At 43.3% G+C, this 144,179-nt stretch overlaps 2 protein-coding genes across 7 annotated transcripts; one reads left to right on the top strand and one right to left on the bottom strand.

Annotated features, from left to right (window-relative positions):
• Window positions 1–30,472: 30,472 nt before the first annotated feature.
• HNRNPA3 (heterogeneous nuclear ribonucleoprotein A3) lies at window positions 30,473–72,722 on the top strand. 4 transcript variants are annotated; one of them, XM_007524693.3, is made up of 11 exons: window positions 30,473–30,585; window positions 32,791–32,913; window positions 32,997–33,143; window positions 33,387–33,597; window positions 33,849–33,938; window positions 34,029–34,124; window positions 34,216–34,293; window positions 35,677–35,823; window positions 37,523–37,642; window positions 37,998–38,065; window positions 38,161–40,044. In XM_007524693.3, the coding sequence occupies exons 1-10, from the start codon at window positions 30,580–30,582 to the stop codon at window positions 38,048–38,050; spliced, it is 1,071 nt and encodes a 356-aa protein (XP_007524755.1). In that variant the 5' UTR covers window positions 30,473–30,579; the 3' UTR covers window positions 38,051–38,065; window positions 38,161–40,044. The 4 variants fall into 4 exon arrangements, with proteins under 4 accessions (XP_007524755.1, XP_060033646.1, XP_007524753.1 ...); XM_060177663.1 differs by lacking the exon at window positions 38,161–40,044 and adding an exon at window positions 72,320–72,722 and having other exon boundaries at window positions 30,494–30,651; XM_007524691.3 differs by lacking the exon at window positions 38,161–40,044 and adding an exon at window positions 40,776–42,078 and having other exon boundaries at window positions 30,494–30,651.
• On the bottom strand, window positions 53,702–95,632 carry NFE2L2 (NFE2 like bZIP transcription factor 2). Of its 3 annotated transcripts, none has more exons than XM_016188865.2 (5): window positions 94,694–95,632; window positions 59,795–60,061; window positions 57,830–57,919; window positions 55,852–56,043; window positions 53,702–55,433 (listed from the first exon to the last, which is right to left on the bottom strand). In XM_016188865.2, exons 2-5 carry the CDS (start codon window positions 60,056–60,058, stop codon window positions 54,210–54,212), a joined length of 1,770 nt encoding a protein of 589 aa, XP_016044351.1. In that variant the 5' UTR covers window positions 60,059–60,061; window positions 94,694–95,632; the 3' UTR covers window positions 53,702–54,209. The 3 variants fall into 3 exon arrangements, with proteins under 3 accessions (XP_016044351.1, XP_016044349.1, XP_016044353.1); XM_016188863.2 differs by having other exon boundaries at window positions 95,162–95,632; XM_016188867.2 differs by lacking the exon at window positions 57,830–57,919 and having other exon boundaries at window positions 95,162–95,632.
• Window positions 95,633–144,179: the final 48,547 nt, after the last annotated feature.

The following is a 144,179-nucleotide window of genomic DNA, read 5'->3' as shown; positions in this document are numbered from 1 at the left end:
AAGCGCTCAAGGACGCAGGTTCAAGCTCCTGGTTCCAGTCTGTCTATAGGAGGAAATGTCACAAGGTGTGGAGGGAGCATTGTGCAGGTGTCTCCTTTTTTTCCCTCCATCTCTTTGTCTCTCACTTTCTATGTCTCTATCATCAAAGAAAAAAGAAAACCACTAGGAACAGTGGAGTTCATTGTGCATAATGGTTATTCAAAGAGACTGTAATACCTGAGGCTTCAAAGATCCAGGTTCAACCCCCCACACCACCATATGCAGAGCTGAGCAGTGCTCTGTTAGAAAGAAAGAAAGAAGTTAAAATTTATTGTTTTAAATTGGACTTCCATGCTACACCCTAGAACTTGTTTGAATGGATCTAGAATTTCCATCAGCATCTGATCCAAGGTGAGCATTTTTGAGAGACCTTCCTTGCTTATATCAAAACACAATCCCTTTTGCCCCTGTGTCTTGGACCTGACATTCTGGATTAGTTCTGTTCTTCTTGTGGCTAGATGTAACCTGTGTACAACAAATTACCTCTTCTGCTACTTTAGCTGAAGGGATAAAATAAATAAATAAATAAATAAACAAACAAACAAACAAACAAATAGAAAAGCCCTGTTACCATCAAGGATATATCCTATGTTGGTGACCCACTAAACTAACACGCTATTTCACATTTTTCTCACTACAGGGAGACTGCTCATTTTTTTTTCTTCCAGAGTTATCACTGGGGCTTGATGCCGGCCGGCACTACAAATCCACTACTCCTGAATGCCATTTTTTCCCTTTTTTGGATAGGACAGAGAAATTGAATGGAAAGGGGAAGATAGAAAGGGACAGAGAAAAACACCTCCTTCACGGCTTGTGAAGTGACCCCCCACACACCGCAGGTGGATAGCCGGGGGCTCAAATAGGGATCATGGAGCGGGTCCTTGCGCTTCATCCTATGAGCGGATCCTTGTGCTTCATACTATGTGCGCTTAACCCAGTGGGCCACACACTTGCACCCGGAGGCTCTATTTCTCAGCCCCCACATCCTCAGGAGGTACAGTCTCCCCTCTACTTCGGCCACGGGTTCCAAGGACTTTGTGAGCACAGAGGACTCATATACCCAAACCACAACTTTTGATCCTTGTCTCATCCTGTTTATTAGCACACTTCTTAAAATCAACATCTGATTTCTTAATTGCTCAATTCCCTTCAGTTCATGTTAGTCTTTATTCCTTTAATCCTTAAGATCCTTAACTTCTAGTAAGCTCTTGGCAGTGCTGTCAACTGCTATTCTCCCTGAGGCCTTCTATCCCACCCCCACCCCCGCCCCCATTCTTGACCACACAGGCTGCCTGACCTCTTTGTTCCTATCTCCCAGACCTGCTGGGGGAAAAATAATCCAGTTACAGAGATCCAAGTCACCCCAGTTTTCAATTTCCAGCCCTCAAATTTGTTTCTCAGCAGATGCCAACCAGCTCTTTCATAACACCTACTGAAAAACTCACCCCCCCCCCCACTTTGGATCTGGGCGGTGGCAGACCTGGGTAAGAGCACTTAGTACCAAGCACAAAGATCCGCATAAGAATCCAGGTGACACCACCATCACGACCACCTCCACCTGCTGGGAGTCGCTTTACAAAAGCAGTAAAGCAGGTCTGCAGGTGTCTGTCTTTCTCCCTCTCTACCTCCCCCTCCTCTCTGTATTTCTCTCTGTATTATCCAATAAAATGGGATTCATCTTACTGGCACCAAGCCCCACTGATAACCCTGGAGGCAAAAAAAAAAAAATCACCCCCTCCATATCCTTTAATTAGATATTTCTCTTTTTCTCTAAGATTTTACTTATTTATTAATGAGAAAGGAGGAGAGAGAGAACCAGACATCACTCTGGTAAATATGCTGCCAGGAACTGAACTCAGAACCTCATACTTGACAGTCCAGTGCTTTGTTAACTGCACCACCTCCTGGACCACCATGCCTCTAATCTCTCAGCAGATAACGGTATCCTATTCATAAGCAAGAACAAGGGAGTCGGGCTGTAGCGCAGCGGGTTAAGCGCAGGTGGCGCAAAGCACAAGGACCGGCATAAGGATCCTGGTTCAAACCCCCAGCTCCCCATCTGTAGGGGAGTCGCTTCACAGGCGATGAAGCAGGTCTGCAGGTGTCTATCTTTCTCTCCCCCCTTCTGTTTTCCCATCCTCTCTCTATTTCTCTCTGTCCTATCCAACAATGACGACATCAATTACAACAATGACAAAACAAGGGCAAAAAAAAGAAAAAACAAGGGCAACAAAAGGGAAAGTATACTTAAAAAATACATAAGAGAGAACAAAAGAGTAGGCCTTACAGGGTCTGCCCTTTTCTTTCCTTCTTCATCTTTTTTCCCCTCCCCCTTTAACCTGAGAGAGAGAGAAACAGGGCGGGGGGGGGGGGGGGGCGGCTTTCAGCCAGTAGGAAAGGTAGCAAAGCACTGCTCAAGATGCAATGAATGGCGCGCCCATGTGGTGGCCAGGGGCTCCAGCCCACATCCTCAAGCACTTAGCCAAGTGTGCAGTCTACTGAATGAACCGTCTCCTGGCTCAGCTGTTTTGAAGGTTTGCTGGTTTGGATTGGTTGACTTTTTGTTTGTTTGCTTGTTTTTTTGTTTTTGCTTTTTAAATAGGGACAGAGAGGCAGAAAGAGAGAAAGAAGCCGCAGCACTGATTCTCCCTTCAGTGCAATGTGGGACCAGGCTCAAGCCTGGGAGGCACAAGTGGCAAAGCAGCATGTTATCTAAGTGAACTATTTTGCTGGCTCACCCTTTTTTAAATTAACTAATGAATTTATTACTGGATGGAGATAGAGAGAAAACTGAGAAGGGAAGGGGAGGGGAGATAAGAGAAGAAAAAACAAAGTGAAAAACATCTGCAGCTCTCCTTCCCCACTCATGAAGCTTTCCCCCTGCAGGCAGGGACCAGGAGCTCGAACCCAGGTCCTTGAGCGCTGTAATGTGTGTGCTTCACCAGGTGTGCCACTGCCTGGCCCCTTCATGCTTTTGTTTTCAGTGTATTTCAGTACTTGGAGTATTGTTTTTTCTCCCTACCAGAAGGCTTATATCCTTGCTCTGTTCCAGGAGTATACTAATTTGGGCTATTTTGCTACAAGTAACAGAAGACAAATAGAATTAACTTATATGGGAAGAAAACAAGCCCGTGTAACTGAAATGAGCAGAAGTAGATCCTGGGATTCGACTTCCGGAGGCGGAGCTACGAGCAGCAGATCGCTTTCTCTCCTCTCCTCTCCTCTCCTCTCCCGGATCAACTAGGAATACCAAAGGAGAACACCCGGACCGAAGCAGGACAGGACTAGAATGACCACGGGAACCCAGTAAATCACCCGTGAGTACAAACACGCGTGGCTGGTGACAGAGAGGAGAGAGGGGCCTAAGGAGAGATTAAGTGACTGCTAACAGTTCGACAGTTTGTCAGTGGAGACACCACCTCCAGTCTGCTCCACCAACAAGGGGACAGCTGAAGGGAGGAAAGGACTCCCCAGAGACTCACCAAGTACAACTCTGAGTATCCATTGCTACTACCCTCAGAATCTGGAGCAGCAACAGGGAGGGCACAGAGATCTAACCGGGAAACTCAGGAGAAGATCTATACCTCGGTGGCATAGCTGAAGGGCTGTGAAAGTCTCTTTGCATAACCACTGGATTATCTCTGCCACACCCTGCTTTATCACTTGGTCAGGAGTCATTGATTAAACCAAGAAGCCTATTGATAGTTTAAAAGCCCTCAGGCTACCGTAGCCTACAGGGGGAAAAAAAAAGGCTTTTACACCACTGAACTCCAACTCAGGGATTGAAAAAACTGTTAACTTATATAAAATGGTTAAAACAACAAGAAAAAATAATGGAGACTCGAACCAGGACAAGAGTCCAGCTAAAAGTCCTCCAGAGGGTGAAGCACAAAACAACGAGTTCAACATCCAAACATTAGCTAAGGAAATAATAACAGGAGTGAGTAAAGAATTTGAAAAAATTGTAATCAGAACTGCAGGAACAACAAATGAGAATATGGAAGAAAATTCTAATAATCTCATGGTTATTAGAGAGCTGAAAGCTGAAATTGCTGAGCTAAGAAGGCAACTAGCTGAACAAGCTAAAACAGTATCAGAGCAGGGCAACAAAATAGATGAACTCCAGAAAGCAGTAGAGGGCAGAGAGAATAGAATCAATGAGGCTGAAGACAGAATTAGCAAGATTGAGGATGAATTAGAGACAACTAAAAAAGAAGTAAGAGACCTCAAAAAGAGATTAAGAGATGCTGAAAACAACAACAGAGTCCTATGGGATGACTTCAAAAGAAACAATATACGCATTATTGGCTTACCAGAGGAAGAAAGAGAAGGAGAGGAAGAAAGCGTTCTCCAGGCCATAATAGCTGAAAATTTCTCTAGTCTAGACAACACCAAAGACATAAAGATTCAAGAAGCCCAGAGGGTCCCAAACAGAATTAACCCAGACCTAAAGACACCAAGACATGTCATACTTAGATTGGAAAGGAATAAGGATAAAGAAAGGATCCTCAAGGCTGCAAGAGAAAAACAAAGAGTCACCTACAAAGGAAAACCCATAAGATTAGCAGCAGACTTCTCCATACAAACACTACAGGCCAGAAGAGAATGGCAAGATATCTATCGAGTGCTCAATGAGAAAGGCTTTCAGCCAAGAATACTATATCCTGCTAGACTGTCATTCAGACTAGATGGAAGCATCAAAACCTTCTCAGACAAGCAACAGTTGAAGGAAGCAACCATCACCAAGCCTGCCTTGAAAGAAGTTCTGAAAGGTTTCCTATAAACAACCAGACCACCACAAATAGAACATATATCAAAACACTCTAAAACTCTACAAGAATGGCGTTAAAATATCTTCAATCTTTGATATCAATAAATGTCAATGGCCTGAATTCACCTATTAAAAGACACAGAGTAGGAAGATGGATCAGAAAACACAACCCAACAATATGTTGTCTACAGGAAACTCACCTAACGCAACAAGACAAACACAGACTTAAAGTGAAAGGATGGAAAACTATCATACAAAAATGGGGGGAGGACATGGACAGAATATTCACCACAGAAGAGATCCAAAAGGCCGAGAAACACATGAAAAATTGCTCCAAGTCTCTGATTGTCAGAGAAATGCAAATCAAGACAACAATGAGATACCACTTCACTCCTGTGAGAATGTCATACATCAGAAAAGGTAACAGCATCAAATGCTGGAGAGGGTGTGGGGTCAAAGGAACCCTCCTGCACTGCTGGTGGGAATGTCAATTGGTCCAACCTCTGTGGAGAACAGTCTGGAGAACTCTCAGAAGCCTAGAAATGGACCTACCCTATGACCCTGCAATTCCTCTCCTGGGGATATATCTTAAGGTACCCAACACATCCATCCAAAAAGATCTGTGTACACATATGTTCTTGGCAGCACAATTTGTAATAGCCAAAACCTGGAAGCAACCCAGGTGTCCAACAACAGATGAGTGGCTGAGCAAGTTGTGGTATATATACAGAATGGAATACTACTCAGCTGTAAAAAATGGTGACTTCACCATTTTCAGACGATCTTGGATGGACCTTGAAAAAATCATGTTGAGTGAAATAAGTCAGAAACAGAAGGATGAATATGGGATGATCTCACTCTCAGGCCGAAGTTGAAAGACAAGATCAGAAAAGAAAACACAAGTAGAACCTGAACTGGAATTGGCATATTGCACCAAAGTAAAAGACTCTGGGGTGGGTGGGTGGGGAGAATACAGGTCCATGAAGGATGATAAATGACATAGTGGGGGTTCTATTGTTAAATGGGAAACTGGGAAATGTTATGCATGTACAAACTATTGTATTTGCTGTTGAATGTAAAACATTAAAAAAAAAGGAAAAATGAAAAAAAAAAAAAGAAGTAGATCCTTACTTCAACTCAAATGGATCAGGCTGTGGTCTTGTGCTTGTGGCCAGTGGCTGCCTCTGCTTCCCACTGGGCCGGCTCCATTCTTGGACTGGCCTTTTCCTCAGCATGGCAGGAGGCAATAAGAGGCTGCAGTTTTCCTTCATTTCAGCAACCACATCAAAAGGGTCATTGGCCAGCAGAATGGCTGAGTCGGATAATGTACCGCATTGACATGTGCATGACTCAGGTTTGAAGCCAGCCCCCAGGCACACTGAAAAAAAGTTTCGGGGCTGTGGTTCCTTTCCTGCTCTGCCTCTCTATCTTGCTCTTCGCTCTTTCGAGCTGGAAAAGTCAAAAAGAGAAGGGTCCTAGTTGGATTATCCAGCCCCATGTAATGAAGTAGGACTTTGGCTTCTCTCTCCACTATGTGTGAAATTCTCTCTCACTGGGGGGTTGGGGGAGGGAGGAAAGATAACATATGGTTATGCAAAAGACTTGCGTGCCTGAGGCTCTGAAGGTTAGGGTTCAACCCCACCACCACTGCCACCATCATAAACCAGAGCTGTGCAGTGTCTTGATTGGAAACAAACAAAATCCTCTTTCATTTAGGTAATAAAATAAATTTTTAAAAAAGAAAGACAATTGGGATAACCTGCTTCTTCTACTGAGCTACTGAGCACTCCCTCAAGACAGGAACAGAGAAATGGCTAATCTAGTGCCCAGAAAGCAATACATAAGGTCACACTGCTACTTAACTCACTTTATTGATCAGTACTCCAGATGTGGTACTGTTTCTGGGTCTCTGTACTTGTCACTTTCTCTTATAGACTGCCCCCCCCTTTTTTTTTCAGTATTTAATTTATTTATTAATGAGAGGTATAGGAGGGGAGAGTGAAAGAACCAGATATCACTCTGGCCCATGTGCTAGCAGGGGTTGAACTGGGGATCTCATGCTTGAAAGTCTAATACTTTAACCAGTGTGCTAGTTCCTGGACCATTTCTTATATATTCCTTACTCCCCCAACATTACTAAGGTTCAGTCCCTCATCTCTTACAAATCTGTATCCAAATGTTAACTTTTAGGGGTGGGGGCTGATAGCATAATGGTTATGCAGAAACTCATGACTGAGGCTCCAAAGTCCTAGGTTCAGTCCCTCCCACCATAAGCCAAAGCTGAGCAGTGCTCTGGTAAAGAAAAAAGTTAACTCTCAGAATTAAGCCACCTGGGATCACTCAAGTGCACTTTCTCTAGTATTCCCTACCAGTTCTTATTTTAATTGTATTCCACATGTATTACTTTGTAATAACTAATATAATTATATTTTTTATTGTCTAACTCCTAATTTGAATATAAGTTCCACAAAGGCAAGACCTTTTGACTTTTTTTTTTTTTTGGATAGAGAAAAATTGAGTTATTGAGTTATGGAACAATTAGTAGAGTGTGAGACTTGCATGTGTGAGGCTCTTACTTCACTCTCGAGGACTGCATTACCACAGTGGCACTCTGGCGTCTGTCTCTTTCTCTGTTAAACTCTTTATCATAGGAAATAAACAAACCATGTCGTCAGTGGGGGAAGATAGCTCACCAGGAGTGATGCATGCCCAGGTTGGAGTTCAGCTTCCTATAGAAAGTGTTAGGCTAAACCTATGGGACTACATCAAATTAAAAAGCTTCTTCACAGCAAAAGAAACCACTACCCAAACCAAGAGACGCCTCACAGAATGGGAGAAGATCTTTACATGCCATACATCAGATAAGAGTTTAATAACCAACATATATAAAGAGCTTGTCAGACTCAACAACAAGACAACAAATAACCCCATCCAAAAATGGGGGGAGGACTTGGACAGAATATTCACCACAGAAGAGATCCAAAAGGCCGAGAAACACATGAAAAAATGCTCCAAGTCTCTGATTGTCAGAGAAATGCAAATCAAGACAACAATGAGATATCACTTCACTCCTGTGAGAATGTCATACATCAGAAAAGGTAACAACAGCAAATGCTGGAGAGGGTGTGGGGTCAAAGGAACCCTCCTACACTGCTGGTGGGAATGCAAATTGGTCCAACCTCTGTGGAGAACAGTCTGGAGAACTCTCAGAAGGCTAGAAATGGACCTACCCTATGACCCTGCAATTCCTCTCCTGGGGATATATCCTAAGGAACACAACACATCCATCCAAAAAGATCTGTGTATACATATGTTTTTGGCAGCACAATTTGTAGTAGCCAAAACCTGGAAGCAACCTAGGTGTCCAACAACAGATGAGTGGCTGAGCAAGTTGTGGTCTATATACACAATGGAATACTACTCAGCTGTAAAAAATGGTGACTTCACCGTTTTCAGCCGATCTTGGATGGACCTTGAAAAATTCATGTTAAGTGAAATAAGTCAGAAACAGAAGGAAGAATATGGGATGATCTCACTCTCAGGCAGAAGTTGAAAAACAAGATCAGAAAAGAAAACACAAGTAGAACCTGAAATGGAATTGGCTTATTGCACCAAAGTAAAAGAGTCTGGGGTGGGTGGGTGGGTGGGGAGAATACAGGTCCATGAAGGATGATAAATGACATAGTGGGGGTTGTATTGTTAAATGGGAAACTGGGGGATGTTATGCATGTACAAACTATTGTATTTACTGTTGAATGTAAAACATTAATTCCCCAATAAAGAAATAAATTTTTAAAAAAAGTGTTAGGGCATCGGGGACATTTCTGGTGCTGTGGTTCCTGTCCCCCTGACCATACTCTTGCAAAATAAAGAAAAGAAAATGATACTACATGTCCAATTACTATAGGAATTTTGGGGGCCGGCTGGTGATGCACCTGGTTGAGCACATGTTACAATGCATAAGGACCCAGGTTCGAGCCCCTAGTCCCCACCTGCAAAGGGAAAGCTTTGCAAGTGGTGAAGCAGTGCTACAGATGTCTCTCTCTCTCTCTCTCTCTTTCACCCCTTCCTTCTTGATTTCTGACTATCTCTATCCAATTAATAAATAAAGATAAAATTTTTAAAAATAAAAACTTTTTTTCCCCCCACACCGGTTGAGTGCACACATTATCATGCACAAGGACCCAGGCCTCTGATCACCACCTACAGGGGGAAAGTTTCATGAGCAGCGAAGCAGTGCTGCCAGTGTTTCTCCTCTATTTCTCTCTCTCTTTTCTTCCTCCAGGGTTATCACTGGGGCTGAATGTCAGCACTAGGAATCCACTCCTCCTGGCAACCTTTTTTTTTTTTTTCTTCCCTATTTTATGGTATAGGACAGAGAGAAATTGAGAGAGGAGGGGGAGATAGAGAGGGAGAGAGATGGGGTGGGGGTAGATAGCATAATGGTTATGCAAAGAGAGTCTCATGCTTGAGGCTCCGAAGTACCAGGTTCAATTTCCCACACCACAATAAGCCAGAGCTAAGCAGTGCTCTGGAAGAGAGAGAGAGAGAGAGAGACCTACAGACCTGTTTTGCAGCTTGTGAAGTGTCCCCTCTGCAGGTGGGGAGCAGGGGCTCAAACCCAGATCGTTGCAATTTTCAGTATGTGTGCTTAAGCAGAAGCACCACTACCTGACCCCCCCCTTTACTTATCTATTTATTTACTTATTTGTTTATATATATTTATTATTGGATAGAGACAAAGAGAAATTGAGAGGGGAGGGGATATACAGGGAGAGAGAAACAGAGAGACACCTGCAGTCCTGCTTCACTATTCGTGAAACTTTCCCCCTGCAGATGGGGACCAGAGGCTTGAACCTGGACCCTTGCCTACTGTAATGTGTATGCTTAACCAGGTACACCACCACCTGGCCCCGCTTTTCTCTATATATATTTTTTCAATTTTTCTTTTTGTCTACCTTTTAAAATTTTATTATGGGCAGTAGCGCAGCTGGTTAAGCACACATGGCACAAAGCACAAGGACCGATGTAAGGATCCCAGTTCAAGCTCCTGGCTCCCCACCTGCAGGGGAGTCACTTCACAGGTGGTGAAGCAGGTCTGCAGGTGTCTATCTTTCCCCGTCTCTGTCTTCCCCTCCTCTCTCCATTTCTCTCTGTCCTATCCAACAACGACAACAACAACAATAACTACAATAATAACTACAACAATAAAACAACAAGGGCAACAAAAGGGAATAATTTTTAAAAATTTTGTTTATGCTATCAACCCCCACCCCTCTCTCCCTTTCTGTCCCTTTTCCCTCTCAATTTCTCTCTGTTCTACCAAACAAAATAAATAAATTTTTAATTTTATTTTTATAAGCTTATTTTTTAAAAGATTTTATTTTTTTAGGTTGGAGGGTAGATAGCATAGTGGCTATGCAAACAACTCTCATGCCTGTCACTCTGCTGCCAGGGATTGAACTAGGGACCTCACGTTTGAGAGTCCAGTGTTTTATCCACTGCTCTACCTCCCAGACCACATAAAGTGATTGAACATCAGATGTTCAATCCGGGGTCGGGCAGTGGCGCAGTGGGTTAAGCGCACGTGGTGCAAAGCGCAAGGACCGGTGTAAGGAACCCGGTTCGAGCCCCCGGCTCCCCACCTGCAGGGGAGTCGCTTCACAGGCGGTGAAGGAGGTCTGCAGGTGTTTATCTTTCTCTCCCCCTCTCTGTCTTCCCCTCCTCTCTCCATTTCTCTCTGTCCTATCCAACAACGAACAACATCAACAATGGTAATAATAATAACCACAATGAGGCTACAACAGCAAGGGCAACAAAAGGGGGAAAAAATGGCCTCCAGGAGCGGTGGATTCATGGTGCAGGCACCAAGCCCAGCAATAACCCTGGAGGGAGAAAAAAAAAAAAAAAGATGTTCAATCTTGAGGAAATGAGTGTTCTCATTGGTGAGGTGTATGTTAAATATTGCTCCTGTGGTCAGAGATGTGATCAATACCCCTTGCACTAAGAGTTTAAAAATGAGAATGTGATTCCATAAGAATATCAGAGTGGGTGAGGGAGACAGCATAATGGTTATGCAATAGACTTTTGTGCCTGAGGCTCTGAAGTCCCAGGTTCAATCCCCGGCACCACCATAAACCAGAGCTGTGCAATGCTCTGGGGGAAAAAAAAAGGATGAAAGAAGGAAGAAGAGGAGAGGGGAGGAAGGAAGGTAAAAGTCAGTGTTACTATTAGAAAGAAACTGAAGGTGGGGCTGAGCGCTGGAGCACCGTGTAAGCGCACACATTACCGAGCATGAGTGCCCAGGCTCAAACTGCCCGCCTGCAGGGACCGCTTTACCAGTGGTGAAGCAAGTCTGCAAGTGTCTTTCTTTTTTTAAATTTGATTCCCCCTTTTGTCGCCCTTGTTATCGTCGTCGTTATTATTGTTAATTAATTGTTGTTATTGCTGCTGCTGTTGTTGGATAGGAGAGAAATGGAGAGAGGAGGGGAAGACTTGAGAGGGGGCGAGAAAGACAGACTCCTGCAGACCTGCTTCACCGCCTGTGAAGCGACTCCCCTGCAGGTGGGGAGCGGGGGGCTCGAACCGGGATCCTTACGCCGGCCTTTGCGCTTCACGCTATGTGTGCTTAACCCTCTGCGCCACCACCTGGCTCCCTGCAGGTGTCTTTCTATCCCTCTCTATTCCCCGTCCTCTCTCAATTTTTCTCTATCCTATCTAGTAATAATAATTAGAGGGTGGGGGTAGATAGCATAATGGTTATGCAAAAAGACTCTCATGAGGCTCCAAAGACCCAGGTTCAATCCCCTGTACCACCATAAGCCAGAGCTGATCAGTGCTCTGATTAAAAAAAAAAAAGTGTTGGGAATTGTGCAAAGTTGTACCCCTGCTCTCCTATGGTTTTGTCAATGTTTCCTTTTTATAAATAAATTTTTTTAAAAAAACTGGTGGGAGGGGGGTGGGGGGCAGGAGGTGGTGCACCTGGTTAAGCACACACATTACAGTAAGCAAAGACCCGGGTTCAAGTCCCTGGGGGAAACTTCATAACTGGTGCATCTCTGTCTCTCCCCCCCTCCCCTCTCAATTTCTCTGTCTCTAACCAATAATTAATTAATTTAATTTAATTTAAAATTAATCAAATTAAATTAAATATTTAAAAAGAAAGTAGATGTTAAAAAAAAAAAAAAAAAGGAAAAAGTGGCCACTGGGAGCAGTGGATTTGTAGTGCCAGCACTGAGCCAGGAAGGAACTGACCGCTAGGCAGCCAACATCACAAATATTTTAGCCACTCTAAAAGATGTGACTAGGGAACTTGTTTACAAAAAAACCTCCTTTCAAATTTACAGTCAGAACCTAAGGGAAATCAGCCCTCCTCCATGACTCCTCAGCACATCTAGTGTCCAGTTACTTCCTCCCTTTGAAAACCACCTCCCAGCGTGTGTGTGGGAGGGAGAGTGCAGTCCATCACACCATCAGGTCTCAGTACTGTTTTCTCCTTCCCAGAAACAAAATCAGATTCCCTGAGAATTCCCCAAGGGTTCCTCTGGTAAGTACACCACACACATCTTTCCTGTGGAAAGTAACCAGTCGACAAGGGCCCCTTAGGTAGCGCAGTGGGTCAGTCGTTGGTCTTGCAAGCATGTGGTCCTGAGTTTGAACCTCAGCACTGCCAGTGCCAGAGGGCTGCTCTGGTTCTCTTTCTCTCACTCATTAGTAAGAAAATTTAGAAAAGGAAGGAAGGAGGGAAAGAGGTAAGGAAAAAAAGGAACAGAGAAAGGAAGAAGTAAAGAAAGAAATAGAAAGGGGGGAATCAGGCGGTAGTGTGGCAGGTTAAGCGCACGTGGCACAAAGCACAAGGACCGGTAGAAGGATTCTGGTTCAAGCCCCCGGCTCCCCACCTGCAGGGGGGTCGCTCCACAGGCGGTGAAGCAGGTCTGCAGGTGTCTGTCTTTCTCTCCCCCTCTCTGTCTTCCCTTCCTCTCTCCATTTCTCTCTGTCCTACCTAACAACGACGACATCAATAACAACAATAACTACAACAACAATAAAAAGACAAGGGCAACAAAAGAGAAAATAAACAAAATTAAAAAAAAAAAAAAAAGGAAGGAAAAATAAGAGAGAAGGGAGGGATGTGTGGCGCCCCCTAGCACCACCTAACTGAACAAGTTACCATGCCTAGGGGAGGAAGCTTCTCAAGCAGGGCATAGGCTGCAGCTGTCTCTCTCTGTCCCTCTCTCCCCCTCTCTCAATTTATTTCTCACTTCATGAAAACTGAACTCCCCTCAATGCCCCCACCAACACCACATAAACCAGAGCGGATCAGTGCTCTGGTAAAAAGAAGAGGGAGTCGGGGAGTAGTAGCGCAGCGGGTTAAGCACAGGCGGCGGCGCAAAGCACAAGGACCTGCGTAAGGATCCTGGTTCAAGCCCTCAGCTCCCCACCTGCAAAGGAGTCACCTTTACAGGCGGTGAAGCAGGTCTGTAGGTATCTTTCTCTCCCCCTCTGCCCCCTCTGTCTTCCCCTCCTCTCTTCATTTCTCTCTGTCCTAGCCAACAACGATGACAACAATAATAACAGTAAAAAAAAAAAAAAAGGTAAACAAAAGAGAATAAATTAATATATATTAAAAAGGAAAAAGAGAGAGGGAAAAGGAGGGGAGGAAGGAAGGAAAGAAGGAAGGGAGGAAGGGAGAAAATCTGTTTGCATAGTCATTATGATATCTCCCTGGCACAAGAGACGGTGTTTTTAAAGAAGTGTTTAGGGGAGCCTGACCGCAGTGCTGCCGGTTAAGCGAAGGATCCCGATAGGAACCGCCCCTGGGGAGTCGCTGCAGGGGAGTCGCTTCACAGGCGGTGAAGCAAGTCTGCAGGTGTGCAGGTGTCTGTCTTTCTCTCCCCCTCTCTGTCTTCCCCTCTCTCTCCATTTCTCTCTGTCCTATCCAACAACGACATCAATAACAACAACAGTAATAATTACAATGAAAAACAACAAGGGCAGCAAAAGGGAAAATAAATAAGTAAAATAAAATAATAATAATAAAATAGAGAAGTAGTTAGGGGCTGAGGTGTGTAAGAAATAAATGTACTTGTTCACCCCAAGAACAGACGAGAAAGACAGAAAATGGGAGAGTTTATTGGCTTTTGCAGTATTGAGGGCTGGCCCAACCTGGTCCACCATGTTGGTGCCTGACAGCCAGAGATCACAGTCAAGTATTTATTCTCTCTCTCCCCCTCTTTTTTAAATACCTATATCTTTTTAAATTATCTTTGTTTATTTATTGGATAGAGACACCCAGAAAGCAAGGGGGGGGGGGTGATAGAGAGGGAAAGAGATATCTACAGCCCTGCTTCAGCTCTCATGAAGTTTTCCCCCTGCAGGTGGGAACCAGGGGCTCCAACCGGGGTTCTTGCACACTGTAACATGTGCACTCAACCAGGTGAGCCACACCTGGCCCCCTAAGTATTTATTTATTTATTTATTTATTGCCTCCATGGTTATCGTTGGGACTTGGTGCCTGCACTATGAATTCACTGCTCCTGGAGGCCATTTTTCCCATTTTTTTGCCCTTGTTATTGTTATTGCTATTGTTGTTGTTGGGTAGGACAGAGTGAAATTGAGAGAGGAGGGGAAGACAGAGGCGGGGAGAAAGATCTGCTTCATTGCCTGTGAAGAGGCCGCTCCTGCAGGTGGGAAGCTGGGGGCTCGATTTTTTTTTTTTAGGATTTTATTTAATGGGAAAGACTAGAGGAGAGAAAGGACCAGACATCACTCTAGTAACTCTAGTATATGTGCAATCAGGGATCGAACTCAGGACCTCAAGCTTGAGAGTCCACTGCTCTATCCACCTGCGGGACCACCCAGGTATTTATTCTCTAAGCCAAGTTTGAAATTTCTGCGTTCTCCATGGAACAGATTCACAGTCTTATCACGATTGGCTAGAAAGGGGCAGTGGGGGAGGGTGGCATCCTCTTTCTCTTCTAGGTTAGGTTAGGGGCGTGGTTTAGGCTGAGACCTTATCCGCATAGTCGTGTGAGATTCTTTAGCAGAGGGGGTCTTAGATAAGCAATCCAGTTGTTTCTACAATGATTGCCAGTAGGTTCACAGGGCAGGAAGTCTCGGTACTGGACGGGAAGGGGAGGAAACGCTAAGATAACACATCCTATTTTGACTATATATGTACACATACATACATATACATATATATTTTTAAATTTTTATTATTTTTATTTATTGGATAAAGACAGCCAGAAACCGAGAGGAAGGCAGATAGAGAGGGAAAGAGATAGACATCTGCAGCCGTTGGCCTGCTTCATCACTTGCAAAGCTTTCTCCTTGCAGGTGGGGACTGGGGGCTTGAACCCAGGTCTTGTGCACTGTAACATGTGCGCTCAACCAGGTGTGCCACCACCCGGTCCAATCTTGTGGTCCAGGAGGTGGCGCAGTGGCTAAGGCACTAGTCTCTGAAGCATGAGGCCTTGAGTTCAATCCCCGGCAGCCATGTACCAGAGTGATGGCTGGTTCTTTCTCTCCTCCTATCTTTCTCATGCATAAATAAATAAATTCAGAGAGAAAGAGAGAGAGAGAGAAACAACAATCTTACTTCACTTTTTTTTTTGTCTCCAGGGTTATTGCTGGGGCTCAGTGCCTGCACCATGAATCCACTGACCCTGGAGGCCATTTTTTCCCCCTTTTGTTGCCCGTGTTGTTGTAGCCTTGTTGTGGTCATTATTGTTGTTGATGTAGTTCGTTGTTGGATAGGAGAGAGAGAGGTGGAGAGAGGAGGGCAAGACAGAGGGGGAAAGAAATACACCCGCATACCTGCTTCACCGCCTGTGAAGCGACTCGCCTGTAGGTGGGGAGCCCGGGGCTCAAACCGGGATCCCCACGCCGGTCGCCGGTCGCTGCGCCTCGCGCCACGTGCGCCTAACCCCTGCCGCTAACCACGGGACCTCCATTTCTCCACTTCTTACAAGGAGAGAGCATAATGGTTATGCAAAAGACTTTCATGCCTGAGGCACTAAAGTCTCAGGTTCTAACTCAAGAAGCACCACAATAAGCCAGAGGTGAGCAGTGCTCTGGCGGCTCTCTTTAAAAATAAATGTTTTTTTAAACTACAACAATGAAACAACAGGGGCAACAAAAGGGAATAAATAAATAAAATAAATATTTTAAAAAATGGTTTTTTAAGAATATCTTTATTATCTTTATTTATTTGTCGGATTGAGACAGCCAGAAAACAAGAAGGAAGGGGGTGACAGAGAGACACCTGCAGCCCTGCTTCACCACTCGCAAAGCTTCCCCCTGGAGGTGGAGACTGGGGGCTTGAACCTGGGTCCTTGAGCATTGTAATATGTTCACTCAACCAGGTACACCACCACCCAGCCCCGATATGTTTTATTTTTAAGAAGTAGGTTATAAACTGTGAGCCCCCATGTTGGGATTAGTCTGTTTATAAAGGAGTGGGGACTAGCATAAGGGTTATGCAAAATAGTTTAATGCCTCAGGCTCTAAAATCCTAGGTTGAATCCCCAGGACTGACATAAACCAGAGCTGAGCAGTGCTCAAGTCTCTCTGCATCTCCCTCTCACTAAAATAAATAAAGCAAGCAAACAAACAGGAATGGGGAAGCTCTCTTTTCCTGTCATGCAAGAACATATCAAGAAGTCAGACATCTGGAAACCAGGAAGAAGATTCTTACCAGAAATCAACCATGCTGACATCCCTGACGGAGTTCCCAGTTTTAAGATTTATGAGAAATAAATGTCTTAAAATTCACCCAGTCTGTGACATTTGGTTAAAGCAGTCAGAACTAAGGAGGATTAACATTGAAAGTAGGAAAATCAGTTTGACGGATAATCATTGGTGACTGGGAGAAAAAAAAATTCTGTAGCCTAGGGCAGAGCCAGATTATAAATGATTAAGAAATGAGTTGTTGCTAAGGAAGCGGACATAAATCACAAATGACAAATGAATAAATGAATAAATGCTGAGAAGATCTTGAGAGCTTTCTCAAGACAGCAGCACTACACTAGACACCAGGGCCAGCTTTCTGGATATCTTTGCATGAGCACAGTGAACTAAGAAGCATCCTCAGGAGGCCAGGTGGTGGCGCACCTGGCTAAGCACTCACATCACAGTGTGTAAGGATCCAGGTTCAAGTCCCTGGTCCCCACCTGCAGAGGGAAAGCTTCATGAGTGGTGAAGCAGGGCTGCAGGTGTCTCTCTGTCTCTCTTCCTCTCTATCTCCCTCTTCTCTCTCAATTTCTGTCTCTATGCAATAATAAAAACAAAAAACCGGGAGTCGGGCGGTTGCACAGCGGGTTAAGCACAGGTGGCACAAAGTGCAAGGACCAGCGTAAGGATCCGGATTTGAGCCCCAAATCCCCCACCTGCAGGGGGGTCGTTTCTCAAGTGATGAAGCAGGTCTGCAGGTGTCTCTCTTTCTCTCCCCCTCTCTGTCTTTCCCTCCTCTCTCTATTTCTCTCTCTCCTATCCAACAATGACAACAACAATAATAACTACAACAAAACAAGGGCAGCAAAAGGGAATAAATAAATATTTTTTTTAAATAAGGAAGTTTTAAAAAAGAAAAAAAAAGTATCATCAATTTGCTTAATCACTGGTGCCATTATGCAGAGATTCTTAATAATACTTTATTATATATAGTTTTGATAAAACAGAGAAATTGTAAGGGAGAGTGGAGATAGAAAAAGATAAAGCATTATTTCATCGCTTGTGAAGCCCTCTGCTCACCCCCCAGTCCCACAGGTAAGGACCAGGAACTTGAACCTGGGTCCAAGTGCATGCTAGCATGGCACTCAATCACATGCACCACTGCCCAATCCCTTAATTTTTTAAATAAGGGGCTCTCCATTTTCCTTAGATTCACACATTATATAGTAAACCCTAAAGGGCAATGAATGAAACTCAAGTTATTTCATTCTTTGTGCATTCACTTATTCAACATCAAATAAACAGATTACCTACTATGAGAGACAATCTAGAAGTCTCTGAAGACAAATGCCTTGAAGATAAGGTTATTACTATTAAGAATAGTAAAGTGTTCGTATTGCACCAAAGTAAAAGACTCTGGGGTGGGTGGGGAGAATACAGGTCCATGAAGGATGATAAATAGACATAGTGGGGGTTGTATTGTTAAATGGGAAACTGGGGAATGTTATGCATGTACAAACTATTGTATTTACTGTTGAATGTAAAACATTAATTCCCCAATAGAGAAATAAATTTAAAAAAAACATTAATTCCCCAATAAAGAAATAAATTAAAAAAAAAGAATAGTAAAGTGTAAATGCAGCTATGACATGGCATTTAACTGTAACTTTTTAGTCCAAGGGGCCTCTATTCAATTATTTTAACTGCCTTAGACCCTAATTTACCCATATAAAAAAAAGAATTTAGGGCTGGGGAGACTGCACAATGGTTATGCAAAAGATTCTCATGTCTGAGGCTCTGAGACTCCAGGGTCAACCCCCAGCACTACCATAAGCCAGAGATGAGAAGTGCTCTGGTAAAAATAAAATAGAGTTGTCTAGGAGACGGCTCAGTGGATAAAGCACTGAACTCATAAGCATGAGGTCCTGAGTTCAAGCCCCAGAAGCACATGTACCAGGGTGATATCTGGTTCTTTCTCTCTCCTCCTATCTTTCTCATTAATGAAATCTTTAAAAATAAATAAATAAAATAGATTAAAATGTAAATTAAAAAATAATATGGGGGGGGTAGATAGCATAATGGTTATGCAAAGAGACTCTGTTGCCTGAAGCTCTGAAATCCCAAGTTCAACTGCCCACACCACCAAAAGCCAGAGCTGAGTAGTGCTCTGGTGTTAAAAAAATAAATAAGATGGTTAAAATAAAATCAACATTGGAAGTCGGGCGGTAGTGCAGCAGGTTAAGCGCAGGTGGCGCAAAGCCCAAGAACCAGCCTAAGGAACCCAGTTCGAGCCCCCGGCTCCCCACCTGCAGGGGAGTCACTTCACAGGTGGTGAAGCAGGTCTGCAGGTGTCTATCTTTCTCTCCCCCTCTCTGTCTTCCCCTCCTCTCTCCCTTTCTCTCTGTCCTATCCAACAACAACGACATCAATAACAACAACAAAAAAAAGGGCAACAAAAGGGAATAAATAAATAAAATCAACATTAAACAAAAATTATACTCCTGTAAGCTAAAGTTACCATACAATCAACTTGGAAAGAGAGAAGGAAGAAAAGGATAAGACAGTTCAGAAAAGGAAACATGTAGTCTCACTCACTTTGCTTCTCTCTTTAAAAAAAAAAAAAAAGAGTCTGGGCCAAGGGAGATAGCGCAGTGGTTATGCAAAAATATTTTTATTATTTTATTATTATCATTATTTCTTGCCTCCCTGGGACTCGGTGCCTGCACTATGAATCCACTGCTCCGGGAGACCATTTTTCCCATTTTGCTCTTCTTGTAGTTGTTATTGTTGTTATAGCTGTTGTTGGATAGGAAAGAGAAATAGAGAGAGGAGGGGAAGACGGAGAGGAGGAAAGACAGACACTACTACTCAGCCCCCATGCAAAAAGTTTTTTTTAAATATTTATTTATTCCCTTTTGTTGCCCTTGCTGTTTTATTGTTGTTGTTGGGTAGGACAGAGAGAAATGGAGAGAGGGGGAGAAGACAGAGAGGAGGAGAGAAAGACAGATACCTGCAGACCTGCTTCATGGCCTGTGAAGCAACGTCCCTGGTCCCTGCAGGTGGGGAGCCAGGGGCTCGAACCCGGATCCTTACAGGTCCTTGCGCTTTGTGCCACCTGGGCTTTACCCACTACGCTACCTCCCGACTCCCACAAAAAGATTTTTATCCCAGCGGCTCTGAAGTCCCAGGTTCAATGTCCTGCATCACCATAAGCCAGAGCTGAGCAGTGCTCTGCTAAATCAATCAATCCTAGATCAGAAATTGGATATAGCTATTTCAACAATAGAATCTAATATATAACATTTACAGAGTGAGGAGATAGTGCCATAGGTAAAACAACAGAGATTCATTCAAGTATGAAGCCCCAGATGTCACGGATTTAGTCCCCAGCATCACCTTAAGCAGTGGTCTAGTTAAAAAAAAAAGAAGTCTGGCGGTAGCGCAGCGGGTTAAGCACAGGTGGCACAAAGCTCAAAGACCAGCACCGGCGTAAGAAACCCAGTTCGAGCCCCTGGCTCCCCACCTGTAGGAGAGTCGCTTCACAGGTGGTAAAGCAGGTCTGCAGGTGTCTTTCTCTCCTCCTCTCTGTCTTCCCCTCCTCTCTCCATTTCTATCTGTGTATCCAACAACAACATTAATGACAACAATAACAATAATGGCAACAACAAAGGCAACAAAATGAAAACAAAAAAATGGCCTCCAGGAGCAGTGGATTTGTAGTGCAGGCACCCAGCCCCAGCAATAACCCTTGAGGCAAAAAAAAAAAAAAAATCCACAGGAACAGATTGGATTGAGATATTTGTTTTAATAATTGATGTATTAATGGGAGAGACTTAGAAGAGCAGTATCATAAGGATATGCAATTTGGGTATCAAATTCATGACCTTATTCTTAAGAGTCCAACATTTAATTTTTTTAATTTTTATTTATTTATTTTACCAGAGTACTGCTCAGCTCTGGTTTATGGGTGCAGGGGATTGAACCTGGGACTTCAGAGCCTCAGGCATGAGTCTCTTTGTGTAACCATTATGCTATCCACCCTCTACCCAAGTTCAACATTTTATCCAGTGTGCCACCTCAGCAGTCATTGATTTTGCAGAGAGAGATAGAGAGAGGGAGAGGCAGAGGGAGAGAGAGAGAGATTACAAATCAGAGCAACCTATGTCAGGGCTCAAAAATCAGGACCTAATGCTTTCACGGTCAGCATTCTACCCACTGCACCAACTCCCAGGCTGCAAAGTTGATATTTATTTACTTATTGTTTTATTGTTTACTTATTTTTGGGATAACCAGGGTTTTATGTATGTGCAATTTCACAACAATGGCCACTTTTTCATTCCCATAGGGAGAAAAGAGAGGGAGAGACAGCTCTGAAACATTCCTTGTTGTCATAGCCCCTCCTATGTCCTATGTGGTCCCAGTGGCCTTGAGCCTGGGTTGATGATGCACCATACCTAGTGACCTGTCTCTCAGGTCTCAAAGTTGATCTTCAAAAAACAGTAACAATTTATTTTTAAATTATCATTGCTGTTATTTTAATTATTTTTTAATTTCTTTTTTAATTTTATTTATTTTATTGGTTAGGACAGACAGAATTTGAGAGGGGAGGAGGAAGGAGAGAGATAGAGACACCTGAAGACCTACTTCACCCCTTGTGAAGCTTTCCCCCTGCAAGTGGGGACCGGGGGCTTGAACCCATGTCCTTGTACACTGTGATGTGTGCACTTAACCAAGGGTGTCACCTCCCAGCCCCTTAATTATTTTTTTTACAGCTCTAGCTTATGGTAATGCTAGAGATTGAATCTGGTACCTTCAGTGCCTCATGTAAGAAAGGCTTTTTGCATAAACATGCTATTTCACCAACCCTAATAACTTTTACTTTGAAAGTTCTATAGGGTGGGGGAGATAGCATTATGATTATACAAACAGACTCTATTGCCCAAGATTCCAAAGTCCCAAGTTCAATCCCCCATACCACCATAAGCCATTATTACATATACTAGAATATATTAGACATTTTTATGTGAGGGGTGGGGTAGATAGCATAATGATTATGCAAAGAGACTCTCATGCCTAAGGCTCCAAAGTCCTAGGTTCAGTCCCCCACCCTCCCCCGCCTCGCACCACCATAAGCCAGAGCAGAACAATGCTCTGGTCAAACAACAACAAAAATTTTAATGTAAATCTCATGTCTAACAACTTCCCAAACACTGCATATTATTTTGTTATAATTTAAAGTATTTTTAAAAACCAATCATAATTTATATGCATCTAAATCTTATTTTTAAAATATGATCCCGCTTTTGACCTGCAGTCTCTTCTTTTTTGTTTAAGATTTTATTTATTTATTAATGAGAAAGATAGGAGTAGAGAGAGAAAGAACCAGACATCACTCTGGTACATGTGCTGCTGGGGATTGAATTTAGGACCTCATGCTTGAGAGGCAAATGCTTTATCCACTGTGCCATCTCCTGGACTACCATCTAAATCTCTTAATTTAAATTAATTAATATATAAAAACTAATCATTTCCTTGGCCCTGGAAGTGGTGCAGTAGATAACATGGTAGACTCTCAAGCATGAGGGCCAACTTCAACTCCTGGCATCACACATGCTAGAATGAGCTCTGATTCTCTCATAAATTAACATATATCATTTTTATTTATTGGCTAGAGATAGACAGAAATTGAGAAAGTAAGAAGAGATAGAGAGGGAGAGAGACAGAGACACCTGCAACACTACTCACAAAGCTTTCCCCCTGCAAGTGGGGACAGGAGGCTCAAACTGAGGCCCTTGCACATTGTAACATGTGCACTCAACCAGGTGTGCCACCACCTGGCCCCAAAATTAATAAGTATTTTCTGAGAAATTTCATTTCCTTTATGTGTTGTGATATGAAAGAGGCTGAACTACCCTTATACAGATAATAACATAAAATCTTGCCACCACCCCATCCTAAGCTTTGTTGTTTTTTCTTTCATTTATTTATTTATTTATTTATTTATTTATTTATTTATTTCTTAACCAGAGCAGCTCTGGTTTATGGTGGTGTGGGGGATTGAACCTGGGGCTTTGGAGCCTCAGGCATGAGAGTCTGTTTGCATAACCATTATACTATCTACCCTCCACCCTGTTTTTTCTTTAAGACTTTGGTTTTTATTTATTTTTGGATAGAGACAGAGAGAAATGGCGAGGGAAGGGAAAGACAGGGAGAGAGCTCGAGAAAGGCACATCTGCAGCACTGCTTCACAGCGTGTGACGCTCCCCCTGCAGATGGGGACTGGGATCCTTGTGCACTGTAATGTGAGCTTAACCAGAGGCACCACCATCCAGTCCCTGCTTTTTGCTTGGTTGTTTTTATATGTTATATATTTATTGGCTACAGACAGAGAGGAATCAAGAGGGAAGGGATACAGAGAGAGAGAGAAACACCTGCACTCTGTGAAGCTTCCCCTGGCAGGTGGGGACCAGGGTGTGTTGAAACTAGGTCTGGGAGTCAGGCGGTAGCACAGCGGGTTAAGCGCAGGTGGTGCAAAGCGCAAGGATCTGGTTCGAGCCCCCGGTTCCCCATCTGCAGGGGAGTCGCTTCACAAGTGGTGAAGCAGGTCTGCAGGTGTCTATCTTTCTCCCCCCCCCCCGTCTTTCCCTCCTCTCTCCATTTCTCTTGTCCTATCCAACAACAACGACATCAATAACAATAGCAATAATAACTACAACAATAAAACAAGGGCAACAAAAGGGAATAAATTTTAAAAAATTAAAAAAGAAGTAAAAGAAACTAGGTCTGTGTGTACTATGCCATGCGTGCTCTTAAGACCCTTGTTAGTTCTCCCCTCCTCAATCCATACTCTTGTCATTTCAAAACCAGCCAGGACCAAAGCATATACAATAGTCAAGGTTCAAGTCTGTGTCCCACAGAGGCAGAAGTCTGGGGATGACTGGTTTTGCTTCTCACCTGAGCATTTTTCAGCTCCAGTTTTTTTTATTGAATCTGGCACCTTGGAGCCTCATGCATGAACCTTTCACACAGCCATTATGCTATCTCCCCTGCCCTGGGTAACTATCTGAGATACTGTGGCCCCAGACCTGGAGGATATATTTAGACAAAAACATAAGACTAGCTGATACCTAAAAATTCCACATGCCATTGGAATGAACAAATCAGCAAAGATTCGAAGGGAGTGATCTACATTTTTTAATATATATTTTAAATTTTTTTATCTTTATTTATTTGCTGGATAGAGTCTGTCAGAAATTGAGAGGGAAGGGGGTGATAGAGAAGGAGAGAGACAGACACCTGCAGCCCTGCTTCACCACTTGTGAAGCTTTCCCCCTGCAGGTGGGGGCCAGGAACTTGAACCTGGGTCCTTGCACACTGTAACATGTGCGCTCAACCAGGTGCGCCACCACCTGGTCCCTGGGAGTGATGTACATTTTTTTCCCACTTTTTTTAATTGGGTAATTAATGTTTTACATTCAACAGTAAGTACAATAGTTTGTACATGCATAACATTCCCCAGTTTCCCATATAACAATAGTGGTCTACATTTTAATGAAGGACAAAACCTGAAAAACAGGCATACCATGTTCCTGAATCAAAGTATCTCATTTTTTCTCCAACTAATAACAGTATTGAGAATTTAGTATAAATCATCAAAGAAAAAAACTGGTCAGAAGTAAGTTGGTTTGAAATTATCCAAGTATGCTCTAAAGTGAAGTCAGGTGTCCAGTTTTATTTTATTTTTTTAATTGAAGAGAGGTGAAGAGTGAAAGATATATTGGCTTGTCAGAAAAGTCATGATGCTTTTTTTTTCATAGAAAAACATAGGATGGGGACTGGGTGGTGGCACACCTGGTTGAGTGCACATGTTACAATGCACAAGGACCAGGGTTCAAGTCCCTGGTCCCCACCTGCAGGGGGAAAGCTTTTCAAGTGGTAAAGTAGTGTTGCAGAAGTCTGTCTCTCTCCCTCTCTAGCATCCTCTTTCTTCTCGATTTCTGTTTGTATCCAATAAAGATAATACAAAAAAAGAGAAAGAAAGAAAGTAATAAAAGAAGAGAAAAAAAAAAGACAAAGAAAAACTAGGAATATGTGGTCTGGGAGGTGGCACAGTGGATAAAGCATTGGACTCTCAAATATGAGGACCTGAGTTCAGTCCCCAATAGCACATGTACCAGAGTGATGTCTGGTTCTTTATCTTTTTCATAAATAAATAAAATCTTTAATATATATGAAAATGTGTCATGACTTTTCATTCTTTCCTTTTTTCCAGAAAATCTGGTTTTTCCGAGCAGGGCAGCGGGGAGGGGGGGGTCAGTCTTTCTTGGCCTCCGCCTTCCACGTGGCAGCAGGGACGTTGCTCAGCTCCTCTGCTTCCCTTGTGTCATGCATTTTCCCACAGCCCAATATGGAGAGAGAGATCAGAGTTCTGGTTTATGGTGAAGCTGCGGACTGACCCTGCCCTCAGGCACGAAAGTCTCGCATAACTACTGTGCTGTCTCCCCACCCTGATCAGTACTCTGGACAATCTGTATTGTCTCATAGAGTATTTTGGTACATGTGCTGCCGGGGATTGAACTCAGGACCTCATGCTTGAGAGTTCAATTTTTCTATGTACTCAGAATTGGTCAAGATATCCATGACAAATGTATAATTAGACTACATAAATAAGCCTTGATATATTAGCTAATCACTAAGGATGTAATTTTTTCTTTTTAATGTTTTAAATTATTTGTATTTATTGGATAATAGAGACAGCCAGAAATTAAGAGGGAAGGGGAAGAGAAACAGAGACACCTACAGCCCTGCTTCACCACTTGTGAAGCTTTCCCCCCTGCAGGTGGGGACCAGGGACTTGAACCCAGGGCCTTGCACACTATAATGTGTGCGTTTATCCAGGTGTGCCACCACCCAGCCCCAGGATATAATTTTTTCCAGTGTCTCAAATAATGTCACCAACTACTGAGATACCTGGTAAGTGGAATACATAATAGCTTGCAAGTAATGGAGTAAAAGAACGGGTGGGCCTAAGGCTCCAAAGTCCCAATTCAATCCCCACCCCTCTCACCACCATAAGCCAGAGCTGAGCAGTGCTCTGGTAAAACAACAACAACAACAGGTGGAGGCTATTTCACCCTCCAACAGTTTGCAAATTATGTCATCCAATTAACATTAATACCTATTGACTGTCCTGAACGGAATACTTTTTATTGATTTCTCCAAATAGAACACCTTTTCTGCTTGGGCAATGTGAAATCAACATCAACAAATTCTTTGCCTTAAATTCCAAGTTGACCACTCCCCATTTATTAATACATTATGATATATAGTTGTCTTAGGGAAGCAGGGCAGGGGTAGATACCATAATTGTTAAGAGACTGTCTTCCTGAGATGCCAAAGTTGCAAATTCAATCCCCTCCTCCACCACCATATGCTACAGATGATCAGTGCTCCAGGTTAAAGAGAGGGAGAGGGAGAGAGAGAAAGAGGAGAGAGGAGAGAGAGAGAAGTGGAGAGTGAAAGATACCACAGCTGAAGCTTCTTCATTGTGGCAGAGGCCCAGTTTGAGACTGGGATGCCACGTGGCAAAGCGGCACCCTATCAAAGTGAGCAATTTTCACAGTCTCCCACTTGTTAACAAAAACTGTTTTTTTCAGACACTTCGCAATGAAATGTTTAGATTTCTGATCTCTACAAGGGAGGGCTTAGATGATTTTTAATTAATTTTTTAAGTATTTATATTTATTTATTATTGGATAGAGACAGAGAAATTGAGAGGGGAGGGGGAAATAGAGAACAGAGAGCCACCTGCAGCACTCCTTCCCCATTTGTGAAGCTTTCCCCCGCAGGTGTGGACAAGTGGCTTGAACCTGCGTCCTTGGTGCGCTGTTATGTGTGCACTTAACCAGGTGCGCCACCACCTGGCCCCATTTTTTTTTTATAGTCATCAGACTTATTAGTAGGGCTCAGTACTTGGTCAACTACTTCACTGCCTGCAGCAGCCACTTTTGATAGCTGGTGAGAGACAGAGAGAGGGAGAAAGAGGAGAGTATTGCTCCACTGCTAGTGAGCCTTCCCTCTGCAATAAAAGGGAGGGACCCTTGAGCCCCCGTGGTGGATAATGTGTGCACTCTACTGGGAAAGCCATTACTCAGTCCCTAATTCTTTCTTTCCTTTATTTGCCTCAAGGTCTAGTCACTCTTGCCACCTCCCAGGTCTTGCAATTCTATTAAAAAAAAAAGGGGGGGGGGGAGTCCGGCGGTAGCGCACAGGGTTTAAGCGCAGGTGGCAAAAAGCACAAGGACCGGCGTAAGGATCCCGGTTTGAGCCCCCGGCTCCCCACCTGCAGGGGAGTCGCTTCACAGGCGGTGAAGCAGGTCTGCAGGTGTCTGTCTTTCTCTCCCCGTCTTCCCCTCCTCTCTCCCATTTCTCTCTGTCCTATCCAACAACGACGACATCAATAACAACAATAAAACAACAAGGGCAACAAAAGGAAATAAATATTTTTTAAAAGGGGGGGTTGTGTGTATGTGGAAAAGAAAAAAGGGGGGGCAAGGAAACAACATAGTGGTTATTCAAAAAGACTCAGGCCTGAGGCTCTGAGGTCCCAGGTTCAGTCCCCAGCACTACCATAATCCAGAGCTGAGCAGTGCTCTGGTCTCTCTCTCTCTGCGGCTCTCTCATTAAAATAAATAAAATATTAATATTTTATTTACTTATTTTTATTCCCACAGCCTTATTATCATTATTATTATTTTACCAGAGCACTGATCAGCTCTGGTTTATGGTGGTGGGAGTTGATGGCTAGAACCTGGGATTTTGGAGCCTCAGGCATGAGAGTCTCTTTGCATAACCATTATGCTGTCTACCCCCACCGTCCTCAGCCATTTTAGAAGTGGGAGGGTAGGGAGGAGGTCAGAGCTGTGAAGGTAGAGAAAGTGGGGACAGGGCCAGAATGAAGCAGAAAAAACAGGGGAAAATAGTTTACACCTTTTCCATCTTAGGAGCAAGATCAAACCTTGCAAATCGAGGTGGCCTTGCTCTGGCCAACTGGTAAAGTGCACAAGTTACCAAGTTAAAGAGCCGGAGTTTGAGCCTCTGGTCTCCACCTACAGAGAGAAGCCTCAGAACCGGGTGGGGGAAACAGGCTGCAGGTTTCTCTCAACTTGCTTCTTTGTCACTATCATAATAAATAAACAAGGGGATGTGGATAGCATCATGGTTATGCTCAAGGCTCCAAAGTCCCAGGTTCAATCCCCCACACCACCATAAGCCAGAGCTGAGCAGCACTCTGGTAAAATAATAATAATAATAATAATAATAAATTAAATAAGAAAATACGGCCTCCAGGAGCAGTGAACTCGTCAATATACTAACATGTCTATGAGGATGGCATTTTAATGAAATCAACTGAGGGTTTCATCCACATGGGCTGGGCTGCTAAGAAATGTTGCCTGAAACTTAGGTTCCAGAAGAGCTGGTGAGTTCTTGTTCACATCAAAAACAAACTCTTAAGACGCACCTCCCCTCAGCAGTTTTGTTGCTGTTGTTCTAGACACAGAGAGAAAGTTGAGCAAGTGGAAGAGAACACAGCCTGGAAGCTTCCCTTTGATGCGCTGTGGTGTGTGTGTTGGGGGGGCGCTGAGCTTGAACCCAAGTCATTCAGCATTTGGGTTTTGATTTCTTTTTTTACACTAGAGCACTGCTCAGCTCTGAGTTTACGGTGGTGCTGGGGATTGATCCTGAGACCTTTGTCGCCTTAGACGTGGACATCTTTTTGCATAATCACTATATAATCTCCCAGACTCTACTCAGCAGTTTAAAAGTAACTTATCAGGTGGATACAGGGGGAAAACAGCGACTTAAAAAGAAGAGTAAGCCTACGTACACCCCAAAAGACCAGGGTAGGGGGCAAGCTGGGGATAAAAGTGCATATGCATATATTTTTAATTTTTTAATTTATTTTTATTATTTTAATATTTATTTATTCCCTTTTGTTGCCCTTGTTGTTATTGATGTCATTGTTGGATAGGGCAGAGAGGGGGAGAGAAAGACAGACACCTGCAGGCCTGCTTCACCGCCTGTGAAGCGACTCCCCAACAGGTGGGGAGCCGGGGGCTCGAACCCGGATCTTTGAGCCGGTCTTTGTGCTTTGCGCCACGTGTGCTTAACCCGCTGCGCTACCCCGACTCATTATTATTATTTTTAAAGTTTATTTATCTATTTATGAGAAAGATAGGAGGAGAGAGAAAAAGAACCAGGCATCACTCTGGCACATGTGCTGCCGGGCATTGAACATGGGACCGACCTCATGCTTTAGAGTTCGATGCTTTATCCACTGCGCCACCTCCCGGACCACTCTATTATTATTATTATTTCTATTATTATTATTTTTAAGGAGAGCATTGTCCCCCGTCAGAGGACTTGTATCTCACCGCAGGAGCTTAAGGCACAGAACCCCGTACCACATGGGAGACGCTACGGCCTTGGAGGAGGCTGCGGTACCTTGGTCTTCCTCCTCCCATCTCTGTCTTGGCAAGCGGTTCCAGCTTAAAAAATTATAATAGGGGGTCGGGCGGTGGCGCAGCGGGTTAAGCGCACGTGGGGCAAAGCGCAGGGACCGGCGTCAGGATCCCGGTTCGAACCCCGGCTCCCCACCTGCAGGGGAGTCGCTTCACGGGCGGTGAAGCAGGTCTGCAGGTGTCTGTCTTTCTCTCCTCCTCTCTGTCTTCCCCTCCTCTCTCCGCTTCTCTCTGTCCTATCCAACAACGACGACAGCAATAATAATAACTACAACAATAAAACAAGGGCAACAAAAGGGAATACATATTAAAAAATAATAATAAAACAATTTTCTGACTAATTTCAGGGCATCCAAACTAATGCTAAAGAAGCTGCTTATACTGATGATAATACAGAAATCCACACTATCCAGCACATCTTAGCTGAGGAGGGAAGACGGGCCACTACAGTGAATTTTATCAGTGCTTCGGTTTATTTGCGGATTCATGTATTACTTGCAGCTGTCGTGGATACTGGAAATTCCCTCGTTCCTTATCAATTTCATTAAAAACCTAAAAAGAAAAAAAAAAAAACCCAACAACAATGAGGTCAAATGACTTTAAAAAACAAAACAAAAAAACCACTTGACTAGGCCCGGAATTCTCTCTCTAGTCTTTAGTTCTTTAATGAGCTTCCTTTGCTATGTTGTCACAACACGACACACTGAAAGGACAAAGATCAGCGTTTGCGATGGGACAGAGGGTGACGACCCTCCTTTTAAGAAACCTTGGCAATGGCTCCACACCGCTCGCTCGCAGCCCTTCCCACAGTCGCCGCAAGTGTCGGCAAACAGCGGCCGGCACAGGCGTCCGCGAGCCGCGAGCCGCGAGCCGCGAGCAGCTCAGGGGCCGAGCTCGGGGGCCCAGCCCCATGTCGCCAACGGCTGACGGCCGCCGGCGGCACTTTGAGGCCTAGGGAGCCCGCCATCGAGTGCGAGCTGCGGCGGGGCTTCGGCGCGGTCCCTCCCTCACGGAAACTGTGTCTCGGGCTGACAGAAACGCCTCGGCGAAGGGCCTAAAGCAGCGAGCGTTTTTTTTTTTTTTCCAGTAACCTTCCATTTGCGGGAGATAATAAAAGGGTCGCTTTATTCAGGCTTGGGAATGAAAAGAATTTAAAACTGGAGACCGACGGATGTGTGAGGGGGAAGGGAGGGGAGCGCGAGAAGAAAGGGAAAGGCCTTTCTCTCTCCCCGTGACGCGCGGTCCTGAGGCCTTCTCCCGACGTGGGCGCTCACCATTGGTCGAGCCGCAGCTGACGTCACCGCAGTTACCCGCGCGCGAACGGCGGCAAGGGCGGCGCCGCGGTGGAAGTTGGCCGGGCGCGCGCGCTCCCGCTACCCCACACGCCATCACCTCCGGTCGACCAATCCGCTGGTCGAATCGCTCTTCGCGCCCAGTTGGCCACGCCCTCCCCCACCCGGCCCTTCCCCCATTAAGCCGGCGCGCGCGGACGGCGCGTCACGTGACGACTGGCCCCACCTCTTCCTCTCGGTCCCATATTGAACTCGAGTTGGAAGAGGCGAGTCCGGTCTCAAAATGGAGGTAAAACCGCCGCCCGGTCGCCCCCAGCCAGACTCCGGCCGTCGTCGCCGCCGCCGGGGGGAGGAGGTATTAGGGAGCCGGAGGGAGGTTGATGGGTAGTGGCCGGCGCGGGGGGCTCGTTTCGGTGGGAGCGGGGAGGCGGTCCCGCGCTCTGCGTTGAGACGGGTGTGTGTGGGGGAAGCTCACAGGCCGCTCGGAGCCCTTCGCTCGCCGCGCCGCCGCCTCCGGCCGCTCTGGCGGCCCCGCGGGGACGCGGCGGCGTCGGGGAGGCCTCGCAGCCGGGGAGGCTTCGGGAGAGAAAGGCGTCGTCCCGTTCTGCCCGGCCGCGAGGCCTCGGATCCGGGGCCTGGGGCGGCATGGCGGGCGGACGGGCCCGGGCGGGAGCGGTTGGGAGGAGGCGGTGGGGGAGGGGAGGGGGGGGACATCCGGGCGGGCGGCGGCCACATTGACATGGATCCGCCGCGCCGCGCCGCGAAATGGCGCATTGGCGCGCAATGGCCGCCGCCGCGCGGCCGGCGGGAAAGCGCGCGGGGCGGGGCGGGGGCGGGGGCGGCTGGGCCCGAAAAGGCCACAAAGGGCCGCCGAGCCGGAGGCCTAGGCTTTCCGCCCGACTCGTGCCGCAAGCGGCGTTTTCTTTGCTTACTCATTTATCATTATTATTATTTTGATTTCCGAAAGCTGCGAGGATTCTCGGTCCTGGCGTTTGCAGCGCAGCACCTAGTTGACAATGTGAAAACGTTACACTCGACCCCCCCACCCCCCAAAAAAAAGAAGAAAAAAAAAAAGCCTCCCCCCGAAGATGGCTGGGTGTGCGCGTTTCCTCGCCGGCCGGAGGCCTTTTGTCCGCGGGGCAGGTTGCACTGCGGGAACAATGCTCGTCGCTGCCGCGGGCGGCAAGTGTGCGGCGGCCTGCGCCCGGGGGAGGGACGAGGCCGCCCCTACCCCCCCCCAAGAAGGGAAGCAACCGGGAAACATTTATTTTCTCTCTTCCTTCCTTTTTTTTTTTTTTTTAGATTGCTTTCTTGAGAGGCCCGACCCGGGCTCAGCTCTGGCACGTGGTGTCTCTCGGGGATTGAACCTGGGATGTTGGGCCCTCGCAAACTTTTGATGTTTTCTGATGGATGGTTTTATATACGTGATGATTTTATTCATTTCGGTTTTTGAGAACAGCAACCACAGTTGAGTTTCTGGTGTGATTGTTAGGCTTTGGTTGACTTTGTATTGTCCCGCTTGATCAGACCTTTGAGAGAGTTAAGTGGATAATGTTTCAGGCTGCTAATCATTTGACGCTTTTTTCCTTCTTTTTTTTTTTTTTTTAATTTCCTCGTATGCTTTAACCGCCCTTAGCTGGAGGGGGAAGGGTAGCAGTGCACGTGAGCCCAGCTCTAGGGTTTGGTTGGAGTGGCAGCTCATTTTAGCTAGTTGTGCTGTAAAAGTTCACATTTATTGAAAAATCTCGACTTGTATCTTACTAGGTTCTGCTTTAAGTATATATAGGACCATGGTGTGGTGTTTTTTGGTGTTTGAGCTTGTGGGTGTTTTTTTGTTTTTTTTTTTGGCCTTGTGATATGAGGAAGTATTTTTTGCAGCATATGACCTCTAATAAAAATGTTTACAAAAAACCTGGTGAGTGTTTTTCATAGGTTTTGTGGGGAGGTAAATGCTTATTTGAGAAATTTTATTTTTAATGTAGTTTTAAAATTGACACTTTAGTGGTTTCCGATTAAACGTTAGACAACAGATTGAGGAAAAAGTGGAAACTGCATGTAAAAGGCTGGATATTTTAGAAAATAAGTGCTTTCTAAAATTTGTCACCAGGCACTTGTAGATTAGCACTGAGGAAATTGTAATTATGGAGTTCTGTCATTTTTAGTTGGAATGATGTTGGTGTTTGAGATACAAGGTTTTATAGGTGGTGATTTACTTTTTTTTTCCCTCTTTTTTTTTTTTGTTTACCAGAGCACTGCTCAGCTCTCACTTATGGTAGTGTGGGGGATTGAACCTGAGACTTGAGCCACTGGCATGAAAGTCTCTTTGCATAACCATTATGCTATACCCCCACCCGAGATTTATTATTTGATTATGAAGTATTGATGGGATAGGGATATGGCGTTGAATGTTATGTGTAAAGTGTTAAAAACTGAAACTACTCTTGAACAGTTCATCAGTTAAAAAGAAATAACGGATATTGGTTTGTTTCCTCAGGGTCATGATCCAAAGGAACCAGAGCAGTTGAGAAAACTGTTCATTGGTGGCCTGAGCTTTGAAACTACAGATGATAGTTTAAGAGAACATTTTGAGAAATGGGGCACACTTACAGATTGTGTGGTAAGTCACCAGATGAATAAAAATTCTTTAAAGATGAACAGGACATGTGGAGAAATTTCACTGTTCTGAATTTTCTGTTGTAGGTGATGCGAGACCCCCAAACGAAACGTTCCAGGGGCTTTGGCTTTGTGACTTACTCTTGTGTGGAAGAGGTGGATGCAGCTATGTGTGCCCGACCACACAAAGTTGATGGGCGAGTAGTGGAACCAAAGAGAGCCGTTTCTAGAGAGGTATTTTTTTTTTTAATTTCTTTACTGGGGAATTAATGTTTTACATTCAACAGTAAATACAATAGTTTGTACATGCCTAACATTTCCCAGTTTTCCATGTAACAATACAACCCCCACTGGGTCCTCTGTCATCCTTGGATCTGTATAGAGGGGTATTTCTAATGAAATCACATTATATAACGTGAAGTTTTTGTCAACCACTGTAATTTTGACTTTAGGTGTGTGGTTTTTCTTTAATTGTAGGATTCTGTAAAGCCTGGTGCCCATCTAACAGTGAAGAAAATTTTTGTTGGTGGTATTAAAGAAGATACAGAAGAGTACAATTTGCGAGATTATTTTGAAAAGTATGGCAAGATTGAAAGCATAGAAGTTATGGAAGACAGGCAGAGTGGGAAAAAGAGAGGATTTGCTTTTGTAACTTTTGATGATCACGATACAGTTGATAAAATTGTTGGTAAGTTAAAAAAAATTATCTTTTCCCTGAGTAGCTTGTAATTTTGTATTGTGCATAATAACAAGAGTATATGGTTCAGTTTTCATGAAGTGACAACACGTAACCAGCATCCGGAACAAGAAATAAGTGTTCACTCCCTCAGAGTCACTGCTTTCTGGGTGACTGTGCAGAGTTCTGTAGTGATAAAGGATGTCATTGATAATGTGCTTTTCAAAACCTCAAATAACTTTGTTTGTTTAAAAAAATTTTAGTTCAGAAATACCACACTATTAATGGGCATAATTGTGAAGTGAAAAAGGCCCTTTCTAAGCAAGAAATGCAGTCCGCTGGATCACAAAGAGGTGAGTAGTGCCATATATACGTACCCAGTAGATGGTGGGCATGTTTGTGGCGTGGTTAAGGTTTATCTTCCTTACCTGTGTTACATAAAGGTCGTGGAGGTGGCTCTGGCAACTTCATGGGTCGTGGAGGTAACTTTGGAGGTGGTGGAGGTAACTTTGGCCGTGGTGGAAACTTTGGCGGAAGAGGTGAGATGTCTCTTGTCTCTAGTACCTGTCTACCTGTTCACTTTGAAATCTGCTGTGTGTGAGTTAACTTCCGAGTCTTGCTTTTTCATAGGAGGATACGGCGGAGGTGGTGGTAGCAGAGGTAGTTATGGAGGAGGCGATGGTGGATATAATGGATTTGGAGGGGAGGGTAAGTGGTGTTTTTCTTTTAATGACTTACTGACAGTTATATTTTTCTAAGTTCATCTAGCATTATTACCATAGGAAAAAAGGAACCTAGGGTTTTCTTTTGTTAGCGTGAAAGACAAAAGCTTCCTTCAGTGCAGTGGGGGCTAGGCTTGAGCCTGTTGTGTACATGGCAAAACAGTAAACTATTCTGCAGGCCTGGAATCTAAACATGCATTTATCTACCAGAGCACTGCTCAGCGCTGCCTTATGGTGGCGTGAGGGATTGAACCTGGGACTTTGAGGCCTCAGGCACAAGTCTCTACATAACCATTATGCTATTTATCCCGACCCAAGTCTTTTTTTTGTTTAATATTTTTTTATTAATTTTATTTTTGAGAGAGATGCAGAGACACAGAAACACTAGAGCACTGCTCTTATGTTGGTGCCGGGGATTGAACCTGGGATTTAGCTTCAGGCATGAGAGGGTTTGCATAACCATTATGCTGTCTCCCCCACCCAAGTCTTTTTAACATTAGCTTTTAATAAATGACTAGGGTATATATATGCCACTGTTTTGCTCTCAGTCCACAACTATTTGGTTTAACAAGATTTATTGTCAGTTGAACTGGAATTTTACATGTGTCATAGACATATATTTATGGTGGCCAGGCGTTATCTTGGTGGGTTAAGCACACATGACGCAAAGTGCAAGGACTGGCACTTTCCCATCTTTCGATTTCTCTCTGTCCTATCCAACAACCAAGACAACAAAAGGTGAAAAACTAGCCTCCAGGAGCCCCAGTGATAACCCTGGAGGCAAAAAAAAAAAAAGGAAAAAAAAAGATACTACTTACTATTACCTTTATATTAAGGATCAAAAGCAATTTTTTGAATATCAAATGTAACATTCATTTGTTCTCAAGTGTTGACTGAATTCACTGGCTTTTTAGTGACTTGAATGTAATACAGGGGCTAAGAGATGGTGCACTCAATACCGTGCTTAAAGGCCCATGTTTGAGCTCCTGGCCCCCTCCTGCAGGGGGAAAGCTTAACAAGTGGTGAGACAGGGCTGCAGGAGTCTCTTACTTCCCTCTCACAGCTCAATTTCACTCTGTCTTGTCAAACAGAAAGGAAAGGGAAAGAAATTTGCTACCGGGAGTGGTGGATTTGTCATGCAGGCCCAGGCCCTTAGCCTTAGTGATAACCTTAATATAAACTAGACTTATGGGTGGAGGGTAGATAGCATAATGGTTATGCAAACAGACTCTCATGCCTGAGGCTCCAAAGTCCCAGGTTCAATCCTCTGCATCATCATAAGCCAGAGCTGAACAGTGCTCTGGTTAAAAAAAAATATATATATATATATAAACTAGACTTATAACTACTACACTTAATTTTTTTTTAGGTGGCAACTATGGCGGCGGTCCTGGATATAGCAGTAGAGGAGGCTATGGTGGTGGTGGACCAGGATATGGAAACCAAGGTGGTGGATACGGTGGTGGTGGTGGAGGAGGATATGATGGTTACAATGAAGGAGGAAATTTTGGTGGTGGTAAGATTTTACTTATATCAGTATTATTTACTATCCATTGTACATATCTGAAGCATTGAGGTTTTAGTATAAGTTCAAGTTTTCTCAATTTGATAAATTGGTATAGTGGAGGCCCAGGAAGTGATATAGTAGATTAAACATTGCGTTCTCAAATATGAGGTCCCAAGTTCAGTCCCTGCCACATCTATATGTGTCAGTGTTATTTGGGTTCATAATTGATAAAGGCTGGGCAGTGGCACATTTAGTGAGCACGTTCCCACACACAGGAACCCAAGTTCAAGCACCTGCACGTGAGGTTTCAAAGCAGTGCTACAGGTGTCTCCACTCCCTCTTGATTGCTTCTAAATGGTAAAACACATTCAGCTATTAGTGTAGTTGCAGTGGACATTTTGTCAGTGATGTGTCCATTGCCAGAATTAACCTTTTTTCAACCAGAATGCTCAACTCATGCTAACGGTGGTACCTGGGTTGAATCTAGGGCCTTGGCTTTGGGCATGGAGGTTTTTATGTGTATAGCCACTGTTACCTTCCCTCCCTATTGTCAGATTTTTATATGAATTTAGGTCAAATAGAATCATTTAAGTTGAATGTAGAGGTAATGTACTTTTTATTTTCTCGCAGTGCTAGAATCTAGTGCATGTATGCTTCCATTACTCCTTTGCAGTTTTCAATGTTAATAGATGATGGTCTTTTTGCATCTTACTCGGGACTTTGTGATGCAACAGAAATTATTTTAATAAGTATTTTTGAGTATAGTCAGAGAGGAGGGGGGAATACACAGGGAGAAAAGAGACACCAGGACGGCACCACCACTCAGAAAGCTCCCCCTTAACCCCTGCCGCTGAGGTCCCAAGGCTTGAACCTGGGTTCTTGTGCACCCTACCAAATGTCCTCCTGCCTGAGCCCCAGAAGATCTCTCCCTCCCCTCTTTTTTTTAATTTTTTTTTTTTTTTATAAGTCAGCACTGCTCAGTTCTGGTTTGTTTGGTGCAGGAAATTAAACCTGGGACCTTGGAGCCTCAGGCATGAGTCTCTTTGTATAACCATTGAAAATATTTTATTTTTCTTAAATGAATTTAGAATATTTTCTGTTGTCATTGATAGAGTACAGTACTGCATTAAAGCTAGTGTAAATTAGAGACGAGGTAGTACATTGTGGGGTCCCAGGTTTGATCCTTGCCATTCTGTGAGCCAGAGATCCTCTTGATTCTTCCACCTACTCCGAATAAAACTTGTATCAGGGAAATAGTATTTTATTAAGTAGAGTAAGTTTTGAACACTTGACATTTTCTTACTGGTTTGTAGGGAGGGATTGTGCACTGTGGCATAGCATCTACGAGAAAATGTGCAGCTCTCTAGATGCATGGTCACACATCTTGCTCTGTTTGAAGCCTGTCAGTACTCACTGGTCTTGGCTCTATAGGATTTATTTAAATAAGACTACTGCTTAGTTTGCCTTAGGATGGTTCCAAGGAACTGGACCTCTGGGACCTGTTGCCCCATGATTAATACTATTATTAATTATTAATACTATATCCCCCAGTCCTTTTAAGTCTCCTTTTAATACTGTATTCCCCAGTCCTTTAAGTCTACTTTCAAAAGGTCATATATGCAGGAATCTTAACATATGTTCTAAGATTTTGAAATGTGGGGGCGGGGTGTTATTGTCTAAGTTAACGGCAAAACTTCTGTTATTTCAGGTAACTATGGTGGTGGGAATTACAATGATTTTGGAAATTACAGTGGACAGCAGCAATCAAATTATGGCCCCATGAAGGGGGGTAGTTTTGGTGGAAGAAGCTCAGGCAGTCCCTATGGTGGTAAGTATATATTCTATCAAAAGTTAAAATAACTTAAAAAATTCAGAAGCCAACCCACAACGACCCTGGGTCCATGCTCCTAGAGGGATAGAGAATGGGAAAGCTATCGGGAGGGGATGGGATATGGAGATTGGGCAGTGGGAATTGTGTGGAGTTGTACCCCTCCTAGCCTATGGTTTTGTTAATTTATCCTTTCTTAAATAAAATATAAAAAAAAAGGGATTAATAAAGCCAGATACAGTTCTATAAGATGGTTATCCACTAAAAGATACTCATTTAATTCTTAAATATTCATATGGATATTTTAAAAAATTCAGAAGCCAAGGATATTTATTTTAAAACTGTATATTTTTAGGTGGATATGGATCTGGTGGTGGAAGTGGTGGCTATGGTAGCAGAAGGTTCTAAACTCAGCAGAAAAGGGTAGGTATCTTTTTTTTTTTTTTAAAGTTTTTATGATGACAATGTGAAATTGTTCAGAGTGTAATAATGTTTTTTTATCCTATATTATTCAACAGGCTACAGTTCTTAGCAGGAGAGAGAGCGAGGAGTTGTCAGGAAAGCTGCAGGTTACTTTGAGACAGTCGTCCCAAATCCATTAGAGGAACTGTAAAATCTGCCACAGAAGGAACGATGATCCATAGTCAGAAAAGTTACTGCAGCTTAAACAGGAAACCCTTCTTGTTCAGGACTGTCATAGCCACAGTTTGCAAAAAGTGCAGCTATTGATTAATGCAATGTAGTGTCAATTAGATGTACATTCCTGAGGTCTTTTATCTGTTGTAGCTTTGTCTTTTTCTTTTCATTACATCAGGTATATTGCCCTGTAAATTGTGGTAGTGGTACCAGGAATAAAAAATTAAGGAATTTTTAACTTTTCAATATTTGTGTAGTTCAGTTTTTCTACATTTTAGTACAGAAACTTTAACAAAATGCAGTTTTGAAGGTGTTTCCTTGTGAGTTAACAAGTAAAGAAGATCATTGTTACTATTTTGTATGAATTTTGCTAAAGTTAACTGTAAAGAAACACCTGCTGACTTGCAGTTTAAGGGGAATCTATTCTTCCCATCTCTAAACCATGAAATGAATGGGCACTGGCATGTGGAAAGAATAGAGACATAATGTATGTTTGCAATGTGTGTTTTAAATAGAATTGGGTATTTAAATTAGCATATTTGTGAATTTAATAGTATTAAGATTTAACTTCAAATGAAGAAAGTCAAAATTTCCTATTTGGTTTTTGTGCATTATCTTTCAAAATGTAATCCTATGGTTTTAGTATGTTTTGCTTGAGAGTCCAAGCTGTGTTCAAAACATTACCATTCTACATTTAACTTGGTCACATGTGAACTGCTGCCATAGTTTAATTTGGGTGTAAAAAAATTGTCTACTGCCCTTTGTTTAAATTCTAATGGTGTTTCTCCATTTCCTCCTACATTAAAAAAATACATAAAAACTGAAAAGTACAAGACCACTAAACCGACCTATCTGAGCATTTTTAGTGGCTACCTTTTTTAAAGCACAAGAGGCCCATATATCTTACTTTCCTTGGTTTCATACACAAAACACAATTTTGAGTAAAGGTTCTCATATCAAGAGAATAAAAATTACACACTGTTGAACCCTTGAATGGCTGGCATGCTGTTTGTTACCCTCTGCATTTTACTGAATGAAACCAAGGATATGACTCAAATGACTTACTGCTGTAGAAATAAAAGACAGTTGACTTAGTACAAACATGTTGCTTCCCAAAGACGTGATTAAAATTTTGATAGTGTGAGTTCTTGAAATTCCCAAGGAACACTGTTAATCTGTGTGTATGCTTGAGCCTAAAACATGTTGTTGGTATGAGTAAATTGGAAGGTCTGGTTGAGAAGAGGTTTTAGATAAGGTCATACACATCACCACCAATGTCTTTGTATTGCGCCAGCCTAGTGCTTACCAGTTCATTTGAGCCCTGAGTATGTGCCCTGTGTTCTTTCTATGGCAGTTGAATGTTGGATTTAAGATACTTTGTTGTTGTAAGGAGTGCTGAGCAAAACAAGCAATAAAAAGGGGAATGGGGCGTGCTAGTGTTTGAATATGCTCTTTTATTGCTCTAATTCTGTGCCTCTGTGCATTATTAATATTTGGATGCATGCAATGCCAGCATGAAAATCAGTCTACACAAGATTACTACAGCTTTCCAGGAAACACTCAATTCAATAAATGTAACAAACATTCCATTTGTTAATGGACATCTGTGAATAAGCAGTGTAGAAACTAGGCTTACAAGAAACATGGCTAAGTTCTTAACAGCTCCAAGCATGGTTTATAGATGGACACTGTCAATGTTCATAATTTAAACCTGGGTACCTGGTAAAAATGTTTGGGAAACTTTATTAAAATTGAACTAAATTGTCTCAGGTTCTTTATTCATATAATAATGGTTGAAGGAATGGGGGAGATAAACATTTCCTGCTTCTGCTTGTGAAATTGCTTGACAAACCTTGACAGTATCCTTTTAACGGCATACAGAGTTCTTGTACTGTTCAAACTTTGTCTTCTGGGACTAGTATTACTAGTGAACATTTCCAGTAGGATGATGTTGGCAACCTATAAGCAGGTGGAATGTGACCTGTTTATAAGTTACTAGTTTAGTGATCTTGTTAACTGGAAAAGTAAGCCATGAGGGGAGTGATTTTTTTAACCAGCTTTAAAGGACCTAAAATGTGCTTTTTAAGTACATTGTGGATCAAAGGAGACTCATTAAGACAGGACTTCAACAGCCTTTTGAGTATGGACAAGTCAGCCTAAATAAAGAATGTCAAGGCAGCAGCAAGAGCTTCAACTACACAGAAGTGAAGGCATAAGATACTATGATAACTAGTGAGGAACTTTCCAAAAGCTAGTTAAATCTGCTTATTACAACTGAAATATCGAAGAAAGTGGCAGGAAGGAGCTCTACGCCTTTTGGAACTTCCATGAGAGATAGTTGCCACAGTCCCTAGGTCTAGCACATTTAGACCTGCAAGGAAGGGCAAAAGCAGTAGGTAAGGCTTAAATTTGAATTATTTTTTTTTCACTAATTAAAGAGTGTTTTTTTTTTTTTTTTTTGGTAAAGCAAGGTAAGAGTGATCTTTTTGATTTGCAGGTTGAATGAGAGCCCTACTTGCCTAAAAGAGGAATGTCTTTCCTACCATCTTAAATACGAAGGTTTCTGGCTGGGTAAGATTTGTAGCTCACAGTAAAACCTGATGACACCATTTGTTTTCCTACAAATTTACACTTGGGTGTTTTTAAACTGCTAGGCAAGTTTTGCGAAAATTAAGCTGAAAACTCTTGGAACCATACCCATCACAGTGTCCTCACAATCATGAAGTAGTCCTTACATTAGATATGCCCCATGAGTACTATTTTGTTGCTGGTGTCTGATAAAATCAGTGTCTGACAGGAAAATCCTTTGGTTTTTAGGGTTATTTTTTCCCTCACATCATTCAGCTTGCCAGTACTAGGGGGAAAAACAGGTGAATTTCCAGGTGTGAGATTCATATATAAATTCATTCAAGTGGCCTCAAGCTTTCATACAAATTGAGGGTTTAAAAGGGTTTTTTTTTTAAGTTTTTATTTTAATTTTGTTTATCCTGATATGCAAAAACAATGGGGTGGGGTCTACTCCTAAGAACTCCCAGTATAAAATGTTGGTCATCACCATATAAAATCCAGTGGCTAATTAAAAAATAACCCCCAAGAGGATGTGTTCAGTGTTGATGAAGCAGTGGGGGGAGGTAGTCACACACACTTAGAATGCTTCTAAATCAAAGTCGAATTCTCCCACAAAAATGACTAGTTGGTTTACTACTTTTTTCAGAAAATGGTCCTGTGTCTAGATCAGGACTGAGTTTCTACATATCACCATAGAAGTGTTGAAAAGGTAAAAATGGCCTGATTTTTTTCAACCTGGTTTTAGTGAACCAAATTTATTCAAGCTAGGGAAGTTTAACTATGAAATAAAGTGCTTTTCTTTTAAATGTAGTTTTGCTGTCATTTCTAAATGCAATATTCTCATGGGGAAATTTTATGTGGGAAATGGTCAGGGCAAATTTGGGTTATTGTCAAACTCAGGTTATTGCTTCTCATTACATTTCAAAAAAAATAAAAGTTCTATTTACACTTGTCTGGTCTTAAAATAATGGAAGTTCACTTGTTACGGTACTAAATTAAACTTGGTTTTGAGAATTCCAGGTCACATTGTGAAAAAAATCTTGGGAGTTCCAGTAGTTGAATGAGCATGCTAATGTTGGGGTCATTGTGCTAGCCTGACTTCAAAGTTACTTTGAAATTTCAATATTTTTTTTTTTAAGAAAGGTGGTCTGTAATAGATTTAAATGTTTCATTTGTGATCATGAAAATGTTTACAGAAAGAACTTTTTCATTAAAGTATTTTTAGAAATGTGTCTTGTCATTTGCACTGTGTTACTATATATAGGTAAATATTACAACTTGCTGATAACAGGGTCCTTACCTAAAAGGTGTGTGCTGTTGAATGGGATAGACATGAAGTACCTTGAGCCATGTTCTCATTTAAATATTGTTGCAGGTGGGTGCATGATCCTTGGGTGACGGGAGAACCTTGCTTTAGGGACAGTAAGGTAGAATAAACCAGGGAAGAAGGGACTTGGAGATAATGTGACAGGCCCTTGGGTCTTCTAACCAGAGCACTGCTCAGCACTGGCTTGTGTGGGACGACTGAACCTGGGACTTGCAGGCCTTAGACATGGGTGTCTCTATATAACCACTATGCAATCTACCCCCGCCTGGTAATTTTCCATCTAAGAAATGTGAAGGTAGACCTGACCAGTGACCCAAATGGTGAGCCTTGGGTTTTGCTTCTTGATTATGCCATGTCAGGATTTAATGTATTGGGTTCCTCAAAGGTGATTTGGGGAGGAAAGCACGTAAATGACAAGCCATGAGGTCCAACAGGTGGCACAAAGGATAAGAGGGTGGGGTCCTGAGTTCCATTTCATGCAGCATGTAGGCCAGAGTGATACCGGGTCCTTTCTCAATTTTACTTAAAAACCTATAAGCTTAAAACTAGGACTGCAGTCTAACCCACTTCAGGTTACCAAGATCTATTAAAAGCTTGAATTTGTTTATTGGATAGGGAGATTGGGGTTTGCAGGGGAAGGTCCAGTGCTTTGTCCACTGCCATCTCAGACTGAGGGCTTGAGATCTGGGTCCTTCTACATTGTAATGTGCACTCTGGCCCTTTTAAAATAAAGATGGAAAGAAGCAAATAACCCTCAGCATTGCTGTACCCTTTGGGGGCTCTCCACCTCTCCCACACACATACCTGCAGAGGGGTGGGGGACTTGAATGTGGATCCTAGTAGATGTTTTACCAGTTGCATCACCACCTGCCCCTTCCATGTGAGGTTTTAAAACAGTACTTAGGGCTGTGGTGACAGTGTAATTGTTAAGCAAATTATTTTGATGCCTGAGGTTCAACTGTACCCCCATAAACCAGTGCAGAGCAGTGTTCTAGCTCAAAGAGATTAAATTTTCTCTCCTTTATTTTTTGCTACCAGAGCTCCTAGGACTAGCTGTCGGTATTGGAATCATACATCTTTGCAATCCCTGTGCCCTCTCCACAGATCTGCTTTTCCTGGCTTATGCTGGTGCAGGGCATTGAACCTGGGACTTGGGAGCCTCAGGCACAAGTCTCCGCATAACCATTATGCTATCTACCCCTGCCCCCTTTAATTTTTTTTTTTTTTTTAAAGGTAGAGGCAGACAGTACGAAAATCTACAGCACCAAGGTTTCCTTCAGTGCAGTGGCAGCTGGGCTGGAACCTGGGTAGCACACATGGCAAAGTAGCACACAGCATATGTATCACCAGCCCCTGCCTACATTGATTTTTAACAGCCATTGCAATAAGGGCTTGTAATTGTGACTGAAAGTTTATCAAATGTTGACTATATCTGGAAGTTACAGTACAGGTTAGTTTTCATTAAATAGAAAACACTAGGGGTAGGGTGGTGAGGTCATCCAAGTCCCTTTCTACCACAGGGAAATTACTGCGGAGGCTTCAAGAGCAATTCACCTGGGCTACAGTGTCTCCCCATTAAGTGCTTTCACTAAATCTGAAAGTTAAATGTGACAAAGGGCTTAAAAGAAGCTCATTTGGTGCCTGACTCATGGTCCTTAAGGCTAGTATTTTTTGTAATAGTTAGAGGACTGTGTCAAGAATACCTCAAGTGTAGCCTGCAAGATGGTGTAGTGGATAAAACAGTGGACTTCCTAATTTGATTCCAGACATTGCATGTGTTAGAGTGATGCTCTGGTTCTTTCTCACCAGCATCAATCTGAAGAAAAAAGAAATTGAGAGAAGGAGAAAGACAATTGTGCTTCACTACTCATGAATTCCCCCACACCCCCCTACCCCCACACAGGTGGGGAATGGGGACTTGAATCAAGGTCCCTGTGAATGGTGGTATGTGCTTCATTGGGTACATCACTGCCTATTCCCCTACTTTTTTTTTTTCTTTGTGTTTTAATGGCGTGGTGTGGGAGGAGAGGGACAGGACACAAATGTGCTGCAGAAAGACAAACATCAGAGCACTGTTCAGCTCTGGCTCATGGTGCTACACCTTGGAGCCTCAGGCATGAAATCTTTTGCATAGGCATCATGCTGTCTCCCCAGGTCCAAGTTTTATTTTAATTATTAAATAGAGACAAATCAAGAGAGGAAGGGGATATAGAAAAAGAGACAGATGGGAGTCGGGCGCTAGCACAACGGGTTAAGTGCACGTGGCGCAAAGCACAAAGACCTGAGTAAGGATCCCGGTTCAAGCCCCCGGCTCCCCACCTGCAGGGGAGTCGCTTCACAAGCGGTGAAGCAGACCTGCAGGTGTCTGTCTTTCTCTCCTGCTCTGTCTTCCCCTCCTCTCTCCATTTCTCTTTGTCATATCCAATAACAACGACGACAGCAATAACCACAATAAAACAAGGGCGACAAAAGGGAATAAATAAATATTTAAAAAATATTTTTAAAAAAGAGAAATAGTCTTCAGCATGCAAGCTGAAGTCTAGTTTTATATGAAGAAAAAGAGACATCTGTAGCCCTGCTTCATCACCCGTGAAGCTCTCTCCCTGAAGGTGGAGACCAGGGGCTTGAACTGGTTCCTTGCGCACAGCAATGTGTACACTTAACCAGGTGTGCCACCACCTGCCCCCCAATCTTTATTTTATTTTTTTCAAGCTTTATTTTTTTATATTTAGTTTCCCTTTTGTTGCCATTGTTATCACTGTTGTGGTTACTATTATTGTTGTTATTGCTGTCGTTGTTGGATAGGATGGAGAGAGATGGGGAGACGGGGAGAGATAGACACTTGCAGACCTGCTTTATTGCTTGTGCAGCCACCTCCCTGCAGGTGAGGAGGCGGGGCCTCCAATCGGGATCTTTACGCCGGTCCTTGCTTTTCACACCATGTGCACTCAACCCGCTGTGCTACCGCCTGACCCCCAGGTGTCTATCTCTCCCTCTCTGTCTTCCCTTCCTCTTGATTTCTTTCTGTCCCATCCAGCAACAGTGACAGCAATAACAAGAGCAACAAAAGAAAAAAATAGCCTCCAAGAGCAGTGGATGTGTAGTGCAGGCACCGAGCCCCAGCAATAACCCTGGAAACAAAAAAAGAAAAAAAATAATAAAGAAATGAAGTATTGCATGCACTTTAGAAGCAATTCAGTAACATGTAACTGGATAGTCAAATTTAATCTGCTGACAGATTGAATCTCCTTCAGTTTTTTTTTTTTTTTTTTTTTTGGTTTCCAGGGTTATTGCTGGGACTTCGTGCCTACAATACAAATCCACTGCTCCTGGTGGCCACTTTTTCCATTTTTGTTGTTATTGGATAGGACAGAGAGAAATTGAGAGGAGGGGAAGATAAAAGGGAGAGAGAAAGACACCTGCAGACCTGTTCACCGCTTGTGAAGCAACCGCCCCCCCCCCCCCATAGGTGGGGAGCTGGGGGCTTGAACCAGTATCCTTTTGTGGGTCCTTGAGCTTCTTACTATGTGCACTTAACCCAGTGTGCCAATGTCAGGCCCCCATCTTAAGGTTTTTTTTAAATATTTATTTATTCCCTTTTGTTGCCTTTGTTGTTTTATTGTTGTAGTTATTGATGTCGTAGTCGATGGATAGGACAGAGAGAAATGGAGAGAGGAGGGGAAGACAGAGAGAGGGAGAGAAAGATAGACACCTGCAGACCTGCTCCACCGCCTGTGAAGCGACTCCCATGCAGGTGGGGAGCCGGGGCTCGAACCTGGATCCTAACACCGGTCCTTGCGCTTTTACGTCATGTGCTCTTAACCCGCTGTGCTACCGCCTGACCCCCAACTTCCATTCTTTTATGTCTGGCTCACTGCACTTTGTTCCTGTCTTCAAAGATCATTCATACTATAGCCATGTAATTCAGAACAGCATTCCTTTCTGTGACTTATTTTGAATGAACTCAGCAAAACATTTTGAAGTTTGACTCAAGTGACTGAGTACATTCCTTCTGGCTGCTGGAAGTCTGTTCTGGTCTGTCTAGCTTGCTCTTCTATTTTTCACTGGCTGCCAATCAATTCTAGATGCTCCAAATGGGCTTGCTGGTAACAGATTCATGCTACCACTCCACATTGCCACCCGTAATTTCGTCTTTTTTAAAAAATATTTATTTATTGGGTAGAGACAGCCAGTTATCAACAGGGAATGAGGAGATGAAGAGAAAGAGAGAGAGACACCTGCAGCACTGCTTTACCACCCGCAAAGCTTTCCCTGCAGGTGGGACCCGGGGCTTGAACCTGTGTCTTTACACACTGTAATGTGAGCTCAACCAGGTGAACCACCACCTGGCTTCTCCACTCGTAATTTTGTTTAAGCGTGAGTCACTTTATTCGAGATTGTGGTTTTTTCAGCCTAGGAGGTTGTGCAGCAGGTGGAGAACCATACTTGCACATTTGGTCTTCATTATCACATATGCCAGAGCGAAGATCTGGGTCGCCTCTCCCTCTTTGTATAGAAAAATGGTGTTTCGGGGAGTCGGCCTGTAGCGCAGCGGGTTAAGCGCAGGTGGCGCAAAGCACAAGGACCGGCATAAGGATCCCGGTTCGAACCCCGGCTCCCCACCTGCAGAGGAGTCACTTCACAGGCGGTGAAGCAGGTCTGCAGGTGTCTATCTTTCTCTCCCCCTCTCTGTCTTCCCCTCCTCTCTCCGTTTCTCTCTGTCCTATCCAACAACGACAACAACAACAATAATAACTACAACAATAAAACAACAAGGGCAACAAAAGGGAATAAATAAATAAAATATTTTTTAAAAAATTAAAAAAAAAAAAGAAAAATGGTGTTTCAGAGAGTCGGGGTAGCACAGTGGGTTAAGCGCAGGTGGCACAAAATGCAGGGCCCGGTTCAAGGCCCCGGCTCCCCACCTGCAGAGGAGTGTCTTCACAGGTGGTGAAGCAGGTCTGCAGGTGTCTTATCTTTCTCTCCCCTTCTCTGTCTTCCCACCTCCATTTCTCTCTGTCCTATCCAACAAGGATGACATCAATAACAATAATAACTACAACAATAAAACAACAAGGGAAACAAAAGGGAATAAATAAGTAAATATTAAAAAATAGGAAAGAAAAGTAGTGTATCAGGGGCCAGGTGGTGATGCATGGGTTACAATGTGCAAGGACCCAGGTGGGAGCCTCAAGTTCCCACCTGCAGGGGGGAAGCTTTGTGAGTGGTAAAGTAGTGCTACAGATGTCTCTGTCCCTCTTCATCACCCCCTTCCCTCTTGATTTCTGGCTGTCTCTATTCGATAAATAGATAATTAAAAACTTAAAAAAAAATAGAATTTCTTTTTTTTTTTGCCTCCAGGATTATTGCTGGGGCTAGGTGCCTTTACTGTGCATCTACTGCTTCTGTAGGCTATTTGTTCTGTTTTGTTGCCCTTGTTGTTTTATTGTAGTTATTGTTATTGATGCCGTTGTTGGATAGGACATAGAGAAGTGGAGAGAGAAGGGGAAGACAGAGGGGGGGAGAGAAAGACACCTGCAGACCTGCCTGTGAAGCGACTCCCCTGCAGGTGGGGAGCTGGGGGTTCCAACCTGGATCCTTGAGCTGCATGCGCTTTGCGCCATGTCCTTGCGCTTTGCGCCATGTGTGCTTAACCTGCTGCGCTACTACCTGCCCCTCCCCCACCAAAAATAATTTTTTTAATTAAAAAAAAAGTGATGTTCCCTCCAGAGATTTATTTATTATTCTTATTATTTATTTATTTATTTATTTTTTACCAGAGCACTGCACAGATTTAGCTTTTGGTGGTGTGGGGGATTGAACCTGGGTTTTTGGAATTATTTATTTATTCCTTTTTGTTGCCCTTGTTTTATTGCTGTAGTTATTGATGTCGTTTTTGTTGGATAGGACAGAGAGAAATGGAGAGAGAAGGGGAAGACAGAGAGGGGGAGAGAAAGACAGACACCTGCAGACCTGCTTCACCGCCTGTGAAGCGACCCCCCTCAGGTGGGGAGCCGAGGGCTCAAACCTGGATCCTTACACCTGTCCTTGCACTTCACACCATCTTTGCTTATCCCGCTGCGCTACCGCTGGGACTCCCAGAATTACTATTTTTTTTTACCAGAGCACTGCTCAGATTTGGCTTTTGGTGGTGTAGGGGATTGAACCTGGGACTTTGGAGCCTCAGGCATGGGAGTCTCTCTTTAACCATTATGCTGTCTACGCTGACCTTCTTCTAGAGATCTTTTAGATTTTATTTTTTTATTCATGAAGAAGATAGGCGGAGAGGGTGTGTGTGTGTGTGTGTGTGTGTGTGTGTGTGTGTAAAGAGCCAGATATCACTCTGTTACATGTGTTGCTGGGGATTGAACTCAGAACCTCATACTTGAGAGTCCATTGCTTTATCCACTGGGCCACCTCCCGAACCACCTCCTCCAGAGATCTTTTTTTTTTTTTTTTGGTTTCTACCTCAACATTTTCTGGCTTCTTTTATTTATTTATTTTATTTTATTTTTTTATTTAAGAAAGGATTAATTAACAAAACCATAGGGTAGGAGGGGTACAACTCCACACAATTCCCACCGCCCAATCTCCATATCCCACCCCCTCTCCCGATAGCTTTCCCATTCTCTATCCCTCTGGGAGCATGGACCCAGGGTCATTGTGGGTTGCAGAAGGTAGAAGGTCTGGCTTCTGTAATTGCTTCCCCACTGAACATGGGCGTTGACTGGTCGGTCCATACTCCCAGTCTGCCTCTCTCTTTCCCTAGTAGGGTGGGTCTCTGGGGAAGCTGAGCTCCAGGACACATTGGTGGGGTCTTCAATCCAGGGAAGTCTGGCCGGCATCCTGATGACACCTCCTCCAGAGATCTTAACACTATTACTACAGGAGAAAAATTCTTGACTATTTGAAGAAGGTCAGTAGCAGAATCTGCTCTTTTAAATCTCTAGATTACTAGTCCTTCAAGTCGTTTTCAGAAACTTCTATGTTATTAATCTAATCTGACTTCCAGAGAAGGATACAACACAGCAATGGAGCTTCTCCTGGTGCTATGACACTTCCATGTAGTGCTGGGGTTTGAATATAGGCCTTGCACATGGCAAGGAAATACTGATTATAGGTCTGTCATAGGGGTACGGTTCCACATCTCCCCATGACAGGTACCAGTTAACTCCTCACAACCTCCCCCCCCACCCCCGCCAGTATCTCATATGAGCACAACTCCAGCACTCTCAGGAAAATATTTTATGTTTTACCTCCAAGAAAAACACCACAGCACTGCTTCATCGCCATGGATCGTGCCCTGTTGTCACAGTACATCCATATGGTGCCGGGGGGATTCAGACTCAGGGCTTCTTCACACATGGTACGGTTTTCCTCCCAGTGGATAGACAGGACTCTCTGTGACTACTTTGCTCTTAGTGCTTATTCTTTTTTTTTTAATGTATTTTTTAATTAATTAATTCCCTTTTGTTGCCCTTGTTTTATTGTTGTAGTTTTTTAAATTGTTGTTGTTATTTGATGTTGTCGTTGTTGTTAAGACAGAGAGAAATGGAGAGAGGAGGGGAAGACAGAGATGGGGAGAGAAAGATAGACACCTGCAGATTGTAAAGCGGCTCCCCTACAGGTGGGGAGCCCGGGCTCAAACCGGGATACTTAGGCCAGTCCTTGAGCTTTGCGCCACCTGCACTTAACCCGCTGTGCTACCGCCCGACTCTCTTAGTGCTTATTCTAGACAGACGCTTACCTTCTTGATGTACCCAAACAAACAAGACACCATCTGTTGTTTTTTAAAAAATTTTTTAATATTTATTTTCCCTTTTGTTGCCCTTTCTTATTGTTGTTGTAGTTATTATTGTTGTTATTGATGTCATCGCTGTTGGACAGGACAGAGAAAAATAGAGGAGGGGAAGACAGAGATAAGACACCTGCAGACCTGCTGCACCGCCTGTGAAGGGACTCCCCTCAGGTGGGGAGCCGGGGGCCTCGAACTGGGATCCTTACGCCGGTCCTTGCACTTTGTGCCACTTGCGCTTAACCTACTGCGCCACTGCCCGACTCCCACAAAACACCATCTGAATGCTGAGTGGTTTATTGGACAGCAGGAAGACTTACCAGTGCTACTACGGCATTTGTGAAGTTTCCGCCTTTGCTGTTGGGAACTGCTAGTGTGTGTGCTCTACTGGGTGCACCATGGCCCAGCCCTGTTCCCCCCCCCCCACCCCGTCTGTTTTTTCAAGCTTTATTTATTTATTAGCACGAGAGGGAGCTAGACCACCAAAGCATCAACCTGGCATGTGATGCAGGGACTGAATTTGAGACTATGGTTAAATCCAGTGTTCTAGCCACTGTGCCACTTCCCAGGCCATGCCCCCATAGTATGGAGAAGAAACTGGGCTGGCTGCGGAGACATAATGGTTCTGTAGAAGACTCTCATGCCTGAGGCTCCAAGGCCTCAGGTCCAATCCCCAGCACTACCATAAGCCAGAGTTGAGAAGTGCTCCGGTCTCTATCTCTAGCTATCTTTCTGTATCTTTCTCATTAAAATAAATAAAATGAAAGAAAGTGAGGCCAGAACACTGCACTATGTGGTGCTAGTAATTGAACCTGGAAAAGAAGAATATTTGAAGGGCCTGAATTTTGTAATATATATTTAAGATTTTATTTATTAATGAGAAAAATAGGAGAGAAAGAACCAGACATCACTCTGGTACACGTGTTGTTGGGTATTGAACTCAGGACCTGATGCTTGAGAGTCCAATGATTTATTTAACATCGCATCACCTCCCAGACCACTATATATGCTAGTGCTGCTTCTTTTTTTGCCTCCTGGTTTATTGATGGGGCTTGGTGCCTGCACTATGTATCCACTGCTCCTGGAGGGCCATTTTTTCCCCATTGTTTGTTGGATAGGATAGTATTTAAGATAATAGGGAAAGACAGAGAGGGGGAGAGAAAGACACCTGCAGACCTGTTTCACCGCCTGTGAAGCGACACCCTTGCAGGTGGGGAGCCCGGGGCTCGAACCGGGATCCTGACGCCTGTCCTTGCACTTTGTGCCATGTGCGCTTAACCCGCAGCGCTACTGCCCAACTCCCTGCTTCTCTTTTTAAGAGGAAAAATTATTAGCTGATAATACAGGGATTAGTGGGGTTAAAAGAGCTCTCCTGAATAGAGGGCAGGCAGTTTCTAAAGAGGAGCAATGTATCTGAAAATGAATGGATTGGGAGTTTGCAAAGCGGGTAGAGCCGGACTTGAAAGCATGAGGTTTTGAGTCTACTCCTCTGATTTCTCTTGGAAGTTTGCAGAATCCACTATCTTCTGTCACCCTAGAAATAGACAACATAGTCCACGTGAAAACTGTAAAGCCTCCTCATCTGTTTCCTTGTGTCCACTTTTTTTAAAAAATATTTATTTATCCATTTTTCCTTTTTGTTGCCCTTGTTGTTTTATTGTTATAGTTATTATTGAATGGAGAGAGAAGGGGAACCAGAAAGGGGGAGAGAAAGATAGACACCTGCAGACCTGCTCCACCGCCTGTGAAGCGACTCCCTGGTAGGTGGAGAGCTGGGGGCTTGAACCAGGATCCTTATGCAGGTCCTTGCGCTTTGCCCCACCTGCGCTTAACCCGCGCTACCGCTCGACTTCCCCTTGTTCCCAATTTTACCCTCTATGGAACTATCAGTACACGTCAGAGGGAATGTCTGTAAATCACGTTAATCCAGGTTGGACACCTGCTTTGCCGGCGGGCATCAATTAGAGCTCCTGGCACACCACATGGGAGTACTGTGGCATTTAGGAAGCTTTGGTGTTCTGCTATTTCTACCTGAAAAAGTTGGCTTGGAGAGGTGAAGTCCCAGTAAGAACAAGTAATCATGTTAATCCTGCCTTTTTTCTGCATTCAGTAGCTCCCCATTCTCCTCAGATGAAAGCCGGTAAGGCCCTAGGTCCCCTAGTGAAGGCTTAGTAAGGTCCCGTGCATTCCACTCATCTGCCCACCTTCTCCTCTCCATTTTTTTCTTTTTTTAAAATTTCATTTCATTTTTATTTATTTATTCCCTTTTGTTGCCCTTGTTTTATTGTTATTGCTGTCGTCGTTGTTGGATAGGACAGAGAGAAATAGAGAGAAGAGGGGAAGACAGAGGGGAAGACAGACACCTGCAGACCTGCTTCACCGCCTGTCAGGCGACTCCCCTGCAGGTGGGGAGCGGGGGACTCGAAACCGGATTCTTACTCTGGTCCTTGCTTGCGCCATGTGCGCTTAACCCAATGCGCTATGGCCCCACTCCCATTTTTAATGTTTTTTTTTTTTTTTTTTTGCCTCCAGGGTTATTGCTGGGGCTCGGTGCCTGCACCACGAATCCACTGATCCTGGAGGCCATTTTTTCCCCTTTTGTTACCCTTGTTGTTTTATCATTATTGTGGCTGTCGTTGTTGTTGGGTAGGACAGAGAGAAATCGAGAGGAGGGGAAACAGAGAAGGGGAGAGAAAGAGAGACACCTGCAGACCTGCTTCACCGCTAGTGAAGCGGCTTCCCTACAGGTGGGGAGCCAGGGCTCGAACCAGGGTCCTTATACGGGTCCTTGCTTCGCACCACGTGCACTTAACCCACTACGCTACCGCCCGACCCCCCATTTTTTAAGTTTTTAATGAGAGATACAGAGAGAAGGGAGAGAGAACAGAGCACTGCTCACCTCTGGCTTATATTGGTGCTGGGGATTGAACCTGGGACCTTGGAGCCTCAGGCATGAAAGTCTCTTTGCATTATGTCCTCTGTATTTAAACAAAACCTATCACACATCTACTGATCAGAATACATGAATCAGTGCTTTCATGTAAAAGTTATTTAACATTTTTTCTTGGTTGAGATGTTCAAGAGGGAACATGTATTTCTGACATTTCTTTGGTACTGGAAGTTTGGTATAAAATACTTTTCAGTGGTTCAGGAGGTAGCACAGTGGATAAAGCAATGGACTCTCAAGCATGAGGTCCTGAGTTCAATCCCTGGTTGCACATGTACCAGAGTGATATCTGGTTCTTTCTCTCTCTCCTCTTATCTTCTTCATGAATAAATAAAATCTTAAAAAATAAAATACTTTTCATATTTTCAGTAGAAATATATCTACATATCACCTGTGTTGAATGTATTATCATCACAAAAAATACTGTGACCAGCCCCCCCCCCCCCCCCCCCAAGAGATGGCACACTGAACTCACAAGTCTGAGGTCCTGAATTTAGTCCCCGGTTCCAGATAGCCCACAGTGCTGCTCTGGCCTCTTTCTCCTCTCATCTATCTATCTCTCCTGAAGTAAACAAAACTTTTTTTTCAAAAAAAGAATTTATTTATTCATGAGAAAGATAAGAATGAGAGAAAGAACCAGACCTCACTCTGGTACATGTGTTTCCGGGGACTGAACTCAGGACCTAGGTGAGAATCCAGTGCTTTATCCACTGTGCCACATCCCGGACCACGTAAACAAAACTTTTTTAAAGAAAATATTGTAAATAAACTTGAATTCCAAAGAAGTAATTTTACAGTCATAGAATTCCTTTATTAGTACCAGCTTTTAAACTAAATTGTTTCTTTGCCAGAGCTAAACAATTTAATAAAAAAATTACATTTTTGTCAGTATTCGTAAAAAAAAAAAAAAGTACATAGTGGTTAGTTTTGCAACAAACTGTGTTTAGCCAGATGTCAAATTGTAAAAACCTATGATTGTAACAAATGAAATAAGGACAGTATAAATAAGTTTTTTTTGTTTGTATATTTACACTTATACAGAAACAACCCCAAATGGTATTCTAAAGAAATTAAGTTTGTAGTTAAAGTGAAACTATTGGTTCAGCATACCAGTAACTTATTTTAATGCTTTTTAAAAGTTTTACATTATTTTAAATGATAGTTTTAACTATAATTTTTGCATAGAATTATTTATAAAGTATATTTCTGCATTTCACATCACAGTAGGAGCTTTAGTATAACAGTTCTAAACAAACAAAATACTAGCTCAGAAAAAGGTCAGCTCTTCCCAAACCTAGTTCTTCTTAACATCTGGCTTCTTACTTTTGGGGACAAGGAATACATTGCCGTCTCTTGTTTGCTGCAGGGAGTATTCACTGGGGGAATAAGGCTTTCCATCCTCATCACGTAGCATGCTGAAGACTTCAAGATACAAAGTGCTGAGTTGTTTTTTCAACTGATGGAGATTTCTGTCGTTTTCTCCTTTTTCTTTGAGCAGTTTTTCTTTCTCATCCTTTAGATGATCCAAATCTTGCTCCAGTTCGACTATGTTTTCCAGTTTTCTTTTTCTGCAATTCTGAGCGGCCACTTTGTTTTTCCCCCTCCTTCGGATATCTCGAATTAATGCAAGTTGAGCCTCATTGAATTGCTCCTTGGACATCATTTCATTGAAGTCATCCACAGGGAGGTTAATGATTTTTTCTACAGGGAATGGGATATGGAGAGCTTTTGCCCGTAGCTCATCTCTGGTGAGATGAGCCTCCAAGCGACTCGAATGCTTGTCTTTTGTGAATGGGTTTTTTCTGTGACCAGTACTTATAGGCACATCTTTCTTTGGTGTGCTTTCACACTGGGCATCGTGCACTGGAGTGCTATGCCCCAGAGATGGTGACAAGGGTTGAACTGTATCCCCAGAGGACTGTACTGGCTGTGTTTTAGGACCATTCTGTTTGACACTTCCAGGGGTACTATCTGTCTCTTCCATTTCTGAATCACTGAAGCCAAGGGGTGCGTCTCCGTAGATAGAAGATTCCACTGAATGTTCTGGTGATGCCATACTGGAACTTGTGTTCAGTGAGATGCCAGAGTCAGAATCATTGAATTCTGCTGTACTTTCAGGGTGGTTTTGGTTGAAAGCTTTACAAAGTGACAGCTCAGAAAGATCAATGGGCTCATTTAGAAGTTCAGAGAGTGACTGGCTTAAAGCAGAGAAGGGCACGCTGCTGCTGGTACTGGGCTCTGCTATGAAAGCAGAATAAAATTCATCACCAAAATCTGTGTTTACTGTGGCATTTGAATTTAATGCGTTCTCGGGCGGCTGATTGGACTCCTCTGTGGAGAGAATGCTGCTGAAGGAATTCTCAAATGTATTGAGAAAATGTGAACTGCAGTTATCAGCTTCTTTTTCCAGTGAAGGAATTGATGAGTAGAAATGATAATTGTCAATTTCTGTCAGTTTGGTTTCTGAGCTTGGAACCATGCTAGTCTTAACGAGCTTGTCATTTTCAATATTAAGACACTGTGTGGGGAGGGGGGAAAAAGTTTATACTTTATAAGTGAAAGTACTCTTTATAGATGGTAATGGACAACTATTGGTAAACTGGTCTCACCCTCATTCACTCTTAAGCTTTTCTGTTTTATAATTAAGAGATAATTCCCATTTCCAGCAGATATTTATGCCTAAGCATAGGTATTATTTTCAGAGTTCCTAGATCAGACTTCAAGTTTATAATCCGATCTATCCTCAGGACATTCAACTAATTTAACTACCAAAAGTACACTTAAGTAAGCATAGGCAACTCTCATGACTAATTTAAAAGCATTCTCCAACCCTTCCTATAAATAGGTGGCTTATAAATATTAAATAAATGGAATGATTAATTTAAAGACACAAATAGAAAATACTGTCTTTGGTATTATACTAGGCCTTAAGTTACCTGTAATTCTGGAATGGATAAGAGTTCCTCCCAAACTCGTTCAATGTCTTCTTGCATATTGCCAAAGTCATCAGAGACTAGCTGAGTGGAGCCAGTTTCAGGGGCCTGAGCCTGATTAAGAGCAGTGAAGACTGGGCTCTCGACATGGTTGGGAATATCAGGAACAAGAGGTTGAAATGTAGCTGGAGAAACCTAAAATTGACAAGGCATTTACCTACATGAGTCAAGAGTGAATGACTATGTCCCAGGTGCCATCATTACAGTTTAAACTGAATTAGCGGCATGCAATGCAGGTGTGTGTGTGTGTGTCCCCACCACCAGAGCACTACCCAGCTTTGGCCTGTGGTGGTGTACAGGATTGAATCTAGGACTTTGGAGCTTTAGGCAGGAAGGCCTTTTTGCATAACCATTATGTTGTCTCCTCCTGTATTTACTTACTTATTTTTGTATTATATTTATTCCCTTTTTTTATTGTTGCAGTTATTGTTGTTATTGATGTCATCGTTGTTGGATAGGACAGGGAGAAATGGAGAGAAGAAGGAAAGACAGAGAGGGGGAGAGAAAGACAGACACCTGCAGACCTGCTTCACTGCCTGTGAAGTGACGCCCCCTGCATGAGGGGAGCCGGGGTTCAAACCAGGGATCCTTATGCCGGCCCTTGCGCTTTGGGCCATGTGCGCTTAACCCGCTGCACTAATGCCCGACTTCCATCTTTATTTATTTACCGGATAGAGACATCCAGAAATGGAGAGGGAAGGAGGTGATAGAGAGGGAGAGAGACAGAGACACACCTGCAGCCCTGCTTCATCACTTGTGAAACCTTCACCCTGCAGGTGGAGACCAGGAGCTTGAACCTGGGTCCTTGTGCACTGTAACATGTGCCCTCAACCAGGTATGCCACCACCTGGCCCTGTTAGAAACAACTTTTCTTGTATTATCCGATCCAGATTTTCATCCTATGACATATATCTACATATATATATATATATATACTTTCTTCGATATATTTTACTCATCTTTAGATAGAAGCAGAGAGGCAGAGTGAGACTACAGCACCAGCGTTTCCTCCAGTGCGATGAGGGCTGGGCTCAAATTTGATCACATCATACACGGCAAAGCTGCACACTATGCAAGGGATCTGTGTCACCAGCCCTATCCTCTGCATTTGAAGATAAGCTTCAAAATGAATAATTCAATACTTAGCACCATGCTTCAAACAACAGATTTACTTCAATTATTGAACATAGCTCAGTTTATTACCCCCCATGATTTTGTTGTTATTGATATCACTGTTGTTGGCCAGGACAGAGAGAAATGGAGAGAGGAGGGGAAGACAGAGAGGAGGAGAGAAAGACAGACACCTGCAGACCTGCTTCACCGCCTGAGGAAGCGACTCCCCTGCAGGTGGGGAACCGGGGTTCGAACCGGGATCCTTATGCCGGTCCTTGTGCTTTGCGCCATGTGCACTTAACCCGCTGCGCTACCACTCTACTCCCTTTTTTTTTTTTTTTAAATAATCTTTTTTAACTAGATAGAGACAGCCAGAAATCGAGAGGGAAAGGGAAGATAGGTAGGTAGATAGAGACCCACGGCACTGCTCCACCACTTGCAAAGCTTCCCCCTGCAGGTGTGACCAGAGGGCTCAAACCTGGGTCCTTGCACATTGTAACACGCACTCGATCGGATGTGCAGCCACCCGGCCGAAGATGGTCTTTTCTCATCAAAAGTTGTTTCTAAATACAAATGGGTTGTTTCTAAGGTTTTGCTGATCCCTGCTTCTGGTTTATGCAGCACTTACTAAACATCTTTGGTTTTGAGTTGTATGTGGGTTTACTACACTTTTATTATAGCGTTATCTACAGGTTTCCTTCGGAAAATTTTTATCCTTTTTCAAAAATGAAGAGGCATTAACGAGCCCTATGTAGGATAGTTATGGCACTAAATATAGTAGAGTCTTGCTATTAATCAAATATCATACCTCATTGTCATCTACAAATGGGAATGTCTCTTCTAAAAGCTGCATGCAGTCATCAAAATACAAAGTATCTGGTTTGGGAATGTGGGCAACCTGAATGAAAGGAAAAAAAAAAGGAAGAAAAACTTTTATTTATTTATTTATTTATTTATTCCTCCAGGGTTATTGCTGGGCTCGGTGCCTGCACCATGAATCCACCGCTCCTGGAGGCCATTTTTTTCCCCCCTTTTGTTTGCCCTTGTTGTTGTAGCCTCGTTGTGGTTATTATTATTGTCATTGTTGATGTTGTTCGTTGTTGGATAAGACAGAGAGAAATGGAGAGAGGAGGGGAAGACAGAGGGGGAGAGAAAGATAGACATCTGTGGACCTGCTTCACCGCCTGTAAAGCGACCCCCTTCTACAGGTGGGGAGCCAGGGACTCGAACAGGGGTCCTTAAGCCAGACCTTATGCTTCGCGCCACGTGGGCTTAAACCCGCTGCACTACCGCCCGGCTCCCCAATTATTTATTTGTAACCAGAGCACTGCTCAGCTCTGGCTTATGGTGGTACGGGGGATAGAACTTGGGACTTCAGAGCCTCTGGCATGAGCGTCTCTTTGCATGACCATTATGCTATTTACTCCCCCCCCCCCAAATGTTTACAATCTAGGGCTGGAATATAGTTCACTGAGTAGGGCGCCTACCTTGCCATGCAGCTACCCCAGGTTTGAACCCTGGTATACCACTTGGGAGCACCAAGGCTCCAGGGGAAGCTCCCTCTGGTCCTCCACTTCCCTCTTGTTTCTATCTAAATGAAAAGGTCACTTTGGGCTGGTGACGCAGTTCACCTGAATAGCGTGTTTCCTTTCCCAGACCGGTGACCCAGCCCCCACCAGAGAAAGCTTCATGTCATGGTATCTTTCCCTGTCTCTGCATCTCATAAAGTTGACCTGGAGTGCTAAAGTCCCAGTCATAATTAAAAAAGACAAACAAATAAAAACAAACCCCCACAGCATTTCTGAGGCCCCAGTGATGCCAATAAAAAAGTTTACAAATTAGTTAAGTCAAACATTTCTCTTTATCTCAGATATTAGTTTAGAACAATAAGGAATCAAACCAGAGTGCTTTGGCTAAGTTATTTATTTTCTTCTTTAAAAAAAAAAAAGTGCTGTGGTCCAGGAGGTGGCACAGTGGAGAAAGTATTGGACTTTCAAGCATGAGGTCCTGAGTTCTGTCCCTAATAGCACATGTACCAGAGTGATGTTTGGTTCTTCCTCTCTCCTCCTATCTTTCTCATTAATAAAATCTTTTTTTTCTTTTTGTTTCTTTTTAGTTTATTTATTATTGGTTAGAGACAGAGAGAAATCGAGAGGGAAGGGGGAGGCAGAAAGGGAGAGAAACAGAGAGACACCTACAGACCTGCTTCACCACTTGTGAAGCTTTTCCCCCTGCAAGTGGGGACCATGGGCTTGAACCTGGGTCCTTGCGCACTGTATTGTGTGCGCTTAACCATGTGCGCCACCACCTGGCCCCAATCAATAAAATCTGAATAACCATTATGCTGTCCCCCTGTCCCTAAGTTATTTTTACTTCTTTGAGCTTCAACTGCTCATCTGTCAGTAAGACGGAAATAATGGTAGTTAAATGGATACTGGTACTTCATTCATATTGCTGATTAGTTCCTTCAGTAAATGTCCAACAGTGCCTGCCACGGTGCTAAAGTTCTAAGTGACCGTGGTTCTGCTGGTCATTACTGTGGATGCTGCTTGGTCCGTACATGATGTTCCCAGAGCTCACAAAGGCCTTTCAGGTAAACCATGTCCCTCTAGTCCTTTTAACAAGAGGCCGAGCTTGCCAGTTAACTTGGTAAGATCATGAGACACATACTGAAAGGCAAAACTGGATTCAAATCCAAAGCTTTTAACTCCTGACTCAGTGCTATTTCCTTAAACACTGTCACACATCTCCCTAAGAACTGAGTGCTCTGTACCTGGGAGAAGTCAGCAGAGCCACTGGTTTCTGACGGGATGTGTTGCGGAGGCTGAATTGGGATGAATTCACCTGTCTCTTCATCTAGTTGTAACTGAGCAAAAAAGGCTTCCTCCTGCTCCTTTTGGAGTTGTTCCTGTCTTTCCTTTTCAAGCTTTTTCTGTTTCTCCAGCTCATGCTCCTTCCGTCGCTGACTGAAGTCAAATACTTCTCTACTTACTCCAAGGTCTATATCTTGCCTCCAAAGTATGTCAATCAAATCCATCTCCTATATTTAAAAAAAGAGGAAGACCATGGTTAAGTTTTTTTTTTTTTTTAATAACAGACACCACATAATTCACATTATGCCATTGTGGGTGGTGGGGTATTTACAAATGAAAGTTCAATGAGAACACAGATCCAATGTCCTGGAAGGACACAGTTAATTCCATTCAATGAATCTTTTTATTCACAACAACAAACCATTTACAACTACAGCCATGCATTCTAGTCACTTATTGCGTGGATTACTGATGAACAGTTGGGTGATGGTGTGCTGTGCATTAAGGTTTCTGAATTCCAGTAAATCCTAAATCCTGTACTTATCTAGTGGAGTATGGAAACCAGAGTACTCCAAGCCACTGATTAATAAGAGAAACAGATTTAGAAAACCTGAGTGAAGGGCAGGAAGTAGACAGCATAATGGTTTACAAACAGATCCTCATGCCTGAGGCTCCAAAGCCCCAGGTTTCACCCTCCACACCGCCATAAACCAGAGTTGAGCGCTGCTAAACCCACTGAGTAAAACAGTTCACAGCAGGGGAAATCCTGAGTTACACTGTCAGCATTTATGAAATTCCACCATTCTTTTGGTCTTTCTGGCATTGGATGATCTTTCCCATCATTTTTTTCTCCCCCCCCCTTTTTTAAAAATGTTTATTTATTCCCTTTTGTTGCCCTTGTTTTATCGTTGTTGTAGCTATTATTGTTGTTGTTGTTGACGTTGCTGTTGTTGGATAGGACAGAGAGAAATGGAGAGAGGAGGGGAAGACGGAGACGGGGAGAGAAAGACAGACACCTGCAGACCTGCTTCACCACTTGTGAAGCGACCCCCATGCAGGTGGGGAGCCGGGGGCTCAAACCAGGATCCTTATGCTGGTCCTTGCGCTTTGAGCCACCTGTGCTTAACCCACTGCGCTACCACCCGACTCCCCATCATTTTTTTTCTAACAAAAGATTTTATTTATTAATGAGAGAGGTAGGAGGAGAGAGAGAGAAAGAACCAGAGCATCAGTCTGGTACATGTGCTGCCAAGAACTGAACTCAGGACCTCTTGCTTGAGAGTCCGATACTTAATCTACTGTGCCACCATCCAGAACAGCCCATCTCCAATCATTTCTTGCTACTCTTTTTTTTTTTTTTAATTTTTTATTTAAGAAAGGATTAATGAACAAAACCATAGGGTAGGAGGGGTACAATTCCACACAATTCCCACCACCCAATCTCCATATCCCACCCCCTCCCCCGATAGCTTTCCCATTCTCTATCTCTCTGGGAGCATGGACCCAGGGTCATTGTGGGGTGCAGAAGGTGGAAGGTCTGGCTTCTGTAATTGCTTCCCCGCTGAACATGGGCGTTGACTGGTCGGTCCACACTCCCAGTCTGCCTCTCTCTTTCCCTAGTAGGGTGGGTCTCTGGGGAAGCTGAGCTTCTTGCTACTCTTGTCTCTGTGGCTCATTTATTGTAAATTTCCTCTTGGTGGATTTTTAACTCCTGAGGTATGAACAGTGCTATAGAAAATACCTGGGGGGGGCAGTGGCACACCGGGTTCAGCACACAAAGTGCAAGGACCTACACAAAGAGACCGGTTCGAATCCCCAGCTCCCCACCTGTAGGGGGGTTGCTTCATGAACGGTGAAGCAAGTCTGCAGGTGTCTATCTTTCTCTCTCTCCCCTCTCAATTTCTATCTGTCCTATACAATAAAAAATGGCCACTAGGAGCAGTGAATTCTAATGCAGGTATCAAACCTCAACAATAACCCTGGAGGCAAAAAAAAAAAAAAGAAGAAGAAAGAAAAAGAAACTACCTGGGGGAGGGGAGATAGGAGGTAGACAGGGAGCTGGAGACACAGTGCACAAAGATGAAGGCTTAAGTTGATGGACTGTAACAGACACCACAAGGAGAATGATTTGAAAAAAAATTTAGGAGGATCGTCCTGCTCATGGTAATTTTGTGACATGTGGGTGAGGCAAGGGGCTGCCTATCGCTTACATACTAAGAGCTGAGGAAAGGTTAGTGCTCCCAGCCTCATTACTGAGAAAGCATGACCTTCAACAAAAATATAGGGAGTCGGGCAGTAGCACAGTGGGTTAAGCGCATGTGGCGCAAAGCACAAGGACCGGCGTAAGGATCCTGGTTCAAGCCCCCCCCTCCCCACCTGCAGGGGAGTCGCTTCACAGGCGGTGAGGCAGGTCTGCAGGTGTCTGTCTTTCTCTCCCCCTCTCTGTCTTCCCCTCCTCTCTCCATTCTCTCTGTCCTATCTAACAATGACATCAACAACAACAATAACTACAACAATAAAAAACAAGGGCAACAAAAGGGAAAATAAATAAGTAAAAAACCACACATATATCTTCAGGGGAGGATGGAAGGTAATAGGTTTTTTTTTTTTTTTTTTTTGATTTCTTTATTGGGGAATTAATGTTTTACATTCAACAGTAAATACAATAGTTTGTACATGCATAACATTCCCCACTTTCCCATTTAACAATACAATCCCCACTATGTCATTTATCATCCTTCATGGACCTGTATTCTCCCCACCCACCCACCCCAGAGTCTTTTACTTTGGTGCAATATGCCAATTCCATTTCAGGTTCTACCTGTGTTTTCATTTCTGATCTTGTTTTTCAACTTCTGCCTGAGAGTGAGATCATCCCATATTCATCCTTCTGTTTGACTTATTTCACATAACATGAATTTTTCACCACTCATGAAGCCTTCCCCCTGCAGGTGGGGACCAGGGGTTTGAACCCAGGTCCTTGTGCACTATAGTGTGTGTGCTTAACCAGGTGTGCCACCGCATGGCCCCTCTACAGTCTTTCTGCGTAGCTATTATGATATTGCACAGGGAAATCTTCGTGAATGGTGGAAGAGTACTATGGTGTCTCTGTCTCTCATCCTGTTAAATTTTCTTTCTTTCCTTCTTTGTTTCTTTCTCTCTTTCTTTCTTTCTTTTTTGCCTCCAGGATTATTTCTGGGGCTCGGTGCCTGCAGAAATGAATCCGCTGCTCCTGGAGGCCATTTTTCCCCCTTTTGTTGCCCTTGTTGTTTTATTGTTGTGGTTGTTATTCTTGTTGTTACCGATGTTATTGTTGTTGGGACAAAACAGAGACGGAGAGAGGAGGGCAAGACAGAGGGGGGGAGAGAAGGATAGACACCTACAGAGCTGCTTCACCGCCCGTGAAGCAACCCCCCTACAGGTGCGCTTCCCACCACCTGTGCTCAACCCGCTGCGCTACCGCCCGACCCCCTTTTTAAATGTTCTTTTTAAATATTTATTTATTTATTCCCTTTTGTTGCCCTTGTTGGGTTCTCATTGTTGTAGCTGTTGTTACTGATGCTGTCGCTGTTGGTTTGGACAGAGAAAAATAGAGAGAGGAGGGAAAGAGAGGGGGAGAGAAAGACACCTGCAGACCTGCTTTACCGCCTGTGAAGCGACTCCCCTGCAGGTGGGGAGCCATTAACGCTTTGCTCCACGTGTGCTTAACCCGCTGCGACTCCCTAATGAAGTGATCTTTCTATAGAGATCCAGGAGATGGGAGTGTTACAGCTCTGGACTCTCAAGCATGAGGTCCTGAGTCTGAACTCTGGCAGACTCTGGACCAAAGTGATGCCTGGTTCTTTCTTTATCCTGCTTTATCTCCTTCCTTCCTTCCTCCCTCCCCTCCTTTTTTCTCCTCCTCCTTTCCCTTGCTCAGCTCTGGCTTATGGATTAAACGATTAAACCTGAGACCTTGGAGCCTCAGGCATGAGAGTCTCTAAAGCCATTAAGCTAGCTCCCCCACCCGTGTTCTTCTATTTCTCTCATTAATAAAGAATCTTTTAAAAAAATGTGTTGGTGAAAATTATTTGTAAATGCTGTTATATATGCTGACAGAGAGGGTCTATTGTTATAAGTGATATCAAATTCTAGACCAATGGATAATGCTGAAGATAATAGACTTCACTGGTGGAAGCCTAAAGTAATGTTCAATAATAAAGCTACTTGGTTCCTCCTCAGTATGAAAAAAGACTATTTAGGAATAGCAAAGATATACTGTAAATAAAAATAAATGACGTGTGCTTTTATGTAGAAGTCTACACACACAGGGACCTATTCAATTGACATTTAGTTCTTGATATGACTACACTTCAGTGTACAGCTCCCCCCCACCATGGTCTGGGTGGTGGTGCAGTGGCTAGAGTTCGGGATTTACAAGCATGTAATTCTGAGCTTGATATCCCAGCATCAGATGTGGCAGTGATGCTCTGATGTGTCCTCATTCCCTCTCTCTCTCTCTCTCTACCCCATCACTAATAAATACATATTTTAAAATTTCCCGTAACATAATCAGAAGACATCTAGACGGACCCTTATCAGCAAACAGGGAACAGGATTGTCTGGGTCCGTTCTCTCTGAGAGTCTGTTCTCTTCATCCTTTGAATGCCTTAAAATCACATATTCTAAACACATTCAGAATGTGACAACAGTGAGTTTCTTGCTATGGCCTTCTATGCTGTACATGCTCTCTGTTACTTACATTTTCATGTACATCTCAGAAAACTGCCTTATCATTATAGGAAAGATCCAAAGCTTTATACTGAAAATGGGAACAGAGAAGTCTGTCATCACAGACTCATTGTAGGGAAGCCCCTAGACTCCAGAACGTACTCTGCTCAAGTTTCCTGTAAGGAGTCCTGTGACCAGGCACATGACTTACTCCACAAGTGACCCATCTCCCTACAAAGCTCAAGCACCATCTGAAAGGAAATAGCCTGGGTGGAGCTCGTAACAAACAAGAACATGACATGGGGACAGTGGGGAAGGGAAGTGCCAGAGGAAGAACTAAAACCGCTCTTCGTTCTTCAGCACAGAAGCCAAGGCACTGAAGAAGGACAGCTGCCCCCTCCTTTCCAATCCCCCCCCCCCAGCAAAAGGGCAGAGAAGGAGTTTGAGAGGGAGAGGAAGGCAGAGGGCTGGTGTGCACAGCATCCCAACAGGTGTGTCCTTAGGAGTAGCAGAGAACTTCCAGAGGGCAACACAGGCGCTGGCTGTGAGCCATCATATACCAAATGGAGTAAATGCTTTTTGCCACTTAGTGTCTGATTTTTTTTTTTTTTTTGGGGGGGTTGTCCTCTAGTGATTCCTGAATATGTTCCAAAATATGTTGCTAGCTTGGCTTAGACAAAAGGCAACTGAATAAGAAACATAAATGTTTGACAATTTGCACTAAATCACTATCTGGCCCAACAGAAATATTCCTATCTAAAAATGTATATATGTCATTGTTTGCCATCTGTGTAATGCTACATTTAAAAAAATTATCTTTATTTATTTACTGGATAGAGACAGCCAGAAATCCAGAAGGAAGGGGGAGATAGAGAGGAAGAGAGACAGAGAGACACCCGCACTCCTGCTTCACCACTTGAGAAGCTTTTCCCCCTGTAGGTGGGGACCAGGGACTCAAACCTGGGTCCTTGCACACTGTAACATATGCATTCAACCAGGTGTGCCATCGCCCGGCCCCTACATTTAAAAAAAATATATATATTTATTTATTTTTAAGTTTTATTATTATTATTATTTATTCCCTTTTGTTGCCCTTGTTATTTTATTGTTGTTGTTATTGATGTCATTGTTTATGGATAGGACAGAGAGAAATGGAGAGAGGAGGGGAAGACAGAGGGGGAGAGAAAGATACCTACAGACCTGCTTCACCACCTGTGAAGGGACTCCCCTGCAGGTGGGAAGCTGGGGGCTCGAACCGGGATCCTCAGGCCGGTCCTTGCCCTTATTTATTTATTAATGAGAGGGATAGGAGAGAGAGAAAGAACCAGACATCACTCTGGTACATGTGCTGCCGGGGACTGAACTCAGGACCTCATGCCTGAGAGTCCAACGCTTTATCCACTGCGCCACCTCCTGGACCACGTAATGCTACATGTTTTATGGGAAGTCTGAAGATGGGCAATTATCTCAGACCACTGTGCAACAAACATCTTTGTACCAGGATAAACAAAAGATAAAAGGCCTTGCTTGACCTGTCTTTCCTGGACAGAGAACCTCACCAGTGTGTCCTGGAACCCCACCTTCCCAGTGCCCTACCCACCCCACTAGGGAAACAAAGGCTGGAAGCATGGATCGACCTGCCAGCACCTACGTTCAGCAGAGAAGCAATTACAGGAGCCAGACCTCCCACCTTCTGTACCCCATAAAGAAAAAGTGGTGCTCTGGTCCTCTCTCCCTCTCTCTCATTGATAAATAAATCTTTTTTAATTGGCCTAACAAATAGTTTTATTTTATGTATTTACTTATTTATTTACTTTGGATAGAGACAGAGAGAAATTTGGAGAGGAAAAGGGTGACGGAGAAGGGAGAGAGACACCCACAACACTGCTTCCCTATTTATGAAGCTTCCCCTCTGCAGGTGGGGAGCAGGGGCTTGAACTTGGGTACCAGTGCACTGTAATGTGTATTCTCAACCAGGTGTGCCTCCACTCAGCCACCATAACCAGTTTTATACACCAGAAACTTTTTAAAAATATTATTTGCCTCCAGGGTTACCGCTGGGACTCGGTGCCTGCACCACGAACCCACTGCTCCTGGAGGCTACTTTTTCCCTTTTGTTGCCCTTGTTGTTTTATCGTTGTTGTGGTTACTATTATTGTTGTTATTGCTGTCGTTGGTGGATAGGACAGAGAGAAATGGAGAGGAGGGGAAGACAGAAGTGGGGAGCCAGGGGCTCCAACCCAGATCTTTGACACAGGTCCTTTCATTTTAGGCCACGTGTGCTTAGCCCGCAGTGCTTAACTGCCCAACCCCCACACCAGAAACTTCTAATTGGCAGTAATACTTAATCAGTAATCCAAGTTTTCCTTCAAGAGAAACCTACTATGGATTATTTCCCCAACTTTCAACAACTAGAAGTGAGAGAGACAGAGAGACAGAGAGACAGAGAGACAGAGAGAGAGAGAGAGAGAGAGAGAGCTGCTGAGCTCTGACATATGGTGCTGCCAGGGGCTAATCTGTGGTCTCTAGGGCGTCAGGCACACAAATCCTGTTCTTTGTCTGACACACTGAGCTGTTTCCGTGGCTCAACGACTAGCAATTATTTATTTATTATTATTATTTTTATTTTTTTAAACATTTATTTCCTTTTGTTGCCCTTAATATTTATTTATTTCCTTTTTGTTGTCCTTGTTTTAATTGTTGTAGTAGTTATTATTGTCAATGTTGTCGTTGTTTGATAGGACAGACAGAAATGGAGAGAGGAAGGGAAGACAGAGAAGGGGAGAGAAAGACACTTGCAGAGTTGTTGCACCGCCTGTGAAGTGACTCCCCTGTAGGTGGAGAGCCGGTGGCTTGAACCGGGATCCTTATGACAGTCCTTGCACTTTGCGCCACATGCGCTCAACCCGCTGCACTACCACCCGACTCCTTATTTATTTATTTATTTATTTATTTATTTATTTATAGCCAGAGAACTGTTCAGCTCTGGCTCATGGTGGTGCCAGGGATTGAACCTGGGACCTTTGGTACCTCAGGTATGAAAGACTTTTTGCATGATCATTATGCTATCTCCACAGCACACACCTAGCAATTTTTCACAGTTTGTACATTCTCAAATACATACTGAGAGAGAAATTGTTCAACAAGTTAAAGCCCAGACGATAAGTTTGCTGTTCTCTGGGGTGTAGAACCACCCTCCTGCCCTTTTGTCTTTTAAGGTTTTCAACTAGAAAGTGGTCTAGTTTCCTCATAGCCTGCTGTGTTGCTATGTATAGACATTTTCATGAGTTGCTTCCTGTTCAAAAAGCATGACTCAATCTCAGAATTGTGATCCAGCTAGTTTACTGGAAGTCATCCACTGTGCCTATCTGTATTTTTTAATATAACATATTGATCTAACACATTTTTAAAAATATTTATTTATTCCCTTTTGTTGCCCTTGTTTTTTTATTGTTGTAATTATTATTGATGTTGTCATTGTTGGATAAGACAAAAGAAAGAGAAAGAGGAGGGAAGACAGAGAGGGGGAGAGAAAGATAGACACCTGCAGACCTGCTTCACCTGCAGACCTGTGAAGCGACTCCCCTGTAGGTGGGGAGGCAGGGGCTCGAACCGGGATCCTTATGTTGGTCCTTGAGTTTCACACCACCTACGCTTAACCCGCTGCACTAGTGCTTGACTCCCTCTCTCTCTATTTTTTAAATTTTTATTTATTATTGGATAGAGGCACAGAAAAATAGAGAAGGGAGGAGATAGGGAAAGAAACAGAGAGACACTGCAGCCCTACTTTACCACTTGTAAAGCTTTCCTCCTGCAGGTGGGGACCAGAGGCTTGAACCTAGGTACTTGAGCACAGTAACATGTGCTCTTAACCTCCTGGCCCCCCACTGTGATTATCTGTAAATTGCAAAGCATGATGCAAAAATCAGAGTAAAACTGGGAAGTGAATAGAACAGGATCTTGCATCATCTGTTTTCTTGACAACTTCTTGTAGCTGGTCAGAAAGAAATCAGAAAGGAGTCAGTGTTTAAAATAGCTGGTAATCCCCACCTGCTTTGCGAAGCACATGGACCCTACTTTTACATGGAAAATCTCACAGCTGGATTCCAATCAAGTCATATTTTTCTTTTTTAAGGTTTTATTTATTTATTATTGTATAGAGACAGAGAGAAATTGAGGATTGAGGGAGTGCGGGGGATAGAGAGGGAGAGAGACAGAGAGACACCTGCAGCCCTGCTTCACCACTCGTGAAGCTTTCCCCCTACAGGTGGCAATTAGGGGCTTGAACCTGGGTCCTTGTGCACTTCACCAGGTGTGCCACAGCCTGACCTCCGAAGTCATATTTTTCTGTTTCTCGTATCTCTGTCTCTATAAGGATAGAGATACAGAGGTGTGTGTGTGTGTGTGTGTGTGTGTGTGTGTGTGTGTGTGTGTGTGTGTGTGTGTGTGTGTGTGAAATGAAGAGAAAACAGATCACTGGTATGTAGTGCCAGGGGTGGAACCTAGGACCTGAGGTTTGCAAGTCCTGTGAGCCTGGTGAACTCCATTCTCCATAACGACTAGAATGATTGTATGAGAAAAAACACACACACATTCATTACTATTACCTGCAGAAATTTTAGGAGCATTGGCTCTGTCTCCTGAACCAACTATGTCTAATGAACTAGGTGGACTCTGGGTGATTGAAATGTTCCCCTTGAAGTCAGACAGCTAATGTGTTCGTACTCAAGCACCCCGCCCCTTCCAAAGCACCACCCCCTCCATGAGGTAAGGCACAGTGCTCTAACAAGCTGGAGGAACCAGTGGCCTCGTTAAGCTCCTTCTTCTTTTTTAAAACATTTATTTATTTTTCCCTTTTGTTGTCCTTGTTTTTACTGTTATTGTAGTTACTGTTGTTATCGATGTCATCATTGTTGGATAGGACAGAGAGAAATGGAGAGCGGAGGGGAAGACGGGTGCTGGGGGCTCGAACCAGGATCTTTATACCGGTCCTTGCGCTTCACTGTGCTACCGTCCAACTCCGGTTAAGCTCCTTCTAAGCCCTGTGTGGTCTCCTACTCTCTGAGGTGCTCTACCTGACATGTAGAGAGAGCTCATCTCCTGACATGTCTCTGCTCTGTGTAGTGGCAACAATGTCCTGCTCCCTAGGAGGCTGAGATTATGGAGTTCTCAGACGTCAAGAGACTTCCTCCTCATATTTGGACGTTTTTGGTCAGTATGACTCCATCTCAGACATAATGAGAATGACTGCTAATGCCACACTGTCACAGAATGCTACCACTGTGGAAAAGTCAGGGGACTCTCACAAACAGTCCCTTCCATTTCTTAAGCAGGCAACTGAGTTTAGAGGGGGACATGGTTTGCCTCAAGGTCAGAGGTCAGACTCCAAAACTACCTATATACATTCCTAATTTTACAAAGTCTTGCCAAGTTCTTTAACAAAGGGAAAACTATATTTATTTGGTTTATGCTTCAGTCTAGTTTTTTAAAATTTTTAATTATATTTATTTATTGGATAGAGACAGACAGAAATTGAGAGGAAGGGGAGATAGAGAGGGAGAGACACCTGCAGTCCTACGTCACTTCTCACAAAGCTTTCCCCTTGCAGGTGGGGACCTAGGACTTGAACCCAGGTTCTCGTGGACTGTATGTGAGTGCTTAGCCAGGTGTGCTACTGCCTGGCCCATAAGTTTTGTTTTTTAATGATTTTATTTATTAATGAGAAATGTAGAAGGAGAGAGAGAAAGAACCAGACATCACTCTAGTACTTGTGCTGCCAGGGATTGAACTCAGTACCCCATGCTTGAGAGTCCATTGATTTATCCACTGCACCATCTCCTGGACCACTCACTTTAGTTTTCTTTCTTTCTTTCTTTTTTTTTTTTTTTATGGTTTTCCTCCAAATAATTAAAAAAAATTTTTTTTTATCTTTACTTATTGGATAGAGACAGCCATAAATCGACATATGCTTTTATGTATAAGTATGGAAGGGCGAGATCGAGAGGGAGAAAGAGGCAGAGAGACATCTGCAGCACTACTTCACAAAGCTTTCCCCCTGCAGGTGGGGACCGGGGGCTTGAACCCAGGTCCTTGAGCACTGTAACATGTGCGCTCAACCAGGTGCACCACCACCCGGCCCCCTCACTTTACTTTTCTAATTAACATTTCTTGTTCCAGCTTGCCAGCCTGCAGGCACCTAACACTGTTAGCACTTTATGGGCTGCAGGAGTGTTTCCCTGAAGCTCACCCAGCTCACTGCCGTGACCCGGGGAAGGTGGCTTATCATCATTCACAGATGAGCATGCTTTGACCCTGGGGGTGAAACAAGCCTGCCCCAATCACGCCTGACAAGCAGCAGAGCTGGTCTCCAACCCACAACTGACTCCGAGCCTGGCAGGCTGCTCTTCACACTGTGGTGCTACTCCTTGGCATTCTTACCACAGCAGGACAAGGCCTGGACTCTGCTCTAGACATGGCGCCCTTTCCTTGGGCTGGACATTAAAGCTTGGAAGTCAGACCTCTTGACACAACCCTGCCTGCCAGGCAGACCAGGTCAACTCAACCATGTAAGGAGAGGTTGGCATTTTCATGAAGTCTTCCCAGGAAGACAGTATTTACCCCTTATTTGGTGTTTTATCTAGACTGGTCTCCCTCTCCCTCTCCCTTCTCAGAGTATGATAAGCTCTTGCCTACGGTGGTGCTGGGGTTTGCATCTGGGGCCTTAGAGTCTCAGGCATGAAAGCTGCTTACACATCAACTACTTTATCATCTCCCTGTGGGATTTCTTTTTAAAAGTTTTAATTGAGGTAACATTGCATCGCAGCATCTACGTCTCAGGTGTACATCACAATAAATCAATGTGAATATATACTATATAAAGTCGAAAAGCCCAATCAATGCCTGTGAAGTCTAAAAGTTCAACTCTATGGCCTGACTAAACTACAGAATTCTTTAGGGCATAACAACTTTTATAGCATATGTGTCCCCAAGGCTGGGCACTTGTGTGATTTCCCTGCTCCCAGTCTGCTTTTCCACCCAGTAGACAGAGAAGGAGAACCACCACAGCACCTGAGCCTCACCCACTGTGACATGACCACTTGAGGTCAGGCCTCAAACCTGGGCCACAAACATGCTGAGACAGACACTCTACCCAGAGAGCTATCTTTCCATCTCTGATGTCCTTTTAAGTAGGTAAGACATGTTCTTGGTATAAAGTATATAAGCTATAAAAGTATTGCCTTCTCAACAAAATAATCATCAATATCAGCTAATTGTGTTCTCTTAGGAATATGCTGCATTACACACACACACACTCTTTCTCTCTCTAGCAGATAATCAGAGTGTTCCCTATTTTTGCTCCCTATTTGACATTTTTGAGTGGTTCTACATCAGAGCATAGAATGTCCTGAGCAGTATTTGTTATTTGTACACAAAACTATTATATAGTTGAACGGTATTTGTTATATATACTATAATAATACTTAATGACAAAATTATTTAATCAATACCTCATTGGGACTTCTGCCACCAGGGTTATTGCTGGGGCTTGGTGCTTGCATTACAACTCCTGGTGTATATAATTTATTTATTTTTTAACAGAGGGGTAAAGAGAAAGGGAGAGGAGAAACACTGGCATCATTGTTCTACTGTTCATGAAGCTTCTGGGACTAATTCTTAAAATCTTAACAGATTTAATAAATTAAGGATAGAAATGCCATATGGTTCAGCTAAACATTTCTGGGTATTTACCTCCCAAATTCCTATGTTTATTGCAGCCCTATCCACAATAGCCAAGGACTGGAAACAACCTAAGTGCCCATGGACTGATAGATGGATAAAGATGTGGTGTAGGATACACAATGGAATACTACTACTCAGCAACACAATGAAATCCTGCCACTTGTGACAACATGAACAAACTCTGAGGAGATTATGCTAAGTGGAATATAAATTCAAAGGGAACAAACAAATGAACCTCCACGAGGCAGCTCAGTGGGGAGCAACCAGGATCTGCACGCATTTATTTAGGAGTCTTAGGACGAACTGTTGATGTGTTTGAACAGGTATCCTGTGCCATGACGCTCCATGTGCCTTGGGAATGGAGTGGGGAAACGGGGGAGGGGAGGACACACCAGAGACAACACTGCTGGTGGGAAAATAAAAGATCTACCCTCTGTACGGAGCTCTGTGCTATGATCTATCACAAATGTGCTTTCTGACCTGGCAGTTCTACATGAAAAAATTGTATTCAAGATCAGGTGGTGGTGGAGCACCCAGCTGAATGCACCTGTTACAGTGCGCAAGGATCTGGGTTCAAGACCCCTGTCCTCCTTACCCCTCCCCACACTTGCAAGGAGAAAGCTTCTCAAATGGTGAAGCACTGCTGAAGGTGTCTCTTCTCTGTCTCCCTTTTAAAAAATATTTATTATTTATTCCTTTTTTGTTGCCCTTGTTTTTTTAAATTTTTATTTATTTTCCCTTTTGTTGCCCTTTTTTAATTGTTGTAGTTATTATTGTTGTTATTGATGTCATCGCTGTTAGATAGGACAGATAGAAATGGAGAGAGGAGGGGATGAAGGGGGGGAGAGAAGACAGACACCTGCAGACCTGCTTCACCACTTGTGAAGTGACTCTGCAGGTGGGGAGCCGGGGCTTGAACCGGGATCCTTACGCTGGTCCTTGCGCTTTGCCCCACATGCGCTTAACCCGCTGTGCTACCGCCTGACTCCCTGGCCCTTGTTTGTTTGTTGTAGTTATTATTGTTGTTGTTGATTTCGTTGTGTTGGATAGGACAGAGAGAAATGGAGAGAGGAGGGAAAGACAGAGGGGGAGAGAAAGAGAAAGCAACTCCCTTGCAGGTGGGGAGCCGGGGGCTCAAACTGGGATCTTTACGCTGGTCCTTGTGCTTTGTGCCATGTGCGGTTAACCCGTTGCGCTACCGCCGGACTCCCTCTGTCTCTCTTTCTCTCTCCCTTCTCTCTTTCTCGATTTCTGTATCTGTCCACTAAGTAAATAACTAAATGAAAATATTTAAATTTTTAATTCAAGTGGTAACTAGAGTGTTGGATTCTCAAGCCTGAGGTCTTGAGTGCCATTCCTCACATTTCAAGTGCCAGTGGTGCTCCGGTTCTCTCTGATGTTAACACACAAATCTTTAAAATATCTGTCTTTCAGGGGTGGGGCGGTAACGCAGCGGGTTAAGCGCACATGGCGCGAAGCGCAAGGACCGGCATAAGGATATCGGATCCAGCCCCCGGCTCCCCACCTGCAGAGGGGTCGCTTTACAAGCGGTGAAGCAGGTCTGCAGGTGTCTGTCTTTCTCTCCCCCTTCTCAATTTCTCTCTGTCCTATCCAACAACAACAATATTAATAGCAATAAGGACAACAAAATGGGAAAAAATGGCCTCCAGGGTCAGTGGATTCGTAGTGCAGGCACCGAGCCCCAGCAATAAGCCTGGAGGCAAAAAAAAACTGTCTTTCAAAAATTATTTATGACACACACACACACACACACACACACACACACACACACACACACGCACGGAGCTCCAGCCAGCCAGCCACAGCATCACTATAGCACAGACAAAGCTAGGGATCAAGCTTGAGTCCTCATGCTTTAAAGTCCTAACACTTTATTCACTGTATCATTTCCTAGGCTGCTAAAAAGTGACTTAATATTGAATTATAAGGTAGACAGCTTTATAATTCAACATTTGTATATGAAACATTTTGATCATTCCCCAAAGACCAGTTCTTACGCTCCATCTGACCACTTGCCACCCTTTCACCCAGTTTGCACACAAATTCTTTCCCTCTCGCACCTGGTGACCACCATCTTGTTCTTAGAGTCTAGTGTTTTTGTTGCTTGTACATTTATTTTTCCTTTTTTCCCTCCAGGGTTATTGCTGGGGCTCTGTGCCTGTATCATGAATCCACTGCTCCTGGAGGCTATTTTTTTCCCTTTTGCTGCCCTTATTATTTTATCATTGTTATGGTTATTATTATTGTTGTTATTGCTGTCGTTGTTGTTGGATATGACAAAGAGAAATGGAGAGAAAAGGGGAAGACAGATGGGGAGAGAAAGATAGACAGACACCTGCAGACCTGCTTCACCGCTTGTGAAGCGACTCCACTATAGTTGGGGAACCGGGGGCTCCAACCCGGATCCTTAAGCCGGTTTTTGCACTTTGCACCATATGCGCTTAACCCGCTGCGCTGCCCCCCACCCCCAACCCCAACTCCCTTTTCTTTCTTTTCTTACCAGAGCACTGCTCAGCTCTGGCTGGTGGTGGTGCGGGGGATTGAACCTGAGACTTTGGAGCCTCAGGAGTCTCTTTTCATAACCATTATGCTATCTATCCCTACCCTGCTCATTTATTTTTTAAAGATCAAGTTAATGAGAGGAGAGAGTGAGAGAGAGATGGATGGAGAGGGAGAGAGAGGAAGAGGAACCAGAGCATCTCTCTAGGTTATGTAGTGCCGGGATCAAACCTGGGGACTGGAGCAATACTGCTGTGCTGTCTCCCCAGCCCCAGAATTATTTCAAAGTGAGCCCTTCCCACTATTGTTTAACAATGAAATTAAGGCTAAAGAAGAGAATAAACGTTATAAACAGCAGAAATGCTCGTTGGACAGTACACAGCACTCTCTACCTACCAGTTTTTAACCACCAGGATATTAACCCCTCAATAAAATTATGAAAGACTGAAAAATAAAAAAGATAACACTGGTGCCCATTTGGAGACGGAGGAGGAGCAAGCACAGAGGTCATAGTTCTCACAGATAACACAGGCTGGGCAAAGTCTCAAGAGGTTAAACACACTGCTAATTTATGGGCCAAATTAGCAGTCTACACTTCCCTTCCTTTCTTTTTTCTAGATCCCTTCTTTTATCTTAAAATTTTATTTATTTTACTTTTTATTAAGGGGGGGTTAACGATTTACAGTGCAATCACTGACACACACACAGACAATGTCATTATGTAATCTTCCTTTTTTTTTTTTAATTCCCTTTTGTTGCCCTTGTTTTATTGTAGTCCTTTTTTTTTTTTTTTTTTTTTTTTGGACATCACCAGGGCTTCAAGGCTTTAAGACTCTTTCAGACAGACAGAGACAGAGGGAGTGAGGAAGAGACACCATAGCACTGAAGCTTCCTCCAGTATGATAGTATGATGAGAGTCAGGCTTGAACCTGGGTTGTGCATATAGCAAAGCAGGCACCCACCCAGATGAGCCATCTTGCTGGTCCCAACCTCTGATTCTGACAAGGTCAACTTCAAAGGAAAGGCAGCTGACTCATCTACTAAGCTGTGCATCTCTCTCTCTCTCTCTCCACTGCTCCCTGCAGCTATTTTCCTTTGTATTTTTATTAGGACAGAGAGAAATTGAGAGTGGGGGGGGGAGGAAAGATAGATGAGAGAGAGAGAGAGAGAGAGAGGAGAGAAACAGACACCTGCAGGTGGGGAGCAGAGGCTCCCACCAGGGTCTTTGCATATAGTAATGAGTGCTCTCTGCCCCCCATCTACTGTCTTACAGGGACAGAGAAAAGGCTGTTTTCCTCACTGTGTCTCAGAAAGATGTTTTTTTTAGCCATTTAATTATATTTGGGTACACAGTTATATATAATTGAGTAAGACTAGTTCACTGTGGCCTTGAAGACCACAGCCCAAACTCTTAGGCTTGCAAATGAGGATCCTCAGGCCCAGAAATGTCAAATGGCTAACTAGCCCTAGTTCTTTTTTTCTTTTTCTTTCTTTCTTCTTTTTTTTTTTTTTTAAGAAAGGAGACATTAACAAAACCGTAGGATAGGAGTACAACACCACACAATTCCCACCACCCCATCTCCATAACCCACCCCCTCCCCTGATAGCTTTCCCATTCTCTATCCCTCTGGGAGCATGGACCCAGGGTCATTGTGGGTTGCAGAAGGTGGAAGGTCTGGCTTCTGTAATTGCTTCCCTGCTGAACATGGGCGTTGACTGGTCGGTCCATGCTCCCAGCCTGCCTCTCTCTTTCCCTAGTAGGGTGGCCCCCTAGGTCTTATCTGACAGGGCAGAACCCTAGAGGGAGCATACGGTCAACCCAATCCGTATTTCAAACTGAATCTTCCTACTGAAATTTCTTCCACATAAAAATTCATAAAATATTAGTAATTATTTTGGAAAAGAGACTGTTATAAAACTTACTTAGTGCCTGAAGACAGTCTATAAAAATTCTGCTGGGAGTTGGGCGGTAGTGCAGCGGGTTAAGCGCACGTGGCGCAAAGCGCAAGGACCGGCGTAAAGATCGCGGTTCGAGCCCTGGCAGGTCTGCAGGTGTCTGTCTTTCTCTCTCCCCCCTCTGTCTTCCCCTCCTCTCTCCATTTCTCTCTGTGTTATCCAGCAACGACAACATCAGTAATAACAACAATAAAAATTACAACAACAATAAAAAACAAGGGCAACAAAAGGGAAAATAAATAAAGTTTAAAAAAATTTTTAAAAATTCTGCTACTAGGGTACAGCAACCCATTACTGACCTTTACTCTTCTGCACCAACCTTTCACCCCCTGAGCCCCGGCACCTACTCTGTGCTTTTCTATAGACTGTACGTGCGGCTCAGTACGAAAGAACAGAGTTTCCCAGTTCTGAGCTGCTTAGGTTGATCATCTCTACTGCCGAGACCAAAAGTGGCTCAAGACCCTTGCGGACAACTGAAAACCCCCAAATTTTGCACACCCCAAATTGACTGGCTCATCCAAGGACTTACTAAGACCAAGTGTGACCAAGAAGAAGTAGCTTTACATTTCTTTGGGGAAAGCCCTTGCAGACAGCAGCTTTGAGAGCACGAAACACTTTCACTTGCATCATGATGTCAATTAATCTTCACACTGAAAATGATGAAACTGAAGTCCCAGATAGGTTAAATATCAAAGGTTATACAGCCTGTCAGTTGCACGAGCAAATGAACCAACCTGGTGTTATTCACTAGCGTTAGAATCCAGACACCACAGTCGCAATCACTGCAAAGGTCATTTGAAGAATAGAAGTTAAGGGCACTAGGTGATGGGACAGTAAGTACTACCTGTTTCATCTAAGAATAGGAATTAATCTTGTGTTTGTAAATTATTATTTCAGTTGCTTTCAGATGTATAAATTTGAAAATGCACAGCACCCACCGTTGTTGACAACTGCCAGGCAGAAATATGGGACCCTTAAGAAGAAGATGATCATGACCATATATATTTCATTCTCTTAAATCAGTTTAGAATTGCTAGTGTAAATCTACTCAGCTAGCCCTGTAAATAGGTATGGTGTGGACAGTGGTTATCTGTTAAGCTTTCACATTAAGATGAGAATAAATGATTACCATGCCAGTACTCTAAGTTCAGATAGAGATGGTTTGACAATCTAAAAAAGAAGAATGTTCCCTGCTTGTTGTACACTGTCTATACACTCACCACTACCCCAAACAAATCAATTATCTCATCTACATTCACTGTAGCAATATTATATTGCCCTTTTGAGACGAGGAAATGAAAGCACAGGCACTTTTACCTGAAGACCACCATCTACTCCACGGTTCACAGTGAGATCAAGACCAGCTGTATGTTGTGGAGATTCGGCTAACACAGGCTGCAACACAGCGCAGGTGTCTTCAGGGAGGCTGCACAGTGCTGTGTGGCGGGGCAGTGCTACTGCTCACAGCCTGGCCTGGCCACCTCGCCTCCCTGTGCAGTCAGTCCTCTTAGAACTAAGGCCATGATACCTGGCCTTCCCAAATTGCTTTTTTTCTTTTTAATTTATTTATTATTGGATAGAGACGGAGAGAAATTGAGAGGGGAGGAGACAGAGACAGAGAGACACCTGCAGCACTCCTCCACCACTTGTGAAGCTTCCCCCTGCAGGTGGGGACCAGGGGCCTGAACCCAAGGCCTTGCACATTGTAGTGTGTGCACTTAACCAGGTGCATCACCGCCTGGCACCCCCCCCCCCAAAATTGTTTTTAAAAAGTATATGGAGTTCCATTTCAATATAAGGCAACTCCTTTGAGTTAATAAATTCAGCTCCTACTGAATAAACTGAGAAACATCTCATTTTTAGGCCCAGGGTCTAAACACTAATATACAAAGTAGAAAGTGGAATATATGTAATATATATATATAATATATATATGGTTTGGACATTTGTATAGCCACAAGAGAGGGTAAGAAGCATAAAATTTGCAGCTGTATGGCTAGGGAGACAAGCATCGTGGTCCTGCAAGAGTTTCATAACAGACTATGAGGTCCCAGGTTCAACCCCAGATACCACCATAAGCCAGAGCTGAGCAGTATGCTCTGTTCTTTCTCTCATTAAAATGTCTCCCTCAGGGAGTCACATGGTAGCTCAGTGGGTTAAGTGCACGTGGCACAAAGCGCAGGGACCGGCATAAGGATCCCAGTTCAAGCCCCTGGCTCCCCACCTGCAGGGAAGTTGCTTCACAGGCGGTGAAGCAGGTCTGCAGGTGTCTGTCTCTCTCCCCCTCTCTGTCTTCCCCTCCTCTCTTCATTTCTCTCTGTCCTAACAACGATGACATCAATAACAATAACTACAATAACAATGAAAAACAACAAGGGCAACAAAAGGGAAAATAAATAAATTAAAAAAATGTATCTCCCTCACGCCTCTTAGGTGTTTTTTCCTTTAACGACACTGCTTGATTTATTTTAAGGCCTGGGTTATTTTAGGTGTAGTTGATACAAAAGAAATATATTTGTCTTAGAAGACTGAAAGGCCCACAGCTCAGTTCATGTTTGCATTTAGTCGTCTACTCCACAACCTCTCTTAGTTTGTACAACTTGCCTGTGGGGAATTCAGTGAAATGGCTTATCAAACTGCACAAGAACAAGAGATGAAGCAGACAGGCTAGGAGGAAAGCCGCTGCATGGAGGCCCTTCTGCTATGGGAAGACACACAGAAGGCCCTGCCAGGGATAGGTTCCCGTCTCTAGAGGCTCCCGCTTCTATGACATCCGGGCCTTCGTGAGAGGCTAGCGACATGCGTGGAGAAGACCATGGCAGAATGAGTACAGCAAAGAGTAAAATGGCATGAATGCCTGCTGTTTACACAGCCAGAATTCAGGAAGACTTTTTTTTTTTTGGGGGGGAGGGGGGCTCTAAGTCAGCCATGGAAATCTCAGATCTCTCCAGTCAAACATCCCTGACAAATAAATAAAATTATGATTATAAGCACCACTATTTGCAGAATATATATACATCACATGTTAGATATTGTGCCCAGTTTATTTAAAAAAAAAATTTTGGGGGGGGGGGAGTTGGGTGGTAGTGCAGTGGGTTAAGTGCACATGGCCAAAGTGAAAGGAAAGGCTTAAGGATTCCGGTTCGAGCTCTGGCTCCTCACCTGCAGAGGTGTCGCTTCACAGGCAGTGAAGCAGGTCTGCAGGTGTCTGTCTTTCTCTCCCCCTCTCTTGATTTCTGTTTTATCCAACAACAGCAGTGGCAACAATAATAGTAAGAACAACGATAAGCAACAAGAAGGGGGAAAAATGGCCTCTAGGAACAGTGGATTCCCAGTGCAGGCACCGAGCCCCAGCAATAACCCTAGAGGCAAAAAAAAAAACTTTCAAAATATTTTATTTATTAATGAGAGGGATAGGAGGAGAGAGAGAAAGAACCAGCTATCACTCTAGTACATTTGCTGCCGGGGGTCAAACTCAGGACCTCATGCTTAAGAATCCAGCACCTTATCCACTGTTCACCTCCTGGACCACCCCAGTTCCTTTCTTAACTCTAAGGCTGTAATATAAATATCAGTCACACTTAAAAAGTGACAAAACTGTGGCTCAGTCCATTATAAAATCAATCAACGTAACCTCTCTGGACCTCAGTTCTCTGCCAGTAGAACAAGGGTTAAAAGGAAGAAGAAAAAAAAAAAGGCAGAGGAAGGGTAAAAGCAAACCCAACAAACCCAACATCTAGTTCTAATTCTCTCCCAAGCTAGACTAAGGACTGCACAAGACAAAAATCACTTAAAATTGTTTTATATTTATTCCCTTTTGTTGTCCTTGTTGTTTTATTGTTGTAGTTATTATTGTTGTTGTTCTTGATGTCATCGTTGTTGGATAGAACAGAGAGAAATGGAGAGAGGAGGGAAGACTGAGCAGGAGAGAAAGACAGACACCTGCAGACTGCCTGTAACGCAACTCCCCTGCAGGTGGGGAGCCAGGGCTTAAGCGCACGTGGCATGGCGCAAAGCGCAAGGACCGGCATAAGGATCCCAGTTCGAGCCCCCGCCTCCCACCTGCAGGGGGGTCGCTTCACAAGCAGTGAAGCAGGTTTCCAGGTATCTTTCTTTCCCCCTCTCTGTCTTCCCCTCCTCTCTCCATTTCTCTGTCCTACCCAACAACAACGACAGCAATAACAACAATGGTAAACAACAAGGGCAACAAAAGGGAAAATAAGTAAAATACATAAAATAATAATAATAAAAGTTACCATTACAGATCCTCCACATACAAGCTGTTGTCAGGTCAACTCAGTCACACCCACACACAGTGAGAGCCCAACGCTGAATCCCCGCCTCCAATTTGTTCATCTTCTATTCACTGGACATAATTACTTCCTATCCACACCCAGCTCACCTGTTTGGTTGTTTCCCAAAACCTTCCCTCATTTCTACATAATGTGTATAAGCTTCAAATATCACACAGGTGGCACTGAAGGCCCAAAATTAACCTCTTCAGCTCCAGTGACTCAATATGCTGCTCATGCCAGCACTTTTCCAGCTGAAGCTTGAGCCAAATGAAATCCTACCGGCTTAAAAAGGTCTAGTTAGGGAGTCGGGTGGTAGCGCAGTGGGTTAAGCGCAGGTGGCGCAAAGCAAGGACCAGCGTAAGGATCCCGGTTCGAGCCCCCCACCCCCACCCCCCCAGCTCTCCACCTGCAGGGGAGTCGCTTCACAGGTGGTGAAGCAGGTCTGTAGGTGTCTTTCTCTCCCTCTCTGTCTTCCCCTCCTCTCTCCATTTCTCTCTGTCCTATCCAACAAGGACACTACTACTAACAGCAATAACAGCAAAAATAAACAAGGGCAACAAAAGGGAAACTAAACAAATATTTTAAAAGGTCTCATTCAAACACTGCTTCCTGGGGCCTGAAATTGACTTAGTGGGCAGAACATATATGCCTTCCAGGAGAGAGGCCCTAGTTTAATCCTAGGCACTACATGGGATCACCATGGAAGGGATGAAAGACCATGGACTGTGGAGCTGTACTCTGATGTCTCTTTCTTGTTCTCCCTATAGAATAAAGAATAAAAACTGGGCTGGAGTGGTGGTGGCAGACGGTAGATAGCATAGTGGTTATACAAAGAGACTCTCATGCCTGAGGCTCCAAAGTTCCAGGTTCAACCCCCCCCCCACACACACACACACACACCACCATAAACCAGAGCTGAGCAGAGTTCTGGTAAAAATAAATGATAAATGAATAACTGGGCTGGGAAAGTAATTTAGCATTATTTATGTCTGAAGTCCTGGGTTTGCTCCCTGGTACTGGGAGAAAAAAAAAAAGTCCTTAATGAGCAACCCAGCTAGAAGTAACATTTCCCCTTCTGCAGTGCTACAGAGCTGTCAAGCACCACAGGTGAGACATTCATTCCATGAAATGCCACACTCCTAGAGGGCAGTACTGAATGCTCAGTTTTTGAGTACTGAATGCTCAGTTTTTAATGCTATTAAGTAAACATTTTACATGGTGCTCGTTATCAGTTATAAAAATGAATACAGTCAAGTCCCAACCCTACAGGAAATATTATCTTAAGCCAGGGAGATAGAGACATCATTTATAATTATGACCTGAAATCTACCCTATAACCCAAGTGTTCAAAGAGCAAAAAGGATAGATTAATAATAAGGAGGGGTAATTTGAAAAGCAAATGTCCTTTACATTTGCTACATTATCTTGAACTATTAAAAAAAAACAACTTCATTCCCTAAGTTTCCTACGGTGTGTAAATCCCTAATAAATATTTGTGGAGTGAGTAAGTGTACCTGTAAGCTCCAAATTCAGTATTTTCATTGTATACCTAAGGTGTTTGGGGTTAAGGAGTTCTAATTACTCAAGTAACAAAGGTATCATACTTTATATCATATATGACCCAACCCCTAGTCATAGAAAAGGTATTTAACTTTATTCACAGTAACAACAGCTCAAATGATTTTTTCTGAATACTTATTAAAAATAATCTTAAGAATGATAAATGCACACTCCTTCAAGTCAACAATAAAATTGATTTTCTGAGGGAACATGCTATCTTAATATTTAATAAAGCAGTTGACAATCTGGTTAATATTAACAGTCAACACGAACGTTGTGTATTTTCTTAGAAGATGCTCATTTCCTGTAGACTGATGGTCAGACGAGGACAAGAATGTGGGCTACCTCACTGTGCCCCCATAGTTTAGTCACTTTTTCTAAAACATCAATAAATTACCAAAACATTTTAATCTCTTCAGTTATTCACAGCTTCCCTTACTCTTACCTCAGGACTGTTTTCTTCAGGAGTCCGCAGTAGGAAAGAACAAGGACCAGAGTAAAGACATGTATCTTTCAACTTTTTTTTTTGCCACCAGGTTATTGCTGGGGCTCCTCAGAGCCTGAATACAACACTTTGAATGTCCTCTTTCTCTCTCTCCCTTCCTATTTTCTTTCTACCTTTCCCCATGACATGAGAGAAACTGAGGGGGGGGGGAGATAGGTCGGGAGAGATGAAGAGACAGAGAGAGACACCTACAGCACTGCCTCACCACTCATGAAGCTGCTACCTTGTGGGTGGGGACCAGGGGCTTGAACCAGGGTCCTTGAGCATGGTAACGTGTACACTCAACCAGATGTGCCACTGCCCAGCCCTAAACTTCGATTTGAAATTTAATAATTATTTTTAGGATTAAGTCCTTGCAGCTGTAGGTCAGAGAAATGGCCGATATCTGCAGTCACAATTACCCTATCAAATAACACTGTCCCCTTTGTTAGGGAACTGGACAATACCTGCATAGATTAAACATACCTGGTCCCAAAAGTTTCTAGAGCTTCCATTCCTTTCTATGATCTCTCTTCCATAACAATTTATTATAGAATAAAACGGGTAAGTAGGTTGCCATCTGGGAAGATGGTAGGTCTCCCCACAAAGACCAAGAAATAATATCCTAGAATTTTCTGAGAATAAAAAGTTAATATCCTGCCTTCAAATTGTCAATAGAAATCAAAACATCTTACTGGCTCCACTGGGACTTTCGGGATTTGTACAGACAGAGTGTGGAGAGACTATGTGCTGGTAGCCACATGTTGGTGAGTGTCTGGGATCGAATATCCTGTGGACTGAACAGTCCTCTCTCTACCCCAAAGAGAAGTCCAGTTCATGTGCCAGCAGTGCCCCTCTGAGATACACTGAGTAGATTCCTAGTTTAATCTTTGTAAAGTAATTCCTCATTCTTTTTTTGAATCTGGGATTTAAGTAGCCTCAGGCATGAGAGTCTCTTTGCATAACCATTATGCTATCTCCCCATCCCCTTTTCTTTTTAATTTTTTAATGTTTATTTTTTTATTTATTGCCTATTGTTGCCCTTGTTTTATTGTTGTAGTTATCATTGTTATTGATGTAGTCGTTGTTGGATAGGACAGAAATATAGAGATGAGGGGAAGACACAGAGGGGGAGAGAAAGACAGACACCTGTAGACCTGCTTCACCACCTGTGAAGCGACTCCCCTGCAGGTGGGGAGTCAGGGGCTCCAACTGAGATCCTTACACCGGTCCTTGTGTTTTGTGCCACCTGCGCTTAACCCACTGCACTACCGCCCGACTCTCTTTTATTTTTTATTTTTCTGTGGAACTGGGGCCTCAGACATGGGCAGTTTCTGCTCTAGGTCCCTTTTTCACTCACTCACTCACTCACTCACTCACTCACTCACTCACTCACTCACACAAGGAGGGGAAGAGATACCACACAACCAAGCCTATTCTACTGCCATAGCGCTTCCCATGTGGTGTCCAGGGCTCAAACCTTGTAACACAGGTGCCCTAACAGACAAGCGATCTTCCCACCACTCACGTATCTAGCGAATGCGCATGTCACTAGACAAGGAGAATGGAAGGAAGGTGGAAAGCAGGGAAGGGAGAGTGGGGGGGGGGAGGGCAGGGGGAGTGAGTTGCAGAACATTCAAAACCACAGCCCTGGACAAATTACTTTAGGAATAGGCTCCCTCCTCTATCAAATGCAGATAACTGCCACCATCACCAGAGACTTATTATCAAGACCAAGTAAAAGAACATGTCTAGGACCTACTGCAGTATCCAGAGGTCTTCAGTCAATGTTAGTGCTTCCCTGTCCCTTCCCCAGAAAATCCCCAGTGGTCTGTATGCAGATGTCTTAGACATCAAAAGGCTGCTGCTTTTTTCACCACTGGAGCCAGTAATGTAAACAGAAGTAAAAGGCTAAGTGTTCCTTCAGTCTCCATAATAATTTACTCCACACACTTACAATCGCTCAAGTTTTACAGTGCAATTGTACTGCTATCAAGTGGACTTTGGAAACCCGGGAGTGCAGCAGCAAGCTACTTGTTGCAGAATCCCAGGCCTCCAATGGCGCCGGGACACGAGTGTGGGCGTTCTATTCTTTCCTTTCTTTCTTTTTAAAAAAAAAATTTTGGGGGGGGGCTTTTCTTTCTTTCTTTCTTCTTATTATAATTTTTCCCTCCAGTATTATTGTTGGGGCTCAGTGCCTGCACTGTGAATCCACTGCTCCTTGAGGCCATTTTTTTCCCATTTTGTTGCCACTGTTGTTATTGTTATTGTTGTTATAGCTGTTGTTGTTGTTGGGTAGGAAAGAGAGAAATCGAGAGAGGAGGGGAAGACAGTGAGGAGAAAAAGATAGACACCTGAGGGGACCAGGTGGTGACACACCTGGTTAAGTGCACACATTACAGTGCGTAAGGACCTGGATTCAAGCCCCTGCTCCCCACCTGCAGGGGGAAGGCTTCATGAGTGGTGAAGCAGGGCTGCAGGTGTCTCTCTGTCTCTTACCTACTCTATCTCCTCCTGCCCTCTCAAGTTCTCTCTGTCTCTATTCAATAATAAACAAATAAATAAACATTAAAAAAATAGACACAGACCTGCTTCAACGTGCGGAGCAACTCCCCTTGCAGGTGGGGAGCTGGGGGCCGGAACCAGCATCTTTATGCCAGTCCATGCACTTTGCGCCATGTGCGCTTAACCCCCTGGACTACCACCCAGGCCTCCAAGGGGAATTATTTCTAACCACATCTCTCTGGGGGAGAAAAGCTCTATCAGGATCTATGAGAAGCGATATAAGGTTCTTGTATCTCTTCTTAAAATGCTTTTCCTTCTCTTTTGAACCTCTTCCCTACCTAAACTTCATAACCTAGAGGCCCAGATCCTTTACAACACCAAACAAGGAAACAAACAAAATGACAACAAAAACCAAGCTTACTCTAGTACCTCGGGCGTATCATGTGTCTGCGTTGGGGGGGGGGGGAAGGCAGTGGGGAGTACAGCATGACAGAGGGAACACTTGCCTGAACTGGGAACACCACCTGCATTCTTTAGTGGGGTTGCTGCCCTTACATTATTATCGTTACTCCCTGAGCACTTACGTGCATCCCAGTAGCCAGAGGGAATCTATGACTAAAATATTCCATGGGAGTCCGGAGTAAAACAGACATTGGTTTCATTCTTCTTGTGAATGTAAAAAGGTAAAACCCATACTGTATGGGGTCCCCAGGCCACTCTCCCTCAAAGAGAAGTAACAAGTATCCCAAAGACAAAGCACTAAGGTGGTGCAGTGGATAAAGAATTAGACTCTCAAGTGTGAAGTCCTGAGTTCGATGTCTGGCAGCACATGTACCAAGAGTGATGTCTGGTTCATTCTTTCTTTCTCTCTCTCTCTCCCTCCTCCTACCTTCCTAATAAATAATCTTAAAAAAAAAATCCGTGGTCCAGGAGGTGGCACAATGGATAAAGCATTGGATTCTCAAGCATGAGGTCCTGAGTTCAATCTGGTACATGTACCAGAGTGATATCTGGTTCTTTCTCACTTTCTCTCCTTCTATCTTCATGAACAAATAAATAAAATGTTTTTTAAAAAAAATCCATAAGTGACCCTGTGGCTTCCAGATTTCTTCCCCATCCTAGTCCTGCTGCCCCCAGGCTCCCTTCCCAGTGATTTCCAGCTACCTCCCACTAATTTTTTTCTGGGGGGGGGGTTCTCTGCCCCTTTAGTCCTAAGGGTGGCAGTGGTTTCTTGAGACTAATCTCTAGGTTATCTATTAATTTCTTGGCTCTTCTTATTCATGGAATTAACTTCTTTTTCCTTTATTTTCTTTTTTAAAATATTTATTTTATTTATCTATGTATTTAGACCAAGAAAGGAAAATGGAAGCAGAGAGAGTGAAAGAGGTCACAGCACTGAAGCTTTCTGCCCTGTGGTAGTGGCTGAGCTTAAAGCAAGGCCACACACATGGCAAAGCAGCACAGTATCCTAGAGAACTATCTTAACACTAAATTCTTTTTATTTGAAATATACTTCTATTTTCTCTTTTTGAGCAGGCTTGTTTGTAGTGGTGATGGGGATTGAACTTGGACTGGGAACCTGTGAGCCTCAGGCAAGAAAGTGGGTGTGGGCTCTTGTTCCTTCATTCCCTCTTTTCCTTCTTCCTTTCCTTTTTCCCACTATGACCAGGGGATTGGGGAGTCAGGAGTGGGGGTGGGAGGCAGGGAGAGGGGGAAACTGTTTTGCTCCAAAGCATCTTCCATGTGGTGTGAGGGTTGAAGCCTGAGGAAGGTGGTCTCTAATTCCTGGTGGAATTCTTAAACTGATTTCTGGATTGTTTCTTGTTCTTTTAAAAAATCTTTACTCTCTCTGTGTGTGTGTATGTGTGTAGGGGGGAGATAATGTTAACAGGATGAGACAGTTATTATTATTTATTTTATTTATTTATTTATTTATTTATTTATTTATTTATTTATTTATTTATGAGAAACATAGGAGGAGAGAGAAAGAGCCAGACATCACTCTGGTACATGTGCTGCCGGGGACTGAATTCAGGACCTCATGCTTGAGAGTCCAAGGCTTTATTCACTGTACCACCTCCCGGACCACGAGACAGTTACTGTTACTTGTGTAAAGTGTCTATCCCCCAAGACTAGTGCCTGCATACATAGCCACCATCAGCTGATGCCTTCCTCCACCACAGTACAGTGCACTCAGCCCCCCAGGCCCTCTCAACTCCCTCCCACCTCCTCCCTTTAGATTCCTTGGATCTTCTGCAATAGACCACACTTGTCTGTTTCTTAAGCTCCCCAAGCAGAAAAAAAGACAAGTGTGTCTATGGACAGGGTAAAGAACTAAAGGGGCTGGGTGGGGGTACACCTGGCAGAGCAAACATTACAGCACACACAGACCCACATTCAAGCTCCCAGTACCCATCTGCGGGGCGGGGACTTCCTGAGCAGGAAAATAGTGCTGTGGGCCTACCTCTCTCCCCCACTGACCGTTCCCCTCATTTTCTTTGTCTCTATCCCAAGTAAGTGAAATATTTGAAAAATACAAAGATAAATATGTGAACAGCACAAGTAGACATGTAAAATGCTTTTTCTTTTCTCACATGGAAAACCCAAGTGCAAACTGCAAGCTGAAGAAAAAAATCTGAGTTTAGATATTGAGGAGATGCTTACATAAAAATTCCGTTTATTTATTTATTACCCCTCGCAGTCCTCCATTTCCCAGTTCACTTACAGTAAGACTCTAAAAAGGTTGCATTCTTCCTTAAAAAAGGATTTTTTCAATTTATTTGTATATTAACACCATTAAAAAAAAAAGGGTTAGCCCAGTTCGAGCCCCTGGCTCCCCACCTGCAGGGGAGTTGCTTCACAGGTGAAGCAGGTCTGCGGGTGTCTTTCTCTCCCCGTCTTCCCCTCCTCTCTCCATTTCTCTCTGTCCTATCTAATACCGACGACATCAGTAACAACAAGGATAACTACAACAATGAAAAACAAGGACAACAAAAGGGAAAATAAATAAGTAAATATAAAAAAATAAAAAGGGGTTAGCTACTCATGACCACAGAATGTGAGCTTGGATCTACAGGGATGCAGAGGTCACATAGGCTCCTAAGCTGAATATGGGCCCCAGATCACATCAAATCAATGAGGTTTACAATCAACAATATCTATATACCTTTCCCATATTAGGGAGCTACTCTCTTCCCTGATCCAGCTTTCTGGTCCTTTTTCCAGCCATGACATCATCTCCCCAGACAATAACATAGATCCACCTACATATCGGATTTCAGGCTCAGGGAAAAAAACAAACAAAAAACAAACAAACAAAAAAAAACCTAGTATAATCACAGGCCCTTTGGAATATAACTAAAATATGCCTACTAGCTATCTACAAACAGAGACCCCCTCCCCCCCAACTCTTCATTTGCACTACTCAAGCCATTAGGTTCATGATTAGTCAATAACTTGTTTGGCTTTATATGTTAACTCTCTTTTCAGCCACCAGGTTCCAGATGCTAGCATGATGCCAACCAGACTTCCCTGGACAGACAACCCCACCAATGTGTCCTGGAGCTCTGATTCCCCAGAACCCGGCCCCACTAGGGGAAGAGAGAGGCAGGCTGGGAGTATGGATTGACCTGCCAACACCCATATTCATTGGGGAAGCAATTACAGAAGCCAGACCAGACCTTCCACCTTCTGCATCTCACAATGAGACACATCAATAGACAAGTATGAAAGACTTTCAAAGGAGTTTAAATTAGTTCTAAAGAGAGTTTAAAAGGAACTAATATAACAAGTAAAAACTCTGAAGTCAGAAAGAGGCTTCAAAGTCAAAGTGATCTGACATTTTTTCTTTTTTTACATAATATTTTTTCTCCAATTTGAAAAAGCAACAAGAGGTGGTCGGAAGGTGGTGCAGTGGATAAAGTGTGAAGTCCTGAGTTTGATTCCCAGCAGCACATGTACCAGAGTGATGTTATTTCTCTCCTCCTATCTTTCTCATTAATAAATAAAAAATATATATATATTTTTAAAAAGCAACAAGAGTTTAGATTTGTCTGATTCTGCCAATACAACAGGTCCCAAAGTCTCCAGATTTCCAAATTTCCAAAAAAAAGGAACAATCATTTAGCACTGCCAAATCTTTTTAAATTAATTCTTCAGAGGGAGTCGGGCAGTAGCTCAGCGGGTTAAGCGCAGGTGGCGCAAAGCACAAGGACTGATATAAGGATTCCGGTTCGAGCCCCGGCTCCCCACCTGCAGGGGAGTCACTTCACAGGCGGTGAAGGTCTGCAGGTGTCTGTCTTTCTCTCCCCCTCTCTGTCTTCCCCTCCTCTCTCCATTTCTCTCTGTCCTATCCAACAACGATGACAACAATAACTACAACAATAAAACAACAAGGGCAACAAAAGGGAATAAATAAAATTAAAAAATAATAATAATAATAATTCTTCAGAATTCAGGCCGTTGATGGATTAGAATGACCCTGACGAATCAACAATCAACAGGGCCTTATTTATTTTTTTTAAGAGAGACAGAGAGGGAGGGAGGAAAAGAGGGTGGGGAAGGGAAAGAGAGAGAGAGAGAGTGAGAGAGAGAGAGAGAGAAGAAAGCAGATTATCATTCAGGCATATGTGATGCCCAGGATCTCAAACTCAGGACTTCATGCTAGAAAGTTCAGCATTTTTTCCATTGTGCCTCCTCTCGGGTCATTCAATAACAGTCTGTGAACGATAAATCTTACTCTGTCTTGGATTTGCCTTCACTACTACTGCAGTCTTTCTCTCTTTCATATAAATAAATGCATCTTCAAAAATAAAAGTGGTTGGCAATGAAGTATCAGTAACTCCCAGAAATCTATGGAAATTTAAACCATATTCCCCATCTGGCTGAATGCAAACATGCAACGACAGATGAAGAAAAGGCTAACTACAACATTTAGTAAACTTCTCTTACTTTGGTATATAGCACATTGCGACTATACTATTGACCTTCAGAGTGGCTACGTCAGGCAAAAGTTGGTTTACACAGACCAACTTTTAGGCAAATCATCTACTGACTTTTAAAAATTCTGTAGTGGTCTGGGAGGTAGCACAATGGAGAAAGTGTTGGACTCAAGCATGAGGTCCCAAGTTCAGTCCCTACCAAAACATGTACCAATGTCTGGTTCCCTTTCTTTGTCTCCCTTCCTATCTCTATTAATAAATGAAACCTTTAAAAAAAATCCTGTAGCATCCTTAATTCACATAAGACAACAAAAGTATAAACAATTTGATTAATATTAAGGAGTAAGAAATAAAGCATCTAATTTTGAAAATGTGCAATCTCAGTCTCAAGCAAGTGGCCCAGGAGATGGTGCAGCGACTGGAACACTGAACTTGAGGTCCTGAGTTGAATCTCCAGCATCACACATGACAGAGTGACATCCTGGTTCTCTCTCCTCTCTCATTAATAAATATTTATTGCTATTATTATTTTTTTACCAGAGCATTGCTCAGCTCCGGTTTATGGTGGTATGGAAGGCTGAACCTGGAACACTGGAGCCTCAGGTAAGAGAGTCTTTTTGCATAGTCTACCCCTGCAAAAAAAAAAAAAGAGAGAAAGAGAGAGAGAAAGAAAAAAAAATCCCGAGAAACCTAAGGTAGTATCTTAAACACTGCTGAAAGCCTGGAATTAAAAAAAAATTTATTTATTTATTCCCTTTTGTTGCCCTTGTTGTTTTATTGTAGTTATTATTGTTGTTATCGATGCTGTCGTTGTTGGATAGGACAGAAAGAAATGGAGAGAGGAGGGGAAAACAGACAGGGAGAGAGAAAGACAGACACCTGCAGACCTGCTTCACCGCCTGTGAAGCGACTCCCCTGCAGGTGGGGAGCCGGGGCTCGAACCGGGATTTTATGCCGGTCCCTGCGCTTTGCGCCACCTGCGCTTAACCCGCTGCGCTACCGCCCGACTCCTGAAAGCCTGTAATTTAAAAAAACTGTTATTAAGAAACAGTTTTACTTAAAAGTTCCATATTCCCTGCAAGCCATAATCACATTCAGGTGGATTAGCCTTTACCTGAAGGTCCGCTTTCCCCTGAAAGTTACAATTCCTTAAGTTGAAAAGGTACAGAGATGAATCCTCTAAGGTTCTCCTTTTCCTAATTTTTTCTCAGTTTATCCACTTTTGAAAGTGTGAGCTTTTTCACTTGTTTAAACTTTAACAAATCCTGGTCCAATTTGGCAGTGGTGAGTAGGTGAGCTCAGAGTCTGATTAGTTGGATCTGAACTCCACCTCTGTACTGATTCGTAGGGCACTTTAAGCAGGGTTCCTGGCTCTGGCTGGCTCTCTCTTTCTCACTGGGGAAACTAGAGATAATAGTATTTCCCATAGGGCTACTGTGAAATTATGCATGTGAAGCAGTTACTGCACTGCCTGGCATGTAGGGAAGTGTCCCATCATTTATCATTTTAGTGTTAAATTCTTCCAGGGCAGGGTCAGAGAGATGGCATAATGGTCATGCAAAAATACTTCGATGACCTACTCCAAGGTCCCAGGTTCAATCCCTGGCACCACTATAAACCAGAAAGAAAAAAAAGTTTCTTCCTCCACCCAAGAGTCTACACTCAAAACTTAATCTCAAAACAAGGAAAATTTATGAAGAGGGAATGTTATTTGTGCAAAATCCTTTTTAAATGTCTTCAGAAAGTGTAGAGAAAATCCCCAGGGTTAGGGTGAGGGAGTTGCTTACAATTCTGAGTATTCTTCATGCAACTATCATCCTGATTAAAAAAATTAAGAAAAATAAGGGGCCAGGAGGTCCCACACCTGGTTGAGTGCAGGTTACAATGCGCAAGGACCCGTAAGGACCCGCGCTTGAGCTCCGGGTCCTCACTTGCAGGGGGAAAGCTTTGTGAGTGCTGAAGCAGTGCTTTCTCTCTCCCTATCACCCCCTTCCCTCTTGATTTCTGGCTGTCTCTAACCAATAAGTAAAGGTGATAAGAAAAATTTTTAAATATGTATAAAAAGGTTCTTTAAAAAATTAAGATACTGTCTGACTTTCAGTTTTTCCTAATAATCTTAAAGAGGCAGGTCTGCCCCTTCTGCAGTATTTACAGACTCAATTTAATACAAAAGACATTGTAAAATGTCCTCAAGTTGCTTCACATGCAAAAATATAGGTGTTAGTTGGTTATTTATCCTCTTATATATTGCTTCGACAACTTCTCCAGAGATCTAAAAAGTTCTCACATATCTAAAAAGTCCAGTTGTTTTTCTGCTTAACGTTCATTCAGGAGATGAGAAATTACTATTTTTCATTTAAAAATAATCTTATCACTCTACTTCAAGATCAACTTCATTCCTCATATACACACCATGCACACTTAACCCACTACGCTACCGTCCGCTTCCCACCCCAATTCCTCATGGACGAAGTACGTTATCTGTCCACAACAGATAATGATAATAACAATGAAAATAACAATGGATGACTTCTCCACTTAGTGGAGATACAGAATCTAAGTCTTTTTTTTTACTGTTCTTGTTCATCAACACTTTGTAGAAATGGTGAAAAAGGGTAGCCCAGTACCATCTCACACCTGAAGCATCTTTACCAAAAGGTCAGAAGTCACCTTTGGCTGTTCATATCTCTCTGTGCTACAATGACCTAATATGAATCATAGACGCAAAATTGATTCTACGTTTTATTTATGCCATTTTTCTTTTTTCATAATTTTCCAATTGATGTCTGATTATAAAGGCGAAAAGCAGTTACTTTATCAAACATTAACTGCAAAAAATAATATCTAAAAAGAAGCAATATAATTTATGCAGTTTTGTGTGTGGACTGTTAAATTATATGCGGAGAAAGGTATCTTAATAACAGAAGGCTCTATGTTATAATTCCTACACTTAGGAAAACTAAAATCCATTAGTATCACAAAACCTTTGGAGGGATATTTCCATATAGATGGCTGGCTACACTAGTTACTCTTGAACATCAACTACATCAGAAAACACAATTTACTTCATACTGTAAGTGGGAACAGGGCAATACAATTCTTTTCACAACAAACAGCTTTAAAGAAAAAACAAAATACTTCGTCAATAACTCAAAACCAAACGTTGGCTCCTCAGATTTCTCCCTAAAAACCTAACAGAAATAGAAAGTACTGAGTATTTACTTTTAAAAAAGCTCCTACAAACTATTAACAAACTTTTTACTTATATATAACAACTCACAGAACTTGTTAGAAAAGCCTTTTTCGGTGTCCCACCTCCTGCCGTTGCAAAGAAACAATTTGTTAAAAAAAAAAAAAACACCAAAAAACTCTCAGACAGAAGGAAAAGCACTCAAGAGAGAAATAACAGGAAAGCAAATAAATAAATTAATTACTAACAGTCTAAGAGCAATAAAAATTCTAATCTACACTCGCAACTCTTACCCTTCACAGCACAGAACAGAATATCCTGCCTTACACATTTTTGGAAATGCAATTCTGAAACGCTAAATCCAAAGACAAAGCCGCCCTGGGGAAAATAACAATTGCGCAACAGATCAACAGCTCCAACTTGTCCCTTGGCCCCAGCGCGGCAAGGTTTGCACGCTATACCGCAGGAAAGGGCCAACCGAGGGCCGCCGTGACAGCCAACGGGTCACTGTCGCCCAGGCCGGAGCCACGCACGCGGCGCGTGCAGCTGAGCGGGGGCAGAGCGGCCGGGGGGGGGGGGCGCTCCACGCCCACAGCCTGACACCCTGCCCGCACTTCCCAGCGCGCAGCTAGGGGGTCGGCCTGGGGGCTCTGGGTTCGAATCCTCTCATCAGCCCAGCGCTCTATACCCGGCCGGGCTACTGCACGTCGGGGAAAGTGGGAGCGCTGGCCACTAGGTGATCTCCCCTGTCCACCTTGGGGGGGGGGGGGCTGAGCATTGCGGCCGAGCGCCCCCAGGGATGGACTGATTGACTTCTCCACCGGGGAGCAGCACCCTTAGACGGCCCAGCCGGGTGGCCCAGCCTAGTTGCAGCTCGCGCCACGGAAATGCGAGGCCGGGGGTGGGGGTGGGGGTGGGGTGGGGAGCAGGGGCTGCAGGTCGCGGCCCCGAGGACTGACCTCAGCTCCCCCAAGAGCGGCCCCGTGACTAGGCACATTTTTTGCCGGCTCCGAGGCGGAGGAGCCGCGCAGCCCCGGAAGGGCCGGGCCGCGCCGGCTCAGACCGCCAGCGTCCACCCACTGCTGCCCAGCTGCCTCCCGGGGAGCTCGGGGGGAGGGGCTCCTGCGACCAGAGACGCGATCAGACACGTTGCCTCGCTCCCCGCGCCGGCAGAGCCCCCCGGACTCTCATCTGGACACTCTCAAGGGTCTCGGATGCCTAGCGGGCAGAAGCCCCTCACCCCCGGCCGCGCCCCCCCCGTCCCAGCTCCTCCCGCCCGCCCCCGCGCAGGCGCAGTCCAAGCTCCGGCCACAGACGGGAGGAGCAGCCGGCGGCCGCAGCCCCCCCCTCCACTCCGGAGCCGCGGCTCCCCGCGCCCCTGCCCCGCTCCGGGCACCACCGCAGCGCTCTCAAGGCCCGAGCAGCACCTGCTGGGACGGCAGTCCCGGCGGAGGCAGCTCCAGCTCCATCATGCTGACTCTGGGGCCTGTGCTCTCGGCTTCCCCGACGGCGACCCTGACCCGGCTGCCCAGGCGCGCGCGGCACGGGCGGCGGCGGCGGCTCCTGCGGGCTCCGCGTCTCCGCGACCCGGCCCGAGTCGCCGGCCGGCTTCTGCCCCGCTCCGCCTCCCGCCCCTCGAGGGCGGGGCAAGTGGCGCGGCCCTACCTTCCCGGGCTGGCCGCGCGGCCCGAGCTGCCGAAAACCCCCCGCCCTGTCCCGGCTAGGCTGCAGGAAGCCCGCGGTCAGGCGTGGGAGGGAGGCGGGAAGGGACAGCGGCATGGGGGGGGGGGTGTGGTCCCCGGGGCCCGTATTGGGGGAGGCCTGCATCTGTCCCTGGGTCCCCGCGCTCCATTTGCCTTCCCCGGCAAAGAAAACCAGCACTCTCCACCCGAGAGGTTGAGGACTCGTCGACCGAAGGTCACCGAGTTTGGGGTGCTTTCAAACAGTTGAAACAAACGCTCCTGGAGACCCGGCAAGGCGGTGGCCATAGAGCTGCGCCTCCCGGGTTCCGAGTCGCAGAAGCTGCTCGGCTTCGTCGCACCCGCCGCCCCGGAGCGGCGCCACCCGGGGCTGGGGGCCGAGGCTCGGCCCGGGCGGGTCGGAGCAGCGGGACTTGCCCCCGGGTAGCGCCTTCCGCGCGGGGATCTTGTGCTGCCCGTCGCGCTGAACCGCCTCCGCTTACTCCCACGCGCTTTGATATCCGGCTTGGCTCTGGTCGCCTGGACACACGGACGTCTGTAGGTCCGAGCAGGGTCTGTTATTGTCCACCAAAGCGTGCACACTATCATCACAGATCCTTTTACATGATGCAACACTGACTGCAAAGTGCCATAATCTCGACAAACTTCCTTTCACATCCTCAACTATATATATTTTAAAATAAAAACGATCAAATTATAAAACTGTAGTATGAATCTATTTTGTAAAATAATAATGTCTGTGCTTGGGGAAAAAAAAGTTGCTTACCAAAATACTAATAGTTGTAGGATCACAAATGGTTTTTCTTTCACTTGGCACCTTTATGTTTTAAATCTATAATGAGTCTTTTTTTCTCTACATTACAAACAATTGAAATTTAATCATGGTCACACACACAAAAAAAAACTTCAAGTACTTGAAAAGAGGGATGTTGTGAGATTTTATAAGATTTAAAAGAGAAAAGTTACTTTTTCTTTCTCTTATGCAATAACAGTCTAACTAATAAGCACGGTTTTCAGTTTCCAGCTCCTTGGAATTATGCAAAATCAGATGAAGTAGACAGTAACCACAGTGGTTTTACTATTTCATTCAAAAGTCTACTGCCCAAAACAAAACAATGAACAAAATAAATAGAGGAGTGGGGAGGATACTGTCTCTAGCAGATCCACGCCCCCAAAACTGCAAAGAACTTACTTTCTCTTGATTGCATAATTTAACACTCCCATGATTTATCTGTAAACTTATACCTTCAATTATTCCTTGAGGTAAGTGAAGCCTAAATTAATTGCTTGTAGTTCAAGCAAGCTTTTCCAGCTTGAATTAAAGCATTATCGCTGTTATGTGAAAGTCTGCACAATGATTAGCACACTGAAAACAAGCTGAAGGAAAACTGTTTATAGGGAACCTGACGTGAAACAAGTAGAGACATAAATAAAGTTTATTTCCTTGTTAAACAACACATTTTCATTGAGTTTAGACTAAATGAAATACCCTCATACAAAAACTGCAATTTCTGGGAGTGTCTTATTTCAGGCACCTGCAGAGTACATATTTTCAAAGGGAGGAGAATAATACGATAAGAGTCTGAACATGTTTAAGAAAAATAAACACTAAGAAAGTGCCCTTTGGCGTTGAATGGTGTTTCAGCACAAGAAGAGGGAGTTCTAGCTACAGACCACCCATGTCAAGGAGATTTCCAGACTTTAATGGTGCTGAGATGAAATATTGTCATGTGAGAATTTAGGTTCTGTCTTGTCTTGTCTTGTGCTATAGGACACATATACCAAGGGTTGAGAGACTGCCGGAAAAGGTTTTTTTTTTTTTTTTTTTTTTCCCTGTTCTGGGAAAGCTGTATTTTTTACTGCCAGACTCTCCTGGCTACTTTTTTTTTTTTTCCCCCCAAACAGATTTCACATTCTACTAACCCTTCTATATTTCTACAGATAACTGAATTCTTTGCTGTCTCCAAAGATAACTCTTCCTATTATGTCTGAAACATGTCAGTTCTCATTAAAAAATATATCTCAAATAGTCTTTGAGTTCACAAAGTCTGGATAATGATGATGCAAACAGGAGACCAAATATAATAGCATTCACTTATACAAAAATCACAACTTCTAGGAGTGTTTTATTTCAGGTACCCGCAGAGGACATGTTTTCAAAGGGAGGAGAATAATATGATGAATATCTGGATATGGTTAAGAAAAATAATCATGTAGAAATTAAACATATATACTTTACCAGAGAACTGTTCAGCTCTGGCTTGTGGTGATTGGGGTATTGAACCTAGGACTTTGGAGCCTCAGGCCTGAGAATCTCTTTGCATAATCATTATGCTATACCCTCCCCCCCACACACACTGCAAATACCTATTTATTTCACCTCTATGATCTAATTTACCAAGTTTCAAAACCCAAAAAAAGTACCTTGGGGGATGGACATGTGGCACACGCATGAGCTAAGTTAGGCCCCCTTGGTTCACTGCTATTCTGATGGAAAGAATTCCAAAGGACACGTGTTCAAGGTGTTGGTTTCTGAATTCTTTATTAGCCATGTAAATTAAAGTTAAGAGGAAAGGCTGGGGGGTAGATTTCCCAAGGACCTATGGGCCAAAATCCCAGGCTAACACCCAAGGTCAGTGCCAAGCCCAAGACCCCCTTTGTCCAGAGTCTGTTCTCATTATAATCCAGACTCTTAGAAACAGAGTTGGCAGTCAGCTGAGGTAAAGAACAAACACCTCATCACAGACCCCTGCAAGTGTCAACCCGGCTTTGACCTAGCACGTTATGATTGGGCCCTCCTCAATCGCTATCGAACAGGCCATGGCCAGTGCGCCGCTATGTTCCATCGCTGGGAAGCCAGAGACGACCCGAACTGCCCCTGCGGCTCCAGACAATGACCCACATAGTCAACGACTGCCACCTCTCCAGATTCAAAGGAGGTCTCGAAACTTTACATCAGGCTCAACCTGACACTGTTGACTGGCTACGGAAGAAGGGCAAACGCTAGAAGAATGATGCCCATTATGTCACACTGAGACTTACTTTTCATTGGCCAGGTGGAGTAAACTTCTTCTTCATATAATGCAAAAAGGCATAAGGGGAACCTTCACTAAGTGAATCTCCACTTCACACGTGCAAATTCAGTGAGAACAAACTATATGTTAGAAATGTGCTAGTGGGCATCCCAGTTCCATGTGTACAAACCTGGCAAAAACAGGATGGACTCCTCAGGACCCCCTGTGTCCTGAATTTTCCCTCAACAGTACCTTTACTTCAAAACCTTTTGTTGTCTTAAGACTTCTTCTCCTTTTTATTTTTCCTTAATTGTAGTCTGTATTTGAGTTAGAAGTATTCACTTTATTTTATAATCGTAGTTGAAATTCAACTTTGCCCAGCTTCCGGTTGGAGCATATCTGATAGTTATTCTAAAGATGGCCCTCGATCCTCCCTTCCTGACCTTAATGTGTTGTGTAGCTCCCCAACACTCAAATAAAGTTGGTTACGTAAGTTGGCTTCAACTTATGGAAGGAGACTGGCAGTGACAGGGTACCAGTTCTCAAGTTTTTTTTTTTTAATATTTCAATGAGAGAGAGAGAGAGAGAGAGAGATAAAAAAGACATAGAAAGACCAGACCACTCCTCAGCTCTGGGTTATGGTGGTGCTGGAGATTGAACCTAGAACCTCAAAACCATAGGCATGAAAGTCTTTTGCAAGCATTAGGCTGTCTCCCTAGCCCCAGTTCTCAAGTCTTAAAATAGTCTGACAACTTTTAAATTTACACTTTAATATAGTGCCAGAGTTTAAATTCAGGATCTCATGAATGTGTGTTACCTCTTAGACTAAACTTGTGGCCTTTGGGTCCTCAGGCATGCAAGTTGGTGCTCTCATAGTAAGTTGCACTATCTCCTTGGACCCCCAGTTCAATTAAAAATTTGTTGTTGTTGTTGTTGGGTTGGAGGGATAGCATAATGGTTATTCAAAAGACTTTTACACCTGAAACTCTGAAATCCCAGATTCAAAACCAAACAATACAGAGTTGAGCAGTACTCTGGTGTTTCTCTTACTCTCTGGAGCACACTGCCTTTCTCTCCTCTCTCTCTCTCTCTCTTTCATTAAAATAAAACATTTTAAGAATATATATTTTCTGAGAGTTGTTGAAAGAGAGAAAAAGAGAGACTGGTGCATTGTTCTGGTATATGTGGTACAATGGTTCAAAACCACTGAGCCACCTCCTTGGTGACCCTGATCTAATTTTTAATTTTGTCTTTTTGTAAGAAAGAGAGAGAAGGAGAGAGGGAGGGTGGGAGGGAGAGAGAGAGAGAGAGAGAAAGAAAGTGAGCACAAAGCACTACTCCACTATCCATGGAATTCAACTCTGTTTTTATTGCTCCTATGTGCTGTTGGGGACTGAATCCAGGGACTCACATTCAAGGTAGGCCTCAACCAGTGAACTACTTCACAGTTCCTGATCACATACTCTTCAAAATCAGGCAGCATGTAAGAAGTTTGACTATCTTCCTGGAAAAAAGGTCATGGGGAGATGCTGGAAGGATAAGTCTCCAAATGGAGAGAGAGAGAGAGAGAGAGAGAGAGAGAGAGAGAGAGAGAGAGAGAGAGATGGAGAGAGAGAGAGAGAGAGGGAGAGAGAGAGAGGGAGCAGACCAATGTATGAAGAAGCCATCTTTTTAAAAAGTGTATTTGTTTATTTGTGTATTTATTTATTTATTGGATAGAGACTGAGAAAAATCAAGCTATTGAGAGAGAAGGGGATATGGAAAGAGAGAGAGAGAGAGAACCATGAAGCACTGCTTTACTACTCATGAAGCTTTTCCCTTGCAGGTGGGGACCAGGTGGCTTGAACCTGTGCCCTTGCATATTGTAATATGTACAGTCTACCAGAGGCGCCACCTGCCTGACCCATGAAGAAACCATCTTGCACCTTCACTGAGACAAGACCTCAGAAGACTCTAGCCCTACCTCTTATCTGATTTCAGCCATAGGTGAAAATCTCTAGACAAGGTCAGCAGAAGCCTAATTGAGTCCAGTCAACTCAAAGGATTATAAGAAATAAAATGATTTTCAGTCACTGTGTTTTGGGCTGGCTTGTCTCATAGCATAGATGACGAAAGCAGCATGTAATGAATATCAGAGGCAAGGCTTCTCCTGATTGCTTCTTATTAACCATTATTGGGAGCACATAAGGCAGAATACTCTGCAATTTAATAGGTTCTCAGACCCTCAGAAACAAAATGACTTGTGTAAGAACAAGGAAGGTATTTTCCCTATAATCTATACTGTTGCTACCTTCAAAGATCACCTCATCACATCATGTGCCAGGATTGTACCATTAGGCAATAATATTTTCCTTATCAAAATACACCTAGGGAATGGAGACAGTTTATCAAGTAAGCTAATGAAGATATAAATGCAGGCAAGGATTCTGACCCTGACATGACCTCATTGATGCCAGTTATATAAGACACTTGCTGAATGGCAGCTGCAGGAATTTGAACTTGAGGAAGAACGTGCCCAGTGTATAAACTAAACTTCAGTACAGCGGTGTTCGTATTAATTTCAAAACACACCCATAACTTTGGTTCCTTAGTGTGCACGCCTCACTAAGCAAACTATGATAGAAAGAGCTGTGTAGCTTTAATGTGTATAGTTTTCTGAGCATACTAGGAACTGCAATGAAGAGAAAGAGAGAGAGAGAGAGGAACCCAGAAGTTTAGCAGTGTACTTTTGAATTGTATATATTGATCTCTCTCTCTTTTAATTATTTATTCATGAGAAAGATAGGAGGGAAGAGGGAGAGAGAAAGAACCAGACATCACTCTGGTACATGTGCTGCCAGGGATTGAACTCAGGGCCTCACGCTTGAGAGTCTAATGTTTTATCGACTGCACCATCTCCTCAAACACATATGTTGATCTCTCTTATAAAAACTTTTTTTTTAAAGATTTTGTTTATTTATGAGAAAGATAGGAGGGGAGAGAGAAAGAAAGAACCAGACATACTCTGGTCCATGTGCTGCTGGGGATTGAATTTGGGACCTTATGCTTGAGAGTCCAGTGCTTTATCCACTGTGCCACCTCCCAGACCACACACATATGTTGATATCTCTATAAATAAATATACGCAGGAAAAAGAAGACTAAATATATATGCCCCCAAATGTTGGTCACTATTATTCTGATTAGTTAGGCTACTGGTAATTTCATTTTTCTCATATTGGCCTATATTTATTTCTATAAATAAAAATATTACTTTTATTTTATTATTTTTTAAATTTATTATATTATCTTTATTTATTGGATAGACACATCCAGAAGTCAAGAAGTAGTGGAAGGAAAGAGAAGGAGAGAGACAGAGAGACACCTGCAACGCTGTTTCATCACTTCCAAAGCTTTCCCCCTGCAGGTGGGGACTGGGGATCGAAACCCTGGTCCTTGTGCCCTGCAACATGTGCGCTCAGCCAGGTGCGCCATCACTCGGCCCCAAAGTGTTACTTTCACAATAGGAAAAAAAAATAGGGTAAGGGAGGAAGACTTGCTTTTGTCCCAATCATTCTGTCCATTTTTAAATTGTATTAATTCAATGAGGGAGAGAGAGCCCAAGCATCAAGCATCTGGCAGATGTGCCAGTAGTAAACTTGGGGCCTCCTGTGTACAAGTCTTATGTTATATGACTGAGCCACCTCCCTGGCCACTAAAATGGAATTTATTTATTTATTTATTATTTTAAAGATAGAGTAAGATAGATAGATAGATAGATCACAATACTACTTTGGCAGACCATGATGTTCTCTTTGGCGCCTGAGTCACTTCAGGGCTCCTGGTTGGACCGCAGTCTGTGCTGGCACTCCATGGGGAGCACTGCTTGGTGTTCTCTAGGCTGTCCACTGGGTGGTGAGAAGGTAGTGGGTAGTGACTGCTTTACCTTTTTCTTTTTTATTTACTTATTATTACTTTTTATTTATAAAAAGGAAACATTGACAAAACCATAGGATTAGAGAAGTACAACTCCACACAATTCCCACCACCAGAACTCCATATCCCATTCCCTCCCTTGATAGCTTTCCTATTCTTTATCCCTCTGGGAGTATGGACCCAGGGTCATTGTGGGATGCAGAAGATGGAAGGTCTGGCTTCTGTAATTGCTTCCCCGCTGAACGTGGGCATTGACAGGTCGATCCATACTCCCAACCTGCCTCTCTCTTTCCCTAGTGGGGCTTCAGGGCACATTGGTGGGGTCATCTGTCCAGGGAAGTCTGGTTGGCATCATGCTAGCATCTGGAACCTGGTGGCTGAAAAGAGAGTTAACATATAAAGCCAAACAAGTTATTGACTAATCATGAACCTAAAGGCTGGAGTAGTGCAGATGAAAAGTTGGGGGGTTTCTGTTCTATGGACAGCTCGTAGGCATATTTTAGTTATATTCCAAAGGGCCTGTGTCTATACTAGTTTTTTTTTTTTTTTTCCCTGAGCCTGAAATCTGATATGCTGGTGGATCCTAGTTATTGTCTGGGGAGATGATGTCTTAGCTGGAAAAAGGACCAGAAAGCTGGATCAGGGAAGAGAGTAGCTCCCAAATATGGGAAAGGTATATAGATATTGTTGACTGTAAACCTCATCAATTTGATGTGATCTGGGGCCCATATTCAGCTTAGGAGCCTATGTGACCTCTACATCCCTGTAGATCTGAGCTCACATTCTGTGGTCATGAGTAGGAACGTTCCAAGCTGCCCCAATATCAGGACCCATCTTCCTCAGTTGTAGCATAGAGTATGTTGTCCAACCTTCCTTTGGAGGATGGAACATTCTCTACCATTGTTGATCCAAGTTGAGGACAAGGCCCTATGGGGGCCCACAAAGGGGTCTGTTTGGGAATCTCAGGACTTCCTGATTAGGGCCCCAGGTGATGGGGTGGCCTGATAGTGACTAAAGAGTCATCGTTAAAGTATGCCAGTCTCTTGCCCTTATTTAGCTTTTGCAGTCCTTGCTTTGCTAAGGTTAGCTTTGGAGAGAACTGTAACAGAAAGTAGGTGAGGAGGGTATCTAAGTCAAAGTAGACACTATTTCATTATGAACTTCATACTGACTCACTGTAGACTATTGTGTACTTTTGCTTTCAGGTATATATTTTGCTCTAATTTATGGATACATGTGAACATATGCCCTATCTCATGGGACCTGGTCTATATCTAGGTTTTGAGACTTTGTTGGGAAGTGAACCACCTGGGATGGAATTAGAGTATACTATGAAAGGAAAGGTCTTACCCGAGTAATGAGGCCGAAGGGTTGACATTCCATAACTGACATCTCTGGACACAGTCTGAAGTGAAGCATGCTGAGGTGGTACTCGTTGCGTGGATTAGGTTGGGATCGGTAGATGCAATATCACTTGGTATGAATTGAGAGAAGCATGCAGGAAAGTGAGCCTCACTCTAGAGGTTCCAGGACTGGGGAAATATAGGCTGTATAGAGGAAGGGGGAGGTTCTTGCTGTCTTAGGGTTTAAGAAGACAATAGTTATTGCTATAATCATGTTATTTGGCAATTGGGTTAACTTTGAAAAATCCCTTTGTTAGGATTTTCTGTATTATACACAACATCACCAGAATTTATGTCCTTTGATATTATTTGTATATAGCAGTGCCACCAGTTGTTTCTGTTCTCCCTGGTCTAAGCTTTTAAGAAAGTCAACATATCAAAGACTCAGCCTATGGTCTGTGCATTAAAAAGTTTGAGACATTTTGTACAAACTATTGCACTTACTGTTGAATGTAAAACATTAATTCCCCAATAAAAAAAAATAGTACTAAAAAAAAAAAGAAAGAAAAAAAAGGAAAGAAAAAGTTTGAGACATTCAATCACTTTTTCCCATCTCGTATTAATTAAATAGTGATTTATATGACTACAAATTAATAGGCGTGTACATAAACACCATTCCCACCACCAAAAGGCTGTGTCCCATCCCACCCCCCCCATCCCACCCCTGCCCACCCCATGAAGCTGAACATTCACCTCACCCTCAACCCAGGGTTTTTACTTTGGTACCCTACTCTGAATTTAGTCAAATCCTGCTTTTAGTTTCCCTTTCTGTTCTTCTTTCTCAACTTCTGTTTATGAGTGGGATCATCCCATACTCGTTTTTATTTTCTGACTTAGCTCACTTAACCTAATTCCTTCTAGCTCCATCCAAGATGGGTCAGAGAAAGTGGGTTTATTGTTCTTAATAGCTGTACAGTATTCTATTGTGTATATATACCACAGCTTTCTCAGCCACTCATCTGTTGTTGGGCACCTGGGATGCTTCCAGGTTTTAGCTATTATGAATTGTGCTGCTATGAACATAGGCGTACACACATCTTTTTGGTTGCGTGTTATGGAGTCCTGGGAGTATATCCCTAGGAGAGGAATTACTGGGTCATATGGAAGGTCCATGTCTAGCCTTGTGAGAGTTTTCCAGACTTCTCTCCAGAGAGGCTGGACCAATTTACATTCCCACCAGCAGAGCAGAAGGGTTTCTCTGTCCCCACATCCTCTCCAGCATTTGTTGCTGCTGTCCTTTTTGATGCATGCCATTCTCACAGGGGTGAGGTGGTATCTCATTGTTGTCTTTATTTGAATTTCTTTGACAATCAGTGACCTAGAGCAGTTTTTCATATGTTTGTTAGTCTTTTGGATCTCCTCTGAGGTGAATGTTTTGTTCATATCCTCTGCCCGTTTTTGGATGGGGTCATATGTTTTTTTGTTGCTAAGTTTGCTGTGCTCTTTGTATATTTTGGTGATTAGTCTTTTATCTGATGTCTGGCATGTGAAGATCTTCTCCCATTCTGTGAGGGGTCTCTTGGTTTGTTTAATAGTTTCTTTGGCTGTGCAGAAGCTTTTCAATTTGATGTAGTCCCATTGATTTGTTTCTGCTTTAGTCTTCCTTGTAACTGGGTTTGTATCATCAAAGATGTCCTTGAGGTGTAGGTGGGAAAGTGTTCCACCAATGTTTTCCTCTAAGTATTTGATTGTTTCTGGTCTAACATCCAGATCCTTGATCCATTTGGAGTTAATTTTTGTTTCTGGTGAGATAAAATGGTTCAGTTTCATTCTTCTGCAGGTTTCAACCCAGGTTTCCCAGCATCATTTATTGAAGAGAGCCTCCTTCTTCCATTTAATATTTTGGGCCCCTTTATCAAAGATTAGATGTCCATAGGTGTGGGGTACCTTTTTTTTTTAAATACAAAGTGAGTTATTATTATTTTTTTAGAAAAGTCTTTATAAGGAGTCGGGCGGTAGCACAACGGGTTAAGCACACGTGGCACAAAGTGCAAGGACCGTTGTAAGGATCCCGGTTTGAGCCCCCAGCTCCCCACCTGCAGGGGAGTCGCTTCACAAGCGGTGAAGCAGGTCTGCAGGTGTCTGTCTTTCTCTCCCCCTCTCTGTCTTCCCCTCCTCTCTCCATTTCTCTCTGTCCAATCCAACAACAACGGCATCAATCATAACTACAACAACAAAACAACAAGGGCAACAAAAGGGAATAAATAATAAATAAATATTTTTTAAAAGTCTTTATATATATTTACTTTCCCTTTTGTTGCCCTTGTTGTTTTATCATTGTAGTTATTATTGTTGTTGTTATTGATGTCGTCGTTAGGTAGGACAGAGAGAAATGGAGAGAGGAGACGAAGGCAGAGAGGGAGAGAGAAAGATAGACACCTGCAGACCTGCTTCATCACTTGTAAAGTGACTCCCCTGCAGGTGGGGAGCCAGGGGCTTGAACTGGGATCCTTATGCCAGTCTTTGCACTTTGTGCCAGGTGCTCTTAACCTACTGCACTACCACCCAACTCCCCAAAGTGAGTTATTTGTCAATAAAATGTCCTTTAAGGGAAATGAAATCCAAAAAAAAGAAAGAATGAATGAAAGAAAAAGAAAAAAAAAAAGAGAGAGAGAGAGAGATCACAATGTCAAAGCTTCCTTCAATGTGATGGGGCCAGGCTCTAACTTGGGTCCCACACGTGGCGAAGCAGCACACTATCCAAGTGAGCTATTTCTCCAGCCCTAAAAGTGAATTTTAACCACAAGCTTTACAAATCTTTTCATCCTATGTTTATTAGAGTGAAACCTGGAGAATTTGATCACATCCATATAGTGTGACTGTGGCAAGGGTCTAAAGACTCTTTGATCTTCCAATCTGTTGCTATATTTGCAAAGTTTTACCCAGCCGAATGGAAACTCCCCTCCAAAAGATGGAATTTTATGAGTATATTGAGTGCTGAGGAAGAACTGAAGCTTTGGAGATATATATATATATATATGATAGGTTATATGGGGAGAAATAAACACAGTCCAGAAAAAGTCAGACCTAAAACCTATGTCTGTAAGCTCAGACACCAAATATAGAGAATGGATGTCAAATACCAGGTAATCTACACTTTGATATGTGTGCTTTTCTGCAGTATTCGCTTTGATTATTTTTTCAGATTTATTTATTTATCAGTGAGGGAGAGAGAGCGAGAAGAGTGCAGGAGCACCACACTGACGCTCGCAAAAACCTAGATCCAACTGGGCCTCACACGTCAAGAGTCCAGCGCTGCAGCTGCGGAGCCACTTCATGGTTCTCAGTGTTCACTTTGACAGTAAGCATTTTCAGAATTAGAGATAACACGTTTCATTCCAGAAAAACATGAAAAGGAGGGCCAGTAAGACAGCTCACCTGGATAGCGTATCTGCTTTGTCATGCAGGAGATCAGGCAGTCCGGTGCCACCATATCGGAGGAAGCTTCAGTGTTGTGGTATCTCCCCCTTTGTGCCCTGTCTCTTCCGACGTATCTGAAAAAGTTGAATGGGAGCAGTGAAACCCGGTGACAAAAAGAAAAAAAAAAAAGGGAATGTGGGCGGGGCTGTGGCGCGCTTGGTAAAGAGCCATGTTAAATCTAAGTTCGAGCCCCCAGTCCTTGCCTGCAGGGGGAATCTCATGAGTGGTGAAGCTATACTATAGGCATCTCTCTTTCTCGCTTCCCTTTCTCTGTCAATTTCTCTCTGTCTCTATCCAGTAAAACAAACAAAACCAGAATGCAGTGAGTGGAAAATCAGAGTTACTGTGGGTTTTTTTGGCCTCCAGGGTCATTGCTGGGACTCAGTGCCTGCACTATGAATCTTCTGCTCCTGGAGGCCATTTTTTCCCCATCTTATTGCCCTTGTTGTTGTTGTTATTGATAGGACAGAGAGAAATGGAGAGAGGAGGGGAAGACAGAGGGGAGAGAGAAAGACAGACACCTGCATACCTGTTTCACCGCCCGTGAAGCGACCCTCCAGAAGGTGGGGAGCCGGGGGCTCGAACCGAAATGGTTGAGACAGTCCTTGCGCTTGGCGCCATGTGTGCTTAACCCGCTGCGCTACCGCGTGCCCCCAATTATTATTATTATTTAAATATTTTTAGATATTTATTTATTTATTCCCTTTTTTTGTTGCCCTTATGTTGTTTTCTATTGTTGTAGTTATTAATGTTGTCGTCGTTGGTGGATAGGACAGAGAGAGGAGGGGAAGACAGAGAGGGGGAGAGAGAGATAGACACCTGCAGACCTGCTTCACCGCCAGTGAAGCGACTCCTCTGCAGGCGGGGAGCCTGGGCTCGAACCGTGATCTCTCCGCGGGTTTTTGAGCAATATAATACTATTCGTTATAGTCCCCATCTTGTACATTTATTTCACATATTTTACAAATATTTACTACAGGGGGCCAGGCGTTTAACACAAAGTTAAACGCACATAGTACAAAGCACAAGGAACTGTAAGAATCCCGGTTCGAGCCCCAGGCTCCCCACCTGCAAGGAGGGTCTCTTCACAAGTAGCGAAGTAGGTCAGCAGGTGTCTTTCTCTCTCTTCCTTTTTTTCTTTTAAAAGGAAATTAATGTCTCTTTTTCTTTATTTTTATTTTTTTATTATCTTTATTTGTTGGATAGAGACAGCCAGAAACTGAGAGGGTAGGGAGAGATAGAGAGAGAGACAGAGAGAGAGAGAGAGAGAGACTTGCACAGCTTACCCCTACAGATGGGGACTGGGAGCTTGAACCTGAGTCCTTGTGCACTATAATATGTGCACTCAACCAGGTACACTACCACCCCACCCTTCTCCCTCTCTCTATCTTCCACTCCTCTCTCAATTTCTCTCTCTCCCATCCAATAAAATGGGAAAAAAATGGCCTCCGGGAGCAATGGATTCATAGTGCCAGCACTGAGCCCCAGCAATAACCCAAAAAAAAAAATCACTATAAATCATGACAACATGCTTAGACCCAATATTACAAATCAATGAAATGAGCTGCTTAATATTCAAGAAAATTAGAATGTGAGGCTGCTGGTTCTAAAGCCCCAGTTCAGTCCATTCCAAGTCAGGTGTATGTCGGAGTCCCTTGACTGTGCGGTATTTACTGAGTACTCCCAGCAAAGGTCCCTGAAGGTTCCATTTTTCCACATTTTATTTAATTAACTCCCAATGGACAGAATGGTAAACTATTTTGCACTAGAGAGAAAACTTGCAAACAAATATGAGAACCTGAACATGAAGCATAGGGAGAAACTGGATGGGTTATTTACAACTTCAGTCTGTCTACTTAATTGCAGGCTTTTTTTTTTTTCCCTTTTGTGATTTTTATTGGGGATTTAATGTTTTATAACACAGTTATATATATATATTTTGGTTTGTATAATGAAAGATCAGAGATAAAAGTAAAAAAACATTTATTGCCAAGACTATAAGCTATTGTTAGCCGTTAGGTTTCTTTTTTATGTATTTAGGAGACAGAGAAAGTCAGAGCATCACTTGGGCATATGTGTTGCTGGAGATTGAATTTAGGACCTCAGTGTTTGAGGTTCACTTTATCCATTACATTACTTCCTGGGCCTCACATTTTTTTTTCTTGCATTTTGATAAAGTCCAGTAGTTGCATGCTTGTTAGACCTTAACATTCAGGTCATTAAATGTAATTAAATGGAACTGGCTCTCCTGGTAATATGCGGGTTCTGACTCACCACATTTTCTTTCACCAAATGCAAGATAGAATATCAGTCTTTGGAATTCACAGATTGTCAAAAGTTTGTGATGGTGAATATATAAGCTCACTTGCCTTTTTAAAAAAATGAGCTTTGACTTTGGGTCATGTATTTTATTATTTTTAAATTTTATTTGTTTTTATTTTAATACTTAATTTTATTAATGAGAAAGATAAGAGAAGAGAAAGAGCCAGACTTTACTCTGGTACATGTGCTGCCAAGGGTTGAACTCGGGATCTCATGCTTGAGAATCAAGTGCTTTGTGCATTGTGCCACCTCCTGAACCACTTATTTATTTATTTATTTATTTATTTATTTATTTTTATTTTATCAGAGTACCGCTCAGTTCTGGTTTATGATGGTATAGGGGCTTGAACCTGGGACCTCAGAGTCTTAAGCATTAAAGTTATTTACATACTATTATGCTATCTTCCCCTGGGGAAGGTGGAGGGCCGGGGGAGGGAAGAAAGGCCTGAAGTCCTGTTTCACTGCTTGTGAAGCAACCCTCCTCCAAGGTGGGGAGCTGGGGGCTGGAACACTTGAGCTTTGCGCCACATACGCTTAGCCAGCTGCACTACCGCCAGACTCCCTTTTGTTTATTTGTTTGTTTGTTTATTGGAGTTCTTTTTTTATTTAAGAAAGGAGACATTAACAAAAACAAAACCATAGGATAGGAGGGGTACAACTCCACACAATTCCCACCACCCGATCTCCATATCCCATCCCCTCCCCTGATAGCTTTCCCATTCTCTATCCCTCTGGGAGCATGGACCCAGGGTCATTGTGGGTTGCAGAAGGTAGAAGGTCTGGCTTCTGTAATTGCTTCCCTGCTGAACATGGGCATTGACTGGTCGGTCCATACTCCCAGTCTGCCTCTCTCTTTCCCTAGTAGGGTGGGTCTCTGGGGAAGTGGGGCTCCAGGACACATTGGTGGGGTAGTCAGTCCAGGGACGTCTGGTCGGCATCATGCTGGCCTTTGGAACCTGGTGGCTGAAAAGAGTTAGCATACAAAGCCAAACACATTGTTGAAGGAGTTCTTTTTAAAAATATTTATTTATTCCCTTTTGTTGCTCTTGTTTTATTGTTGTAGTTATTATTGTTGTTATTATGTCATTGTTGTTGGATAGGACAGAGAGAAATGGAGAGAGGAAGTGAAGACAGAGAGGGAGAGAGAGAGATAGACACCTGCAGACCTGCTTCACCGCCTGTGAAGCGACTCCCCTGCAAGTGGGGAGCCAGGGCTTGAACCGGGATCCTGAGTCTAGTCCTTGAGCTTGGCGCCACATGCGCTTAACCTGCTGTATTACTGTCCGACTCCCCCTTTGGTTTATTTTCTAAGGTTCCTTCTTTTAGATGCCTTTATTTAATTTTGTGAGAGAAAGAGGAGAGGAGAACAGTGCTCAGCGTTGGTCTATGGTGGTGCGAGGGTTTGAATCTGGGGCCTCTGTGTGTAAATCTGATGTGTTACTGCTACACTCTCTCCTGTTTCTGATTTTTTAGTATAATTAATTTAAATCAAATAGGTTAAAGTTAACTATTGGCTACCCTGACAAGATCTCCACCTTTTTAAAATGCCCTAAACGCTGAATAAATATTTGGTGATAATACTGATTTGTAAGGTAGAGGAAGGTTTGTTTGTTTTGTGCACTATAGAATTCTCCATAAAGGAATATTGTAAAGATATTCTCTTGCTAAAGTTTGTCAATTCCTGGCAATTAAGGATGTAAGTACTTTATGGTCAGCAGTAGGAAACATGACCTCTGAATTTCCACTGTCTATTCCACGCTAAAGGTCTTATAGTTCCAATATTTAATCTCTCTGTAGTCATTTCCATTTTTTACCTTAATTAAAAAAATTATCTTTATTTATTTATTGGATAGAGACAGCCAGAAATCAACAGGGTAGGGGGAGATAAAAAGGGAGAGAGAGAGAGAGAGAGAGACCTGTAGCCCTGCTTCACCACTCGAACAGCTTTCCACCTGCAAGTGGGGGCTGGGGGGCTTGAACCCGGGTCCTTGCACATTGTAACATGTAACCACCACCCGCCCCATCATTTCAATTTAATAAAAGAAAAATCACTGTATATGTGTGTTCATTGAGCACTTACTACGTAAACATTTCTACTTCCTTCTACATGTCCTTACTAATCCTCACAATAATTACTGTGCCAGTGATAAAACTGAGTGCAGCCAGATATCATTACTTGGCCAAGGTCATATAACCCCACGATTCAGTACCATGCCATGGCCTCATGCGGATTTCATGTGGAAATCATAGGTTTAGCTCATTTCAATGGCTCATCTCAAAGCCATTGCTCTCTTCACAGGGTCAAGTTAGTATTACAAGATAATTCTAAATATTTTGTTAATGATCAGTCATTCTAGGGACCGTGTCTTTTATTTTATTTATTTATTTTTTTGATCTAATTCTCTTGGCGGGGGAGGGCTAGAACAAACCAATGTAAAGCATACGACAATTCCCCCTTTTCTTTTTTTTTTTTTTATTAAAGAAAGGATTAATTAACAAAACCATAGGGTAGGAGGGGTACAACTCCACACAATTCCCACCGCCCAATCTCCATATCCCACCCCCTCCCCCGATAGCTTTCCCATTCTCTATCCCTCTGGGAGCATGGACCCAGGGTCATTGAGGGTTGGGACCGTGTCTTTTAACTGTATGACATTATTTGAAGGGTGAAACAATGTTATATTTTTGGGATATAGTACATTTAAGTGAACTGTATTGTAATGTTCATGTTGAAATGCAGTTTAAATACTGATGCTTGGTTTTTACTTTCCAATTCCCAACTGTTGATTTAAACCTGTAAGTATTTTATTTATTTTTATGTAAGAGAGAAAGAAAGAAAGAAAGAAAGAAAGAAAGAAAGAAAGAAAGAAAGAAAGAAAGAAAAAACTCACAGAACTGCTCGACACTAGGGGATGGTGGTGCTGGGATCGAACCTGTAAATTCTGGAGCTTCAACCATGAGAATGGCATGTGGGGGGCCGGGAGCGCAGCAGGTTAAGTGTACGTGAAGCGCAAGGACCGGCTTAAGAATCCTGGTTCCAGCCTCTGGCTCCCCACCTGCAGGAAGGGAGGGGTCCTTTAGTAAGGACATGTAGAAGGAAGTAGAAATTTTTACATAGTAAGTGCTCAGTAAACACACACACAGTGATTTTTCTTTTTTAAAAATGTCTATTTATTCCCTTTTGTTGTTTTATTATTGTTGTTGTTATTGATGTTGTTGTCATTGGATAGGACAGAGAGAAATGGAGAGAGGAGGGGAAGACAGAGAGGGGGAGAGAAAGATAGACACCTGCAGACCTGCTTCACTGCCTATAAAGTGACTCTCCTGCAGGTGGGGAGCCGGGCTTGAACCAGGATCCTTAGGCTGGTCCTTGCCCTTTGCGCCACCTGCGCTTAACCTGCTGCGCTACCGCCCGACTCCTGTGATTTTTCTTTTATTAAATTAAAATGATGGGGCCGGGTGGTGGCGCACCTGGTTACATGTTACAATGTGCAAGGACCCGGGTTCAAGCCTCTCAGCCTCCACCTGCAGGTGGAAAGCTGTTCGAGTGGTGAAGCAGGTCTGCAGGTGTCTATCTTTCTCTCCCCCTCTCTGTCTTCCCCTCCTCTCTCCATTTCTCTCTGTCCTATCCAACAACAGCAACAGAAATAACAATAATAACAACAGTGGCAACAGAATGGAAAAATTGGCCTTCAGGAGCAGTGGATTCGTAGTGCAGGCATCGAACCCCATTGATAACCTTGGAGGCAAAAAAAAATATATATATATATATATACATATATATATATATATAAAATGTATGCTGCCTTTATGCTGTCTCCAAGGTTCTGTAAATATAATTTCCTCCCCCCACCTCCTCCTCCGCAACAGTACTGTTCTTTCCGTAGTCCTGTAAACAAAGTCGTTGTTATTTTTGTTTGTTTTGACCAGAGCACTGCTCAGCTCTGGTTTATGGTGGTGCCAGGCATTGAACCTGGGATCTCAGAGCTTCAGGCATGAGAGGCTCTTGCATAACCATGATTCCATCTCCCCCAGTCCTAAATAAATTATTTTAAGAGACAATATAAGGACTCTCCCAAAAAGTTTTGTTAGATTATCAGGGACTCAATTAAATTTTAAAATTTTCACTCGTGACACAAGATTCAAATTTTATGGCCTAGGTTCTTCAAGTTAACTGCCAGTCAGTGCCAGATTCAGTCATGGGGTTTTAGCCAAATCATCACTTTCACTTTTTCACTTTTTTTTTTCACTTTTCAGATCAGCTTCATGATTATAAAAAGAAAAAAAATCTGCACCTTGCTCTGTGAAAAGCTATGATTTGAATATTTCCTGAAAAGTTAATATCTTGGGGTTTAAGTAGGGCAGTTTCTGGGTGTTTAGAGGGAGATTTACACCAACACAATTAGAAGAGAAACCCGGAGTCGGACAGTAGTGCAGTGGGTTATGCGCCGGTGGCGCAAAGCACAAGGACCGGCATAAGGATCCCGGTTCTAGCTCCCGGCTCCCCACCTGCAGGGCAGTCACTTCACAAGTGGTGAAGCAGGTCTGCAGGTGTCTGTCTCTGTCTTCCCCTCCTCTCTCCATTTCTCTCTGTCCTATCCAACAAGAACAATAATAACTACAACAATAAAACAACAAGGGCAACAAAAGGGAATAAATAAATATTAAAAAAGAGAGAGAAACCAGATACTTTTTTTAGAAAGTGAATAATGGAGGGGGCCAAGTGGTAGCACAACTGGTTAAGCACTCACAGTACAGTGCTCAAGGCCCCATGTTCAAACCCCTGGGGGGAAAGGCTTCATAAGTGGTGAAGCAGGGCTGCAGGTGTGTCTCTGTCTAGCTCCCCCTCACCTCTCAATTTCTCTGTCTCTATCCAATAATAAATATTTTTAAATTTATTTTATATTTATTTATTTATATTTTATTTATTCCCTTTTTGTTGCCCTTGTTGTTTTATTGTTGCAGTTATTATTGTTATTATTGATGTCATTGTTGTTGGATAGGACAGAGAGAAATGGAGAGAGGAGGGGAAGACAGAGACAGAGAGAGAAAGATAGACACCTGCAGACCTGCCTCACCGCCTGTGAAGCGACTCCCCTGCAGGTGGGGATCTGGGGTCTCGAACCAGGATCCTTATGCCGGTCCTTGTGCTTTGCACCACGTGCGCTTAACCTGCTGCGCTACCGCCCGACTCCCAGAATAAATATTTTTTAAAAGGGAGTGAATAATGTCAAAACACTGTTGGAATCCGGGTGGTAGTTCATACAGACTTCACATCACCACGTGCAAGAATCCAGGTTTAAGTCCCTGGCTATCTCATGGTAGTGCTGTCAGGGTGGTAGCTTTGTGAGTATGAAGTATCTTTCCTCTTTCTGTCTCTCTCATTCTCTATACCTTTGTATCTCTCATCCTCTATCAGAGAGAGAGAGAGAGAGATTAGAGAGAGAGACCTACAGAAGCAATAGTCATGCAGGCACCAAGCCCTGCATTAACCCTGGTGGACAAAAAATAATAATAACAATGAGTCTTTGAAGATCAAGGAAAGTGAATATGGGTAGTTAAAAGATGTAGAGCAAAACAGTTGAACTAAAAAAAAAAAAAAGGTAATGTTATAGGGAAGTCTGAGGATAAAGAGGTAAAGGAATATAATGGAAAAATAGATATTTTCATACACACACAAGCATGTACCCACTTATAATTCTTTTTTTATAGTTATTTATTTTCCCTTTTGTTGCCCTTGTTTTTTTATTGTTGTAGTTATTATTGCTGCTGCTGTTGTTGTTGTTGGACAGGACAGAGAGAAATGGAGAGAGAGGGAAGACAGAGAGGGGGAGAGAAAGACAAACACCTGCAGACCTGCTTCACCACCTGTGAAGGGACTCCCCTGCAGGTGGGGAGCCAGGGGCTCGAACTGGATCCTTATGGTAGTCCTAGCGCTTTGCGCCACGTGCACTTAACCCGCTGCTCTACTGCCCGACTCCCACACACGTATAATTCTTATTTTTAAAGCAGGTAGATATTTATTTTAATTATCTTTATTTGTTGGAAAGAAAGTCAGAAATTGAGAGGGGAGGGGGAGATAGGGAGGGAGACAGAGAGACACCTGCAGCCCTGCTTTACCACTCACAAAGCTTCCCCCCTGCAGGTGGGGACTGGGGGCTCAAACCTGGGTCTTTTCAAACTGTAACATGTGCATTCAACTGCGTCACCATCCGGCCCCACCATACACACATATAATTCTAATGCAAAGTTGTAATGACCAACCCTAATTTTCCCAATATCATTTAATGGTCTTTATGAACTGACATTAAGGTACTCAGAAATACACTGTGTTCACAGTTTTAGTGTGCTTTTCTTTAAAAAATAATTCACTATCAAGTAGCAGAGGATTTAACAACCAAATGACAACCATGTGCTTTTGAAGTACTAGTACAAATTACAGTTTCTTTAGGCTACATATTTGAAAAAAGTCTTGCTATGGTGGAGAAAATCTAAGTGCTCAAAATAGATATGGGTTTATTTACGTATTAGCTGTGCGATCCTCAGTCCGTTGAATCATCTTTCTGTGCTGCCATCTATTTCTTCATCTGTGAAATGAGGGTGGCTGTGAGGTTGACTGACATAATAGATATAAAGTTACTTGTAGAGAGCAGCAGCAGTTACAACCTCTGCAATGGTAATCCATAACCAAAAAATTGCTACATGAAAAACAAAATAATAGAGTAGTGCCAAGCCATACATATCTATAAAACATCTACAGAACTTAAAAAGAACACAATAAATAGTTATAAATAGCTGGGACTTAGCATTAAAAAAAGGTACCTGTCTGAACTCGAGAGACCCACAGAGTTTTCAAAACAAAAGCAAAGAAGCTGACTTAGTTATTCATCTTATCTCCGATGCATTTTTTTCCCACTTTGCTGGACATGTGGAGTCAGTCACACATAAACATTTGTTAAATAATGAGTCAGTGCTTGAGTAGACTTGTTGACTTCGAAGGCTCCTTCCAACATCAACACACTACTTTTATAAGAAAATGATGGGAAGTGCTCTCTAAGCAGTATTCATTTTATAAACACTGTTTTGGTTGTGTTGCAAATTTAATATGCAAACATATTAGAAATACCAACTGTTGATTTGGCAAAAGATCTTGGTATTTTATGTTGAAATAGGGGGTTGTGTTTGTAATTTGGTGTACTTTTTGTTAAGAGATGTTTTTAACAATCATTTTCTATTCACCCAGAAATTTTCTAGATCCAAGGAACATGAGCTTAAGGAGGTTTCTAAGATAAGGCTTGCTCTTTTGTATTAGTAGAATGTCAAGCTCCATTTAGAAAATATTTTTAAAATGATTTTTAAGAATGGCAGTGGAACATAGGGAATGATTTGTAGCATTCTTTGTAAGTAACTCTTTTAAAAGTATTTTTATATTTATTTCTTGGATAGAGATAGAAGTTGAGAGGGAAGATGGAGGTAAAGAAAGAGAGAGAGAGAGGGAAGGTGGAGGGAGAGAGAGAGAGAGAGAGATTTATAGCACTGTTCTGCTTCACTGTAAAGCTTCTCCCCTGCAGGTGGGGACCAGGGCCTCAAACCAGGGTCTTTTCTTCGCATAGTAATAAATGCTCAAGGAGGTCCGCCACCACCCAGTTCCCTTTGTAACTCTGTGCTTGTAACAGATTGCTGGCTGAATTCTATGATACTGTTGCCAAGAACTTGTGGACTGTATAAACAGTTTAATTTGTTGAAATGGTAATGTCCTGATGTACGACCCACATAATATTTAGTACCTTAGAGCGAATGGTCTCTGCCAGTCCTTTTTATATTGCTACCTGATTTAGAATTGTTTTCCAACTCCAATTTTATATATACTTGAACTCACTTAGAACTGAATGTGCTTATGTAAGTCCAGAAGTTTACTGTAAACCTGTAGGAGATCAATATCTAGCTCAGCTGCTTATTTTTGGTCTAAGCAGATTTGACATTGCCAGAAGAGGATGTCAGGGGCCCAGGAGACAGTACTTTCCTTGCCTTAGACATTTAAAAAGTTTTCTGTTTCTCAATGACTAAAAGCTTTAAGGTACATAGCCCGGCTGCTGACAATGGTCTTCTCTGAGTGGCAGGTTTAAGAGTAGAGGGATAGGGCGGGGGTGACAGCATAATGGTTATGCAAACAGACTCTCATGCCTGAGGCTCCTAAATCCCAGGTTCAATCCCCCGCACCACCATAAGCCAGAGCTGAGCAGTGCTCTGGTGTTTCTATGTGTGTGCCTCTCTCTCTGCATCTCTCTCAAAAATAAAATTAATAAAAAATTTTTAAAAAAAAGAGTAGAGGGATATTTCCTTAAAAATCTCTCTCTTTGGGAGTCGGGTGGTGGCACAGAGGGTTAAGCACACGTGGCGCAAACTGTAAGGACCTGCATAAGGATCCCTGTTCGAGCCCCTGGCTCCCCACCTACAGGGGAGTCACTTCACAAGCAGTGAAGCAGGTCTGCAGGTGTCTATCTTTCTCTCCCCCTTTCTGTCTTCCCCTTCTCTCTCCATTTCTCTCTGTCCTATCCAACAATAGCAACAACAACAATAATAACCACAACAAGGGCAACAAAAGGGGAAAAGATGGTCTCCAGGAGCAGTGGATTTATGGTGCAGGTACCGAGCCTGGGAAATAACCCTGGAGGCAAGAAAAAAAAAAAAGAAGTCTCTCTCCTTAAAAGCATATGATCATATCATCTACAGATATGATTTGCAAAAACAATTTTTTTCTTTTCCCATTTTATACTTGATGTCTTTACTGTGTCTGACTGCGATTGCTAGTGTCAGTAATCGAACCGTAGCTAGTAGCTAGTAATGGTGATAGCAAACACTTCTTTATATTTCCTAAGTTAAAAATATTTTGTTGAATTAATAATAGAGATTGAAAACATAGAGAACCAGAACATCACTCTGGTTCATGTGATGCTGGTTATCAAATTGAGGACTTCATGCTTATAAATTCAGAGCTTGTAAATTCATTCACCACTTTACCATTGCCCAGGCCAATTTTGTTGGGCTGCCTCTAGCATTTTCCTATCATGGAGAGTGCTGACTTTGGGGGCCGAGTGGTAGTGCACTGGATTAAGTGTACATAGTACCAAGCCGAAGGATTGGCATAAGGATTTCCTTTGGTTCAAGCCCCCAGCTCCCCACCTGCAGGGGGGTCGCTTCACAAGCAGTGAAGCAGGTCTGCAGGTGTCTATCTTTTTAAAAAATTTTGTTTATTATCTCTATTTACTTATTGGGTAGAGAGACAGCCAAAAATCAAGAGGAAGGGGAAGACAGGGAGATAGAGAGACACCTGCAGTCCTGCTTCACCACTTGCATAGCTTTCCCCCTGCAGGTGGGGACTGGGAGCTGGAACCCAAGTCCTTGTGCATTATAACATGTGCGCTCAACAAAGGGCACCGCCACCTAGCCCCTCTCTCCCTCTCTGTCTCCTCTTCCTCCTCAATCTCTCTCTGTCCTATCCAGTATAAAATAGGAAAAATGGCTACCAGGAGCAGTGGATTTGTTTAGTGCAGGCATCGGACCCCAGCGATAACATAGAGGTAACAACAAACAAAAAAGAATGCTGATTTTGGGGATGACACATGCATTTTATCACGGTAAAGAAGTATTCAGCTATTACCGTTTATTCTTCTTATTTTTTATTAATCGGGTTGTTGAAACAACAATCATCTCAATAAACATAAGCCACAGTAAGTGTATTCTTCAGACCAATTTTGTCCTTCCAGCTGCAATCTTTTTGCTGCTGTGTGTGTCCTATTGTCTTGTTCTTATTCAAATACAAAGGAGAAGGAATTCCTGAGTGGTCAGCTTCTTCTCAGAGCATAAGCAGGGTTGAGAAGGGCAGAGCAGAGACCTGGAAGAACAGAAAAGACATGACATCTAGTAGGGAAGTCAATAACAGATCAGAAAATAATCTCTCTCTCCCTCTCTTTCTCTTAGTAGGAAACAAAAATGTGATTATACGCAACAAAACCTTTTCTTTTTAAGCTGGAGCTAGCAGCATCACATTCTCTTATAAAAAAAAAGTGTGTGTGTGTGGGGGGGGGAGTCGGGCGGTAGCGCAGCGCATTAAGCGCACCTGGCGCAAAGTGCAAGGACCGGCGGAAGGATCCTGGTTGGAGCCCCCGGATCCCCACCAGCAGGGGAGTCACTTCACAGGCGTTGAGGCAGGTCTGCAGGTGTCTTTCTCTCCCCCCTTTGTCTTCTACTCCTCTCTCCATTTCTCTCTGTTCTATCCAACAATGATGACATCAATAACAACAATAATAATAACTACAATAAAACAACAAAGGAAACAAAAGAGAATAAATATTAAGAAGAAAGCGTGTGTGGTCTCTGTATCAGGTATTTTTACATGGAGAGTTGCTAGTTCTGACCTTTTCTAGCTCGGATGTAAGGAAGCCCATGAATTGTATCTCCTGGTAAGGACTGAGCTTCTTGAATGTAGTTTTCCTACTATTTAGTACCTTATTTTATCTTATTTTATTTTTAAAATTTGTTTTACTTTTTAAGAAAATTCTTATTTATAAAAAGGAAACACTGACAAAACCATAGATTAAGAGGGGTACAACTCCATACAATTCCCACCACCAGAACTCCATATCCCATCCTCTCCCCTGATAGCTTTCTTATCCCTTTATTCTTCATCCTTATTCTTTATCCTTATTTTTTTTTTATCACTCTGGGAGTATGGACCCAGGGTCATTATGGGGTGCAGAAGGTGGAAGGTCTGGCATCTGTAATTGCTTCTCTGCTGAACATGGGTGTTAACATATGGGTGTTGATCCATACTCCCAGCCTGTCTCTCTCTCATTCCCTAGTGGGGCGTAGCTATAACATACATTGGTGGGGTTGTCTGCTGAGGGAGGTCCAGTTGGCATCATGCTAGCATCTGGAGCCTGCTCGCTGAAAGAAGAGTTAACATATAAAGCCAAACAAATTATTGACTAATCATGAACCCAAAGGCTGGAATATTGCAGATGAAGATTTGGCGTCTCCATTTTGTATATAACTAGTAGGCCTATTTTAGTTATATTCCAAAGGGCCCCTGACTATAGTAGTATAGTAGTTTTTTTTTCTTTTTTTGAGCCTGACATCTGATATGCAGGTGGATCCAAGTTATTTGAAAAAGGGCTAGAAAGCTGGATCAGGGAAGAGAGTAGCTCCCAGATATGGGAAAGGTGAGTACTTTATTTTAAAAGCTGTGCCCCTCCTTCCTCAGATCTAAAAATAATGTTCTTGCGTGGCAGTAGATTTTAGACAGGACAGTTGTCAGCAGCAGAAGCAGACACTATCTTCTGGGAAGGATTCAGCAGACACACCCTTTTTACTGGCACTCGGGCCAGCTCCCTGGGGTGTTCCGTTGAGGCCTACCTCGGATGCCCCCGAGCATCAGCCTGGCCTGAGGACAGTGATTTCACCTGACTGTACACATGACCTCTTCTCTGATGGGTTGTTTCCTGTCTGCTAGACATTTGGGAACTGTACCAAACTCCACAACAATCCTGGCCTTCTGTGAAAACTATAGATTTCAGGAACATGACAGGTAACAAGACAACCAGATAAAATATGGTACAAGATCCTAAAGTTTTTAAATATTTTATATCTACTTATTAATGAGAGTGAAAGAACACCAGAGAATCAAGCTGGCACATGTGATGCTGGGGATTGAACTTGGGACCTCATGCCTGTGAGTCCAACAACACTTTACCCACTGTGCCACAAGGTGCTAAATTTGCATTTTTGAAACAAGTCTTGTATATTGTGAATATTCTAAGGAACATCTATGGACAAGAGATTTATTCATTTTCCAGTTTAAGTGAAACTCAAATTGAACTGGATGCCCTGTATTTTTTGTTTGTTTTTCTTTTAATTTGGCAACTTTCTTAACAGAACTCTTTCCCAAATAATCCTCCTCTGTACTTCCTGCTTCTTCCCCATTTTAAAATCTCTTCACCTGAATTAAATTTACTGATTTTAACAACCTAGGAAGGTACTTAACTCTGCAAGACACAGTAAAAGTTTTTTTCTTTCCCCTCCCCTCCCTTCCCCTCCCCTCCCCTCCTCTTATCTTTTCTCCTCTCCCCTTTTGTTATTAGTGATTTAACAGTGTTTTATAAAATTATAAGATTTCATGGGTTTAATTTCTAAACAAAACCTGGTTTATGTAAATTATCACACCCTGTGCTCACTCTGCATCCTCCCTGCCACCAGTAACCAATAGAATTCTCACAAGTTTGTTACTTCCCACATAAGTTCATTTGTTTTAGACCTCTATATTCCACATATGAATAAAACCATCTAGTAATTGTCCTTCACATCTTTATTTCACTTAGCATAATTACATCCAGTTCCATCCATTTTGTTTCAAATGACACAATCTCATCTTTTTTGATTGCAGAGTAGTATTCCACTGAATATAAATCCTATGAGTTCTTTTAAAAAATATTTTATTTAATTTTTTTAAACTATTTTATTTCATAGGATAGAAAGAAATTTAGAGGAAAGTGGGAGGTAGGGAGGGAGGAAGAGGAAGGGAGAGAGAGAGAGAGACCTGCAGACCTGCTTCATTGCTAGTGAAGCTTTCCTCCTCCAAGCTGTCACCCTGCAGGTGGGGACTGTGGGCTTGATCCCAGCTCCTTGCACATGTAATGTGCGCACTTAACCAGGCGCGCCACCACCCAGCCCCTTATCCCACGACTTCATTATCCAGTCATCTATTGTTGGGTATTAGGGTTGCTTCCATATTTTGACTAGTGTGAATAATGCAGTTATGAACACAGGGGTCTATATCTTTTCAAATCAGTGTTTTCATATCCTTTGGACCTATGCCTAAGAGTGGTATTGTTAGATTATATGGTATTTTCGTTTTTATATTTATTTATTTATTTATTTATTTTTTGCCTCCAGGGTTATTCCTGGGGCTCAGTGCCTGCACCATGAATCCACTGCTCCTGGAGGCCATTTTTTCCCCCTTTTGTTGCTCTTGTTGTAGCCTTGTTGTGGTCATTATTGTTGTTGTTAATGTCATTCATTGTTGGATAGGACAGAGAGAAATGGAGAGAGGAGAGGAAGACAGAGACAGGGAGAGAAAGACAGACACCTGGAGAGCTGCTTCACCGCTTGTGAAGCGACTCCCCTGCAGGTGAGGAGCAGGGGGCTCGAACTGGGATCCTTATGCGGGTCCTTGCGCTTTGTGTCATGTGCGCTTAACCTGCCCGACTCCCTCACTTTAATTTTTTTAAAGACTCTTTGTACTGCTTTCCATAAGGGATACATGAGATTGCATTCACATCAACAGTGTATCAGGGAAAAAAAATACTACTAAAGAACAGCACCCCAGACTTGGTGGTCCCAGGTTCAATACCTCCATACCACTATATATCTTTCAATTAATTATTTTTATTTTTTATTTTTATTGCCACCAGGGTTATTGCTGGATCTCTGTGCCAGCGCTATGAACCCATGGCTCCTGGAAGCCATCTTTTTCTTTTCCTTTTTGTCCCCCTTCTTTCTACTTGACAGGACAGAGAAAATTTGAGAGAGGAGAGGAGATAGAGAGGGTGAGAGAAAGACAGACACCTGCAGACCCGCTTCCCTGCTCAGGAAGCATCCTCCCTGCACCTGGGGAGCAGGGGCTCGAACCCAGATCCTTCAATATTGTGATATATGTGTCACCACCCAGCCCCCACTCTCTTTATTAAAAAAATTCCGTTGACAGAGGATGAGATGAGGTGGGGGTAGGGTGGGCAAGGAGACACCTGCAGCACTCCTCCACCATTTATGAAACCTCCCCCCTGCAGGTGAGGACTTCGGACTTGAACTCCCGTCCTGGAGTGTGATGCGTATGCTCTACTGAGTGTGCCACCATTCCCTCTCCCCCAGGTTTCTTTATTCTGTATCTTCACCAATACTGTTATCTCTTGTTTTGTTGATGTAGGCCAATTTCACAGGTGTAAGGTAGTGTATCATTGTAGCCTTAATTTGCATTTTCCCAATCATAAGTGATTATTTATTTTGAATAGTTGGATAGAGACAGAAGTTGATAGGGAAAGGGAGATTAGGAGAGATAGATAGATAGATACATAGATAGATAGACAGACAGACAGATAGACAGATTCACCTGCAACATTGTTTTACCACTTGTGAAGCTTTCTCCTGCAGGTGGGAACTGGAGGTTTGAACCTGGGTCTTTGTACACTGTAACGTGCGTGCTCAATTAGGTGCATCACTACCGGGCACCCTATCTGAATGTCCTCTTTAGAGAAGTGTCTATTTAGATTTTTTGCTCAGTTTTATCTTGGGTGTTTTACTTGCTTGCCTAGGTGTATCATTTCTACTTTTATATCAATCCCTTGTCATGTGTGTGATGTGCAAATATCTTCTCCGAGTTCCTGTTTGTTTTCTATTAGAGCACTGCTCAGATGATACTGGTTCTGGGGGGACTGAGCCTGAGACTTAAGGCTTTGGGCATGGAAGTCTGTTTGCATAGCCATTCTGCTATTTCCCCGGCTCCTTGATTACTTTTTTTTTTTTTTTTAATCTTGGGAGAAGTTTATTTAAATGTGTAGAAGCTTTTTATTCTGGTGAAGTTCTATTTATTTAGTCTTTCTTTAGTTCTCCTTGCCCAAGAGGTTGAGTCTTTAAATAAAATTTTCTTTCTTTTTTTAATCTTTTGTTATTGGATAGAGGCAGCCAGAAATCAAGAGGGGAGGGGGTAATAGAGAGGGAGAGAGAGACAGAGAGACACCTGCAGCACTGCTTCACCACTCGCAAAGCTTTCCCCCTGCAGGTGGGAACCAGGGGCTTGAACCTGGGTCCTCGCGCATTATAATACATGCACTCAACCAGGTGAGCTACCACTCGGCCCCTTTTAAATGAATCTTTATGGGAAACTGGGGAATGTTATGCGTGTACAAACTATTGTATTTACTGTTGAATGTAAAAACATTAATTCCCCCAAAAAGAAATAAAAAAATTAAAAAATAAATCTTTAATATTAAAGTCTTGAAGTATTTCATCTATGCTTTTTTTCTATGTATTTTACAGCTTCAGGTCTAGTAAGTAAGTTTTTGATGGATTTTGAGTTAATTTTGCTGTATGATAGTGACAGCCTAATCTTATGCTTCTACATGTGGCCTCTCGGCCTTTTACTTTAATTCTCATCAACAGTGATTAGTTTATTACATCAGGGAGTCTGCTATTTCTGCACTAAGAAGGACATTTCGGAGTGACAGAGAACAAAGTTAAATGGTGGAAATTTTAGATTGTAGTAGGTGTGTGGAGGGGCACGGGGTGGTGGTGGAGGTCTTCAGGTGCAGCGTGAAAGAAACTGTGAAAGCACAAGCGGGAACAGTCAGACAAAGGGGACACGGGGTGACCAATGGCCCGCACGTGGCACTTGTGCGTTATTTCCTTCTTGCTTCCTCTTGACGTTCCTTCCCACTTAACACCTACTGTCACCTAGCTGCAGAGTATCAACTAGAGACGGAGACCCAGTGTAGAGAGCAAAAGACCAGTGTAGAGAGCAAAAGAGAGCAAAAAAGCTGGAGGAAGCAGCTGCCAAGCCACCGAAAGGCCCGAGAAGTAAAACAAAGACAGACTTACAAATTAGGTGCTTGACATTTAAGAGAAAACAAATCCAAAGTTAGCCAAAGATGATTGTTCACTGCAGGCTTCAAAACTTCTAAATGACAAAACTTGTGGGGGGAGGGGAAAAAAGGAAATGATGTTAGCACGGGGCACCCTGCTGCCCAGTCTCCCTGGCTGTGTACTTCTCTTTTTTCATTCTTTCTCCACGTAGTCTCTCTCAATTCTGCGAGCCACATAAGCTGTGGCTGACGAGGTGGCTCAATCACTATGAAATGATTAAACCAGGTCAGGCTTATTTTCTGAGGCTGAGTCTATGTAACTAGTGATTGCAGTGGACCAAATACAGCGGCCCAAGAGGCATGGAGTTCACTCATCTGAGAGACAGTTACAATCTTCCTTGTTAAGGTTGTTGCCACCAGACGACCAAGATCATGCCTAGAGACCGACCAATCAAGAGAACTGGCCTTGGTCAGCATGTACTGTGTAAATTTGGAACTGTTGTCCTATTTCCAGCTGAGGTTTTAAACTAGACCAATCAGCCTTGGGGCTCTCTCTGCAAGACTGCTCAAGTTCTGCCCGGAGACACAGACGAGTTTGGGCTCCCCGCTGAGCAGAGTGACCAATTTATTCCTGTTTCCCTTTCTCTGTTTCCACATTCCGAACTTTCCCTTAGCACTGAGGCCAGACGAGCAGTTGAAATCATAATTTGTAATTATATTTTTAGGCTGCTAGATCCCACCCACCCACCCCCCCCTTTGAAGATTATAATCCTTTCAGTTTTAGCCTAGGGGGTTAAGAATCAAAATTCTAAGATTGGTCAGGGGAATTGGCATAATGGTTATGCAAACAGAGACTTTGCCTGAGGCTTTGAAGTCCCGGGTTCAAACCCTCCTCTTCTGCCCCCCCTCTCCACACCACCATAAGCCAGAGCTGAGCAATGCTCTGTTTTAAATATATATATACATTAAAATTCTAAGATCAACAGCTTTTCTTGACTTTTGAAAAATCTGAAAAGGGGTCAGGTGATGACGCATCTGGTTAAACACATATATATTACAAGCCCCTGGTCACTGCCTGCAGGGGGGAAGCTTCATGAGTGGTGAAATAGGACTGTAGGTCTTTGTCTCTTTCCCTCTATATATTCGCCCTTCTGTCAGTATCTCTCTGTCTCTATCCAATAATAAATAAGTAAAAATACTAAAATATGCATAAGCCAGACCTTCCATCTTCTGCACCCCATAATGACCCTGGGTCCATGCTCCCAGAGGGATGAAGAATAGGGAAGCTGTCAGGGGAGGGGGTGGGATACGGAGTTCTGGTGGTGGGAACTGTGTGGAGTTATACCCCCCCCCCTTATCCTGTGGTTTTTGTCAGTGTTTTCTTTTTATAAATAAAAATTTTAAAAATAAAATAAAATAAAAAAGGTAAAGAAGAAGAAGAAAGAAAGAAAGAATATGGAAGAGAGAGAGAGAGAGGAAGAGAAAATAAGGCAGGAAAGCAAAACAAAGGGTGAAAAGTGAGACTTGGCCTAGGCTGTGGTCTGTTGCAGCAAGGTCAAGGATGGATGTGGTGGGGGCGTCGCTGAGAGGGCAGTGGGGAGACTCAGTGCTAGATGGCGAGGACAGCCTAAGTTTGTGGTGGGCTTGGTGTACAGACGTCTATCAGTAAGGATGAGAAATCACACCCATATAACAACTGTCTTGTAAATTATTATTTCCCTAATAAAACATAACAGTAGAGAGTCGGGCCGTAGTGCAGTGGGTTAAGAGCATGTGGCGCTTCTTCTTTTTCTAGCGTTTGCCCTTCTTCCGTAGCCAGTCAACAGCGTCAGGTTGAGCCTGATGTCAAGTTTCGAGACCTCCTTTGAATCTGGAGAGGTGGCAGTCGTTGACTATGTGGGTCATAGTCTGTCTGGAGCCGCAGGGGCAGTTCGGGTCGTCTCTGGCGCTAAGCACAAGGATCGACAGCATCATGATCCCTATTTCAGAGCCCGGCTCCCCACCTGCAGGGGGGTCACTTCACAGGCGGTGAAGCAGGTCTGCAGGTGTCTGTCTTTCTCTGCCCCTCTCTGTCTTCCCCTCCTCTCTCCATTTCTCTCTGTCTTGTCCAACAACAACCACAGCAATGGCAACAATAACAACAAGGGCAACAAAAAGGGGAAAAAGGCCTCCAGGAGCAGTGGATTCACAGTGCAGGCACCCAGCCCCAGCAGTAACTTTGGAGGCAAAACAAACAAACAAACAAACAAACACAGCAGAAAGAATAAACAACAACAAAAGCACTAGCTCTGGGAGGAAGACCTGAAGCTGAGTGGCTCTAAAGGTGGCAGTTCAGCTGAGGAGCTGGGGCGTTGGCTCTGTGCCAGCCTGAGAGGAAGCCAGGTCTAGGGAGGAGGGTTTCTGAGGCAGCCAACCTGAGAGCACTGGTTTGCAGGGCTGACGACAGTTGTACAACAGGAAGTGCAGCCACAGGCAGGGCTGTCTTGTCTGAAGTGAATCAACTTTCACACTGTGACGTGAATAGAGTCAATAGTGGAGTTTTCTACTGATAGCACTATTTCTTTTTAAAGTCAGCTGCTCTGAGCTCCATTCTGGCATCTAAAATACAGATATATAGCTATCATTTTAGGGTTGTTGAGAGTTCAAACTGAGGTTACCATTTTCTTTTCTTTTCTGTCTGTCTGTCTTTTTTTTTTTTTTTTTTTTTACTGCAATCAGCTAGCAGTCAGTTATCGCATCTGATAGCTAAGGTCACCATTTTCTAACTCTGTTATATTGGGAAAGTTTTAGATTGAATCATCTAAACTTGTAAGTATTAGACCCCTTTGGCCTTTGAAAATGGAATTTGACCTGGTTAAGCATAGTAGCTTACTGTCTCGTATCTTGGTCTCTCTGTACATGACATGTATATAGGTATCAATCTTTTATGCTTTTTTTTTTTTGCCCCCAGGGTTATCACTGGGGCTCGGTGCCTGCACTATGAATCCACTGCTCCTGGAGGCTATTTTTTCCCTTTTGTTGCCCTTGTTATTTATCATTGTTGTTGTTATTATTATTGTTGGATAAGACAGAGAGAAATCGAGAGAGGAGGGGAAGACAGAGGGGGGAGAGAAATATAGACACCTGCAGACCTACTTCACCAACTGTGAAGCGATCCCCCCGCAGGTGTGGAGCCAGCTCGAACTGGGATCCTTACACTGGTCCTTGCGCTTTGTGCCGCGTATACTTAACCCGCTGCACTACTGTCCAGCTCCTGATACGGTATCAATCTTACAGAGATGCAGAGAGGACTGTATGAGAGAAGATATTTAGGTGCTCTGAGCAGTCACTAGCTGGTACTCCCAATTCAGTGATGTCTGCCGGAACTTCACTGGTACCACCGCTGCCTCCACCACTACTGGGGAAGGAGCACACAAGACCCACAGGTTTCATCAGCTGAATCTCGGGGTGGGAATGTAGACTGTTTCTGGGACATGGGGCTTGGAAAAACTAAGTGGAATGGCCATCTTAGCTCCCTGTAGGACTTCATCCCAACACATCGATTAGGACAACAGAATAATGGTCATACTATAGATATTTTTTTGCTTTTTTGAGAACTAAAGGCTTTTCCTTTTTAATTTTTAATTATCTTTATTTATTAATTAGATAGAGACAGCCAGAAATCAAGAGAGAAGGGGGTGATAGAGAGGGAGAGACAGAGAGACACCTGTAACAATGCTTCACCACTTGCAAAGCTTTCCCGCTGCAGGTGGGGTCTGGGGGCTTGAACCTGGGTTCTTGTTTATTGTGGCATGTGCACTCAACCAGGTGCACCACCACCCAGTCCCATTTTTACCCCTCTTAGAACAGAACAATAATGATAGCACAAGGATTTTATGACGGAGTTTTACTCGAACAAAACTGGGCCCCATCTGTAACCTTATATCTATGTTTGTAAAAACTACATAACACAGCCATCTTATTCGGTCTGATTATGCACACACAGATGCATTGCAAGGTACATACAAAAGAATGAGACAGCCTTATAAGTAGAGTACAAAGAAGTTACATTGGATTTCTTCTCTGCTAACTAGCAGGAAGCAACAAGAAGAGAGGAAATGGAGTCGCAGTGGGTTAAGCGCAGGTGGCGTGAAGCGCAAGGACCGGTGTAAGGGTCCGGGTTCGAGCCCCCGACTCCCCGTTTCACAAGTGGTGAAGCAGGTCTGCAGATGTCTCTCTTTCTCTCCCCCCCTCTGCCTTCCCTCCTCTCTCCATTTCTCTCTGTCCTATCCAACAACGATGACATCATCAACAACAATAATTACAACAATAATGAAAAACAACAAGGGCAACAAAAGGAAAAATAAATAATAAAAAAGGGGGGGGGCCGGGTAGTAGTGCATGGGTTAAGCACATGTGGCGCACAGCGCAAAGACCGGGGCGTAAGGACCAGGGTTGGAGCCCCCGGCTCCCCTCACAGGCGGCCAAGCAGGTCTGTAGGTGTCTATCTTTCTCTCCCCCTCTCTGTCTTCCCCTCCTCTCTCCATTTCTCTGTCCTATCCAATAACAACAACAACAATAATGTTAACAACAATGATAGACAACAAGGGCAACAAAAGGGAAAAAAATGGCCTCCAGGAGCAGTGAATTCATGGTGCAGGCACCCAGCCCCAGCAATAACCCTGGAGGCAAAGAAAGAAAGAAAGAAAGAAAGAAAGAAAGAAAGAAAGAAAGAAAGAAAGAAAGAGAGAGGAAACAAACCAAGTGGTATTATCATAATTAAATAAACTATATTAGCTTAGGTAAATTCACTTGGGCTTTTTTTTTTTAATTATTTATTTATTTATTTATTTATTTATTTATGAGAAAGATAGGAGGAGAAAGAGAAAGAACCAGACATCACTCCTGGTACATGTGCTGCTGGGGATTGAACTTGGGACCTCATGCTTGAGAATCCAATGCTTCATCCACTGCCCTACCTCCCAGACCACATCACTTAGGCTTGTTATAGGTGAAGGAATCTAGGAAAGCGTTTAACAAATAACGAGGAAGTGCCTCTCCAGGTCTCCTTCCATATTATGAAGGTAATTAAAGTTCAGTTTGTGTTGTTCTTGGGCAAAGCTGTCATAGACACAGATGATGGCATTCCAGGATACCTAGCATGCTTGGTGGAGGTGCACCAAACCCTCATCCCTGCTTCATCAGAGTTGCAGAGTGAACCTTGCTTCAGTCTCAGCTGGGAGATGGCTCCTCCCTCCTCATCTCAAACTCTCCATGGACACTCAGCATTCGAACAGGGAAGACCCAGGAGATACTTTTGGATCCAGGCAATGAGGAAACCAATTCTTTAGGGAATACAGCTGTTAGAAAACATCTCAAAGCAGCTGGTTCTGCATGTTTGCTCACTGTTACTTCCAGTCCCCGAACAATTTCAACAAGCACACATTCGCAGCTTAACTTCTGCTTAAGTAACAAGAACAGTTGGTACTATGGACTGTACTTGAGACTGAAAATTCACTGCAGCCCTAGAGGCTGTCCAGTTGCATGCAGAAGCACAGAGATCTTTCCCATGGAAATCACTCTGTCCTTGTCCACATCAAAGTCTAGGACTGGCAAGTGAGGATATTCAAGATCCTAGGCTTCAAGTTCTTTGAAGAACTTGGTTGTGCCTGGTCACCACTCCTCTTTGGGTAAGGATTTATTCTGATGCCTTTGGACCTTTGGGAAGGATCCCTAGAGAGGGCTGGTCATTTTCTTCTAATAACAAAGACTACTCTTCTTTGAAATAATTATGCTGACTGATCTATGGCAAATCTCACGACTGAGCCAGGTTTAATCCCACCCCATCCCCCCCACCCCAATACACATCATTTTAAGCTAGAGCTGAGTTGTACTCTGGTAAAAAATACATTAATTTAAAGAGAGTGCAACCTCACAAAGACCATTCTCGATTTCAAATGCCAATTTCAAGTTGCTACCTCTGCTTCTGACTGACCAATTACAATTTGAAGGTTCAATGACCCTTCAAACTCAAGATGCCAATCACAAGTCTAGGTTATTACCTTCTGACCAACTGGCTACAGATGAGAGGTTCTCACAACTCCCTCCTTGGGTTTGCTTAATTTGTTAGTAATGTTTATAGGATTCACAAAAATAGTTCGTATACTGGGATATCAGTTTCCAAAACACTCAACTCAAATCTCCATGTTTACCAAAAAGCTCTTCCAACTTCATCCTTTTTAGTTTATTTTTTTTAATAGAGGACTCATTACAAAGGCATATTTTAATTTAATTGGGTTATTTTATTTTATTTTTCCAGAGCTCTGCTCAGCTCTGGGTTATGGTGGTGTGGGGGATTGAACCTGGGACTTTGGAGCCTCAGGCATGAGTCTCTTTGCATAACCATTGTGCTATCTACCCCTGCCCTAATTGGTTTATTTTTAAAGGGCTTATTATTTCGTGAGAGAAAAAGGCAGAGAGAGGAACAATGAGAAAGAGAACAGAGCAGTGTTCAGCTCTGGCATATGGTGGCAGCAGTAATTGAACCTGCAACCCTGGGCCCTAGGCATGGAAGACTGGTGTGCTACCTATACACTATCTCCCCAGCTCAAGGTTTTAAAGATATATATTGAGAGAATAAGAACCAGAGCATCACTCGGGCATATGTAGTGTTGGGAATCACACTTGGGACCTCATGCATTCAAGTCTTGCGTTCTCCCACTGGGCCACTTCCTCAGCTGGCATGACCGGTCAGTCACTCAGGAGTGACTGAATTCAGTTTCAATGTCCTTCCCTAGAAGTCAGTGAGTGCGACTGAAAGATCCAACCCTCGTATCACATGATTGGTTCTCTTGGCAACTAGTCCCCGTCTTAGGTGCTTTCCAACAGTTACTTCACTGACATGACATAATTTCTTTTTATCATTCTCAATACTTAGAAAATTCTAAGGAATTGGGATCTGTGATCTAGGAACTGTGGGCCAAGATAAAACATTTATTTTGAATGACCAAATATATACTTTTCTTTCTTTCTTTCTTTCTTTCTTTCTTTCTTTCTTTCTTTCTTTCTTTCTTTTTGCCTCCAGGGTTATTGCTGGGGCACTATGAATCCACTGCTCCTGGAGGCCATTTTTTTCTATTTTATTTATTTATTTTTTTCCTCCAGGGTTATTGCTGGGCTCGGTGCCTGCACCATGAATCCACCGCTCCTGGAGGCCATTTTTTCCCCTTTTGTTGCCCTGTTGTTGTAGCCTCGATGTGGCCAATATTATTGCCATCGTTGATGTTGTTCGCTGTTGGATAGGACAGAGAGAAATGGAGAGAGGAGGGGAAGACAGAGAGGGGGAGAGAAAGACAGACACCTACAGACCTGCTTCACCGCCTGTGAAGCGACCCCCCTGCAGGTGGGGAGCCGGGGGCTCGAACCGGGATCCTTACGCCGGTCCTTGCGCTTCGCGCCACATGCGCTTAACCCACTGCGCCACCGCCCGACGCCCTATTTTATTTTTTTATAAAGATAAATTAAGAGGAGAATGGAGATAGAGAGCAAGAGAGAAAATAAACACCTGTGGACTTGCTACACCTCTAGTGACGTGACCGCCCTGCAGATGGTAGCTGAGGGCTGAAGCCAGGAACCTTACGCTTCGTACTATGTGCTTACCCACTGCACTATTGCCTGGTCCACATGAATTGCCTACTTATTTATTTATTTCTTATTGGTTAGAAACAGAGAGAAATTGATGGGGGGAGACAGAGAGGGAAAGAGACAGAGAAACACCTGCAGCCCTGCTTCACCAGTTGTGAAGCTTTCTCCTTGCATGTGGGGACCAGGAGCTTGAACCTAGCTTGTGCACTGTAATATGTGTGCTTAACCAAGTATATATTTTCTTAAAAAAAATTATTATTATTGGGGCCAGGTGGTGGTGCACCTGGTTAAGTGCATGTATTACAGTGCACAAGGACCCAGGTTCAAGTCCCTGGCCCCCACCTGTAGGGGGAAAGCTTCATGAGTGGTGAAGCAGGGCTGCAGGTGTTTCTTTGTCTCTCTCTCTCTCCCTCTCGACCTCCTACTACCCTCTCAGTTTCTCTCCATCTCTATCAAATAAAAAATAAAGTTAAAAAATTATTATTATTTTTTTTTTTACCACAGCACTACTCAACTCTGGCTTATGGTCGTACAGGGAATTGAACCTGGGACTTTGGAGACTCAGGCATGAGAGTCTCTGTTATAACCATTATGCTATTTACCCCTGCCCCATATTTTTCTTTATCATTCACTAATATTATTATTTTGTGGAGCCAGAACCTCACACATGTATGATTTTAATGCTCCCATTCTACTTTTAAAATATTTATTTTAAACAATTATTTATTTATATATTTATTTAAGAGAGGGATAGGAGAAGAGAGAAAGGACCAGATATCACTGGTACATGTGCTGCCAGGGATAGAACTCAGGACCTCATGCTTGAGAGTTCAACCCTTTAACCACTATGCCATCTCTCGGACCACCCTAGCCTACTTTTTCATTTAGAGAGAGTGGAAGACACAGAGAAAGAGAAAGATTGTGAGAGAGAGAGAGAGAGAGAGAGAGAGAGAAAGAGACAGAGAGAGGGAAAGAGACAGAGAGACAACATAGCACTAGAGCTTGGAAGCACTATGGCAGGGCCAGGCGGTGGCATACCTGGCTAAGTGCACACCGCGAGTCCTGAGGTATTTCCCATGCAGTGTACACATCCCACCCAGTGAATGTCTCTCTGACTCTCCCTATTTTATTTTGTGAGGTGGCATATTACATGTGCTCTTCACTGTATCACTGTTAGTACTGTGGATATTTAATAGTTTATTGTGAATACTTGCACGATTAAATAAACAAGTGAGTAATATTTAAATTCTGTGAGACCCAGAGATATCCCCTAGGGATACTGAGTAACCCCTTCCGATTCATGTCCTTCATTAACTCAGTTGCTCAAAGATGATGTTCTGACTTGAGCAGATTCCTGGAAGCTACTAGGTCCCAATTTGAAAAACATCACAGCACATGCTCATCTACTGGAGAGAATATTTGAATGTGAGTTAAAACTGGGTCCTAAGTCATCTTCTTTGGCATCAGGGTAATATTGGCCTCATAAATAGTATCTGGGGTGGGGCAGGCGGTGGCGCACCTGGTTGAGCGCACACATTACAGTGCGCGAGGACCCAGGTTCAAGTCCCTGGTCCCCACCTGCATGAAAGAAAAGCTTCATGAGTGCTGAAGCAGGTCTGTAGGTGTCTCTCTGTCTCTCTACCTCTCCATCTCCCCTCCTCCTCTCAATTTCTCTCTGGGAGTCAGGCGGTAGCGCAGCGGGTTAAGCGCATGTAGCACAAAGCACAAGGACCAGCGGAAGGATCCCGGTTCGAGCCCCAGCTCTCCACCCGCAGGGGAATTGCTTCACAGGCAGTGAAGCAGGTCTGCAGGTGTCTATCTTTCTCTCCCCCTCTCTGTCTTCCCCTCCTCTCTCCATTTCTCTCTGTCCTACCCAACAACGATGACATCAAGAACAACAACAATCACTACAATAATAAAACAACAACGGCAACAAAAGGGAATAAATAAATCTAACAAAAAATTTAAAAAATTCTCTCTGTCTCTATCCAATAATAAATAATATTTTTTAAAAGGTCTTTAAGAAAATTTCCTTTTCTTTAATTTTTTTTTTTTTTTTTTTGAGGAACTTGAGGAAGGTCTATAATAGGTCATCTTCAAAGATTTGGTAGGACTAACTAGTAAGACTAGCTACCTGGCCTCTTAGGTGAAGCTATCTCATATGAAATAAATACAAGTAGATAACAAAACAACAAGAGGCACACACTCCTCTCCCCCCAACTATGTTCACTGCTGTGACCTAAGAAAGTCACAAGGGTACAGAGAACTCCAAGAAGCGAGGAAGGGCTGGCTGTCTTCTTGTATTCTGGGGAAGAGACCTGGAAGTGCCTTGCTGCCAGCCTTCTCATTGTCCCTGCTCCCATCTGGGCTCACACTCTGCCCAGTGACATGCGCCACCTGCTATTAGCACATTGACTGTCAACAGGCTTTCATTTCTCATGTTCCATTCCAGGAGCAGCGCTGGGAGAAAGCTGAGCAATGAGTGACAAAGGCAGAACCAGTTTCTCTTGGAAGTGACAGCTAGTCATTTGTCTATTGACTACTGGACTCATTTATTGGACCAGTTCTAACTGAAGCCCCGCTGTGCTGGAGCTGTGATATGGTGTGACCTTCAGTGGAAATATCTCGGAAGTCCAAGAAATCTTGCATTGGTAGTGTTGGGCTTTTACTATGCTATTTTTAGTCATTTTCTTTATAAAATAATTCTGTAGGCAATTGGATATTTCCTCTCCTGTTTTTTTTTTTTTCTCAATGTTTGTTCACTGGCAGCTAAGTTCATAGGCTTAAAGTAGATAATGTTAATGTGAAGCGCTCAAACTAGGAAGCTTAAACCCACTTGGCTGAAGAACATGACCACCCGTTCCTTTGTCTCATGGATGAAGGCGCGGTCTGGGGAAACGGATAGGACTTGACACTGAGAAGTGATCAGGCTCTTACGTACTTGCTAGTGCGTGCGACTTGATTTGGTGCCATTAGCCAGTCCCAGATGTAAGTGGCTGTTTCGAAATGTCAAGGTCTCAATCAACTATGAAGCTTTGAGCCAGGGGGCCGGGCAGTGGCGCACCTGGTTAAGTGCACGTTATAATGTGCAAAGACGGGGGGGGGGGGGGGGGGGCGCAGGCGATAGTGCAGTGGGTTAAGTGCACACATCGCATGAAACACAAGGACCAGAATAAGGATCCAGGTTCGAGCCCCCGGCTCCCCACCTGCAGGGGGGGTCGCTTTGCAAGCAGTGAAGCAGGCCTGCAAGTGTCTATCTTTCTCTATCCCTCTCTGTCTTCCCTTCCTCCCTTGACTTCTCTCTGTCCTATCCAGCAACAACAACAACAATAATAATAGCAACAACAACAATGAACAAGGGCAACAAAGGAGTGAAAGTGGCCTCCAAGAGCAGTGGATCCGTGGTGCAGGCACTGAGCCCCAGCAATAACCCTGGAGGCAATAAAATAAAATAATGTGCAAAGACCCGGGTTCAAGGCCCTGGTCCCCACCTGCAGAGGGGAAGCTTCACGAGTGATGAAGCAAGGCTGCAGCTGTCTCTCTCCCTCTCTATCACCCCTTCCCTCTCGATTTCTAGCTGTCTCTATGCAATCAGTAAATAAAGATGATAAAAAATAAGAAAAAAAACCAAGCAAACGAAAAAGAAGCTTTGAGTCTCTCCTCCACCCCTCAAACTATTGGCCTAGGACCATGGCTGTCAAAATTATCAATGCAAGCCATTGGACGAAATGAGAATGGGGAAGTCTGCTACAACTTTTGATTAACTCTGCCAAATCTGCAGATTCAGCTCTGCTCAAGGGTAATCTGTAAGACACAGGTGTTATAAAAGTAGCCTTGTGAAGACTGCATATGTAAGGCTTAAATAAGAGAAGGTACACAAAGCCCGTAGTACACAAGTGGCCGCAAGGGCAGCAGTTAAACAAGTCTGTCCCTGCAGGGCCCCAGGAGTGAACTGAAACCACAGAGAAGGCTTTGAAACCTCCTTACCTTCCACAAATTCTTCTCTTTAATTTTTTTTCTAGAAGTGGCAATACATTTTTTAATTCTAAATATAGAATGTTGCGAAAGAGTGAGAATTTTGCCTTCTCCAGAAGGTCTCCAGTCCTTTGGTTCTATCAGGACCACTAGTGCCAGTTTCATTTATGTGCCTCTAGAAGTTTTTTTTGTACAATATTTCCATTTTATAAATAAATTTAAAAAACTAAAACATTTTTTGTAGATAAGACCATGTGTGTGCATTCTCTATCTCTTTTTCAAATAGTATTTAATAATAACATCTGCACATATTTCCCAATATCTAAAAGCAGAACATTCCTTTTAAAAATGAGAAAGTTGGGGAGATTGCATAGTGGTTATGCAAAGAGATTTTCCTGACTTTTACTCTGAAGTTCAAGTGCAGTCCCTGGCACCACCACAAGCCAGGGTTGAGCAGTGCCCTGGAGGAAAATAAAGGAGAAGGAGGAGGAGAAGGGAGAGGAGGAGAAGGAAGTGAAGGAAGAAGGGGAGGAGGAAAACAGAGTCTGGAGGTAGTGTGATGGATGGAACATTAGACTTGAAAGTGTGAGGTCCTGAGGCTGAGTATTGTATGATACTTTGGTTCTCTTTCATAAATAAACAAATAAACAAATATTTAAATCAATAACACAGTAACAAAATGATCTGGGGTCTTTAATGTTTCTGGGCTGCTTTTTTCTCTTTGATTTTTTTTTTTTTTTAAAGCTAGGTCCTGGTACTAAGAATCCACCACTCCTTTTTTTTTTTTAATTTATTTCTTTATTGGGGAATTAATGTTTTACATTCAACAGTAAATACAATAGTTTGTGCATGCATAACATTCCCCAGTTTCCCATTTAACAATACAACCCCCACTATGTCATTTATCGTCCTTCATGGACCTGTATTCTCCCCGCCCACCCACCCCAGAGTCTTTTACTTGGGGGCAATATGCCAATTCCATTTCAGGTTCTAATTGTGTTTTCTTTTTTTTTTTTTTTTTAATTAATTTATTTTTTATTTAAGAAAGGATTAATTAACAAAACCATAGGGTAGGAGGGGTACAACTCCACACAATTCCCACCGCCCAATCTCCATATCCCACCCCCTCCCCTGATAGCTTTCCCATTCTCTATCCCTCTGGGAGCATGGACCCAGGGTCATTGAGGGTTGCAGAAGGTAGAAGGTCTGGCTTCTGTAATTGCTTCCTCGCTGAACATGGGCGTTGACTGGTCGGTCCATACTCCCAGTCTGCCTCTCTCTTTCCCTAGTAGGATGGGTCTCTGGGGAAGCTGAGCTCCAGGACACATTGGTGGTGTCTTCAATCCAGGGAAGTCTGGCCGGCATCCTGATGACACCTGGAACCTGGTGACTGAAAAGAGAGTTAACATACAAAGCCAAACAAATTGTTGAGCAATCATGGACCCAAAGCTTGGAAAAGTGGAGAGGAAGTATTAGGGAGGTACTCACTGCAAACTCTAGTATACTTCTGCTTTCTTACTTTGGTGCCATACTCCAAACTCAGTCAATTTCTGCTTTGCGTTTCTACTTCTTTTTTTTTTTTTTTTTACATGCATAACATTCCCCAGATTCCCATTTAGCAATACAACCCCCACTATTTCATTCATCATTTTTCATGGACCTGTATTCTCCCCACCCACCCACCCACCCCAGAGTCTTTTACTTTGGTGTAATACTCCAATTCCATTTCAGGTTTGACTTGTGTTTTCTTTTCTAATCTTGTTTTTCAACTTCGGCCTGAGAGTGAGATCATCCCATATTCATCCTTCTGTTTCTGACTTATTTCACTCAACATGATTTTTTCAAGGTCCATCCAAGATCGGCTGAAAACGGTGAAGTCACCATTTTTTACAGCTGAGTAGTATTCCATTGTGTATATAGACCACAACTTGCTCAGCCACTCATCTGTTGTTGGACACCTGGGTTGCTTCCAGGTTTTGGCTACTACAAATTGTGCTGCCTAGAACATATGTGTACACAGATCTTTTTGGATGGATGTGTTGATTTCTTAGGATATATTCCCAGGAGAGGAATTGCAGGGTCATAGGGTAGGTCCATTTCTAGCCTTCTGAGAGTTCTCCAGACTGTTCTCCACAGAGGTTGGACCAATTGACATTCCCACCAGCAGTGCAGGAGGGTTCCTTTGACCCCACACCCTCTCCAGCATTTGCTGCTGTTACCTTTTCTGATGTATGACATTCTCACAGGAGTGAAGTGATATCTCATTGTTGTCTTGATTTGCATTTCTCTGACAATCAGAGACTTGGAGCATTTTTTCCTGTGTTTCTCAGCCTTTGGGATCTCTTCTGTGGTGAATATTCTGTCCAAGTCCTCCCCCCATTTTTGGATGGGGTTATTTGTTGTCTTGTTGTTGAGTCTGGCAAGCTCTTTATATATGTTGGTTATTAAACTCTTATCTGATGTATGGCATGTAAAGATCTTCTCCCATTCTGTGAGGGGTCTCTTGATTTGGGTAGTGGTTTCTTTTGCTGTGAAGAAGCTTTTTAATTTGATGTAGTCCCATAGGTTTATACTTGCCTTAGTCTTCTTTGTAATTGGATTCGTTTCATTGAAAATGTCTTTAAAATTTATGCAGAAAAAAGTTCTGCCAATATTTTCCTCTTAGTAGTTGATAGTTTGTGGTCTAACATCCAAGTCCTTGATCCACTTGGAATTTACTTTTGAATTTGGTGAAATACAGTGATTCAGTTTCATTCTTCTGCATGTTTCAACCCATTGTTTCTAACACCATTTGTTGAAGAGACTCTGCTTTCCCCATTTAGTAGTCTGGGCACCTTTGTCAAAGATTAGATGTCCATACATGTGGGGCCTCATTTCTGGGCTCTCAATTCTATTCCACTGGTCAGTGTGTCTATTCATGTTCCAGTACCAAGCAGTTTTGATGACAATGGCCCTATAATACAGTTTGAGTTCTGGGAGTGTGATGCCTCCAGTTCTGTTCTTTTTTCTCAAGATTGTTTTGGCAATTCTAGGTCTTTTCTGGTTCCAGATAAACATTTGTAGCATTTTTTCTATTCTCCTAAAAAATGTGCTTGGGATCTTGATGGGGATAGCATTAAATTTGTAGATGGCTCTGGGTAATATATTCATTTTGATGATGTTAATTCTTCCAACCCATGAACATGGAATATCTTTCCACTTCTTTGTGTCTTTTTCAGTTTCTTTGAGTAGTGACTCATAATTTTCAGTATACAAGTCTTTCACTTCTTTGGTTAGGTTTACTCCTAGATATTTTATTGTTTTTGTTGCTATAGTAAAAGGAATTGATTTCTGGATTTCAATTTCTTCTAACTCAGTGTTTGCATAGAGAGAGGAATGCCACTGACTTTTGAATGTTAATTTTGTAGCCTGACACCTTACTGTATTGCCTGATGATTTCCAAAAGCTTCTTGCTGGATTCCTTAGGATTTTCCATGTATACTATCATGTCATCTGCAAATAAGGACAGTTTGACTTCTTCTTTTCCAATCTGTATGCCTTTAATTCCTTGCTCCTGCCTAATTGCTATGGCAAGAACTTCCAACACTATGTTGAATAGTAATGGTGATAGTGGGCAGCCCTGTCTAGTACCTGATCTGAGTGGAAATGCTTCTAGTTTTTCACCATTGAGTATGATGTTGGCTGTAGGTTTGCTATATATAGACTCCACTATCTTCAGGAATTTTCCATCTATTCCCATTTTTTGTAGTGTTTTGATCATAAAGGGATGTTGTATTTTGTCAAAGGCTTTCTCTGCATCTATTGATATGACCATGTGGTTTTTGGTCTTGCTTTTGTTGATATCGTGGATCACATTGATTGATTTACATATATTAAACCAACCTTGCATGCCTGGGATAAACCCCACTTGGTCATGATGAACAATCTTTTTGATATACTGTTGTATCCGGTTGGCTAGAATTTTGTTCAATATTTTCGCATCTATGTTCATCAGAGATATTGGTCTGTAGTTTTCTTTTTTGGTTGTGTCCCTGTCTGCTTTTGGTATCAGGGTGATGTTGGCTTCATAGAAGCTGGCAGGGAGTATTCCAGTGTCTTCAATCTTCTGGAAGACTTTTAAAAGTAGAGGTATTAGTTCTTCTTTGAAGGTTTTGTAGAATTCATTTGTAAAACCATCTGGTCCAGGACTTTTATTTTTGGGAAGATTTTTGATAACTGTTTCAATTTCATTAGCTGTGATGGGCCTGTTCATGTTATCCACTTCCTCTTGACTTAGTTTTGGAAGTTGGTAGGTATCTAGGAAATTGTCCATTTCTTCCAGTTTCTCTAGCTTGGTGGCATACAGTTGTTCATAGAAGCCTCGCATGATATATTGAATTTCTGCGGTGTCTGTTGTGATATCTCCTCTTTCATTTACTATCTGATTTATTTGGGTCTTCTCCCTTTTTTGTTTTGTGAGTCTGGCTAAAGGCTTGTCGATTTTGTTTACTCTTTCGAAGAACCAACATTTACTTTCGTTGATCTTTTGTATGGTTTTCCTGTTCTCAATGTTATTTATTTCTGCCCTAACTTTAGTGATTTCTGTCCTTCTCGTTGCTTTAGGGTTCCTTTGTTGTTGTTCTTCTAGGTCTTTAAGATGTGCAATCAGGCTGTTTATTTGTGCCTTTTCTTGTTTCCTAATGTGTGTTTGTATAGCTATGAACTTCCCTCTTAGGACTGCTTTAGCTGTGTCCCAAATATTTAGATAGCTTGTGTCTTCATTTTCATTGAACTCTCGAAACATTTTGATTTCTTCCTTGATTTCCTCTTTGACCCAGAAGTTGTTAAGAAGTGTACTGTTGAGCTTCCACATTTTGGCACGGTTACTAATCTTTTGTTGATTGTTAAGTGTTAGTTTAATTCCACTGTGGTCTGAGAAGATGCTTGGGATGATTTCAATGCTCTTGAATTTGCTGATGCTGCCTTTGTGGCCTAACATATTTTCTATCCTTGAGAATGACCCATAGAATTCACCACTCCTAGTGGCCTTCCTTCCTCCCTGTTTTATTCGATAAAACAGAGAGAAATTGAGAGGGGAGGGAGGTAAAGGAGGAGAGAGGAAGATACCTGCAGACCTGCTTCACCACATGTGAAGGATCCCCGCTGCAGTTGGAGAGCGGTGGTTCGAACCCTGGTCCTGGCACATGGCACTATGTATTATTTATTTATTTTTATTACCTTTATTTATTTTTTAAAATTTATGTATTCATTCCCTTTTGTTGATTTATGTTGTTTTATTATTGTAGTTATTGTTGTTCTTATTGATGTTGTCATTGTTGGATAAGACAAAAGAAAGAGAGAGGAGGGAAGACAGAGAGGGGGAGAGAAAGAGAGAAACCTGCAGACTTGCTTCACCGCTTGTGAAGCAACTCCCCTGCAGGTAGGGCGCCAGGGGCTCGAACTGGGATCCTTATGCCGGTCCTTGTGCTTTACGTATTATCTTTATTTTTATTGGGTAGAGACAGCCAGAAATTGAGAGGTATGGGGAGATAGGGAGAGAGACAACTGCATTCCTGCTTCACCACTCATGAAGCTTTCCCTTGCAGGAGGGGACCGGGGTCTTGAACTCGGGTCCTTGCACATGTGCACTCAACCAGGTACGCCACCACCTGGCCCCGGCACTATGTATGTTAACGAGGTGTTCCACTGCCTGGCCTCCCTGGGTTGCTCTTTTCATGGAGAGAGAGACTCTGAGAGGGAGAGGGAGAGGGAGAGGGAGAGGGAGAGGGAGAGGGAGAGGGAGAGGGAGAGGGAGAGGGAGAGGGAGAGGGAGAGGGAGAGAGGGAGAGGGAGAGGGAGAGGGAGAGGGAGAGGGAGAGGGAGAGAGGGACAGGGAGAGGGAGAGGGGGACAGGGAGAGGGAGAGGGAGAGGGAGAGGGAGAGAGGGACAGGGAGAGGGAGAGGGAGAGGGAGAGGGAGAGGGAGAGAGGGAGAGGGAGAGAGGGACAGGGAGAGGGAGAGGGAGAGGGAGAGAGGGACAGGGAGAGGGAGAGGGGGACAGGGAGAGGGAGAGGGAGAGGGAGAGGGAGAGGGAGAGGGAGAGGGAGAGGGAGAGGGAGAGGGAGAGGGAGAGGGAGAGGGAGAGGGAGAGGGAGAACCAGAGCTGCCTGTGTGCCATGCACTCCCACGTGCAGTGATTTAAGCTAGGGTTTCCTCTCATGACAAGGCAGGCATCCTGCTGAGCGAACTATTCCTCCAGCCTCAGAAAATTCCTTGTTTTGGTAGGTTATTTGTGGGGTCTGGGAACGATAAAAAATGTTTTCATATAAATTTGTGTTCGTAGTGTTCCCAAACCCAAAAGAAAAGCTAACAAATAATGCCAAATAGGAATGCTCTAGTTTCCGTTAACAGGTGAGAACCTGAGTATACCAGTGTGAAATGTATTATTATTATTATTTAAATATTTATTTATTTAATGGAAGATACAGAGAAAAAGATACACAGAGTGAGTAAGAGAGACCAGAACACACTGTTCAGCTCTGGCTTCTGACAGTGCTGAGGATTGAATCTGGGACCTCAGAGCTTCAGGCCTGAAAATCTTTTACATAACCATCATGCTATTCCCCCAGCCGATACATTCTTTAATATACTCAGCTGTGTAAACTGTTTTCATTTAAGACCTTACCTTAGGGATAGTCTTTTTTTTTTTTTTTTTTTAGTTAATGTGAATAAATCTGGGCTGGGAAGAGAGCATTTTGCTTATGTAGAAAAGACTTCCATACCTGAGACACCAAAGGTCCCAGATTCAACCCCCAGCACCACCCCAAGTCAGAGCTGAGCAGTGCCCTAGAGGAAAAAACAAGCAAATGAATCTGCATGATTCTGTCCCATGAACTTTGGTCGTCCTACTGCAGCTGTTTACCATGGATTTAACATGGCTAATTTAGACAGTCTCCTGTAAGTGGATGTCTGTGTACCCTATCCCCACCCCCAATATCACTTTTGAGGAAATATTGATTTACAGGATGTTTGTTGTCACAAGAGTGATGCATAAGCTTTTTTTCATCTGTCATTACAAGTGTTTAACTAGCAAGCCCAACAAATCTAACAGATGATTTCACTATTGGGACAGGGATTATTTTTAATTTCTCATCTGACTTAAACAACCAACTTCCCTGGGACTTTCCAATAAGTTGTATAGTAGGAAGAGCTCTCTCGCTAGTCTACATGGGGTCAGTTTCTGGTTAGTCACTTACCAGCTTTGGGCCTGGAGAAAATTATTCAGTATTCCCTGCCTCATTTATCACATTGCGGTCTTCCCTCACAGGACTAATGAAGCAATTAATGAGAGAGAGAACACATGTGAACCCAGGCAGCACCTAACACAAAGCAAGTCCTTGGCAGCTCTGACCCAAAACAGAAAATAGAAATTCAAAATAAGACAAGTGACTCCCTAATACAGC

The sequence above is a fragment of the Erinaceus europaeus genome, chromosome 18, assembly GCF_950295315.1.
Source record: "Erinaceus europaeus chromosome 18, mEriEur2.1, whole genome shotgun sequence".
NCBI lineage: Eukaryota > Metazoa > Chordata > Mammalia > Eulipotyphla > Erinaceidae > Erinaceus > Erinaceus europaeus.
The sequence above is the reverse complement of the archived record's forward strand: the minus strand, read 5'-3'. Positions and strand labels throughout refer to the sequence as shown.

Excerpts from the sequence above, each read along its gene's own strand:
- HNRNPA3 (XM_060177663.1), top strand. The coding sequence starts at position 30,580 with ATGGAGGTAAAACCGCCGCCCGGTCGCCCCCAGCCAGACTCCGGCCGT. Across the intron at positions 32,914-32,996 it reads GCACACTTACAGATTGTGTG|GTGATGCGAGACCCCCAAAC; the intron begins GTAAGTCACCAG and ends TTTCTGTTGTAG. Across the intron at positions 37,643-37,997 it reads CTCAGGCAGTCCCTATGGTG|GTGGATATGGATCTGGTGGT; the intron begins GTAAGTATATAT and ends GTATATTTTTAG.
- NFE2L2 (XM_016188863.2), bottom strand. The coding sequence starts at position 95,206 with ATGATGGAGCTGGAGCTGCCTCCGCCGGGACTGCCGTCCCAGCAG. Across the intron at positions 56,044-57,829 it reads CATTTGTAGATGACAATGAG|GTTTCTCCAGCTACATTTCA; the intron begins GTATGATATTTG and ends TGTCAATTTTAG. Across the intron at positions 55,434-55,851 it reads TATCCATTCCAGAATTACAG|TGTCTTAATATTGAAAATGA; the intron begins GTAACTTAAGGC and ends CTCCCCACACAG.